The sequence below is a fragment of the Argiope bruennichi genome, chromosome 3, assembly GCF_947563725.1.
Source record: "Argiope bruennichi chromosome 3, qqArgBrue1.1, whole genome shotgun sequence".
In the NCBI taxonomy this organism is placed as follows: Eukaryota; Metazoa; Arthropoda; class Arachnida; order Araneae; family Araneidae; genus Argiope; species Argiope bruennichi.
In genome coordinates this window covers 146,071,057-146,215,235 of record NC_079153.1, presented here as the reverse complement: position 1 = coordinate 146,215,235, position 144,179 = coordinate 146,071,057, and the positions used below count along the sequence as shown (strand labels likewise).

The 144,179-nt window shown below is 31.1% G+C and overlaps 4 protein-coding genes across 7 annotated transcripts; 2 read left to right on the top strand and 2 right to left on the bottom strand.

The window, feature by feature from the left end:
* Positions 1 to 27,955: 27,955 nt before the first annotated feature.
* LOC129963023 (uncharacterized) lies at positions 27,956 to 28,816 on the bottom strand. Its single transcript, XM_056077027.1, has one exon. It carries the CDS (start codon positions 28,814 to 28,816, stop codon positions 27,956 to 27,958), a length of 861 nt encoding a protein of 286 aa, XP_055933002.1.
* Positions 28,817 to 29,087: 271 nt separating this feature from the next.
* On the bottom strand, positions 29,088 to 33,866 carry LOC129963022 (uncharacterized). Its single transcript, XM_056077026.1, has 3 exons — positions 33,806 to 33,866; positions 32,629 to 32,801; positions 29,088 to 31,868 (listed from the first exon to the last, which is right to left on the bottom strand). The coding sequence occupies exons 1-3, from the start codon at positions 33,864 to 33,866 to the stop codon at positions 29,088 to 29,090; spliced, it is 3,015 nt and encodes a 1,004-aa protein (XP_055933001.1).
* Positions 33,867 to 66,970: 33,104 nt separating this feature from the next.
* Positions 66,971 to 70,838, top strand: LOC129963021 (uncharacterized). Its single transcript, XM_056077025.1, has 3 exons — positions 66,971 to 67,121; positions 69,520 to 70,254; positions 70,348 to 70,838. Exons 1-3 carry the CDS (start codon positions 66,971 to 66,973, stop codon positions 70,836 to 70,838), a joined length of 1,377 nt encoding a protein of 458 aa, XP_055933000.1.
* A 7,229-nt stretch (positions 70,839 to 78,067) lies between these two features.
* On the top strand, positions 78,068 to 140,634 carry LOC129964222 (degenerin unc-8-like). 4 transcript variants are annotated; one of them, XM_056078943.1, is made up of 12 exons: positions 78,068 to 78,216; positions 78,988 to 79,204; positions 83,982 to 84,121; positions 87,026 to 87,333; positions 97,711 to 97,915; positions 101,009 to 101,127; positions 101,563 to 101,822; positions 118,376 to 118,505; positions 121,977 to 122,049; positions 133,728 to 133,853; positions 136,237 to 136,312; positions 140,467 to 140,634. In XM_056078943.1, the coding sequence occupies exons 1-12, from the start codon at positions 78,143 to 78,145 to the stop codon at positions 140,632 to 140,634; spliced, it is 1,896 nt and encodes a 631-aa protein (XP_055934918.1). In that variant the 5' UTR covers positions 78,068 to 78,142. The 4 variants fall into 4 exon arrangements, 3 of the variants coding, with proteins under 3 accessions (XP_055934918.1, XP_055934919.1, XP_055934920.1); XR_008784085.1 differs by lacking the exon at positions 133,728 to 133,853 and having other exon boundaries at positions 121,977 to 122,045; positions 140,467 to 140,531; XM_056078944.1 differs by lacking the exon at positions 133,728 to 133,853.
* Positions 140,635 to 144,179: the final 3,545 nt, after the last annotated feature.

The following is a 144,179-nucleotide window of genomic DNA, read 5'->3' as shown; positions in this document are numbered from 1 at the left end:
AGTGAAAATTTGAGTGTATAACAGGAAAAATAATAAAAATTTAAAGAAAAAGGGCGCGATTTTAGATAAAAATAGGAGAACTGCTTTGGAAAGTAGGGAGAAATGTTCCAAAACACAGAGGAAGTTTTAGAGAGAAATAGTGGAAATTTTAGATTTAAACTGGAATAATTATGAAAATTTAAGGAAAAAATAGGTGAGATTTTAGAGAAAAATAGGAGAAATGCTTGGAAAAAGAGGAAGAAATGTTCAGATACATAGAGGAAGTTTTGTCGAGAAATAGTGGACATTTTAGTGTAAAACAGAAAAAATGATAAAAATTTAAGGAAAAAAGGAGACATTTTAGAGAAAAAAATGAGAAATGATTCGGAAAATAGGGAAAAATGTTCAGAAACATACAGGAAGTTTTAGAGAAAAATAGTGAAAACTTTAGTGTAAAAAAGGAAAATTTATGAAAATTTAAGGAAAAAAGGAGAGATTTTAAAAAAAATAAGAGAACTGCTTTGGAAAATAGGGAGAAATGTTCAGAAACATACAGGAACTTTTAGAGAGAAACAGTGAAAATTTTAGATTAAAGCTAAAAAAATTATGACAATTTAATAAAAAATAGGAGATATTTTAGAGAAAAATAGGAGAAATGCTTTGTAAAATATGGAGAAATGTTCCAAACAGAGAGGAAGTTTTGGAGAGAAATAGTGGACATTTTAGAGTTAAACTGGAATAATTATGAAAATTTAAGGAAAAAATAGGTGAGATTTTAGAGAAAAATAGGAAAAATGCTTGGAAAAATAGGGAGAAATTTTCAGAAACATAGAGGAAGTTTTGTCGAGAAATAGGGAACATTATAGTGTAAAACAGGAAAAATTATAAAAATTTAAGGAAAAAAGGAGATATTTTAGAGAAAAAAATGAGAAATGCTTCGGAAAATAGGGAGAAATATTCAGAAACATACAGGAAGTTTTAGAGAAAAATAGTGAAAACTTTAGTGTAAAAAAGAAAAATTTATGAAAATTTAAGGAAAAAAGGAGAGATTTTAAAGAAAAATAAGAAAACTGCTTTGGAAAATAGAGAGAAATGTTCAGAAACATACAGGAACTTTTAGAGAGAAATAGTGAAAATTTTAGATTAAAACTAGAAAAATTAGGAGCATTTAATAAAAAATAGGAGATATTTTAGAGAAAAATAGGAGAAATGCTTATGAAAATGTGGAGAAATGTTCCAAAACAGAGAGGAAGTTTTGGAAAGAAATAATGCACATTTAAGTGTAAAACTGGAAAAATTATGAAAATACAATTAAAAAAATAGATATTTTAGAGAGAAATAGGAGAAATGGTTGGAAAAATAGGGAGAAATTTTCAGAAACATAGAGGAAGTTTTGTAGAGAAATAGTGAAAATTTGAGTGTATAACAGGAAAAATTATAAAAATTTAAGGAAAAAATAAGAGATTTTAGCGAAAAATAGGAGAACTGCTTTGTAAAGTATGCAGAAATGTTCCAAAACCCAGAGTAAGTTCGGAGAGAAATAGTGGAAATTTTAGTTAAACTGGAAAAATTATGAAAATTTAAGGAAAAAATAGGAGAGATTTTAGAGAAAAATAGGAGAACTGCTTAGGAAAGTAGGGAGAAATATTTCACAGAGGAAGTTTTGGAGAGAAATAGTGGAAATTTAAGTATAAAACAAAAAATTATAAATATTTAAAAGGATAGATTTTAGAGAAAAATATGAGAAATGCTTGGGAAAATATGGAGAAATGTTCCAAAACAGAGAGGAAGATTTGTAGAGAAATAGTGAAAATTTGAGTGTATAACAGGAAAAATTATAAAAATTTAAGGAAAAAATGAGAGATTTAAGAGAAAAATAGAACTGCTTTCGAAAGTAGTGAGAAATGTTCCAAAACACGGAGGAAGTTTTGGAGAGAAATAGTGGAAATTTTAGAGTTAAACTGGAATAATTATGAAAATTTAAGGAAAAAATAGGTGAGATTTTAGAGAAAAATAGGAAAAATGCTTGGAAAAATAGGGAGAAATTTTCAGAAACATAGAGGAAGTTTTGTCGAGAAATAGGGAACATTATAGTGTAAAACAGGAAAAATTATAAAAATTTAAGGAAAAAAGGAGATATTTTAGAGAAAAAAATGAGAAATGCTTCGGAAAATAGGGAGAAATATTCAGAAACATACAGGAAGTTTTAGAGAAAAATAGTGAAAACTTTAGTGTAAAAAAGAAAAATTTATGAAAATTTAAGGAAAAAAGGAGAGATTTTAAAGAAAAATAAGAATACTGCTTTGGAAAATAGAGAGAAATGTTCAGAAACATACAGGAACTTTTAGAGAGAAATAGTGAAAATTTTAGATTAAAACTAGAAAAATTATGAGCATTTAATAAAAAATAGGAGATATTTTAGAGAAAAATAGGAGAAATGCTTATGAAAATGTGGAGAAATGTTCCAAAACAGAGAGGAAGTTTTGGAAAGAAATAATGCACATTTAAGTGTAAAACTGGAAAAATTATGAAAATTCAATTAAAAAAATAGGAGATATTTTAGAGAAAAATAGGAGAAATGGTTGGAAAAATAGGGAGAAATTTTCAGAAACATAGAGGAATTTTTGTAGAGAAATAGGGAAAATTTGAGTGTATAACAGGAAAAATTATACAAATTTAAGGAAAAGAGGAGAGATTTTAGAGAAAAATAGGAGAACTGCTTTGTAAAGTATGCAGAAATGTTCCAAAACCCAGAGTAAGTTCGGAGAGAAATAGTGGAAATTTTAGTTAAACTGGAAAAATTATGAAAATTTAAGGAAAAAATAGGAGAGATTTTAGAGAAAAATAGGAGAACTGCTTAGGAAAGTAGGGAGAAATATTTCACAGAGAAAGTTTTGGAGAGAAATAGTGGAAATTTAAGTATAAAACAAAAAATTATAAATATTTAAAAAAAAAGGATAGATTTTAGAGAAAAATAGGAGAAATGCTTGGTAAAATATGAAATGTTCCAAACAGAGAGGAAGTTTTGTAGAGAAATAGTGAAAATTTGAGTGTATAAAAGGAAAAATTATACAAATTTAAGGAAAAGAGGAGAGATTTTAGAGAAAAATAGAAGAACTGCTTTGGAGGAGAAATGCTTGGGAAAATAGGGAGAAATATTCAGAAACATAGAGGAAGTTTTGTAGAGAAATAGTGAACATTTTAATGTATAAAAGGAAAAATTATAAAAATTTAAGGAAAAAAGGAGAGATTTTAGAGAAAAATAGGAGAAATGCTTGGAAAAATATGGAGAAATGTTCTGGAAGTTCTGGAGAGAAATAGTGAAAATTTCAGTGTAAAACTATAAAAATTATAAAAATTTAAGGAAGAAATAGGGGAAATTTTAGAAAAAATAGTAGAAATTCTCTGGAAAATAGGGAGAAAGTTGAAACATAGAGGAAGTTTTGTAGAGAAATAGTGAAAATTTGAGTGTATAACAGGAAAAATTATACAAATTTAAGGAAAAGAGGAGAGATTTTAGAGAAAAATAGAACTGCTTTGGAGGAGAAATGGTTGGAAAAATAGGGAGAGTGAAAATTTTAGATTAAAACTAGAAAAATTATGAGCATTTAATAAAAAATAGGAGATATTTTAGAGAAAAATAGGAGAAATGCTTATGAAAATGTGGAGAAATGTTCCAAAACAGAGAGGAAGTTTTGGAAAGAAATAATGCACATTTAAGTGTAAAACTGGAAAAATTATGAAAATTCAATTAAAAAAAGGAGATATTTTAGAGAAAAATAGGAGAAATGGTTGGAAAAATAGGGAGAAATTTTCAGAAACATAGAGGAAGTTTTGTAGAGAAATAGTGAAAATTTGAGTGTATAACAGGAAAAATTATAAAAATTTAAGGAAAAAATGAGAGATTTTAGCGAAAAATCGGAGAACTGCTTTGTAAAGTATGCAGAAATGTTCCAAAACCCAGAGTAAGTTCGGAGAGAAATAGTGGAAATTTTAGTTAAACTGGAAAAATTATGAAAATTTAAGGAAAAAATAGGAGAGATTTTAGAGAAAAGTAGGAGAACTGCTTAGGAAAGTAGGGAGAAATATTTCACAGAGGAAGTTTTGGAGAGAAATAGTGGAAATTTAAGTTTAAAACGAAAAATTATAAATATTTAAAAAAAAAGGATAGATTTTAGAGAAAAATAGGAGAAATGCTTGGGAAAATAGTGAGAAATGTTCAAAAACATAGAGGAAGTAGAGGAGAGAAATATTGAAAATTTTAGTGTAAAACTGGAAACATTATAAAAATTTAAGGAGAAATGCTTGGGAAAATAGGGAGAAATATTCAGAAACATAGAGGAAGTTTTGTAGAGAAATAGTGAACATTTTAATGTATAAAAGGAAAAATTATAAAAATTTAAGGAAAAAAGGAGAGATTTTAGAGAAAAATAGGAGAAATGCTTGGAAAAATATGGAGAAATGTTCTGGAAGTTCTGGAGAGAAATAGTGAAAATTTCAGTTTAAAACTATAAAAATTATAAAAATTTAAGGAAGAAATAGGGGAAATTTTAGAAAAAATAGGGGAAATTCTCTGGAAAATAGGGAGAAAGTTTCTGAAACATAGAGGAAGTTTTGTAGAGAAATAGTGAAAATTTGAGTGTATAACAGGAAAAATTATAAAAATTTAAGGAAAAGAGGAGAGATTTTAGAGAAAAATAGAAGAACTGCTTTGGAAAGTAGGGAGAAATGTTCCAAAATACGGAGGAAGTTTTGGAGAGAAATAGTGGAAATTTTAGATTAAAACTAGAAAAATTATGAGCATTTAATAAAAAATAGGAGATTTTAGAGAAAAATAGGAGAAATGCTTGGTAAAATATGGAGAAATGTTCCAAACAGAGAGGAAGTTTTGGAGAGAAATAATGAACATTTAAGTGTAAAACTGGAAAAATTATGAAAATTCAATTAAAAATAGGAGATATTTTAGAGAAAAATAGGAGAAATGGTTGGAAAAATAGGGAAAAATTTTCAGAAACATAGAGGAAGTTTTGCAGAGAAATAGTGAAAATTTGAGTGTATAACAGGAAAAATTATACAAACTTAAGGAAAAGAGGAGAGATTTTAGAGAAAAATAGAAGAACTGCTTTGGAGGAGAAATGGTTGGAAAAATAGGGAGAGTGAAAATTTTAGATTAAAACTAGAAAAATTATGAGCATTTAATAAAAAATAGGAGATATTTTAGAGAAAAATAGGAGAAATGCTTGGGTAAATGTGGAGAAATGTTCCAATACAGAGAGGAAGTTTTGGAGAGAAATCATGAACATTTGTGTAAAACTGGAAAAATTATGAAAATTCAATTAAAGAATAGGAGATATTTTAGAGAAAAATAGGAGAAATGGTTGGAAAAATAGGGAAAAATTTTCAGAAACATAGAGGAAGTTTTGTAGAGAAATAGGGAAAAATTGAGTGTATAACAGGAAAAATTATAAAAATTTAAGGAACAACAGAGATTTTAGAGAAAAATAGGAGAACTGCTTTGGAAAGTAGGGAGAAATGTTCCAAACACAGAGGAAGTTTTGGAGAGAAATAGTAGAAATTTAAGTATAAAACAAAAAATTATAAATGTTTAAAAAAAAGGAGACATTTTAGAGAAAAAAATGAGAAATGCTTTGGAAAAAAGAGAGAAATGTTCAGAAACATACAGGAACTTTTAGAGAGAAATATTGAAAAGTTTAGATTAAAACTAGAAAAATTCTGAGCATTTAATAAAAAATAGGAGATATTTTAGAGAAAAATAGGAGAAATGCTTGGGTAAATGTGGAGAAATGTTCCAAAACAGAGAGGAAGTTTTGGAGAGAAATCATGAACATTTAAGTTTAAAACTGGAAAAATTATATAAATTCAATTAAAAAATAGGAGATATTTTAGAGAAAAATAGGGGAAATGGTTCTAAAAATAGGGAAAAATTTTCAGAAACATAGAGGAAGTTTTGTAGAGAAATAGTGAAAATTTGAGTGTATAACAGGAAAAATTATAAAAATTTAAGGAAAAGAGGAGAGATTTTAGTGAAAAATAGAAGAACTGCTTTGGAAAGTAGGGAGAAATGTTCCAAAACATGGAGGAAATTTTGGAGAGAAATAGTGGAAATTTTAGAGTTAAACTGGAATAATTATGAAAATTTAAGGAAAAAGGTGAGATTTTAGAGAAAAATAGGAGAAATGCTTGGAAAAATAGGGAGAAATTTTCAGAAACATAGAGGAAGTTTTGTCGAGAAATAGTGAACATTTTAGTGTAAAACAGGAAAAATGATAAAAATTTAAGGAAAAACAGGAAAAATGATAAAAATTTAAGGAAAAACAGAGATTTTAGAGAAAAATAGGAGAACTGCTTTGGAAAGTAGGGAGAAATGTTCCAAACACAGAGGAAGTTTTGGAGAGAAATAGTAGAAATTTAAGTATAAAACAAAAAATTTTAAATGTTTAAAAAAAGGAGACATTTTAGAGAAAAAAATGAGAAATGCTTTGGAAAATAGGGAGAAATATTCAGAAACATACAGTGTTTTAGAGAAAAATAGTGAAAACTTTAGTGTAAAAAAGAAAAATTTATGAAAATTTAAGGAAAAAAGGAGAGATTTTAAAGAAAAATAAGAAAACTGCTTTGGAAAATAGAGAGAAATGTTCAGAAACATACAGGAACTTTTAGAGAGAAATATTGAAAAGTTTAGATTAAAACTAGAAAAATTCTGAGCATTTAATAAAAAATAGGAGATATTTTAGAGAAAAATAGGAGAAATGCTTGGGTAAATGTGGAGAAATGTTCCAAAACAGAGAGGAAGTTTTGGAGAGAAATCATGAACATTTAAGTTTAAAACTGGAAAAATTATATAAATTCAATTAAAAAATAGGAGATATTTTAGAGAAAAATAGGAGAAATGGTTCTAAAAATAGGGAAAAATTTTCAGAAACATAGAGGAAGTTTTGTAGAGAAATAGTGAAAATTTGAGTGTATAACAGGAAGAATTATAAAAATTTAAGGAAAAGAGGAGAGATTTTAGTGAAAAATAGAAGAACTGCTTTGGAAAGTAGGGAGAAATGTTCCAAAACATGGAGGAAATTTTGGAGAGAAATAGTGGAAATTTTAGAGTTAAACTGGAATAATTATGAAAATTTAAGGAAAAAGGTGAGATTTTAGAGAAAAATAGGAGAAATGCTTGGAAAAATAGGGAGAAATTTTCAGAAACATAGAGGAAGTTTTGTCGAGAAATAGTGAACATTTTAGTGTAAAACAGGAAAAATGATAAAAATTTAAGGAAAAACAGGAAAAATGATAAAAATTTAAGGAAAAACAGAGATTTTAGAGAAAAATAGGAGAACTGCTTTGGAAAGTAGGGAGAAATGTTCCAAACACAGAGGAAGTTTTGGAGAGAAATAGTAGAAATTTAAGTATAAAACAAAAAATTTTAAATGTTTAAAAAAAGGAGACATTTTAGAGAAAAAAATGAGAAATGCTTCGGAAAATAGGGAGAAATATTCAGAAACATACAGTGTTTTAGAGAAAAATAGTGAAAACTTTAGTGTAAAAAAGAAAAATTTATGAAAATTTAAGGAAAAAAGGAGAGATTTTAAAGAAAAATAAGAAAACTGCTTTGGAAAATAGAGAGAAATGTTCAGAAACATACAGGAACTTTTAGAGAGAAATAGTGAAAAGTTTAGATTAAAACTAGAAAAATTATGAGCATTTAATAAAAAATAGGAGATATTTTAGAGAAAAATAGGAGAAATGCTTGAAAAAATAGGGAAAAATGTTCAGAAACATAGAGGAAGTTTTGTAGAGAAATAGTGAAAATTTGAGTGTATAACAGGAAAAATTATGATAATTTAAGGAAAAGAGGAGAGATTTTAGAGAAAAATAGGAGAACTGCTTTGGAAAGTAGGGAGAAATGTTCCAAAACACAGAGGAAGTTTTGGAGAGAAATAGTGGAAATTTAAGTATAAAACGAAAAATTATAAATATTTAAAAAAAAGGATAGATTTTAGAGAAAAATACGAGAAATGCTTGGGAAAATATGGAGAAATGTTCTAAAACAGAGAGAAAGATTTGTAGAGAAATAGTAAAAATTTGAGTGTATAACAGGAAAAATTATAAAAATTTAAGGAAAAAATGAGAGATTTTAGAGAAAAATAGAAGAACTGCTTTGGAAAGTAGTGAGAAATGTTCCAAAACACGGAGGAAGTTTTGGAGAGAATTAGTGGAAATTTTAGAGTTAAACTGGAATAATTATGAAAATTTAAGGAAGAAATAGGTGAGATTTTAGAGAAAAATAGGAAAAATGCTTGGAAAAATAGGGAGAAATTTTCAGAAACATAGAGGAAGTTTTGTCGAGAAATAGGGAACATTATAGTGTAAAACAGGAAAAATTATAAAAATTTAAGGAAAAAAGGAGATATTTTAGAGAAAAAAATGAGAAATGCTTCGGAAAATAGGGAGAAATGTTCAGAAACATAGAGGTATTTTTGTCGAGAAATAGTGAACATTTTAGTGTAAAACAAGAAAAATTATAAAAATTTATGGAAAATAGGAGAGATTTTAGACAAAAAAATGAGAAATGCTTCGGAAAATAGGGAGAAATGTTCAGAAACATACAGGAAGTTTTAGAGAAAAATAGTGAAAAGTTTAGTGTAAGAAAGGAAAATTTATAAAAATTTAAGGAAAAAAGGAGAGATTTTAAAGAAAAATAAGAGAACTTCTTTGGAAAATAGGGAGAAATGTTCAGAAACATACAGGAACTTTTAGAGAGAAATAGTGAAAATTTTAGATTAAAACTAGAAAATTATGACCATTTAATAAAAAATAGGAGATATTTTAGAGAAAAATAGGAGAAATGCTTGGAAAAATATGGAGAAATGTTCAGAAACATACAGGAAGTTCTGGAGAGAAATAGTGAAAATTTCAGTGTAAAACTATAAAAATTTAAGGAAGAAATAGGGGAAATTTTAGAGAAAAATAGGAGAAATGCTTGGGAAAATAGGGAGAAAGGTTCAGAAACATAGAGGAAGTTTTGTAGAGAAATAGTGAAAATTTTAGTGTATAAAGAGAAAAATTATAAAAATTTAAGGAAAAGAGGAGAGATTTTAGAGAAAAATAGAAGAACTGCTTTGGAAAGTAGTGAGAAATGTTCGAAAACACGGAGGAAGATTTGGAGAGAAATTGTGGAAATTTTAGAGTTAAACTGGAATAATTATGAAAATTTAAGGAAAAACTAGGTGAGATTTTAGAGAAAAATAGGAGAAATGCTTGGAAAAATAGGGAGAAATGTTCAGAAACAGAGGAAGTTTTGTAGAGAAATAGTGAAAATTTGAGTGTATAACAGGAAAAATTATAAAAATTTAAGGAAAAAATGAGAGATTTTAGCGAAAAATAGGTGAACTGCTTTGTAAAGTAGGGAGAAATGTTCCAAAACCCAAAGTAAGTTTTGGAGAGAAATAGTGGAAATTTTAAACTGGAAAAATTATGAAAATTTAAGGAAAAAATAGGAGAGATTTTAGAGAAAAATAGGAGAACTGCTTTGGAAAGTAGGGAGAAATATTTAACAGAGGAAGTTTTGGAGAGAAATAGTGGAAATTTAAGTATAAAACGAAAAATTATAAATATTTAAAAAAAAAGGATAGATTTTAGAGAAAAATAGGAGAAATGCTTGGGAAAATAGTGAGAAATGTTCCAAAACATAGAGGAAGTAGAGGAGAGAAATATTGAAAATTTTAGTGTAAAACTGGAAACATTATAAAAATTTAAGGAGAAATGCTTGGGAAAATAGGGAGAAATATTCAGAAACATAGAGGAAGTTTTGTAGAGAAATAGTGAACATTTTAATGTAAAAAAGGAAAAATTATAAAAATTTAAGGAAAAAAGGAGAGATTTTAGAGAAAAATAGGAGAAATGCTTGGAATAATATGGAGAAATGTTCAGAAACATAGAGGAAGTTTTGTCGAGAAAGGAACTGTTTCTGAACATTTCTCCCTATTTTCCAAAGAAGTTCTCTTATTTTTCTGTAAAATTTCTCGTATTTTTCTCTAAAATCTCTCCTTTTTTCCTTAAATTTTCATAATTTTTCCAGTTTTACACTAAAATTTTCAATATTTCTCTCCAAAATTTAAGGAAAAAATGAGAGATTTTAGAGAAAAATAGGAGAACTGCTTTGGAAAGTAGGGAGAAAGGTTCCAAAACACAAGGGAAGTTTTAGAGAGAAATAGTGGAAATTTTAGAGTTAAACTGGAATAATTATGAAAATTTAAGTAAAAAATAGGTGAGATTTTAGAGAAAAATAGGAGAAATGCTCAAAAATAGGGAGAAATGTTCAGAAACAGAGGAAGTTTTGTCGAGAAATAGTGAACATTTTAGTGTAAAACAGGAAAAATTATGAAAATTCAATTAAAAAATAGGAGATATTTCAGAGAAAAATAGGAGAAATGCTTGAAAAAATAGGGAGAAAAGTTCAGAAACATGAAGTTTTGTAGAGAAATAGTGGAAATTTAAGTGTAAAACGAAAAAATATAAATATTTAGAAAAAAGGATAGATTTCAGAGAAAAATAGGAGAAGTGCTTGGGAAAATAGTGAGAAATGTTCCAAAATATAGAGGAAGTAGAGGAGAGAAATATTGAAAATTTTAGTGTAAAACTGGAAAAATTATGAAAATTTAAGGAAAAAAGGAGAAATTTTAGAGAAAAAAAGGAGAAATGCTTGGGAAAATAGGGAGAAATCTTCCAAAACATAGAGGAAGTTTTGTCGAGAAATAGTGAACAGGAAAAATTATAAAAATTTAAGGAAAAAATGGGAGAGATTTTAGAGAAAAATACGAGAAATGCTTGAAAAAATTGGGAGAAATGTTCAGAAACATAGAGGAAGTTTTGTCGAGAAATAGTGAACAGGAAAAATTATAAAAATTTAAGGAAAAAAGGAGACATTTTAGACAAAAAAAATGAGAAATGCTTTTTAAAATAGGGAGAAATGTTCAGAAACATACAGGAACTTTTAGAGAGAAATAGTGAAAATTTTAGATTAAAACTAGAAAAATTATGTCCATTTAATAAAAAATAGGAGATATTTTAGAGAAAAATAGGAGAAATGCTTGGAAAAATAGGGAGAAATTTTCAGAAACATAGAGGAAGTTTTGTCGAGAAATAGTGAACATTTTAGTGTAAAACAGGAAAAATTATAAAAATTTAAGGAAAAAAGGAGAGATTTTAAAGAAAAATAAGAGAACTGCTTTGGAAAATAGGGAGAAATGTTCAGAAACATGCCTTTGTGCCTATTTACATTCTTACCTGCGTAGATATTTTCTCGAGAGCTAAAAGCCAGAATAAAGCCATTTGGATTGTTCCACCGGTACGTCAATGAAGGACTAGAATTGCTCAAATCATTCACTTATAAAAATAAAATCTGGATTCTGTTAGATAATAGAAGTTCAGCTCAACACTTCACTAACTGGCGTAGTGTGAGATATAATGTGGCAGTGAATACACTCAGAAATCAAAAATCTCTTTCCTTGTGTCATCAGAATCACCTATAATGGATAATCTCACACAGTGGCATCATGTGTAATGAGATTGTGAGTACCGTTGAAAGTGATGCCTTTGTGCCTATTTACATTCTTACCTGCGTAGATATTTTCTCGAGAGCTAAAAGCGAGAATAAAGCCATTTGGATTGTTCCACCGGTACGTCACTGGTCATGAAGTGGGTCTCTGTCTCTTGAGTGCTGGAAGCAGGAGCCGACTCCTCTTACTCTCTGTCTTAGTTTTCATCTTAGAACTTTAAAATTATATGAGGGTTCAAAGCAAGGGCTGAAATCTTCCCCAATTATTTTAGGGAAGAGACTTCAGCTGATTGCATGCTTATTTGCCTGAGCCTCTCCAGCTAGGGTCTTATTGACAATCCATTTTACGTGTTGGACTTCTTCATGATGGACAATTTCATAGACTTAATATAGCTCTGCTGTCCATTTGTATGTGCAACAATACCAACAACCGAATCGCAACAAAAAATCAAAAGAAAAACTTGTTGGTGGTGAAACACTTGAGCAGCATTCGGAGAGTACATTTTTAAAATACTATCATTCAGTTTCCAATACTCTAATCAGTGATTTGACTTCTTCTAAAATTTTGGAATCGACAAAAAAAAAAAAAAAAAAAAAAAAAAAAAAAAAAAAAAACAGACGCTGTATTTATTTTTTAAGAAATTATTAAAATACAGATTCTTCAGCCTATTACAGAATTTTGAAGTTATGGAATAAAGGTTTGAATCCAGCAAAAAAGTTTTTTAAATAGCCACTTTGGCTGAGAAATACGTCCAGCGCTCGAGTCATTCCTTTAAAGTACATGTTTTTAAGGATTCATAATTCAGCTTCAATTATCCTGTCGTACGACTTCTATTCTGCATGGATTGCAAAAAAAAAAAAAAAGCAAAGAATTTTATTGATTGCATGAAAAATAATTACATTCACAGATTCACTGGAACCATATAGGCTATTGAAATATTGACTAAGAATATAATGAATCAGAGCAAAAAATTAAAAAAAAACATTACTAAGTCTTTACTTTACAAAAAAAAATGTCCAGTATTTTAATCATGAACATTTTGAAGATCAATCATTCAGTTTCTTATATCCTGAGATTTGAATTGATTTCTTCTTAAAATTTGAAAGCCACATGCTATATTCCAACAGGCATTGCATAAAAGCTACTCGAAGGTGCATCGATCTTCTGGAAAATATTTAAAAATACAGATTAAATGAACCCATATAGACTTTGAAATATGGGTTAAGTATAGGTTTCGAAGAATCGAGGCAAGAAAAGAAAAAAAAAAGGCCCTTGATCAGCGTTCAGACCATGTATCGTTTTTTATAAATTTTGGAAGTCACATAAAATATTCAGACTTATTGCAAAAAAAAAAAAAAAAAGCTACCTGGAGTAGAATTTATCTGCTGATCACTGGATCACTGCTTTAACGAATTCCTGAACTTAAATTAGGCCTCTTTTGAACATGCGTCGACTTCATATTGTTGCGTTTTTCATTAATAGTAGTGATATATTAATAATAATAAAAAATATTATTCATTTAATTAATAGCTTAATCACTTACGAAAAAAAATGTCCTCAATATACATTAAAAGTGATTTGGAATTATGAAATCAATTGAATTTGAGATTTATTATAAGACTGAGCAATAGGATGAAAAATTAATTATATTAAATTTTATAGACATCCGAAAATACTTCCTTTTTGTATTTTCATCTTTAAAATTGTAGTTTGATTCATTGACATCTATAACACGAAAATAAAAATATTTTATTTCCAGTTGGAAAAATGAAATTCGAAAGAATGGATATGAGGTTTTAATATTTCAAGATATAACTGAAAGTAGGATTATAAAGCTCTGAACATTTTAAAAGTATATACGTATAAAAAAAGAAATCCATTGTAATATTTAAAAGAAAATTCTAAGATGTAGTTTAAGTTAAAAATTTTTTGCTTTGTTTTCTTGGTGTTTTTCTTTATTTCTTTCAAATGTTTTGGCTTAAATCTTGAAAAAAATTCTCTCAATAACACTTCTTGTGGATTAAGAAATATCACTTATAATTTAGAGATTTCCAATTAAAAATGAAAAAAAAAACTATTTTAAAATAATCCCATATACCATAAAATTTGTAACCACCATAGATAGGTATTCAAGGAATCCGTTAAATAACGCCTGCTCTAATATATAATTCTTCAGCCATATATTATTTTAATATCAAAGATATTTTTAGATTAGATTAGACGAATTGAAACTTATTTATAATTGATAAAGTTTAATTGAAGTGGCTTCTGAGATAAATCTTCTTGATGGCAAAAATCGGGAGAAAAAGAAAAATTAAAAAAAAAAAGTCCTGCATAACTTAGTTTATTCAAGTGATTTAATATTATAATGTATTAATAAATTAAAGTTCTACCACTGCAGAATAATTGTTTTATAGAGCTTGGTTTTGAAAAAAATTTAAAAAATAACACCATTTGTTGGAGTCTCATTCTTTTAAAGATCATTTTACTTTTTAAATTAAGTGGACACGTTTCGAAAATCTTTTAATGAATTTGTCAAACGAGTGATTGAAAAAGATCGATCAAAGAATATTTGTTTTCTGTCGGAGATTTTTAAAAAGATTTCATACTCTTGAAAAGAAATGTTAACGAAAAGTTTAAAAAAGTTTCGAAGGATAATTGCTTATTAAATTTAAATAAATAAAATAACACTTTTTGGATTTTGAGTTATTAATCTGAAAATAATATTTTAAAGTAATACGATAAAATTTATAAACACCACTAAAAATTTATTAAAAGATATTTGCATATAAATGAGATAAATTAAATTTATAATTTATATAAATACACACATATGTATATAATAACTTTCAAATAAATTCTTTCAAGGAGAAACAAAGAATGTTTCAAACTTATAATATAATATATTTTACAAATTTGTTTTAATAAATTCAAACTTTTATCCCATGCAAAAATTTATAATTAGATGACCTCTTATTGAAATAGTTCTGATTTTATTTGTTTTCATCAAATATATGTTATTTTCATGTATATTTATAAAATTTATATTTGAAAAAGGGAATAAAAAAAATTTAAAAAAAATAAAAAATAGAAAAAAATGAAAAAAATTGAAAAGAAAAGAATGGATATAAAAAAGAAGAAACAAAAGAAAAAAGTGAAGAAAAGAAAAAGAAAAAATATATAAAAAAAATACAAAAAAATATAAAAAATTGTTAAAAAGATGGAAAAAAATTTTAAACAATGAAAAAAATTAAGAAAAAAAGGAAGAAAAATCCCCATTAAATGTGCATGCTGTATATTATATAGAGTAACAATTTTATATATTCTGAAAATTTTATATATTACTTTAAATTATATATATATATATTAAAAATTCCGAAAATTTTATGAAAAAATAGGAAAAATTTTAAAGCAAAATAGGAGAAATGCTGGGGAAAATGAGGATAATTGTTCAGAAACATAGAGGAAATAAATTCTGATCACAATTAATTCCGATATTTTAAGTGAAAAATTAAATTCCAACATGTTTTTTTCTACCGGGAAGGGCATATCAAAGGAGGCAGAGTTCAAAAAGCTTTGTTCGGAAATATTAGAATTAATAGAAATTCTTCAGATAAAAGAAATCATGTTAGATTATGTAGTTAGTTGTTTGAATAATTTCGTAGCTGGTATGCGTGGGATTTTGAGTCTTAAAAATAATTCGGCTTCTGTTGCACCTAAATTTTATGTTGCACTCAATGAAAAAATTAATCCTCAGATTAAGTTTTTTAAAATTTCTCATAGAAAAAGAAAGGAACTGCTCAGCCCATAAAAATTACAATAAGAAGCAAAATTTAAATGAAGGACTTCTTAATGAACCTAATAATATTTTTGAGCAAGAGGCAAATATAAAATCCTTTTATGTTAAAAATTCTTAATGTGTTAATCTTGATGTGTTTCGTAGATTTAATAAGTTTAATGTCACAAATCCTACTGCTTAATATTAACTAATTAATAATATTTATTTTTCATTTTATATGTTAAAATCTTTAGATCCATATGATACTGTCAAAAAAGAAATATATCTTCAATCAATATCATCAAATTTAAAAAAAGGTTGCCTATACGATGAATTCAATATTGTATTAACTCGAAGATTCAAAAATTTCAAAGCTATAGAATCTTTACACTCTCTTTTGATTTTTAGTCAAAAAAACATTCTCAATTTCCTTGGATTCGAGAAATAGCAAATTTTGATTTTCTAATTATTCCTGTAAATTTAAATTCCCTCTTCACATTAATTATAGCTGATTTGAAAAATAAAATATTTGAATATTTTGACCCATTTTTTTATAAGCCAGATAAGGATACCTCAACATTACTAAACTGTTGGTGTATAGTATTAAATTATTTGCTCGATTCAAATAGCCACTGGCAGATTGTTTTTCCACGTCATGTAAAACATATGGATGATTTTAATTGTGGTGTCTAAATTAGTTACTATGTGTATCAAAAATTAAACAATTTATCATTGACTGAAAATTTGAATATAGTTGCTTTTAGAGCATTAATGTTTGCCCAATCACTGCAGGCTTAAATTTTTAAAATGCTAGTTTTGTTTCGAATACACATTTTCAGCATTGTATGCTCACAACATTTCTTTAAGTAATTAAAAATAATGAGAATTGGACTGTGCACAATTAATATTTTAAACTTTAAATTAATAAAATTCCCAATGGTTGGGTTTAGGTGATTGTCCAGACATTTTTTGGCTTCCACTTAAGCTTTTAACTTTTAAGAAAAATCCTTGTTTATTTCAGTAACAATCAAATGCGAATTATCAGTATTGCATTGACGTGAGAATGGAGAACCCAACTTCCTAGTAAGTATACGGAATTTTAATCTGTAATATAAATTAAAAGATAATATGTGAATTCTAGATATTGAAGCGTGTTCTTTTTTTTGTGTTTGAATAGTTGAAAAAATTGTTAAGTGTTCATGTTGTTGCTTACATTATTAAAAATCCCATTTTATTTATTTTGTCTTCTAATAAAGGAATAACATTCCTAATGGTTGGGTTTAGGTGATTGTCTAGATATTTTCAGGCTTTCTCTTAATCTTTTAACTTTTAAGAAAGTTCCTTTTAAGTATTTTAGATTCAGCTGAAGTAATCAATTCTGCATTGAAACTGAAATGGATAACTAATTTTCATGACCTTTCTTAAATGTGGGAAGCTTTATTTAATGTAAGCTGAAATGTACTGCAAATTTTTTGAGTAATAGGAAATGAAAATTCAATTAAAGTTGTTTTCATTTGCATCTGAAATAATCCTCTAATAGGAATTGAAAATGTAACCATTTTTTATTAAAACTGTTACATTTTCTTGTTACTTATAAATTTATTAATTAACAACCAACATAAAAGCCGTATTCACTTTCTTTATCTTATTTATATATCTTTTTTTCTTGTCATTGTTGTCTTTGTTTTTGGCAATAACCTTTAAATATGACAACAACAATAAATAATTGTTTTCAATTTTCAGTCAGTTTTTAAATAATTTAAACATGTGTTTCAATAATATGTTTGTATACATACATACACACACAAGACATATAACATGCAAAAATGCGTTATGCTTATATGAAGAAAAAAAATGATCTTTCAATGTTTTGCTATCATGTTAACAAAAGCTCAAATTAATAGACTACAAAAAACTAAAACTAATAAGCTCACAAAAAAACTAAATCTAGGAAAATGTAATTCTTAACACGTATCTATGAAATAAAATATGAAACATGATGTTTTTAGAAGAACAATTGCAAGAAAATGATTTCTGTAACTTAAAATACCATTTATTCGACAGTTACAGTCAGCTCAATGCCTTTGGAGTTTTCTTCGACCTATTAATACTTATGATTGCAATATAAATATTTACTGATATATATATATATACAAAAGTATTAGAATCAAGTTAATAGGAAAAACAAAAAATCAAATAAAAATTAAACCAAAAAAAATTATTAAAAAAATATAAAAAAAAAGAATCCGGCCTGAAGACTTTTTCAAGGGTCACCCTCAGGCAGGGATTCAAAGAAAGGGTTGCGATTTCGAAACTGTTTTGTTTCGTTTTCATTTTAGTTTCGTTTTCAAACTTTTTCTTACTTTAGATTGGTTACTTATATATATATATATATATATATATATATATATATATATATGGTGGTATATAGATTATTATGATTCATGCAGGTAGCAACAGGACGATTGTTTTTAGGAACATTACTTTTAATAATCACGTTCACACGCTAAACAAGCACAAACACTAAGACAAGACATTCACGCTCGCGGCTTCACAGTTCAGCATCACATCTCATAAATATTTAATGATATATATATATGGTGGTATGTAGATTATTATGATCCATGCAGGGAACAACAGGACGAATGTTTTTAGGAACATTTCTTTTAATAATCACATTCACACACTAAACAAGCACAAACACTAAGACAAGACATTCACGCACGCGGCTTCACAGTTCAGCATCACATCTCATTCTAATTACAATCGCAATGCACTATGGGATGACATAATCAGGCATCACCTTCTAGTATCCAAAAGAGAAAATAAGAGTAATGCAACTGCTACATCCTTCCCCCTACACCAACGAAGACCGTCCCGGCGAGGTGGTGTGATTTTGGATATTTTCCCCTTAGATAGAAAAGCCGTTTTTAATTACTGAAATGAGATAAGAAGTTAAACAAGAAAACTTGAATATGACGGATTAGTTACACACTTTCCTTCACTGGATTTAAATGCAGATTTTTGCTGGAGATGCGCAAATAATACATTATACTCGGTACAGGGGCCGACGTCCCATACGAGTTACGATTTAAAACTGAATTCTGGAATACTCCTTAGGACATCAAGGAAGCGAAGATGGCAGACGCTGATTCATTTTTGAGGACAGATGTCTGGAACACAGTGATGGACAGTTCTCGGGATGAGAATAATCACGTGTGTCAGGATGACACGTTCTCGGGATGAGAAAACTGATAATATGTGTCAGGATGACACGTTCCATAATTTGCTGCGGATAGGAAAATTTTCTTGCGATTTCCCTTTTGTTTCATCATTTCACTGGAACACAGTGATGAACCATTCCCGGGATGGGAAAAATTATTTTGTGTCAGGACGACACGTTTCACCGTTTCCATCAAAAATTCATCGTCGGGACGACGTCACTTTCGTTTCCTCACGAATTCTTTTCCGTTGGGCGCCAATGTGGTGGAATGTAGATTATTATGATCCATGCCGGAAGAAACAGGACGAATGTTTTTAGGAACATTTCTTTTAATAATCACATTCACACACTAAACAAGTACAAACACTAAGACAAGACATACACGCGCGCGGCTTCACAGTTCAGCATCACATCTCATTCTAATTAAAATCGCAATATACTATGGGAGGAAATAATCAGGCATCGCCATCTAGTATCCAAAAGAGAAGATAAGAGTAATGCAACTGCTACATATATATATATATAAACTGAGATTTTATGATTTGAAATGAAAATGTTAGTTATTAATAAAAATAATTTTTAATATTTTTATTTGCCGAAAAAAATTGTAAATCATAGGATTTTATGATGTTTTAGAACTCTATATATTAATCAGAATTTGATCATTGTAAAATCAAGCACACCTAAATAAAGAATAAATGCCAAAAGCTGTGATTTTATTCAGCTAAATTTAGTATAGAAATATAGCCAATAAAAAAAGCATGTTAGAATTTAAAATTATCAACTTTATTAGATGTATTTGCCGACATGGCTGGTTTGTCAGGATATTGGTTGTACTTAATTTCAATTATGTCCCAAAATTGACACTGTAGGTCAAATGATGTGGCCTGTAGACAGTCAACACACATACATTCATCATTATTATTATTATAACAGAGATTATTTTTTTAAAAAATTGATCAGAAGTGATATATCTTGTGCTTTCTCTATTTCTGACTATAAAATAATTTTAATAATATGTAAATATATAATATATTAAATGAAAAAAAAAATGTTTACTTTAGATCAAACTAAACTTAGTTATAAATTATAAAAAAAGCAATAAAAAAACAGAAATGTACTTTTATGATTATTTGAGGCGTTTTTTTAAATTTAAAATCTAAAAAATACTTTATTTAAACATTTGCATCAGTATATGTTTTGTTACTTGAAGTATACAAGGAAAATTGAACAAAAATCATTACTCCTCTTAAAATTATATTAGCCATTTCAAAAGCATTATACAAAAATAAGCAAATATTAAAAATGATATTGCTTTATAAAAAAAGAATATTTACTTTTAATATTTGTTTATTTCTGTATAATGTAATTAAATTTATATGTGCTATACTAATCTAAATGGTATGGCCTGAAATAAGAAAGATGAAATATTTAGAGAAAACTTCTGCACGCATTCTAAGAAATGTGACTTCATTTTAGAAAATATATTCTTATAAACACATCTATCAATAATTGTCTTGTACAATGTTTATAATAATAACATAAAATTTTAATAAAATCACAAAGAAAGAGACTACATATATATATGCACATTACTTTATAATTTCTTTCAACACTCAAGATGAGAAACCCCATTAAATAATATAGAACATTATTATTAATAACAATTTTCATGTATGGCAAAAACTGTGTTAGTGATAATGATTAGAATAATCTTATTTGCATTGTATACCATTTTTGATGAGAATTTTTAGAAGTATGAAAGTATACATTTATCACACAAAATTCTGTTATCGAATGTTTTTAGAAATTTGTGTGTAAAAATGTGGACAAATTATTCATTTTTAAGCCATCACATATCTTATTCCACAAAACAACAGTCTGAGTCACAGTAAATATGTTAATGGTCCAGTAGCCATAACAGTATATAATAAAATTGTAAATAATACATTTTTACTGTAATTTTTAAAATTCATGATTAAACTTTTTAACAGATCAAGTTCAGTAGAAACTGCATGATATCAAAAATATACAGGGGGAAAAAGCATTTTAAGGCTGAGAGTTGTATATGGAACAAATTTTAGGATTTAAAATCCTTGGAATTATAGTTTTATCCATTTCTTGAAATTTTTTCTTTAGATATAGAATGTATATTTCCCAGACAGATTTGAAAATTGAAATATAAAATTATTTCCCTCTTTTGAAGTAATTATAGATATGAGCAATTATTTTCAAATGACATGAAATAAGTTCAGTCAGATATAGAGTTACTGATATTCACCTTGTATCATTTTGAAATTAATACTATTGACAACATATTTCCTGAAATATAAATGAGGAAAGAAAACAATTTAGGGTTTGTTTGTTTTTTATTTTTTCGTATAAATCTTGTTTAAAATGAATTTGATATCTTTGCTATAAAAACGCGAGGAATTTATGAAAGAGTTAATTACTTTAAAATGTAATTGGAACAAAATTTTGTATAAATATTTAAAATAAATTATTGAAACCATGAATCAAGAATCCTTTTAATTAAATATATGTTGATTTGGTGATACCTATAATTTGATGCCACCTAACTGATACTGATAATTTAATGTCAGCTAATTACATATTTCATTGTTTTTTATTATTTAAAAGTTAAAATTTTTGAATGTTGATTCCAAAGTGATATTTAACCCTATAAGCCTACCAAATTTAAATTATTGCGACTTAACTTATTGCATTTATATGTATGTTAACGTAAAAACCGATAGTTAGTTTCCTGATGGTTCTAAATATGATACGCATCTATATTTTAGATGCTACATCGCATTTTATCCATCTTGCTTTTTATGTTTTGAAATTATCTTGTTCACCTGTACCTTTCCGTGAAATCAATTTCATTTCCAGTCAATTCCAGATTTTAATGTTAAAGTAATACTTTTTATTATTTCAGTCATTTTATTCGTTTTCAGGCATTTTGTGACTATACTAAATACATTTATTTTCGTATATATACATTGCTATTTATTTTAATTAGGAGAAAATTTCCAAAATAATAACTAATCAAGTTTAATACATTGTCATGCACTGAGTTTTGAATTAGAAGTATGGATATTCTTTAAATTTTCTAAGCACTGCTTGTGACAAATCTTTAGAGTACTCATGCTGGTTACATTCTCTCGCATCTTCTTTCATTTTCTTAGCTCTGTTTTTATAAAGCTGGTGGAAAAAAGCTGTATTTTTTATTACTTTATTGCTTAGTAAACACAATTTTTCAACGCCTTCCGGTTTACTGACTGAAATTCTTCTAAACCAAAGATGAGAAAATTAATCAAATTTGCAAATTTTATCTTCATAATCTGCCAATTGGAAAGTGAAAATTTTTTTCTGAAGAGACAAATATTTGCATGAAAGTCAATTTAATGTATTAATATAAAGTCTTATCAGTGGTTTTCAAGAATTACAATTTCTTCAAACTTCCACATCATATCAATGGAGATATTTTATTGTAATTCGAGGAATTTTGTCGATCTTTTCTCTAATATTCATACTTATGAAAATATTTTTTGAAGTCGCAATCTTAAAAAATCGCAGCTAAACTTAATGTTAACAGAAATAGACTTAATGAAACTTTTTTGTATACTCTCTAATAATGATGTTATCATCCCTCCTCCTACCACAGAAATGGACTTTAATAAAGGTCGTATACATCACGAGTATTCAAATTTTTATTTTCAGAGCCCCGTAAATGAGAGTATTGTGCTTCTTAACATAGCTATGCAAACTGCGTATGTATGTTAGGAAAGGTCTCTTCTATCGATTGGACCCGGAATCCCAAATATAACAGAAAAAGAGGATTGGAATTTTAGTAAAAAAATTACCTACCAAATTTCATTTATTTTAATTTAAGTTATCGCATTTAGATATTATTTAAAATTTGAAATGGAACTACATTTTAGGTGCTTTCTATAAAATCTTATACTCTGTCTCTCTACGTTTTGTACTTGTTCATCTGTACTCAAATAGCCATACAGATTTCCTAAGCGTGGATTTCGTTCAAAATTTGAAAGAAATCTACAAATTTAAAACCAACCAAACTTAAAACCATGCACCAAATTTAGTGCATGTAGATAGAACATACAATTATAATTCTCGAAAAACATATTAATTAAATAAAATTTAAGTAAATTGAAAATCATGATTTTGATTACTGTTTACGTTTCAGATCTCCCCGAGTTTGAAAACATGTTTCTGTAACAATGATAACTGAAAAACGATTTGAGCTACATGTACGAAATTTGGTGCATGGCTTTTATACTAATTTTGAAGATTTCATTAAAATTTTGAACGAAATCCATTTTTAGGAAGCCTGTAGGGGTACTTGAGTACAGATGCAGACTTTAAGTAAAAAAGCGTAAAGAGTTAGATAATAAGGTTTAATATAAAGCACCCAAAATATAATTTTTTGTACATCACAAACATAAACAAAATCCTATGAAATCAGGTATATATATATGAAATATATATATATATATATATATTTCATTTATTTTTAATTTTTTTTTTCATTAGCGAAATAAAGAGTAAATATTACAATCTTTAAAAAATTTGACTCGAGATTTTAATTAATCTCTACGTTTTAAACCTCAATGACTACAAAAAAAAGGGTATAAAAATTCTCTGTTTGTTTGTCTGTCCTAGAACGCGATAATTCAATAGCGCTTAGAGCTCAAAATATGAAATTTTGTTCATTGTATTTACACCAACTTGGTTTTCTACCAAATTTTGTTCGAAATCCATTCAGATATAGTCTGTCTGTCCAGCTGTGCGAATATAAATTAACATGATAAAAGGAAGAGAGCTGGAGGGATAAAATTTGGTAAACAGATTAAACATGTTATATATAGATAATAACATGTTATATATAGATAATTTGGTTCCGGATGTGATCATCCGGAACCAAATCAATCAGTTGAATGTATATTAGAAATATAATTTTCACAAGCATGTAAACTCTAGTTGCTGTATGAATTTGTGACTACAATTATAGTTTTGTATCAAATTTTGTTTTTAATGGATTAGGGGAAAATTCGTTTAAAACACAAATTTGATTTCCGTTTTCTATTAACCGCATGCTATGGAGTAATCCTTCTGAAAAACCGTCGAAAATCACACGAAAAATTCAGTAAAAACACTACATTTACGTCAAAGATTTATATTTCATAACCGCTCTTTGCGAATGCTATAATAAAGATACAAGCTTTTATCTAAGATCCGCAATTTTATGTGGGAATAGGGAAAGGGATAACGCCCTTATTATAGCATAATGATGAAGTTTTGGGAAGATCACTCCAGCTGGCTTATTTAATTTCCATATAAGATTTAATTTAAAATGACGTTTGTTTGTTTTTTATTAGACAGGGCGCTGTCTATATAGTTAACTAGTATTCTTAAGTCCAATACTAAGATTATTTTGCAATGTTTCCGTATTTTTACCTTTACTTTAAAATTAATTTTTACCCGATTATCATAAAGATATTGTAATGTTTCTTTAGTAAATAAAAACCACCCACCTCAAAAAGGTCACAAATGTAAATTTTCTTATTTTAATTAATTCCGAATGGGGTGTTCTAATTTTGGGGTAATTTCAATTTTTTATATTTCTAAAGCAAAAATTTGGTTTTTAAAAATTATTGGAAAAATAGAATATCTTGAAGTTTTTATTTATTTGGAGAGTTTTAAAATATCTTGCAGGTTACACTTTCATATGCTTACCTTCATTTTCTACGCTATTTCATAGCAAATATTGCAACAATCGGTAATTAATAAATGAAAATATTTGATGTTTCTTTTTAAAGAGTCATTTGAATATAAAACAAGTATTCAAATAATACATATAATTATTAGTATAACCAAAAATATTAATTGATAATCATCGAAAGATTTTGTTCTAAATTAATGGAGTTTGCTGAAATTTTTAGTTAATTTTTTTTCTTGTTTATAAATATTTTAATAGATAAAGTTTTATTAAAGTAGATGTTAAAAATATAAGTTATTTTTGATTTAAAATCGACATTCAATTGTTTCTTTGACGATCTATGTCTTAATTTTTGCATGTTTTATTCACTTATTTTTTAAAAGAAATTATACAGTCTACCACTCAAGGACTTCATTTTTAGTTTTATTACATAGTTAAAATTAATTGACTATAAATTTTTTTATTATTTTAATTAATTACTTGTTTATAAATGAAATTGGAAGAAACTGAGAATCAAAATTTATATCTCGAAATAAATCATCAAAATCTCCCCGTCGTGTAAATTTTAGTTTCTAGGTGTGAAACTTGATTTCCTTAAATATCCTCCATGTATGGCGAAGATCTGATTTCCTTCTCCTGTGGAAGTTAAGGTAGCTTTTTTTACGAATTCCTTTCCAAAATAAGTTTCGTACTGCTTTTAAAAGGGACCGAAATTCAGCTGCATTAAATTCTTTAGAAGGCTACGGTGACTTGATGAGAGTGTCAGATATTTGAAAATTCTTGACACAAAACTTACTTTTATATAAGATTTACTGTTTATGTGGGCCTCTTCAAAGTTAAATCTACAGTCCAGTTAATGAAGAATCAAACATCTTCGCAATTTTATGGAAAAGAAATTTGCAGAGTTGTATACCATCTCAGACAGCAGTGAGGTTTCAACCAAGTAGTTGAACCAGTGCTACAGTTACTTTTAAACAAGACAAGTTTACGTATCAATAAAAATGCTACAAAAGAAAGTGATAATTATAGTTATTTCAAAAACTCAGATTTGGGATTAAATTTAACATCTAAAGCAATTGAAACAAAAACATAAATTTTTTATATTGTTATCAAGCCATGACAATAAAAAAGAATTCAAATGCTAATTAATATCGTTAAATAAAATGCTGAGTAGATTTCCAATGTTGAAAATTAAATCTTCAACGTAAAAAACATTACACCAGAAATAAAACAATTGCGTCAGATGTTTGAGATACTGTATCATGTGAATAGTTACGAATTTTGTTACGACTGTAGTTACAAATTTTGTCTCTACAAAGTGTGAGCGCTGCTAAAGTTTTGAGTGTCTATATTGATATTATCTTTTATTTATTTCAGATTTGTTTTTTGTGTTTATTACTCTTCCCTTCCTTTTTTTCACAGAACATGCTATAAAATATAGCATTAATCATTTTATTATTGGCGGAAACTGAATTTTTATTTTATCGTAAAGATATTGACTCTTATCTGATTGATAAGATTGCATGAGTTTAAGTAAATATTTTTAATCCATACACTAGAATATTTTCTGAATGTTGTAATTAGTATTAATCATTTTCAATTACTGATGTTTCAACGTATCTTATGTTAATTTTGATGATTAATGCATTAATAGTATCGAGTTAGAGTTTATGAAGTTATCCATACTTATTACATTTCAGTGAAAGATATCTCAACTCTTATATTAGTATTTTCAATATCCATTAAAAGTGTTTCAGTATTGCTAATGAAGAAAGATAACTGATTCATAAATCAAATAAAGAAGTAACCTAATAGAAAATGTAAATAATTATTTAAAAAATAAAAATAAAGAGATAATTAATAAGATTATTTTAAAGAGAGACAGTAGGCAGATAATTATAATACAGTGTTAAAATCATTATGTGAGCATTTTGTAACATGTTTTTCCTACATTTCTGTATCTAGAAAATTAAATAATTATATAAATATCATTGAAATTAAATAATGTAGTGTATTGTACCATGATTTTCATATTATCATTAACATTTCTTTCCTGTGTTGATTTGTTTATTCATTTAAAGAATTAATGTTTCTCTGATTGATAATGGACTTTTTCTATAAAATTCAGCTAGTCTTGAATATTAATAATAGTATTTTGAGTGCAAATTTTAATTTTATTTCTTTGTCTCCAAGATTTGTATTTTGCAGACGTATTAATAATATATTAGATTCTTGGTAATTATTACCTGAAATATAGCTTAATATGATTTCATATTAATGATAAATTAAGTTTTGTTTAATATATCATTTTTTAAATAGAACATTAAAAATTCAGCTATGCTTGGAACAACTTACATGTTCCTAATTCTTTTTTTCCCTTTCGTTGATCAGTCATCAAAAAGCAAAAAAAATTTTACATATTTTTTTTTCTATCCCTCTGTACTTTTCTCTTTTTTTTTTTTTTCATCGGCCTCACACATGTTCAAATATGAAATTCATGTTTAAATATGAAATTCAGTAAATTTTCTCAATTGTTTATGATTTTAGATTTCTAAAACAGTGGTTGCACATAGGCTTAAATATGGAAATAATTATAGTATCAGGCTGTGTGACTGAATGTTTTCTCATATTCATGAGTGTCACATTTAACACAGTTAAATTTAATATTATCAAATGTCAATTATTCAGTTATATAATAATGAATAGATAATATTTGTAGATTCTGTTAATTTATTATTTTATTGGGCTATTAAGGTATTAGTTAACAATAACTATGAAAAAGTTTAGATGCTGTTTTTTTATTAATTGTTATAAATGTTGATCTATTGTAAATAAGTAAAGTCAAGTCTTATCCTTGTATGATTTAATTTGTTTCAGACTTCTGTGCCTTCCATTTTTTTTTTTTTTTTGAAGATTATTATATATTGACTATTTTTCAAGATTGCTTGAAGTAATTTTTAAAAATTTAGAATTTGACAATTATTTGCAGTGTATTTCAGCATTGCACATAATTGTTTGCCTATAACAACATTTGCCATAAAAAGCAGGCATCTATGATGTCAAATGATAATACTGAGGATAAAATTATAATTATTTTTTACATTGATCTCCAGATAAACATTAGGAATTGAGAATGACAAAGGAATTCTTATAATTTTTCAAATTATTTTACATTTGTTGAAAGACAGTTCTTAGTTAATCACGTTACGAGTACTTATCCTAAAGAATGTGAGTGTGGCAATCGAAAAATTGATGAGCAATGAAATTGAACATGGATTACCTACCTCGCCTGCGATCGCTCTTTTCGAGCTGAAATGAAGTCACATCGAACGTACGAATCGACATTTATGCGAGTTGCTATTAAATTAAATCAATCAGTCATCAACACTGAAGAGAGCCAATCTAAAAAATACTAGGACATTTAATTAGTTGAAATTATTTACAGAATTATATACAGGATTTTTAGTATAAACATATGCGATGGAGCTGTAACACCACACATCGCAAAGTTCGCCGAAAAAAAAAAGAGGTTTTTTTTAATTTGTTTTCAGGAATTCCAGGAGTTGAGTTGTCTCAGAAGAAGTGAAAGTGCTTTTCGTGACATACTCCCCACCTTGAGTTTCACCACAATGGAACTCAATTCTCAAAGAAGAAATGTTCTAGAGATCCAAACGATGAGGAGCACGTAGAGTTCGACCATAGCGGTTGATTCGCCGAGATTGAGAAGTGGGTAATAGTTCTTCCGGAGAGACAGGCACTGGCGAAGTTGCTTCCTGAAAGACGGGCACTGGTGAAGATGAATCACTCGGATTATGGCCCTTCCCTTCGTCACAAATGACGGTATCTTCAATTCGCTTGCGAAGTTCTCTGTCGTTGGGAGAACTTACTTCAAGAGGATAGAGGCGCTGTATAGGTCGAAGTAAGTCTCCTTGCTTAGTGCGAACTTTGACAAGACGCACTATCCCGTCTTTTCCTTTGATTAATTTCACCACTTTTCCAAGAGGCCAACTGATTCTTTTAGCCGTGGTTTCTAATAAGACTATATCTCCTATGGAAAAGAGATAGCTGTTTCGTGATTTTTTCGCATAACTTCTAAGCTGCCCAAGATACTCAGATCGAAACCGTTTTCTTAGATCTTTACGAAGTTTCAATCTATAAAGATATCTTTTTTGCAAACTTGAAGATTCGATTTGATCTATATCTGGAACTCCACTCTCTTTAAGGTCTCTCAGAAACATCGCTGGAGTCAGTGGTTGGAGTTCCAGGTCTTCTGAAACATAAGTTATTGGTCGGGAATTAATAACATTCTCACAATCGCAAAGGATTGTTGAAAGCTCCTCATATTTTAAGCAAGCCTTGCCGAGGACTTTTCTTAAGATGGTTTTCATCAGGCCAATCAATCTTTCCCAGAATCCACCCCACCAAGGCGAGCTGGGCGGGATGAACTTCCACTGTATTCTTGACACAGAAGTGTCGCTTTTGATTTTTTGCCAATCCACGCAAAGCTTGATTGGATCCATGAAAATTAGAACCGTTATCAGTATAGATGGTAGTAGGTCTTCCTCTTCTTGTGATAAACCGACGTAAAGAGAGAAGGAATTTGTCAGTCGTAAGTGATGTTATTAATTCAAGATGTACTGTGCGGTAAACTGCACAGGTAAATAAAACAATCCAAGCTTTGGATCCATCCTTTAAAAATAAAGGACCTGCTAGATCAATACCAGTAATTTCAAAGGTAGCAGAGTCCCTTAAACGGTCTTCCGGCAAAGGCGCAGTTTGTATCTCGGGATGTTAAGCCTCAAATCTTTTACAGGTGATACAAGATTTTAGGACCCTGCGAATTGTTTTGCGACTTCTAATTAACCAAAAATGCTCTCTCAAACTTGACATTAAAGTCTGAATTCCACAATGAGATAGAATTTTGTGTCTATGCATAATCATTTTATGAACTACAATATGATCAGGGGGTAGAAGGATAGGATATTTGAAATTTTCAAAATCCTTCCTCATTAAAAGTTGTGTCTTGATTCTAATGAGACCTTTTGGATCAACGAACGGACGAAGGTTTCGAAGTCTTTCTTCACTGACTGTTTTAAATGAGGTCTTTTGTATAATTTTCCAAATTATGGTTTCAGCTTCTGACAGTTCTTCAATTTCCAAATTTTGTGAGGTGTGCTGAGTCACCTTTTTACAATTTCTGACAAATCCAGGTATCCAGGCTATAATTCTCGCTATCTTATCGAAAGATGAAATATTGGTTAAGTAATCGAATTCTTCATTCTTTGTAGCTGCCAAAGTAACTATAGTCTTTTTCTTCTCCGAATTTATGATTTTTTTATCGACCATAGCTTCACTAACTGCCCAATATTTCTCATCTTGCATCAGCCAAGATGGGCCATCATGCCAGTGTTGACTTAAAAGAGTGACCACAGAACATCCTCTTGAAGGTAAGTCGGCTGGATTGAATGTTCCAGGAATATGATTCCACTCACCTTTTGAACTATAGTTTCTTATTTCTCTAACACGGTTCATGACAAAAACTCCCCAATCTTCTTCATTTCTAATCCAATGTAAAGCATTCATTGAATCCGTCCAATAAAATGTAGTTACATCTTCCATGTGTAAATCTCGTTTGATTGTTGTCATGAGGCGTATTCCTATAGTATCCAATTCCAATCTGGAAACTGTTACAGGTTTCAATGGAGCTACTCGGGATCTTGACTGTACGAGTTGACAGGAAACCCCCTCTTCATTTTCGCTTCTCAAATATATGCAGGTTGCATACGCTAATTGAGAGGCGTCACAGAAAACGTGGAATGATAGATTGTTTCTCTCTTTAAGGTTTATTACCAGTCTTCTAGGAATCGTTAAATTATCAACATAAGTTAAATCTCTTTTCAGTTTCAAAAACTTTTTGGCAAGTTCATCAGACAGTTCAGCATCCCAAGACAATTTAGCTCTCCAACAGTCTTGCATCAAAATTTTAAATCTTACAGTCACAGGACTCAATATTCCAAGAGGGTCAAACAGTTGATTTGCTGATGACAATATTGATCTTTTAGTTAATGGAATTGCCTCAAAAACATCTTTTTTATAAGCACATCTTAATGTGTCATCTTCTGGGTTCCATTCAAGTCCCAACACTGAGACATTTTCTTCTTGCGCAGGGGATTTTTCGCCAGTTCGGTGGAAGGTAGATTTGTCCTTACTAAATCTGCATCCTCTCAAATCAAATTTAACACTCATCATTATTTCCTTTGAGTGTTCAATAAAGGCTTCTACTTCTTCCCAAAACCCAGGTTTTTTCGCTACCCCTTGAAGATGTTCAGGAACATGATCTAGATGGTACGAAATAGTCGCGCCAAGGAGAAAAGGACTTGCGTTTATTCCAAATACCACACGTTTATGGCGATAAATCTTCAATTTATCAGGATCTCCGTTTTCAAACCATAAAAATCTTAGATATTCTCTGTCCTTGTCGCTAATACTTATCTGGAGAAATGCTTTCTTGATATCAGCGATTATGCCAAACGCTCCAAGTCGGAATCTATTCAAAATGCTCGGAATCAGTTCCACTAAATTAGGTCCGTTTTCAAGACAGCTGTTCAGAGATAATTCATTCTTCTGTTTGGCTGAAGCATCAAAGACCGGTCGAATCTTTGTTGTTGAATTCTCTTTGATCACGGCCCAATGAGGTAAGTACGTGCAAACAAGATCATTTAATCTTGTAATATCCACAGGTTCTATTATTTCTTCTTTCAGCCATTCGTGGAAGACATCTTCATAGCTCTCTAGCAAATTCTTTGCTTGAAGAATCTGAATTGTTCCCTTGAGTCTTCTTTCCGCAATCATTCTATTATTGGCAGGTGGCTGCATCCCTTCCAACCAGGGAAGAGACACTTCATACCGGCCATCAGGAAGTCTCTTCAGTGTTTTCAAGAAATGCTGCATGGAAACTTCTTCCTTCTCCGTCTTTGATTGTTTTTCAGCTAGATCTTTGATTCCTATGATATCAAGATTCCATAAATCTGTTTCAGAAATTCCTCCTGCAAGCACTGAAGTAACAATCAGATCTGTGTTTCCATCTCCCTTTTCTCTTCTTGTACGACCCATGACCGTCCATTCTAATTTTGTTTCGATTGCAACTAAACCAGAAGGTAAGAGCTTATAACCTCCGGTCAGAAGCGTTTCGGCAACATCTGCTCCAATCAATAATTCTATGGGTCCATGGTATTGATCACTCAAATGGATATTGTTTTCTGAAAGTTCTTTCATCCATATACCATCCGCAACGGGTGGGATTGTTGCACAGATTGTTTCTTGGCCGAGGACTTCAAAGTTACAGTTGTAAGTCAGATCGAAGTCCGTGAGGAATGCTCTATAAACGTCGTGATGACAGACCTCTGTACTCGCTCCACCAAACAAGGAATGTCGCAGACTTTCTCTTCGGTGGGGTTGGTAATTCAATCTCTGCCCCGTACTTTTCAAAATGTACGATCTTTGAGAAGCTGAGTCAATTATTGCTCTAATCTTCACTTTGCCCTTTTCTCCTCTTAAGTGAACTACAAGAGTCTACAACAAAACATGAGGTGAAGACGAAACATTTGCCAGCGTCTGATCTTCTACGGGAATATCATTAACAGGTTTAGATTTTGTTATTTCCTTGGGAAACTGGGTTTGATTATTATTGCATAAAAGATGATGATGTAATCTTCCACAGTTTAAAAATTTGATTCTGGATTTACAAGAGATAGAAATATGATTAATTTTCAAACACCTAAAGCAACCACCTTTTTTCCTTAAAATATCTTTCCTTTGATCACCTGGTAAACTTTGAGCATATCTACAGTCAGCACTAAAATGATTCTTATCACAGAATACACATTGAGAATTCTTCGAGGCTGTATTGCTTTGTACTGAGCTATAGAGTTCCATGCCCGTGGTAATATTTTTATTACGATTAAAAGAAGACTTAATTGCTTGATTTTTCTTGTTCTTATGTTCTAACCCAAACCCACTTTTGGCTAAGTTAATCTTCTCTTCACTCTCAATTTCATTTCCAAGGAATTTCATTAATGTTTCTAACTTGTTAAATTTCACATCTGATTTAAATGTTATCGAAGACAAATGTCGTTCCCAAATTCGTAAAAGATCAATAGGCAAACATGACTCGACCAAAGGGTAAAAGCATGGACGCATACTTATCACTTGTTACACCCAGCATCTTCAAAGGTCTTAGCTGAGTTTCGATTCTGTCGTACAATTTAATTAACGGAAGTTTCTGTTCATTATTCAGATCATTATTTAAAACCAAGCTCAAAAGTTCCCTTACATAGACTTCCACTAAGACGTCCTCTCTTCCGAAACGAGCTTTTAAACATTCGATGGCTTGAACATAGTTTTCAGCCGTGGGAGGAAAAGACTCGACTACCTCTCTAGCTCTTGAACTTTTAAGGGTTGACTGTATCAAGTACTGATATTTATCTTCATTCGAAATATCAGGATCTGAATATATTTTTTTGAATAATCCCCAGAAAGATAACCAGTCCTTTAAAGTCCCATCAAATTTTTGCAATTCAATCTTAGGCAACTTAAAATTTCTTTTTTCACTAATTGAATGTGCATCAATTTCGCTGTCAGATCTATTTATGCAGCGTTCTAGTTTCGTTTTAAAATATATGAATTTATCTTCATAAGATTCGGCACTTTCGATTTCGTCACATATGCTTCTCTCGGTGCACGTAACATCACTCTTGATTAAATCAAGTATATCTTTATCTAAGTTTTGAATTTTCAAATATTTCTCGGTTAACTGACTCAAGTTACTAAAATACAAATCAGAATCATCTACTTTCGTTTTCAAAAATAATTCCAATTTTTCAGTAAATTTAGTAAAACAGCCACGATAAGAGCCTCTCAGTTTAATTAATGTTTCCATTTTTAATGTTAATGTACTAACTTAAATGCTAATAAAACGGTGAATAGATACTCAATACAACATACACTCTTATTCAAAAATAAAATGTAATATTCAATTCAATAAATTCTGTTCATAAAGAAATGCACAATATGGTTATCAGAATCGAATAAAATTTAACCATTCTAGATCATTATTAAATCCTGTATTCTCTAAAATTGTGCCAAACTATACTCTAATCCAAATTATATCAAATATATTCAGTTCAACTTTATCAATAGAGCAATTTCTTAATAATATCGTTTTAAAATACTCTCTTCAATTTTATCAATGTTCGCTTACTGTTTAAATCCAAAGTAGATATATATTCTCATTAGATATTCAAAATATTCGAATCACTTTCTTTTAATATATTTCAAATATTCATTTAATGAGCCAGTTAAATATTTAAACACCAAGAGTTCCAAATAAATAATTTTTGCCAGTTATCGAAACATATATTATGACTCAATTCCAGCGTCCCTGTTCGGGCGCCAAATTATGTGGCAATCGAAAAATTGATGAGCAATGAAATTGAACATGAATTACTCACCTCGCCTGCGATCGCTCTTTTCGCGCTGAAATGAAGTCACATCGAACGTACGAATCGACATTCATGCGAGTTGCTATTAAATTAAATCAATCAGTCATCAACACTGAAGAGAGCCAATCTAAAAAATGCTAAGACATTTAATTAGTTGAAATTATTTACAGAATTATATACAGGATTTTTAGTATAAACATATGCGATGGAGCTGTAACACCACACATCGCAAAGTTCACCGAAAAAAAAAAGAGGTTTTTTTGAATTTGTTTTCAGGAATTATAATTCCTGTAAATTTAAATTCCCATTGGACATTAATTATAGCTGATTTGAAATATAAAATATTTGGCTATTTTGACCTATTTTGTTATAAGCCAGATAAAGATACCCCAACATTAATAAACTGTTGGTGTATAGTATTAAATTATTCACTCGATTCAAATTGCCACTGGCAGATTGTTTTCCCACGTCATGTAAAACAAATAGTTGATTTTAATTGTGGTGTCTATATTAGTTACTATGTGTATGAAAAATTAAACAATTTATCATTGACTGAAAATTTGAATATAGTTGCTTTTAGAGCATTAATGTTTGTACAAATCACTGCAAGCTTAAATTTTTAAAAAGCTAGTTTTGTTTTGAATACACATTTTCGGAATTGTATGCTCACTACATTTCTTTAAGTAATTAAAAATAATGGGAATTGAACCATTAATTTAACTTTAAATTAATAAAATTCCCAATGATTGGGTTTAGGTGATTGTCCAGACATTTTCTGGCTTTCACTTAAGCTTTTAACTTTTAGAAAAAATCCTTGTTTGTTTCAGTAACTCCAGTTGTTTCAGTAAATGCGAATTATCAGTGTTGCATTGATGTGAGAATGGAGAACCCAACCTCCTAATAAGTATATGGAATTTTAATCTGTAATATAAATTAGAAGATGATATGTGAATTCTAGATATTGAAATGTGTGCTTTTTTATGTGCTTGAAGGGTTGAAAAAATTGTTAAGTATTCATGTTGTTGCTTGCATTATTAAAAAATCCCAATTTATTTATTTTGTCTTCTAATAAAGGAATTGGGTTTAGGTGATTGTCTAGATATTTTCAGGCTTTCTCTTAATCCTTTAACATTTAGGAAAGTTCCTTTTAAGTGTTTTAGATTCAGTTGCAGTAATCAATTCTGCATTGAAATTGAAATGAAGAACTAATTTTCATGAATATTCAAGAACCTTTTTAAATGTGGGAAGCTTTATTTAATGTAAGCTGAAATATACTGCAAATTTTTTGAGTAATCGGAAATGAAAATTCAATTAATGTGGTTTTCATTTACATCTGAAATAATCCTCTAATAGGAATTGAAAATGTAATCATTTTTTATTAAAATTGTTACATTTTCTTGAAACTTATGAACTTATTAATTAACTGCCAACTTAAAAGCCATATTCACTTTTTTGATCTTATTTGTAGTGATTGGATTTTGAAGCGTTAGGAAATAAACGTTCATAGATGGCGCTAGACAACTAGCGCGAGTGTAATTAAAAAAGTGATGTCATTCGAGTGTTGGCTCTTGGAGGAGAAGGAGTTACTGAGCAGAGTAACTCGAACGAATCTGAAATAAATCTGTTAAGTTTTCTATTTGCCTATTTATTGAAAGCATTCACGAACCAGCCACGACATTTGGCGCAGTCGACACGATTGAGAATCGAGTGCTATTTTTGACGAACTTGAAATCGAACTTTATTCGATAAAGGTGTGTGCTTACGGTATCGATATGGCCTTCCTAGGCAGTGCGAAAAAGGAAGATTTGAAGTTGCTGGCGGAAGAGCTGGGTGAAACTGTTTCATTAGAGATTAAAATTGTGGACTTAAAAAAATTAATTACTGGAAGTGAAAATTACGAGGAAGAGTTTGTGAAGAAACACATGATAGTTATCATAGAGGATAGAAAAGAGAGAGAACATCAAAAACGAAAGCAAGAAGAACGAGAATTTGAAGAAAGAAAAATTAAAGAAGAGTGGGAATTGCAGGAGAAAAAGGCGCAAGAAGAACGAGAATTCGAACTTGAGAAACTGAAGCTGCAATATTCCAGTGTACCCGTGGATGTCGAATTACCAACTCCCAAGATAGAACTCAGGCACGTGATGCAAAAATTCGATGAAAAGAACAGTGATATCAGTTTATATTTGCTGTTGTTCGAGAGACAAGCCGAGTGGGCTCAAATAAAACGAGAAGATTACGTGTCGCATCTATTAAGATTATTGCCAACGGATATAACCCAACTCATCGCTCGAGAGCCAATCGAGAAAGTTAAGGACTATGACCACATCAAGAGTTTATTAGTGAAACGATTTAAACTCAGCCCGGAAAAATTCAGGCAAAAGTTTATGACTCATTTTAAAAGACCGGAGACTACCTGGTGCGATTTTACTTACGAACTTAAAAATTATTTTGAGCAATGGATTCAAGGATTGGAAATAACTACTTTTGAAAGTTTGTCGTGTTTAATCATAACAGAACAGATAAAGCGAAAAGTACCTACGGATATTAAAGAACATTTTATTGATGTTTGGTCACAATTCACGAATCCAAACGAAACTGCAAGCAAATTAGATGATTATGAAAATGTGCGATAAAACAATATGAGGAAAAAGAAAGAACTATATCAAGAGAATAACTGTTCTAAACATCAAACCTACGACGAAAGAGAAGAGAGACATTTTTCGGAACGGAAATATGTACCCCCGCATCAACGAGAATTCAGAAACAAAAACTTTCATAAAAACGAAACTACAAATTCAAGAAAAGTAACAAGAGACTGTTACGTTTGTGGATTGTCACATTTTGCTAGTGACTGCCGAAATAGACATAAAAATCGCAGTTGAGAGAATCTGCGGCAGAAAAGAAACGGGAAGACATTTTAACCGCGGAAATTCAGTCGGATTTAATTAATGGTGAAAAAAGTTTAAATATCAACCCTTTACAATACGTTGATATTTGTGTGGACAATAGAGAACTGAAAACCCTAGTTGACTCAGGTGCTATGATACCAGTTTTAAATTCTAAATATGTGTCAAGTGAACAAAAAGAAAAAGGAAAGATCATTTTAAAAAGTGCATTTGGAGAAAGGATTAACGCTATTCTTTCGAGTTTTCAAATATCATTAAAAGATAAAAACAACGAAGGATTTTCCAGGCCAGGTGTGAAATACATAGTGTTGCTTTTGAAAAATTAAAATCAGCATTGTTACACGCTCCTACTCTACACACCCCGAATATGAGCAAACCCTTTGTGATTCATAGTGATGCCTCGTCAATCGGGATTGGCTCGTGTTTATCACAGACTGTTGATGGAAAAATGTGCCCTATCGCTTATGCAAGTCAAAAATTAAACAAAAGCCAACAATCTTGGTCGACAATCGAACGGGAAGCATTTGCTATAGTTTGGAGCTTGAAAAAGTTTGAAACCCTTGTGTTTGGATCCGAGATCCACATTTTTACCGATCATAACCCCCTTCCTTATCTGACCAAGTGCGCTCCTCAGTCATCTCGACTACAAAGGTGGGTATTTGCCTTGCAAAGATTCAACATAACATTAAAACATTGCCCTGGTTCTAAAATGCCGCATGCTGATACTCTGTCACGTTTATTACCAAAATAGACTGAAACATTTTTTAGTACTAATATCATTTTTCTGTTTTATATATCAATATGGGATTAGTGACTATAAAATAATAATAATTTATGCTTGATATTATGTATATTTGTTTTAATGTTTTTTTGTTTATCATTTTCTTAATATGTTGAATAATTGGTATTCGCAAGTTTAAGAGTATAATGTGCAAAACTGTTTGAAATAGGATTAGTTACAGGAATATAACTTTTTCTAGTGTTTGTTATAAATTTTCATTCAGCAGTTTTGGTTATATTTGAAATATTATTTGAGTAATGTTCATCAAGTGAAATCCTTTCTTAATTAAGTATTAATGTTTACTAAGTGATTATATTCATTATAAATTTGTGTTTATTAGTTGATAAGTGATTATATACATCATTAAGTATATATTAATGTATATTAACTGATAAGTGAGTTTCTTATTATCAAGATGGTATTTATATTCAATTGTGCATTTCTTATTTTACCTCATTGCTTTCTTAAATGTTTGTTAGTAATTAGTTATTCATTCGAGTTAACTTTGCATTTGTGTTTGTTTTTATTTGGATAATTTGATATTATTAGATACGTTTTAAAATCCAATTCATAATTTTAATTCAGAGGTATGTTTATGTTTTCATATAAACATTTCTCTTGCGTTGGGGGTGTAGTGATTGGATTTTGAAGCATTAGGAAATAAACGTTCATAGATGGCGCTAGACAACTAGCGCGAGTGTAATTAAAAGAGTGATGTCATTCGAGTGTTGGCTCTTGGAGGAGAAGGAGTTACTGAGCAGAGTAACTCGAACGAATCTGAAATAAATCTGTTAAGTTTTCTATTTGCCTATTTATTGAAAGCACTCACGAACCAGCCACGACATTATTTCTACGCCTTTTTTAGTTGTTATTGTTGTCTTTGTTTTTGGAAATAACCTTTAAATATTACAACAACAAAAAATAATGGTTTTCAATTTTCAGTCACTTTTTCAATAATTTAAACATGTGTTTCAATAATATATTTGTATACATGCATACACACACAAGACATATGACATGCAATAATGCGTCATGCTTGTATGAAGAAAAAACAAATGATCTTTCAATCTTTTGCTATCATGTTAATAAAACCTCAAATTAATAACTAAAACTAATAGGCTCACAAAAAAACTAAATCTAGGAAAATGTAATTCTTAAAATGTATCTATGAAATAAAATATGAAACGTGATATTATTTAGAAGAACAATTACAAGAAAAGTATTTCTGTAACTTAAAATACCTTTTATTTATTTGAAAGTTATATATATATATTATGATTTGAAATAAAAATGATAGTTATTAATAAAAATAATTTTTAATATTTTTATTTGCTGAAAAAACTTGTAAATCATAGGATTTATGATGTTTTAGAACTCTATATATTAATCAGAATTTGATCATTGTAAAATCAAGCACATCTAAATAAAGTATATATGCCAAAAGCTGTGATTTTATTCATCTGAGTATAGAAATATAGCCAATAAAAAATCATGTTAGAATTTAAAGTTATCAACTTTATTAGATGTCTTTACCAACAGGGCTGGTTTGTCAGGATATTGGTTGTACTTAATTTCAATTATGTCCCAAATTTCACACTGTAGGTCAAATGATGTGGCCTGTAAAGAGTCAACACACATACATTCATCTTTATTATTATTATAATAGAGATTATTTTTTACAAAATGGATCAGAAGTGATGTGCTTTCTCCGTTTTTGACAGTAAAATAATTTTAATAATATGTAAATCTATAATACATTAAATGAAATAAAAAAGTTTATTTTAGATGAAACGATAGTTATATATTATAAAAGGACCAATAAAAAAAATGTATTTTTATGATTATTTGAGGTGTTTTTTTTTAAATTTAAAATCTAAAAAATACTTTATTTAAAGATTTGTATCAATATATGTTTTGATACTTGAAGTATACAAGGAAAATTGACAAAAAAAATCATTACTCCTCTTCAAATGAGGTTAGCAATTTCAAAAGCATTATACAAAAATAAGCAAATATTAAAAATGATATTGTTGTATTAAAAAGATTCTATAATTTAATATTTGTTTATTTCTGTATAATGTAATTAAATTGATAAGTGCTGTACTAATCTAAATGGTATGGTATGGCATGGTAAAAGAAAGGTGAAATGTTTAGAGAAAACTTCTGCATGCATTCTAAAAAATGTCACTTAATTTTAGAAAATATATTTTTATAAACGCATCTATCAATAATTGTCCTGTTCAAATCTTTGTAATAATAACATAAAATTTTAATAAAATCACTAATAAAGAGGCTACATATATATATGCTCATTAATTTATGATATCTTTCAACACTCAGGATGAGAAACCCCATTAAATAATATGGAACATTATTATTAATAACAATTTTCATGTATGGCAAAAACTGTGTTAGTGATAATGATTAGAATAATTTTATTTGCATTGTATACCATTTTTGATGAGAATTTTTAGAAGTATGCAAGTATACATTTATCATACAAGTTTCTGAATTCTGTTATTGAATGGTTTTAGAAATTTGAGTGTAAAAATGTGAACAAATTATTCATTTTTAAGCCATCACATATCTTATTCATAAAAACAACAGTCTGAGCCACAGTAAATATGTTAATGGTCCAGTAGCCATAACAGTATATAATAAAATTGTAAATGATACATTTTTACTGTAATTTTTAAAATTCATAGTTAAACTCTTTAACAGATCAAGTTCAGTAGAAACTGCATGGTATCAAAAATATACAGGCGGGAAAAACATTCTAAGGCTAAGAGTTGTATATAGAACAAGTTTTAAGATTTAAAATCCATGAAATTATAGTTTTATTCATTTCTTGAAATTTTTCTATAAATATAGAATGTATATTTCCCAGACAGATTTGACAATTGAAATGTAAAATTATTTCCCCCTTTTGAATAAAAGTATAAAAGTAATTATAGATATGAGCAATTATTTTCACATGACCTGAAATAAGTTCACTGTCAGATACAGAATTACTGATATTCACCTTGTATCATTTTGAAATGAATACTATTGACAACATATTTCCTGAAATAGGAATGAGGGTAATTGAAGATGCCTCGTGCAAAGAAGAAAGCATTGATATCAGTCTGTCTTTCTTCTTTTATATGACATTTTTGAAAAAGGCCTCTCATCTCCAGAAAGAAAAACATTATAGTTTTTTTTTTTCTTTTGTATAAACCTTGTTTAAAATGAGTTTGATATCTTTGCTATAAAGAATGAGAGGAATTTATGAATGAGTCAATCACTTTAAAATGCAACTGGAACAAGATTTTGTATAAATATTTAAAATAAAATATTGAAATCATGAATGAAGAATCCTTTTAATTAAATAAATGTTGGCTTGGTGATACCTATAATTTGATGCACTTAATTGATACTGATGTCATTAATTGATACTGATAATTTAATGTTAGCTAATTACATATTTATTTGTTTTTTATGATGTACAAGTTAAAATTTTTGAATGTTGATTCCAAAGAGATATTTAACCCTATAAGCCCTGACAGCCCAATATCGCCCTGTTCGATAGGCGCCTGCTTCAGGCGCTTTCGGGTAGTTAAATGAGTTTAAAGTAGCACTCGTCGAGAAATACCTTTCTCCCCTTAAACTCATTAACTAACTAACCATAAACTCATTTCTTTAGAATACTCGTGCTGGTTACATTCTCTCGCATCTTCTTTCATTTTCGTAGCTCTATTTTTATAAAGTTGGTGGAAAAATGACGGAAGAGCTGTATTTTTTATTAATTTATAGCTTTGTAAACAAAATTTTTCAACGCCTTCCGGTTTACTGACTGAAATTTTTCAAAACCAAAGATGAGAAAATTTGCAAATTTTATCTTCATAACCTGTCAAATGGAAAGTGAAATTTTTTTGTGAAGAGACAAATATTTGCATGAAATTCAATTTAAAGTATTAATATAAAGTCTTGTCAGTGGTTTTCAAGCATTACGATTTCTTCAAACTTCCACATCATATCAATGGAGATGTTTTATTGTAATTCGAGGAATTTTGTCGATCTTCACTCTAATATTCATACTAATCAAAGTATTTTTTGAAGTCGCAATCTTGAAAAATCGCAGCTAAACTTAATATTAACAGAAATAGTCTGCCTGAAATTGTTCTTGTCTACTCTCTAATAATGATGTTATCATTACTCCTCCTACCACAAAAATGGACCTTAATAAAGGTCGTATACATCAGGAGTATTCAAATTTTTATTTTCAGAGCCCCGTAAATGAGAGTATTGTGCTTCTTAATATAGCTATGCAAACTGCGTATGTATTTTAGGAAAGGTTTATTCTATCGATTGGACCCGGAATCCCAAATATAACAGAAAAACAGGATTGCAATTTTAGTAAAAAAATTACCTACCAAATTTCATTCATTTTGATGTAAGTTATCGCATTTAGATATTATTTAAAATTTGATATGGAACTACATTTTAGGTGCTTTCTATAAAATCTTATATTCTGTCTCTTTACGTTTTGTACTTATCGTGTTCACCTGCACTCAAATAGCCATACAGATTTCCTAAGCGTGGATTTCGTTCAAAATTTGAAAGAAATCTACAAATTTAGAACAAACCAAACTTAAAACCATGCACCAAATTTAATGCATGTAGATAGAACATACAATTATAATTCTCGAAAAACATATTAATTAAATAAAATTTAAGTAAATTGAAAATCATGATTTTGATTACTGTTTACGTTTCAGATCTCCCCGAGTTTCAAAACATGTTTCTATAACAATGATAACTGAAAAACGATTTGAGCTACATGTACGAAATTTGGTGCATGGCTTTTATACTAATTTTGAAGGTTTCTTTAAAATTTTGAACGAAATCCATTTTTAGGAAGCCTGTAGGGGTACTTGAGTACAGATGCAGACTTTAAGTAAAAAAGCGTAAAGAGTTAGATAATAAGGTTTAATATAAAGCACCCAAAATATAATTCTTTGTACATCACAAACATAAACAAAATCCTACGAAATCAGGTTTTAAACACTAGCAATAAACAAATAGATAACATTGAAAAACAAAAAAAAAACAATACTTTTTTTTTTTTTTTTTTTTTTCATGGACGAAACAAAGAGTAAATATTAAAATCTTTGAAAAATTTGTCTCGAGATTTTGATTAGTCTCTTCGTCTTAAACCTCAATGACTACAAAAAAAAAAAATGTATAAATATTCTCTGTTTGTTTGTCTGTCCTAGAACGCGATAATTCAATAGCGCTTAGAGCTCAAAATATGAAATTTTGTTCATTGTATTTACACCAAATTGGTTTTCTACCAAATTTTGTTCGAAATCCATTCAGATATAGTCTATCTGTCCAGCTGTGCGAATATAAATTAACATGATAAAAGGAAGAGAGCTGGAGGGATAAAATTTGGTAAACAGATAAAACATGTTATATATGGATAATAACATGTTATATATAGATAATTTGGTTCCGAATGTGATCATCCGGAACCAAATCAGTCAGTTGAATGTATATTAGAAATATAATTTTCACAAGCATGTAAACTCTAGTTGCTGTATGAATTTGTGACTACAATTATAGTTTTGTATCAAATTTTGTTTTCAATGGATTGGGGGGAAAATTTGTTTAAAACACAAATTTGATTTCCGGTTTCTATTAACCGTTTGCTATGGAGTATTCCTTCTGAAAAAACCGTCGAAAATCACACGAAAAATTCAGTAAAAACACTACATTTAAGTCAAAGATTTATATTTCATAACCGCTCTTTGCGAATGCTATAATAAAGATACAAGCGTTTCTCTAAGATCCGCAATTTTATGTGGGAATAGGGAAAGGGATAAAGCCCTTGTTATAGCATCATGATGAAGTTTTGGGAAGATCACTCCAGCTGGCTTATTTAATTTCCATATAAGATTTAATTTAAAATGACGTTTGTTTGTTTTTTATTAGACAGGGCGCTGTCTATATAGTTAACTAGTATTCTTAAGTCCAATACTAAGATTATTTTGCAATGTTTCCGTATTTTTACCTTTACTTTAAAATTAATTTTTACCCGATTATCATAAAGATATTGTAATGTTTCTTTAGTAAATAAAAACCACCCACCTCAAAAAGGTCACAAATGTAAATGTTCTTATTTTAATTAATTCCGAATGGGGTGTCCTAATTTTGGAGTAATTTCAATTTTTTTATATTCCTAAAGCAAAAATTTGGTTTTTAAAATTATTGGAAAAATAGAATATTTTGAAGTTTTTATTTATTTGGAGAGTTTTAAAATATCTTGCAGGTTACACTTTCATATGCTTACCTTCATTTTCTACGCTATTTCATAGCAAATATTGCAACAATCGGTACTTAATAAATGAAAATATTTGATGTTTCTTTTTAAAGAGTCATTTGAATATAAAACAAGTATTCAAATAATACATATAATTATTAGTATAATCAAAAAAATTAATTGATAATCATCGAAAGATTTTGTTCTAAATTAATGGAGTTTGCTGAAATTTTTAGTTAATTTTTTTTCTTGTTTACTAATATTTTAATAGATAAAGTTTTATTAAAGTAGATGTTAAAAATATAAGTTATTTTTGATTTAAAATCGACATTCAATTGTTTCTTTGACGATCTATGTCTTAATTTTTGCATGTTTTATTCACTTATTTTTTAAAAGAAATTATACAGTCTACCACTCAAGGACTTCATTTTTATTTTTATTACATAGTTAAAATTAATTGACTATAAATTTTTTTATTATTTTAATTAATCACTTGTTTATAAATGAAATTGGAACAAACTGAGAATCAAAATTTATATCTCGAAATAAATCCTCAAAATCTCCCCGTCGTGTAAATTTTAGTTTCTAGGTGTTAAACTTGATTTCCTTAAATATCCTCCATGTATGGCGAAGATCTGATTTCCTTCTCCTGTGGAAGTTAAGGTAGCTTTTTTTACGAATTCCTTTCCAAAATAAGTTTCGTACTGCTTTTAAAAGGGACCGAAATTCAGCTGCATTAAATTCTTTAGAAGGCTACGGTGACTTGATGAGAGTGTCAGATATTTGAAAATTCTTGACACAAAACTTACTTTTATATAAGATTTACTGTTTATGTGGGCCTCATCAAAGTTAAATCTACAGTCCAGTTAATGAAGAATCAAACATCTTCGCAATGTTATGGAAAAGAAATTTGCAGAGTAGTATACCATCTCCACAGCAGTGAGGTTTCAACCAAGTAGTTGAACCAGTGCTACAGTTACTTTTAAACAAGACAAGTTTACGTATCAATAAAAATGCTACAAAACAAAGTGATAATTATAGTTATTTCAAAAACTCAGATTTGGGATTAAATTTAACATCTAAAGCAATTGAAATAAAAACATAAATTTTTTATATTGTTATCAAGCCATGACAATAAAAAAGAATTCAAATGCTAATTAATATCGTTAAATAAAATGCTGAGTAGATTTCCAATGTTAAAAATTAAATTTTCAACCTAAAAAACATTACACCAGAAATAAAATAATTGCGTCAGATGTTTAAGATACTGTATCATGTGAATAGTTACGAATTTTGTTACGCCTGTAGTTACAAATTTTGTCACTACAAAGTGTGAGCGCTGCTAAAGTTTTGAGTGTCTATATTGATATTATCTCTTATTTATTTCAGATTTGTTTTTTGTGTTTATTACTCTTCCCTTCCTTTTTTTTCACAGAACATGCTAAAAATATAGCATTAATCATTTTATTTTTGGCGGGAACTCAATTTTTATTTGATCGTAAAGATATGGACTCTTATCTGATTGATAAGATTGCATGAGTTTAAGTAAATATTTTTAATTCATACACTAGAATATTTTCTGAATGTTGTAATTAGTATTAATCATTTTCAATTACTGATGTTTCAACGTGTCTTATGTTAATTTTGATGATTAATGCATTAATAGTATCGAGTTAGAGTGTAGGAAGTTATCCATACTTATTACATTTCAGTGAAAGATATCTCAACTCTTATATTAGTATTTTCAATATCCATTAAAAGTGTTTCAGTATTGCTAATGAAGAAAGATAACTGATTCATAAATCAAATAAAGAAGTAACCTAATAGAAAATGCAAATAATTATTTAAAAAATAAAAATAAAGAGATAATTAATAAGATTATTTTAAAGAGAGACAGTAGGCAGATAATTATAATACAGTGTTAAAATCATTATGTGAGCATTTTGTAACATATTTTTCCTACATTTCTGTATCTAAAAAATTAAATAATTATGTAAATATCATTGAAATTAAATAATGTAGTGTATTGTACCATGATTTTCATATTATCATTAACACTTCTTTCCTGTGTTGATTTGTTTATTCATTTAAAGAATTAATGTTTCTCTGATTGATAATGGACTTTTTCTATAAAATTCAGCTAGGCTTGAATATTAATAATAGTATTTTGAGTGCAAATTGTAATTTTATTTCTTTGTCTCCAAGATTTGTGTTTTGCAGACGTATTAATAATCTATATTAGATTTGTGGTAAATATTACCTGAAATATAGCTTAATTTGATTTCATATTAATGATAAATTAAGTTTTGTTTAATATATCATTTCTTAAATAGAACATTATAAATTCAGCTATGCTTGGAACAACTTACATGTTCCTAATTCTTTTTTTCCCTTTCGTTGATCAGTCATCAAAAAGCAAAAAAAATTTTACATATTTTTTTTTCCATCCCTCTGTACTTTTCTCTTTTTTTTTTTTTCATCGGCCTCACACATTTATCTTTTAAGAAAATTATTTTTAAGATGTTTAAATATGAAATTCAGTAAATTTTCTCAATTGTTTATGATTTTAGATTTCTAAAACAGTGGTTGCACATAGGCTTAAATATGGAAATAATTATAGTATCAGGCTGTGTGACTGAATGTTTTCTCATATTCATGAGTGTCACATTTAACACAGTTAAATTTAATATTATCAAATGTCAATTATTCAGTTATATAATAATGAATAGATAATATTTGTAGATTCTGTTAATTTATTATTTTATTGGGCTATTAAGGTATTAGTTAACAATAGCTATGAAAAAGTTTAGATGCTGTTTTTTTATTAATTGTTATAAATGTTGATCTATTGTAAATAAGTAAAGTCAAGTCTTATCCTTGTATGATTTAATTTGTTTCAGACTTCTGTGCCTTCCATTTTTTTTTTTTTTGAAGATTATTATATATTGACTATTTTTCAAGATTGCTTGAAGTAATTTTTAAAAATTTAGAATTTGACAATTATTTGCAGTGTATTTCAGCATTGCACATAATTGTTTGCCTATAACAACATTTGCCATAAAAAGCAGGCATCTATGATGTCAAATGATATGAGGATAAAATTATAATTATTTTTTACATTGATCTCCAGATAAACATTAGGAATTGAGAATGACAAAGGAATTCTTATAATTTTTCAAATTATTTTACATTTGTTGAAAGACAGTTCTTAGTTAATCACGTTACGAGTACTTATCCTAAAGAATGTGAGGTATGCTTAAAATCTTATTCCTCAAGATCCTCTTTTTGCAAATCATTTAAAATGCTGTAAACCAAAGGTTTGTAATGTTTTAACTGTGCCAAAAGGCAATTGTAATAATTTATTGCAGGCTAGTGTTAGTTCTCAAGCAGATATTGTAAAAAAGCCCTAATTATGTTTAGTGCCAGTCGAGAAAACTTTAGATGATCAATATTTAACTGATAAATGTGAAAATTCTCCTCAGTTGTGTCTGGAGCATGGTCAATTTTATAGCAGTAATGAACACAAAAAAAAATTGTACCGATAACTAGAATCATGAATCGTATTTTTGTACAGAATATAAAAAAGCTTATTTTAGTGTATAGAATTTAAATAAGAATCTTAATGTTGTACATGTCATTAAAAACATAAAAACTTATTCTTTCAATTCTAGGACAAGTTTAAAAATTTGTTTAGAATCTGAAACTATTTGTACTCATATTTCTTTTAAAAAATCAGCTGGTAAAAAAATATGCTGTGAGAAATCATTCTATTATTATTCATGTCAATTTTTTCATCCGTCATATCAATCAAGAATTAATTCGAGTGCAGAACGAAATGGTAAACATAAGAATAAAAAGGGAATAATTCCTTTCAGTGTAAGTTGCCCCATGAAGATTTGTGTGTATGAACAGAAGAATTTGATATAGGTTACATATTATCCCTTCATAACTATCAAGTCGGTTACAAGAACCCTAAATATCAAACACTTAAGGAAAGTTTATGCGATTTAATTAAATCTTGCATATTACTTTCCTTTCTCATTGCAAAAATTGTAAGTTTATTACGTGGCGATGTAGGATGTCGAGATAATAGAAATTTTTTACCTAAAAAGGAAACCTTCATATCTCGTAAAACTATACAGTATTATTTAAGGAACTTGCACAGTTCAGTTCAGCCAGCCAGCCAATGATGCCATGTCTGTTTCTTGTATAGCAGAGGAATTAAGGAAAGAGCCATACAATCCTATTTTAATTTCACAAGTCAAAAATAATTTCGGGCCCTGCACATTTAGATAATTTGCCAAATTATGAAAGTTCTTTTGCATGAGGTTTACAGACTGAAACACAAAAGTATATGTTAGTTAAGCATTCAGATAAAATTCTATGTATTGATGCAACTCGTGGCACAAACTTTTGACTTTTATCCTCTTTCTCTCCATGTTCAGGATGAGTATGGTCAAGGTTATCCAGTTGCACATTTTATCACTAATTATTTAGATTACCATACCTTAATTGCTTTATTTTCAAGTTTACATTGTCGGATTCCTGACCTGTATGTAAATACTGTGATGACCGATCATGATGGTTATTCCTTTAAAGCATTTAATTCTGTATTTGGTCCAAATATAAAACATCTACTACTATGTGTTTTGTGCTTGGAAAAGGCAGTTAACTTCAAAAGTATGCGATAAGTTTTGCCATGAATAAATGTTACACAAGTTATTAAAAATAATAAAGGAAGTGTCTGAAATAAATTTTGAAAATAAACTTTCAATGTTAATTGACTGCACATGCGATTTCCACGTGGTAATACCAATTAACAATTATTACAAATCTTTTCACAATATATCTTGAGTGTAAGTATAATAGGCAAATAGATGATATTGTTTCAACTCTTTCGAAATTGGAAAGGGATCGATTTTTAAAATATTCTTGTAATGTTATTCCTACTCATTTCAAGTTCACTAAAACTGTTAAAGAGAAATGTGACAGGCCTGTAAAGATTCAGAATATAGATGTCATTGAATACGACAATCATTGGGAGGTTAAATCTGAGTCTGTAAAAGGAAAGATATATGTAGTAAGAAAAATTGCAGATACTTGTGTTTTATTGGATCTTTGCAGCTTTAAACGTACAAATATTAATTGTGCGGCATTGTGCAGTCATTTGTATCATTGCTCTTGCGAAGACTGCAGCAACTTGTGTAAGCACATACATAAAATTCATTTAATGTCTTTGAAACCTAATATGTACACAACTGATGATTTTCATAAATTTGATGAAGAAAAATTTTACAATTAATTCTGAAATTTTAAGTGAAAAATTAAATCCCAATGTGTTATCTACCGAGAAGTGCAGATCAAAGGAGGCAGAGTTCAAAAAGTTATATTCGGAAATATTAGAATTAATAGAAATTCCTCAGATTAAAGAAATCATGTTAAATAATATAGTTAGTTGTTTGAATAATTTAGTAGCTGGTATGCATGGGGTTTTGAATCTTAAAAAATAATCCGGCTTCTGTTGCACATAATGAAAAAATTAATCCTCAGATTAAGTTTTTAAAAACTTCTCCTAGAAAAAGAAAGGAACTGCTCGGCCCATAAAAATTTCAATAAGAAGCAAAAATTAAATGAAGGACTTCTTGATGGACCTAATAATCTTTTTGAGCAAGAGGCAGATATAAAAAACTTTTATGTTAAAAATTCTGAATGTGTTAATCTTGATGTGTTTCATAGATTTAATAAGTTAAATGTCAAAAATCATACTGCTACAATATTAACTTTAATAATATTGATCTTTCATTTTATATGTTAAAATCTTTCAATCCATATGTTGCTGTCAAAGAAGAAAAATATCTTCAATCAATATCATCAAACATTGGCTATAGTTCAGTTATTGATGTATTTAATTTTGCATTAACTAGAAAATTCGCAAATTTTAAAGCTATAGAATCTTTACACTCTCTTTTGATTTTTAGTCAAAAAAACATTCTTCAATTTCCTTGGATTTGAGAAGTAGCAAATTTTGATTTTCTTATAATTCCTGTAAATTTAATTTCCCATTGGACATTAATTATAGCTGATTTGAAATATAAAATATTTGGATATTTTGATCCAATTTGTTATAAGCCAGATAAGGATACCTCAACATTAATAAACTGTTGGTGTATAGTATTAAATTATTCACTCGATTCAAATAGCCACTGGCAGATTGTTTTCCCACGTCATGTAAAAGAAATAGATGATTTTAATTGTGGTGTCTATATTAGTTACTATGTGTACGAAAAATTAAACAATTTATCATTGACTGAAAATTTGAATATAGTTGCTTTTAGAGCATTAATGTTTGTACAAATCACTGCAAGCTTAAATTTTTAAAAAGCTAGTTTTGTTTTGAATACACATTTTCGGAATTGTATGCTCACTACATTTCTTTAAGTAATTAAAAATAATGGGGATTGAACCATTAATTTAACTTTAAATTAATAAAATTCCCAATGATTGGGTTTAGGTGATTGTCCAGACATTTTCTGGCTTTCACTTAAGCTTTTAACTTTTAGAAAAAATCCTTGTTTGTTTCAGTAACTCCAGTTGTTTCAGTAAATGCGAATTATCAGTGTTGCATTGATGTGAGAATGGAGAACCCAACCTCCTAATAAGTATATGGAATTTTAATCTGTAATATAAATTAGAAGATGATATGTGAATTCTAGATATTGAAATGTGTGCTTTTTTATGTGCTTGAAGGGTTGAAAAAATTGTTAAGTATTCATGTTGTTGCTTGCATTATTAAAAAATCCCAATTTATTTATTTTGTCTTCTAATAAAGGAATTGGGTTTAGGTGATTGTCTAGATATTTTCAGGCTTTCTCTTAATCCTTTAACTTTTAGGAAAGTTCCTTTTAAGTGTTTTAGATTCAGTTGCAGTAATCAATTCTGCATTGAAATTGAAATGAAGAACTAATTTTCATGAATATTCAAGAACCTTTTTAAATGTGGGAAGCTTTATTTAATGTAAGCTGAAATATACTGCACATTTTTTGAGTAATCGGAAATGAAAATTCAATTAATGTGGTTTTCATTTACATCTGAAATAATCCTCTAATAGGAATTAAAAATGAATTCATTTTTTATTAAAATTGTTACATTTTCTTGTTGCATATAAATTTATTAATTAACAGACAACTTAAAAGCCATATTCATTTTTTTATCTTATTTCTACACCTTTTTTTGTTGTTATTGTTGTCTTTGTTTTTGGAAATAACCTTTAAATATTACAACAACAAAAAATAATGGTTTTCAATTTTCAGTCACTTTTTCAGTAATTTAAACATGTGTTTCAATAATATATTTGTATACATGCATACACACACAAGACATATGACATGCAATAATGCGTCATGCTTGTATGAAGAAAAAACAAATGATCTTTCAATCTTTTGCTGTCATGTTAACAAAAGCTCAAATTAATAACTAAAACTAATAGGCTCACAAAAAAACTAAATCTAGGAAAATGTAATTCTTAACATGTATCTATGAAATAAAATAAGAAACGTGATATTATTTAGAAAAACAATTACAAGAAAAGGATTTCTGTAACTTAAAATACCTTTTGTTTATTCGAAAGTTATATATATATATTATGATTTGAAATGAAAATGTTAGTTATTAATAAAAATAATTTTTAATATTTTTATTTGCTGAAAAAATTTGTAAATCATAGGATTTTATGATGTTTTAGAACTCTATATATTAATCACAATTTGATCATTGTAAAATCAAGCACATCTAAATAAAGTATATATGCCAAAAGCTGTGATTTTATTCATCTTAGTATAGAAATATAGCCAATAAACAAAAATCATGTTAGAATTTAAAGTTATCAACTTTATTAGATGTCTTTACCAACAGTGCTGGTTTGTCAGAATCTTGGTTGTACTTAATTTCAATTATGTCCCAAATTTCACACTGTAGGTCAAATGATGTGGCCTGTAAAGAGTCAACACACATACATTCATCTTTATTATTATTATAATAGAGATTATTTTTTACAAAATGGATCAGAAGTGATGTGCTTTCTCCGTTTTTGACAGTAAAATATTTTTAATAATATGTAAAATCTATAATACATTAAATGAAAAAAAAAAGTATTTTAGATCAAACGATAGTTATATATTATAAAAGGACCAATAATAATAAAAAAAAAAAGAAATGTATTTTTATGATTATTTGAGGTGTTTTTTTTTTAATTTAAAATCTAAAAAATACTTTATTTAAAGATTTGTATCAGTCTATGTTTTGATACTTGAAGTATACAAGGAAAATTGACAAAAAATCATTACTCCTCTTCAAATTAGGTTAGCAATTTCAAAAGCAATATAGAAAAATATCTTATTCCTCAAAAAAACAGTCTGAGCGACAGTAAATATGTTAATGGTCCAGTAGCCATAACAGTATATAATAAAATTCAAAATGATACATTTTTACTGTAATTATTAAAATGCAAGATTAAACTCTTTAACAGATCAAGTTCAGTAGAAACTGCATGGTATCAAAAATATACAGGGGGAAAAAACATTTTAAGGCTAAGAGTTGTTTATAGAACAAGTTTTAGGATTTAAAATCCTTGGAATTATAGTTTTATTCATTTCTTGAAATTTTTTCTATAAATATAGAATGTATATTTCCCAGACAGATTTGACAATTGAAATGTAAAATTATTTCCCCCTTTTGAATAAAAGTATAAAAGTAATTATAGATATGAGCAATTATTTTCACATGACCTGAAATAAGTTCACTGTCAGATACAGAATTACAGATATTCACCTTGTATCATTTTGAAATGAATACTATTGACAACATATTTCCTGAAATAGGAATGAGGGTAATTGAAGATGCCTCGTGCAAAGAAGGAAGCATTGATATCAGTCTGTCTTTCTTCTTTTATATGACATTTTTGAAATAGGCCATCATCTCCAGAAAGAAAAACATTATAGTTTTTTTTTTTCTTTTGTATAAACCTTGTTTAAAATGAGTTTGATATCTTTGCTATAAAGAATGAGAGGAATTTATGAATAAGTCAATCACTTTAAAATGCAACTGGAACAAGATTTTGTATAAATATTTAAAATAAAATATTGAAATCATGAATGAAGAATCCTTTTAATTAAATAAATGTTGGCTTGGTGATACCTATAATTTGATGCACTTAATTGATACTGATGTCATTAATTGATACTGATAATTTAATGTTAGCTAATTACATATTTATTTGTTTTTTATGATGTACAAGTTAAAATTTTTGAATGTTGATTCCAAAGAGATATTTAACCCTATAAGCCCTGATAGCCCAATATCGCCCTGTTCGATAGGCGCCTGCTTCAGGCGCTTTGGGGTAGTTAAATGAGTTTAAAGTACTTTAAGTGCTCGACGAGTGCTACTTAGCACTCGTCGAGAAATACCTTTCTCCCCTTAAACTCATTAACTGACTAACCATAAACTCATTTCTTTAGAATACTCGTGCTGGTTACATTCTCTCGCATCTTCTTTCATTTTCGTAGCTCTATTTTTATAAAGTTGGTGGAAAAATGACGAAAGAGCTGTATTTTTTATTAATTTATTGCTTAGTAAACAAAATTTTTCAACGCCTTCCGGTTTACTGACTGATATTTTTCAAAACCAAAGATGAGAAAATTTGCAAATTTTATCTTCATAACCTGTCAAATGGAAAGTGAAATTTTTTTGGGAAGAGACAAATATTTGCATGAAAGTCAATTTAAAGTATTACTATAAAGTCTTATTTGCATGAAAGTCAATTTAAAGTATTACTATAAAGTCTTATCATTGGTTTTCAAGCATTACGATTTCTTCAAACTTCCACATCATATCAATGGATATGTTTTATTGTAATTCGAGGAATTTTGTCGATCTTCACTCTAATATTCATACTAATCAAAGTATTTTTTGAAGTCGCAATCTTAAAAAATCGCAGCTAAACTTAATATTAACAGAAATAGTCTGCCTGAAATTGTTCTTGTCTACTTTCTAATAATGATGTTATCATTACTCCTCCTATCACAAAAATGGACCTTAATAAAGGTCGTATACATCACGAGTATTCAAATTTTTATTTTCAGAGCCCCGTAAATGAGAGTATTGTGCTTCTTAATATAGCTATGCAAACTGCGTATGTATGTTAGGAAAGGTTTCTTCTATCGATTGGACCCGGAATCCCAAATATAACAGAAAAACAGGATTGCAATTTTAGTAACAAAATTACCTACCAAATTTCATTTATTTTGATTTAAGTTATCGCATTTAGATATTATTTAAAATTTGATATGGAACTACATTTTAGGTGCTTTCTATAAAATCTTGTATTCTGTCTCTTTACGTTTTGTACTTATCGTGTTCACCTGTACTCAAATAGCCATACAGATTTCCTAAGCGTGGATTTCGTTCAAAATTTGAAAGAAATCTACAAATTTAGAACCAACCAGTCTTAAAACCATGCACCAAATTTAGTGCATGTAGATAGAACATACAATTATAATTCTCGAAAAACATATTAATTAAATAAAATTTAAGTAAATTGAAAGTCATGATTTTGATTACTGTCCACGTTTCAGATCTCCCCGAGTTTCAAAACATGTTTCTATAACAATGATAACTGAAAAACGATTTGAGCTACATGTACGAAATTTCGTGCATGGCTTTTATACTAAATTTGAAGATTTCATTAAAATTTTGAACGAAATCCATTCTTAAGAAGCCTTTAAGGGTACTTGAGTACAGATGCACACTTTAAGTAGAAAAGCGTAAAGAGTTAGATAATAAGCTTTAATATAAAGCACCTAAAATATAATTCTTTGTACATCACAAACATAAACAAAATCCTACGAAATCAGGTTTTAAACACTAGCAATAAACAAATAGATAACATTGAAAAAAACAATACTTTTTTTTTTTTATTTATTTTTAATTTTTTTTTTTTTTTCATGGACGAAACAAAGAGTAAATATTAAAATCTTTGAAAAATTTGTCTCGAGATTTTGATTAGTCTCTTCGTCTTAAACCTCAATGACTACAAAAAAAAAAAAAAAAAAATGGTATAAAAATTTTCTGTGTGTTTGTTGTCCTAGAACGAGATAACTCAATAGCGCTTAGAGCTCGACAAATGAAATTTGGTTCATTGTATTTACACCAAATTTTGTTCGAAATCCATAATAATAGGGTTATCATATAATTTTTACCCGATTATCATAAAGATATTGTAATGTTTCTTTAGTAAATAAAAAACACCCTCCTCAAAAAGGTCACAAATGTAAATGTTCTAATCTTATTAAATTCCGAATGGGGTGTTCTAATTTTGGGGTAATTTCAATTTTTTATATTTCTGAAGCAAAAATTTGATTTTTAAAAATTATTGGAAAAATAGAATATCTTGCAGGTTACATTTTCATATGCTTACCTTCATTTTTTACGCTATTTCATCGCAAATATTGCAACAATCGGTAATTAATAAATGAAAATATTTGATGTTTCTTTTTAAAGAGTCATTTGAATATAAAACAAGTATTCAAATAATACATATAATTATTAGTATAATCAAAAAAATTAATTGATAATCATCGAAAGATTTTGTTCTAAATTAATGGAGTAGTAATAGATAAAGCTTTATTAAAGTAGATGTTAAAAATATAAGTTATTTTTGATTTAAAATCGACATTCAATTGTTTCTTTGACGATCTATGTCATAATTTTTTCATTTTTTATTCACTAATTTTTTTAAAGAAATTATTCAGTCTACCATTCAAGGACTTCATTTTTATTTTTATTACATAGTTAAAATTAATTGACTATAATTCATTTTATTGTTTGAATTAATCACTTGATTATAAATTAAATTGGAACAAACTGAGTATCAAAATTTATATCTCGAAAGAAATCATCGAAATCTCCCCGTCGTGTAAATTTTAGTTTCCAGGTGTGAAACTTGATTTCCTTAAATATCCTCCATCTATGGCGAAAATCTGATTTCCTTCTAATGTGGAAGTTAAGGTAGTATTTTTACGAATTCCTTTCCAAAATAAGTTTCGTGCTGCTTTTAAAAGGGACCGAAATTCAGCTGCATTAAATTCTTTAGAAAGCTATGGTGACTTGATGAGAGTGTCAGATATTTGAAAATTCTTGGCACAAAACTCACTTTTATATAAGATTTACTGTTTATGTGGGCCTCTTCAAAGTTAAATCTACAGTCCAGTTAATGAAGAATCAAACATCTTCGCAATTTTATGGAAAAGAAATTTGCAGAGTTGTATACCATCTCAGACAGCAGTGAGGTTTCAACCAAGTAGTTGAACCAGTGCTACAGTTACTTTTAAACAAGACAAGTTTACGTATCAATAAAAATGCTACAATAGAAAGTGATAATTATAGTTATTTCAAAAACTCAGATTTGGGATTAAATTTAACATCTAAAGCAATTGAAACAAAAACATAAATTTTTTATATTGTTATCAAGCCATGACAATAAAAAAGAATTCAAATGCTAATTAATATCGTTAAATAAAATGCTGAGTAGATTTCCAATGTTGAAAATTAAATCTTCAACGTAAAAAACATTACACCAGAAATAAAACAATTGCGTCAGATGTTTGAGATACTGTATCATGTGAATAGTTACGAATTTTGTTACGACTGTAGTTACAAATTTTGTCACTACAAAGTGTGAGCGCTGCTAAAGTTTTGAGTGTCTATATTGATATTATCTCTTATTTATTTCAGATTTGTTTTTTGTGTTTATCACTGTTCCTTTTGTGATATTCGAGTTTTGATTTTTGTTAACCCGGCACAAGCTAAGAATCCGTTCACGAGCATACGCCGGAAAACAAACCTCATTCCTTCCTATCACTGTTCCCTTCCTTCTTTTCACAAAAGATGCTATAAAATATAGCAATAATCATTTTATTTTTGGCGGGAACTGAATTTTTATTTGATCGTAAAGATATTGACTCTTATCTGATTGATAAGATTGGATGAGTTTAAGTAAATATTTTTAATCCATACACTAGAATATTTTCTGAATGTTGTAATTAGTATTAATCATTTTCAATTACTGATGTTTCAACGTATCTTATGTTAATTTTGATGATTAATGCATTAATAGTATCGAGTTAGAGTGTAGGAAGTTATCCATACTTATTACATTTCAGTGAAAGATATCTCAACTCTTATATTAGTATTTTCAATATCCATTAAAAGTGTTTCAGTATTGCTAATGAAGAAAGATAACTGATTCATAAATCAAATAAAGAAGTAACCTAATAGAAAATGCAAATAATTATTTAAAAAATAAAAATAAAGAGATAATCAATAAGATTATTTTAAAGAGAGACAGTAGGCAGATAATTATAATACAGTGTTAAAATCATTATGTGAGCATTTTGTAACATATTTTTCCTATTATTAATGTGTTATATTTTTCTATTATTATTGTGTCCTAATCGTAATCGTGGTCCTAAATGTCTTTCTTATAATCTTTTCGGACATAAATCTTCCGATTGTCACCGAACTACTCGGAATGACAGTTCTACCCCACATGATAATGTCAAAACTTTACATTTATTGCATTCTCCGTCGAATATGCATAAAGAGGTTGTTATTCTTAATAATACACTTTCCGGATTAGTCGATACTGGTAGTTTTTCGACACTTCTGAAACATTCTGCATGGATTAAACTAGGATCGTCGCCGTTGACGAATAACAAGATAACACTAACTGGATTCGGTTTTTCCCAAACTAAAATAATAGGTTCCTTTGAATCTGAAATTATTATTGATAAACAAAGTTTTCCTGTTTTTATTTCTGTGGTATCTAATAATTGTACTACTTATGATCTAATAATAGGTTGCGACGTAATAAATCAGGCAAATTTGACAGTTAAACCTGACTGTGTTGTATTTTCCAAAATTTCTAAATCTGATGATCCTGTTGAAACTGACAGTTTTAAAATGGATATTTCTGCTGATACTCCTACGTTTGATATAGGTTGGAATATTTCTAAACAAACTCGCAGTGACGTTGAGCAGCTTTTGTTAGCTTATAAACCTAACAAAACTAAAACCGCGAACATCGAACTTGATATAACGCTTACTGACGATGAGCCAATTATCCACACTCCTCGACGTTTACCCTTTGCCGAACGTTATATAGTAAATGTGCAGATAGACAAGTGGTTAAAAAATGGAATTATAGAACCATGTTCTTCACCCTATGCTAGTCAAGTTCTCGTAGTTCGTAAGAAAGATGGGAAACATAGAGTCTGTATAGATTATAGAAAATTAAATCGTAAATTAGTTGAAGACCATTAACCACTACCATTAATTGATGACATTTTAGATCATCTTCAAAATGCTAAAATTTTCAGTACTCTCGATTTGCGTAACGGATTTTTTCATGTGCCGGTAAAAGAAAAAAGTCGTTGTTACACCAGTTTTGTCACAAACACAGGTCAATTTCAGTTCCTCTATATGCCATTCGGTTTAAGTTCATGTCCTCCTGTTTTTATGCGATATATAAATGCTGCGTTCGTGATCTTATTGCAAAAGGCATTGTCCTCCCGTATATGGATGACATCGTCGTTCCCGCAAATAATGAATCTGAGGCTCTCGAACGCCTTAACACTGTTCTAACTGTAGCTCGCGATTATGGACTAGATGTAAACTTTAAAAAATGTCAATTTTTGTATAGTCAGATTGAATTTTTGGGTCACGTAGTAGAACACGGCAAATGGTTCCCTTCACCCTCCAAAACTAAAGGCGTTTTTAATTATCCTGAGTTAAAAAATGCAAAAGACGTACAACGTTTTCTAGGTCTTACGGGATACTTTAGAAAATTTATTCCCTCATACTCTACTATAGCAAAACCTGTTAGTGATCTTCTTCGTAAGGACAGCCCCTTTTTATTTCAAGGTCAGCAAAAAACTGCGTTTTTGCGCTTAAAACAGTTACTTTCTGAAAAACCCCGTTTTAACTATTTTTAATCAAGGCAGTCCCATTGAAATTCACACATACGCGTCAGTTAATGGATTGGGGGAAGTCCTACTACAAAAATCCATAAATTCCATCCATTATATGTCCAAGAAAACGTCTGACAACGAAAGAAAATACACCAGCTATGAGTTGGAGGTACTCGCCATTGTAGAAGCTCTTAAAAAATTCCGAATTTACATCATAGGATCACACTTTAAAATTATCACTGACTGTAATGCATTCGTCAAAACGTTAAATAAAAAAGAAATGAATTCCCGCATTTCGCGATGGGCATTATACCTTCAGGATTTTGACTACGAAATAGAGCATCGAACCGGTTCAAAGATGACTCATGTCGACACTCTTAGACGAAGCCCATGCTGCATGATCATTCAAGACTGTGTCAGTCTTAAAATTTTCAAAGCTCAACAGACAGATGAGCATATTATAGCTATAAAAGCATTACTTCAAAATGCACCTTACGAGAACTACATAGTCAAGAACAAAATTTTATATAAGAACATAGACGGAATCGATTTACTTGTCGTACCTGATGATATGCAGACCAACATCATTAAATCATGTCATGAACGAGGCCATTTTGCAGTAAAACGCACGCAGGAAGTGTGGCAAATTAGATGGCACTTTGCACTCGACAAAGACAATACTCCCTTTCATACATACCATATTGATTATTTGGGTTCTCTCCCCAGCATTTCTAAGAAATATAAGCATATTCTGGCAATCATCGATTCCTTTACGAAGTTTGTGTGGCTTTACCCGACCAAGTCCACCGACACCGCTGAAGTTCTCAATAAGCTCGAATGCCAAAGATCAGTTTTCGGTAATCCTTCAAGGATTATTACGGACAGAGGTACCGCTTTCACATCTACGTCATTCAAAGAATATTGTGAGCATCAGCATATCACCCATATCGCTATTACAGCTGGACTTCCTAGATCAAACGGTCAGGAAGAAAGACTTAATTCTACTATCATAGCTGTACTCTCCAAGCTATCCATAGAAAACCCTGAAAAATGGTATAGCCATGTTGCTGCCATTCAGCAAATTATTAATTCTACATTTCAACGAAGTATCAATTCTACTCCATTCGAAATCCTGTTTGGAACGAAAATGAAATCTGAGCATGATATAAAAATCCTCGAAATCGTCAACGAAGAGATCCAATCTACATTTCTCCAACGGCGTGATGAACTCCGTAAAGACGCAAAACAACAAATCCTTAAAATCCAAGAAGAAAATTGCCATACCTACAATCTGCGTAGGAAACAAGCTCAAAAATTTCAATTGAATGATCTCGTCGCAATCAAGCGCACTCAATTTGGCCCTGGTCTCAAATTGAAACAAAAATTTCTCGGACCGTATAAAGTGATCAAAATTAAAGCAAACGACACATACGATGTTGAAAAGTGTGATTTCTTCGATGGACCCTCAAAAACTTCAACATGTGCAGAGCATATGAAACCATGGTCCAGCTATATAGAACATATCACTTGAATTGTTTTTCAAAAGAAAACACTGAACACTACTTAAAGAAAAAAAGAGAACTATTTTCCTTCTTTTTATGAGTGTATTTGGACGATAGAAGATTTTTTTCTCTATTTATTTTGTGTCATTATATTTTTATATGTTCAACACTAACATTATTTTTATTTTTAGTTAGTTATTCGATATTTCCAGTGCAGGCTATCGTATTGCTATATATTTATGCTGTCACGAATGGTATGACTATTTTGTACATAATGGTATGACTATATTTACATAAATTTACTGTATACCATAAGGCGAGGTCGCCTATCCTGTCATGATGGCCGATGTGGGAAGTGCTGACAGATCTCGTATCCTGTATGGCGCCATGTTGACCATGTTATGTCACGTCATTAATCACATGATGCTTTCCTGCCATTATTGGCAGACGAGAGTTGGGCTGTGAGTTTGTAAGATGTACAGCTCACGCTCATGTATCTTTATGTGTTTTATGTTAGTATAGTAATGTTTTGTCCTTTAATTATAGTAAATATATTTTCATATTAATGCTGGTCGTTGCCTTTCCCCACACTATGATAACTCCGTGTTCCAGAATAGTCAGTTGAAGGTACATCAAACAAAGGACCTTCCAACGACCGACTGGCGCAGCTGAGGGAGCATATTGCTGAACTCCGATTAGCCAAAAGATAGCTCCATTGACCAATGTAAATTAAGAGGCGGAGATTGTCGCCAAAATAAAGTGCGGAGAGTTTTTCTTTAGGAGATTTTATGATTTGAAATAAAAATATTAGTTATTAATAAAAATAATTTTTAATATTTTTATTTGCTAAAAAAATTTGTAAATCATAGGATTTTATGATGTTTTAGAACTCTATATATTAATCAGAATTTGATCATTGTAAAATCAAGCACATCTAAATAAAGTATAAATGCAAAAGCTGTGATTTTATTCATCTAAGTTTAGCATAGAAATATAGCCAATAAAAAATCATGTTAGAATTTAAAATTATCAACTTTATTAGATGTCTTTGCCAACATGGCTGGTTTGTCAGGATATTGGTTGTACTTAATTTCAATTATGTCCCAAATTTGACACTGTAGGTCAAATGATGTGGCCTGTAGAGAGTCAACACACATACATTCATCTTTATTATTATTATAATAGAGATTATTTTTTTAAAAAATGGATGAGAAGTGATATATCTTGTGTTTTCTCCGTTTCTGACAGTAAAATAATTTTAATAATATGTAAATATATAATATATTAATGAAAATTTATTATATTTAGATCAATAAAAGAATCAATAAAAAAAGAAATGTGTTTTTATGATTATTTGAGGTGTTTTGTTTTTTTTTTAAATTTTAAAACTAAAAAATATTTTATTTAAAGATTTGTACAGTATATGTTTTGATACTTGAAGTATACAAGGAAAATTGACAAAAAATCATTACTCCCCTTCAAATTATGTTAGCCATTTCAAAAGCATTATATAAAAATAAGCAAATATTAAAAATGATATTGCTTTATTAAAAAGATTCTTTACTTTTAATATTTGTTTATTTCTGTATAATGTAATTAAATTTATATGTGCTGTAATAATCTAAATGGTATGGTATAGCATGGTAAAAGAAAGGTGAAATGTTTAGAGAAAACTTCTGCACGCATTCTAAGAAATGTGACTTAATTTTAGAAAATATATTCTTATAAACACATCTATCAATAATTGTCCTGTTCAAATCTTTGTAATAATAACATAAAATTTTAATAAAATCACTAAGAAAGAGGCTACATATATATATGCTCATTAATTTATAATTTCTTTCAACACTCAGGATAAGAAACCCCATCAAATAATATAGAACATTTTTATTAATAACCATTTTCGTGCATGGCAAAAGCTGTGTTAGGGATAATGATTATAATAATCTTATTTGCATTGTATACCATTTTTGATAAGAATTTTTAGAAGTACGGAAGTATACATTTATCATGCAAAATTCTGTTATTAATTGGTTTTAGAAATTTGAGTGTAAAAATGTGAACAAATTATTCATTTTTATGTTATCACATATCTTATTCCTCAAAACAACAGTCTGAGTCACAGTAAATATGTTAATGGTCCAGTAGACATAACGGTATATAATAAAACTGTAAATAATACATTTTTACAGTAATTTTTAAAATTCATAATTAAACTCTTAAACAGATCAAGTTCAGTAGAAACTGTATGGTATCAAAAAATATACACTGGGAAAAAACATTTTAAGGCTAAGAGTTGTATATGGAACAAGTTTTAGGATTTAAAACCCTTGGAATTATAATTTTATTCATTTCTTGAAATTTTTTCCATAGATATAGAATGTATATTTCCCAGACAGATTTGAACATTGAAATATAAAATTATTTCCCTCTTTTGAAGTAGTTATGGATATGAACAATTATTTTCTCATGACATGAAATAAGTTCACTGTCAGATATAGAGTTACTGATATTCACCTTGTATCATTTTGAAATGAATACTATTGACACCATATTTCCTGAAATAGGAATGAGGGTAATTGAAGATGCCTCGTGCAAAGAAGGAAGCATTGATATCAGTCTGTCTTTCTTCATTTATACGACATTTTTGAAATAGGCCAACATCTTCAGAAAGAAAAACATTTTTTTTTTTTTTTTGTCTTCTGTATAAACCTTGTTTAAAATGAGTTTGATATCTCTGATATAACTTGATTTCACACTTTCACTTGATTATATTCACTTCACTTCACTTGATTATAGCACTTTCACACGCTCGGCGTGAAGGGGTAGAAAACTGTCAGTAAGCACATTCTTTTTAAAAGATCCCTGTATTTTCTTTACATGTGATTGACTTGCGTCAGAAATCCCTATCAGAATCTTAAAAATATATTGCACTATGAAGAAATATTTTCCCTATCAATTTCTCTGGTTATATAAGACGAGGGATAATTTATTTTTCGCTTCTCCCCCACTTCCGTTTTTATGCCGCTCTGTGGCGGGTGCGCAATGTTCACGTCTTTGCTTGTAAATAATTATGCTTTCCCGATGGATAATAAAAAGAATGTAAAAATGTAAAAAGTCTTTTCACTGTCTTCAAACATGCATCCTGCTTCACATAAAATAATGCTTACATACATACATACATATATATATATATACATATATATATTATATGGTGTACGGAGCGTCATCCTGGCGGCGCTCGCGTCATCACTCAACAGTCAATAAGAAGCTATCTGATTCCCGCCATTAAAACTGTATTCAGTACTGCAATAGCGTTCATCGATGTAAAGCGGCCCAACCGGTCATCCAGTTCATTAAATTCGTTCATGTTAAATTAGTGTGTGATTCCTGTAATATGAGCCATCTCTAAGTATTAATCTCAACCGGGCTTTTCCTTAGGGCCCGTGAGAGATATTTGATTTGATATATAATCCGGTTAGTAGAGGCATGTTTTTCGAGCCAGAATTAACATGTCTCTACATGTGGCACTCGGTCCTGGATGCAGTGACCTCGGAAATAGAAAAATAATCTTCGATCCGGTAAGAATCCGGAAATTTCACCGTTAGTTTTCGTCAAATTATCTTCGGATCGGCAGTAGCCGACAAAATTTTTCAAGAAAATCTTCGGTTCGGCAGTAGTCGACAAATTTTTCAAGAAAATCTTGGGTTCGGCAGTGGGTGGCAAAATTGTTCAAGAAAATCTTCGGTTTGGCAGTGGCCGGCAAATTGTGAAGTTCATGCAGAATATTATTTCAACGGATATAATTGACGAACAGGTAGGAGAATTTTCTATATAATTTTGAATAAAGAATCTTGCAAGCATTTATTTTAAGACTTGTATATTTGAGAATGACTTTTTCAAAAAAAAGAAACTGTTTGAATGTGTTTTAGAAATTTCTGTTTTGAAGAAATATTAGCATTTGTTATTAGGAAAAATTAAGGCATATTCAAAATGTTTAAAAATACAAAAAAGAAAGATTTAATTATTGTCATTGAAGCAATAGGAGAGGTAGTTCCGGAAAAAACAAATATTGTGCAGCTTAAACAAATTTTAGAAAATAGCTAAAGATGATTTGGAATTTGTTAAAGACATTATCATCCCAACTGTAAAAGAACGCGAAAAAATAAGAAGCAGAAGAACGCGGAAAAATAGAGGCAGAACAAGCGCGTGAAAAGGAAAGACAGTTTGAATTAGAAAAATTAAAACTAACTTTAGCTCATGAAGAAAGTATGAGAAATGTTAGAGTGACTGGAATAAGTAGTCCTAACGGACCTCCTCCAGAAAGTCATGCGGAGTCCATCGAGCAAATAATTAAAAGCATCCGCACATTGACAATGCCAATACCAACTAAATCAGAAAATTTCAATTTGTTTTTTAATATTTTGGAACGTGCTTTCCAAACAAAACAGGTTAAAACTGAATACAAAGCCGAAGTCCTAAATTTGTTAGGCGAGAAATGCCGACATGTTTTGTTATACGCGAACGAAAGCGAAATAAAAGAGTATGACGAAATCAAAAGAATAGTGTTAAGAGAATTCCAACCATCTACTAAAGAATGTTGGGATGGATAACTTTCAAGATTTGAAGGAGAAAATCACGTGCAATTCGTCTCAAGATTAAAAGTGAATTTAGAATATTATTTAGAACTAAGAAAAGTTGTTGCCACTCATTTTATATTTCGCAGTTGCAGTTGTATTTTATAATTATGTAACTTGTTATTCAGCTAGCGATACTGGCAACAGAAGAGGATTAGTGTAGAATTTCATCCATGTTTACGTTTTTTGATATAGTTCCTGTACATAGTGTAAAATAAATAGTTTATAGATAAAAGATCGTCTTCAGTCACAACAAATTGGCGTCCGCGACAGGATAGAATTCTGCTTTCGAAGAATTCAGAACTATAAAATGTGCAGGTACGAATAATTTAAATTACTGCTTATGAGTTACGATATGAAGTTTACGAAAGTGATTTAAGTTTCAGAAAGTATATTCACTTTATTTTCTTCTTTATAAACAGACATTAAGAATTTATTACGAATCATTTTAAGAAACTATTTTAAGTTTTCATGTGAATATGAATGCTTTGAAAACAAAACGAAAGTCGTTAAGAACTTCGTTTACGGCTACGGCGAACAAGTTGAAGGAATGTTTGGCGAAGAAAGAAGACGCCGAAGATGGCGATAAGCTGCGCGCATTGAACTCTCAGTTACAAGATAAATTCTTATGTTTAGATGAGATTCAGAATAAAATTTCGTCGTTACTTTTAGAAAATACTGACACTGCTGCCGAATACGAAACTGATTTTCAGGCGGCAGAGGATTATAGAGATAATTTTCTTGAGCTTAAATCCAAGATAGAAACGATATTAAATAAAGATTCTTTATTGGAAAGTTCTTCCGAGCTTGATGTGGTAAAATTAAACTTACCTAAATTTGAATTAAAGATGTTTTCTGGTGATCCTAAGGAATTTTTGACATTTTGGAGTATATTTTCAAAAATTCATGACTCAGAGGAACTGACTGCTATAGACAAATTCCAATATTTATATCAGTCTATGGTGCCTGATTCGAGAGCTGCTAGATTAATTTCCAGTTTCCCAATAACAACTGAAAATTATCCAAAAGCCGTCGAACAGCTGAAATTAAGATTTGGCCGGGAAGATCTCTTAGTGCAAATATATGTCCGCGATGTCCTTTCACTGGTTCTGAAAAATGCTACGACTGAAAAGAATGCCCCTGATTTAGCCACCCTCTACGATATGCTGGAAACAAAATTAAGAGCATTGGAAAGCTTAGGGCGCACAAAACAAAAATTTGCTGACTTTCTAGAGCCATTGGTGGAGTCATGTTTGCCAGAAAATGTTCTGCGAGCGTGAGAAAGGAGTAGAATTTCAGAAAGTACTGATGATGCTACAAGTCAGAGATCCCTGGAAAAACTTATGTGCTTTTTACGTCATGAAATTGAATCAGAAGAAATAATGCGTTTAGCTCGTGAAGGATTCGGTAAAGATAGGGGAAGTGGTGCTATACGAAAAGATTGTCAGAAATCGGTCCATAAAGATGAACCCACTGCGGCTACGTTAATTTCAAGTACAACTGGTGCAAAACTTAATTATATTTTCTGTGACCGCCCTCCTCTAAGTCAAGACTGTCAAAAGTTATCTGATATGAATTATGAGGACAGAAAATCGCAAGTTATAAGAAAAAGATGCTGTCTCGTTTGCCTTAAGGTTGGACATTTGTCAAAAAGGTGTCATAGTAGTGTGAGATGCTTAATTTGCAAACGGAGACATTATACATTATTTTGCCCAGATTTACGCAAGGAAAAGGAAAGTAATTTTTCGTCTAAGGACAGAACAGCCGATAATGAGCAGAGATCTACAGAAACACTGCTAACAAATCTTCCCTCTGAACATGAAATATATCTCAAAACTATTATGATCAGACTACGAAATAGAAACAAGGAATTCTGTGTTCGAGCATTGTTGGATGATGGATCCCAGCGGTATTATATTGAAAAGAATTAAGCTGCAGAACTATTCCTTTCTCCATCTGGAAGAGAGATATTTTCTCAAGGACTGTTTGGCGGAGGAATTTCCCCTGCTTCTGAGCATAAGAGATACATGGTAAACGTAGAAAGCTTAAATCGCAAATATTCAACTCCATTGTCTGTTCTGGAGCAACAAAAGATATGCTCAACCCTGCCTAGAATACATGACAGAAAATTGCTTTCTGAGTTTGCTTCCAGAGGAATAAAACTTACAGATGTTGGCAGTAGGGATTGCAATACCGGACCAAAAGTTCAATACCGGTATTTGGTATTTTTTTAGATCTTAATACCGAGATACCAGTATTAATATCGGTATTAGAAATTTTAGGAAAAGAAAGAAAACAAGGGGGTTTCTTTGTTTTATTTACCAGTTTTATTAGAGAATGTAAATATCACAAAAATAATTTATAGCATATAAATTATAACGGTTTATAAAGAATCACAAAAAAGTAAAGGAACATCTTCTTTATTTCAATCACAAAAAAGTGCTGTTGTTGTTTCTGATCCAAAGTGGTATAGCTGCGCTGTACCACTTCCATGAAACCAAAGATCTCTAAAAAGTCCAAAAACAATAGCGGAGCCCTTAAAATCTCAAAAATCGTAAAATTTAAACATTTAAGAATATGATTGGGGGAGGCTTGATCTGCCTTAACGAGAGAGAGCCACTTAAAAAACGAGAGAGAGCCGTTTGCTGTTTTCTAGAGATATCCAGACGGTGATACCAATCGGGACTTTTACCAAAGTACCAAGGTGAGAAGGTGGGACTCCCCAAAATGCACTCGACTCCATCTTTTTGATAGAGGAGATTTCGGAATAAGCTAGTGTTGCATCACCATGAAATATGTCTACTTAGGCAGTCTTATCTAAGTTATCCGCTATCTCATTACAATTTAAACCAACATGTGAGGGGACCCACTGAAAGTGGATAGAGTGTTCAGCAGAGAACCTGGCAATAATAATGTTTAGATAAACAAAAAAGTGTTAACATCACTATTCAGTCACTGATACTATTACAAATTTTTGAAATGTGATCTTAAAAACCTAATTCATTAATTGTACTGTCATTAAGCCTGGAATGTAATTTTGGGCAAAAATTATGAGTTGTCGAAAACGCTCTTTCGGCATCTACGATAGATGGTGGTACTGTTAGCAATTTGTGATATACTTTTTCCAAATATTTACTTCTAAATACCTCATCTTCAAATAAATCGATTACTCGTCGGATGGTTTTGGATATAGCTGATTTCTATAGAGTATTTTGGTTTGTTGAATATTTTTTATTTATCGCTAATTCTAATTTTTGTTCAAGGGACAATTCCTTTTCACTATCGACATTTGTGCCATGATAATTTTCGATAACTGTACCGAATTCTTCTGAATGTGGATATGTTTGTGGGTAAAAAAATTTTAAGAAAATTTACTATAAACTTGATCAGATATGAATTGGATAGTCTCTTTTCTTCTTTTTCATTTTTAAAATAATTATAATTATGTAAATACCGTAAGACATTTTCTATATCGGTATGCCTTTCTTCTGTGTGATTTTTCAATATAATATATAATTCTTCAGATAGTGATGTGTGCTGTTCTTTCAGTGACTGTAACATGAAATTTATTGTTGCATTCGCTGTTAATAAATTAGAATCTCTCCGACATAATGCCTCAACAACCAGTTTTAATATTAAGTTTATATTAAGTTATAACAACCTGTTCTGGATATTAAGTCGAATTTACTATCTGAAAAATTAATTTGCTGGTTTAAGTCGATTATTGCTTTTTGGATTGCATATCTCAGTTTCAAAAATCGTTCCATCATTAGGAGTAAACTGCTCCAACGTGTTTTGAATCTCCTCCTAAACATCTCCTTTCATCTTTCCTCTCACTCTTATTTTGTCAAAGTACACGGAAAGCTGTGCGCAAAAGGTGGAGGCTTTAACAATCCATTGTCATTCAGTATTTTATCACTTCTCTTGATTGTACGATGCAACTTTGTATTCACAGTCTAATTAATTTCGCCCGTTAGGGAGACATAAAAACAAAAACGTATACTATTTTGCTATGTTGGCGATCCCTGAACAATTTAAAAAATTACAAGACAATTTAAAAAATTTCTATTAAATACCGAAAAATCGGTATTTAAACTTGTGAATACTGGTATTATAAAATTGTAGAAATGGCTCAAAATACCGGTATTCGGTATCCCGGTATTGCAATCCCTAAATACATCTATTACACCTAATTGAATTCCATGTGCATAGCACAATTGCTGATTTGCACCAATCAACTTTCTAACTTTTTTCATAACTGTTGCTCAATCAGTCGTTATGGATACAATATCTTTTTTCGGGGATAATCCATGTTTCGCTAATTTAGATTTAAGCAATTAATTAAGTCATTAATTAGTTAATTAATTTCGCCCGTTAGGGAGACATAAAAACAAAAACATATCCTATTTTGCTATGTTGGCGATCCCTGAACTTATAGTGGAGACAGTTTTAAAAATATTTAGTAAATACCGAAAAACCGGTATTTAAACTTGCGAATACCGGTATTACAAAATTGTACAAATCGCTCAAAATACCGGTATTCGGTATCCCGGTATACCGGTATTGCAATCCCTAGTTGGAAGAGATTCCCCACCTATACGAGTTCTGGGAGCTGATATACTTGGAAGCATTTTGACTGGCAGAATAGAAGTATTATCTTCAGGAGTATCTGCAGTTGAGACCTTACTGGGTTGGACAATTTTAGGACTGGGGAAGAAAAAGGAAGTTGGTAACCTAATCACATTAAGCTTACAAAATATGGACGTTCCTAAAATGTGGGACTTGGAAGTTTTGGGCATTACAGATCCCATAGAGAAGATAAATGAAAGCCTTCTTGAAGAAGAAACTTTGACCCATTTTAAGGAAACAATTAGGATCTGTGAAGATCAAAGATATGAAGTGGCTTTACCATGGCTAGCTGGACATCCTGCTCTATATGATAAATACGACGCAGCAGAATCCAGACTTCATACAGCAACTAAGCGTTTGATAAACGAAAATTACTTTGAAGCCTACGATAACGTATTTAAACAGTGGGAGGCAGAAGGTATTATAGAAGCTGTCCCAATAGATCAGCTTGCCAAGGAAGTCCATTACCTATCTCACAGACAAGTCATTAAGCCATCAAGCAATACCACAAAGGTTCGCCCAGTTTTCGAAGTTTCGTTCAAGAAACCGGGATTTGCCTCCTTGAATGAATGCTTAAGTGTGGACCCAAGTCTTATACATAAAATACTGCCTTTAGTATTAAGATTCCGTTCTGGTGCCATAGGTGTAATTGCAGATGTGAAACAGGCATTTCTACAGATACGTTTGTGAACTGAAGATAGAGATGTTCTAAGATTTTTATGGTGGGAGAACACTGGATGCTCGGAAATAAGAATTTATCGTCATTGTCGAGTAGTCTTCGGCGTTTCCTCCAGCCCTTTTCTGTTGAATGCCACTATAAGTTACCATCTAGAACGAGAAAAATTCCAGACAGAGAGCCTCAGGAAGACAATTGGTCATTTAAAAGAAGGATTCTACGTGGACAATTTAGTTACGAGTGTTAATGACGCTACAGAACTGGAACAACTGAAATCGCAATCCATAGAAATAATGAAAGAAGGCGCATTTGAATTGCGCTGTTGGGCTTCTAATGACTCTAAGGAAGATCAAGATAAGCAAAGGGTACTTGGCCTGAGTTGGGATGTAGTCAGCGACGAACTCTCTTGCAAGCTACCAGCAAATATATATTGCACCCAAGAAAAGCCAGTTACAAAAAGGGTACTGCTATCTGTGATCAACAGTGTATACGATCCGATTGGCTTTACGGCTCCAGCTTTATTGTTACCAAAATTGCTTATGCAAGAAGCTTGGAGAGGAAAAATAAGTGGGACGAGGTGTTGCCTGTAGAACTTGAACATAAATATAGACTTTGAGAGAAAACCATGCATTTCATGTCTAAATGTTCAATATCTCGAAGATTGTTTGCTGAAAATTACGATGATTTCACACTGCACATCTTCACAGATGCTCCTGCCTACGCTTACGCTACATGGGCCTTTCTACGATGTGAATTCAAAGGACAAGTGACGGTCAAACTCATAGCAGCAAAAGCTCTACTTGATCCAATGAAAAAATCCACAATTCCACGACTTGAATTGTTGGGAGCAGCTCTAGGCGCTCGATTAGCAGAAACTGTGGATTCTATCCTACGAACTGCTTCTAAAACCTATTTTTTGTGCGATTCAACGATGGTTTTAAGCTGGATTAAGAAAAAGGAGCCATGGAACACATTCGTTGGAAATCGAGTGAAGGAAATCAGGGATTTGACTAATATAGATGACTGGAAACATGTACCTGGAGAAGTCAACCCTGCTGATCTAGCTACTCGATGCTCGGACCTCCTGCAAAGCAAATGGTGGGAGGGTCCCGACTGGCTGTATAACGATGAAGAATCTTGGCCATGTTCTGAGGATCAGAGACTCCGGATGAAGCATTTCTAGAGCGGCGTAAGACAGTTGTGACAAATTTAGCCACAGGAAACGAAGTTAGATTTGGAGATAGATTCCTGTACTTTTCGAGCTATAAGAAAATTCTCCGAATGACTGCTTATGTTCTCAGATTCTGCAACAATATTAAGAGAAACTCTCCTAAGTTAGTTAATTCACTTTCATGTGAAGAGATACAAAAGGCAGAGGAGACTCTAATAAAAATCATGCAGTCAGAATGTCCCTCTGAAATACGTGAGAAATACAAGGATACGATACGGTTTTTCGAGGAAAATGGCATCCTGAAAGTTCAAACAAGACTGATTCTCAGTCAAGATCCAGAGGACTTTACACATCCTACAGTTTTACCAGACCATCCTCTTCTAGAAAGACTGGTTTTGCATACTCATAGATCCTTAATGCACGCTGGAGTGTTAACGACCTTAGCACAATTATGAGAAAAATTCTGGATTCCCAAGGGTCGGGGAGTTGTAAAGGCAATTTTACGACAATGTATAAAATGCAAAAGGCTGACAGCTGGCAAAGTTAACCCAGATCCAGCTCCTTTATCTCCCGACAGAATACACAGAGTTGCATCCTTTCAAATAACTGGCGCAGATCCGGCCGGTCCTCTTTCCTTACGTGGTGGGAGCAAAGCATGGATAGTTCTATTCACGTGCGCAGTATATTGAGCAGTCCATCTAGAACTGGTTTCATCTCTCTCCACCGAATCGTTTGTGCAAGCTTTGAAAAGATTCTGGACAAGAAGAGGAAGAGGTTCTACGCTATACATTGATAATGGTACGAACTTCGTAGGGGCAGCAAATACTTTGAAATCTTTGGAATGGGATTTCATTCAAGCCGAATGTTTTTTAATGAAAATAAAATGGTTGTTTAGCCCTCCTTCCACCCCATGGTACGGTGAATTTTGGGAAAGGATGGTTCGCAGCATTAAAGAACTCATCCGAAAGTGTTTGGGCAAAGCATGCGTAACATATGAAGAGATGTTGACTTTACTCTCCGATTGTGAGGCTATAATAAATGGGCGACTATTGACATATTTGTCAGACGATCCGAAGGAGCTGAAACCTCTTACGCCTGCTTATTTCATCCAAGATATTAAAGAAAGAGAAACATTTGATTTGGATCTGATTGATTCTCAGCATATATTGAAACGAGTGCGTTATCTTCACACCTTACGATCAAATTTACGCAAACGTTTCTACAAAGAATACCTTGGAGAGTTAGTAAGAAGTCCCAAAGTAGCTTCAAGAAGAAAGAGGATTTCTTCGGTAGAAATCGTCATAGTTGAATCAAAGAACCCAAACTGAATGAATTGGCCTTTGGCTCAAGTGATCGAATTGCTTCCAGGCAAGGACGGCGTGGAGCGTGTGGCTAAATTAGGACTAGCCAGTGGTGAGATCATACGACCGCTTCAAGGAATTTATCCTTTGGAGCTCAGCGCTAGTGACCATCTATCTCATCGAGGACCACCAAGGAACTGATATAGCTGCGCAAAACCCAGGCCCTACTGCAGCTGATGTTCTCGAGGAAGTAAAGAAATCTCGATGTAACAGTCCATTAATTCCTGTTAAAAGACTGAATTTGTGAACTGTTAATAATTTTTATTTTTGTAATGTCATATATAAGATTTTGAGTTTGTAATGCAAGTGTGTAATAATTTGTTTATGTTTTGTATTGCTTTAAAGTGTTTGTCTGCAATACAAAAGGTGGGAGAATGTTGCCACTCATTTTATATTTCGCACTTCCTGTTGTCTTTTCTAATTATGTAACTTGTTATTCAGCTAGCGATACTGGCAACGGAAAAGGAATTAGTGTAGAATTTCATCCATGTTTACGTATTTTGATATAGTTCCTGTACATAATGTAAAATAAATAGTTTATAGATAAAAGATAGTTCTCAGTCACAACAAAAGTGAAAGATTTTGCGACCCTTTGTGAACTAATTGTAACCGATAAATTAATCAGCACTCTTGACAAGGACACATCCGAGCACATTTTGATCAAACAAGGCTCAGACTAGTTAAAACCGCTGACGTTAGCAAAAGAAATAGACATTTACTTCCGCACAAGAAATAAAAGTTTGTTTTGGGAAGAGAATAGAAATACACATGACTACAGCTCAAGGTCGCACGTCAATAATTCCCGCCAAAATAACGATCATGTACACGGTGGAAATAATGATAGGAAAACTTGTTTTAAATGTAATTCTACATCGCATTTAATAAAATTATGTCCCCAAAATGTTGATGTTAGGCAACATAACAATCAGGGAAGATCCCGTAACTCAAATCCTGTAAACTCCATGTTTAAATTAAATGAAATTCCACAAGAGTTAATAATCGTTGAGTTGGAATACGTAGATATTATTGTAAACGACGTTCCTATTAAAGCTTTGGTTGATAGCGGAAGCGTATTAATGATTATTCATCCTGATTATGTAAAGAAAGTAAATTATGTCGGTCGTAGCACAAAAATTAAATTAGCGAACAGTTCAATTGTCAGTCTTCCCTTAGAGGCGATAGATATTAGTCATGTTGATAAAAAGTCAGAAGCGAAAAGAGTTTTAGCAGCTGCAGATACACATATTTCTTTTGAATGTATTATACCATCTAATAGCTATTTAGATCTTAAAAATACTTTTTCCAATAAAAATCCTACAACTGAATGCGTTTCTGAAAATAAATCTGAGCGTGAGTTATCAAGTGAAAAAGAATACCAACGTTGCATAATTCCTTCTGTTAATACCGGAAACGAAGCGAATAAACTAATCCGTGAGAATAAAAAAAGAAACAAAACATATTTCTTCTCATTCTGCTTGTTGCATAAAAAAATGATAATAATTCAACTTCTCTTCTAAATGAAAATAAAAGTATTACTACTTGTTCGTAAAGAAATGCTGACTCTGAATTTTATTTACAGTGATGATATATCTTTGTATAAAGATAAATTTGTTGATGTTAATTTAATAACTGATTCTTGCTTTGAAAAGAGTTTTTCTGATGTAAATTCTGAATCGTTAGTGAAGGAAGTATGCACAAATGTTTTGAATGTTTATTCTGAAAATGATTTTGATATAGCGTATTTATCTGATAAAAATATGAAAGATCATGTAATTAATTTAATTTAAAATTACTCTCCAAATAAAATCCACACTACAGATTTCAAAATGTATTATTTTAACTGATGTATTTGGAATGTATTATTTAACCCTGTGACCTCACCGGTTCGTAGACTTGCACCCATAGAAAAACAACATTACAAAAAAAATCAAAAAAAATCGATGTATGGCTTGCCGGGTATCATTGAAAAAAGCTATTCTGATTATGCGTCTCCAATTGTCTTAGGGAAACGTAAAAATCGCGAACCCAGACTGTGTATCGATTTCCTTTCTCTGAACAACAACAACAAAAAAAAAAACAGTCAAAGATAAATTTCCTCTACCAAACATAGAAGATATTTTTGATAAGTTACACTCAGGCAAAATTTTCTCCACATTAGATCTCAAAAATGCTTACTTTTATATTGACTTGACACCAGGCAGCAGAAAGTACACGGCTTTTATTAGCCATGAAGGATTATTTTAGCTTAAAAATGTTGTTTCGGACTTACGAATGCACCTGCTATATTTCAACGTTACATTCAAGTAATTTTTCAAGAATTAATACATGACGGAACTTTAATTGTTTACTTGGATGATATTATCATCCCCTCTCAAACCATTTCTGAAGGTATTCAAAAATTGGGACGCGTCTTACACATAGCCTCTGAATTTGGTTTACAGTTAAATCTAAAAAAAATGTCTGTTTCTGAAAGAAAAAATTAACTTTCTTGGTCAAGTCATCGAAAATGGACAAATTAGGCCATCAACTGAAGAAACTTCAGCCGTACTAAATTTTCCTCAACACGTAATGAAAAACAAATCCAAAGTTTCTTGGGTTTAACGGGATATTTTCGGAAGTACATTAAAGATTATGATTTAATAACTAGACCTCTAAGCGATTTACTTAGAAATGATGTAACATTTGAATTCGGTCCCCCTCAAATAAAAGCGTTTGAAACCCTTAAAAGAGTTTTTTCGCAAGATCCAGTTTTATATCTGTACAAACCAGGTTCCAAATTGGAACTCCACACAGATGCTTCCAAATTAGGTTATGGTGGAATCCTTTTTCAAAACTGATGACGATGATAATTTACATCCCATAGCTTATATGAGTAAAAAAACAACTCTTCAGGAAGAAAATTTATCGAGCTATGAACTAGAAGTTTTAGCTGTTATTAAAGCATTAACAAAATTCCGTACTTACATTTTAGAAACTAAAATTAAAATTGTCACTGACTGCTCTGCGTTCAAACAGACTGTTACTAAAAAATAATTCCTAAAATAGCGCGTTGGGTTTTATTCCTCGAAGTTTTTAATTATGAGATAGTACATCGCTCAGGCAGTCAAATGCGTCACGTTGATTCACTTAGTAGATACCCAACAGTCATCACTGCACTTTGTGATGATTTAACAGCGTGAGTGCAAGTGACACAGATGTCAGATGAATACATAAAAAAATTGAAAGAACTATGTAAGAAGTTACCAAGTTGATTTCGTGGTACAAAATAACATTTTGTATAAATGTCAGGACAACCGTCGTTTGCTTGTAATACCTGAACTAATGAAACACGAAATAATTAAGAACGCGCATTCAAAAGGGCATCCTAGTCAACCGAAAGCGTGGTAAACCTGAAGGGTTTTTACATCCGATTCCGAAGGAAAACCTTCTTCTAAGTACTTACCCTGTTGACTTTATTGGACCTTTAGTGTCAACCAATAAAAATTACAATCATATTCTCACTATAATAGATGCATTCTCAAAGTTTGTTTGGTTATATCCTCTTAAAGGTGTCACTGTTAATGATGCAATTACGAAACTGCAATTGCAGGAAGCAGTGTTCGGAAATCCCATGCATATCATCACGGATAAAGGTTCCGCATTTACCTCCAAGGAATTCACAAACTATTGCTTGAATCAAAATATAAATCACATTCAAATTACCACAGGAATATCTCGAGGAAATGGACAGGTGGAAAGGGTCCATGGAACTCTTATCCCCCTGCTTGCCAAACTTTCCATCAATGATCCCACGAAGTGGTACACTCATGTTCAAGCAGCACAACGTGTATTTAACTCTACTGCTCCACGGTGTACAAAATTTACTCCTTTCGAACTCATGATCGGTGTGCAAATGAGGCATAAAAATGACCAGAAAATGTTCGATATCCTACAGGAAGAATATGAGCAAATGGTCATCGACAACCGCGAGGGCATTCGTGAAGAAGCGCGACAGAACATCTTGCGCCTTCAAGAAGAGAATAAAAGAGCTTATAACAAGCACAGGAAGAAAGCTACTCAATATAATCCAGGTGAGTTAGTGGCCATACAGAGGACCCAATTCGGCAGTGGACTGAAGCGTCGCCAGAAGTTCCATGGTCCCTAGCACATCACAGCGAAAAAGCCACACAAGAGGTATCTAGTGGAGAAAGTGGGAATCCACGAAGGCACCAACCATACCTCTACAGCAGCAGATTATATGAAGCCTTAGTCTACAACTGCATAAAGCATCTACTTTGCAAAATCTAAAATTTTTACAAAAATTTAAAATTTTCTTTTTTGAGTTTTTTAGATTCTTTCTCAGATTGACGAGGACGTCAAGTTCATCAGGACGGCCGATTGTGGTGTATGGAGCGTCATCCTGGCGGCGCTCGCGTCATCACTCAACAGCCAATAAGAAGCTATCTGATTCCCGCTATTAAAACTGTATTCAGTACTGTAATAGCGTTCATCGATGTAAAGCGGCCCAACCGTTCGTCCAGTTCATTAAATTCGTTCATGTTAAATTAGTGTGTGATTCTTGTAATATGAGCCATCTCTAAGTATTAATCTCAACCGGGCTTTTCCTTAGGGCCCATGAGAGATATTTGATTTGATATATAATCCGGTTAATAGAGGCCTGTTTTTCGAGCCAGAGTTAATCTCTCTCTCTCTCTCTCTCTCTCTCTCTCTCTCTCTCTCTCTCTCTCTATATATATATATATATATATATATATATATATATATATATATATATATATATATATATATATATATATATATATATATATATATATATATAAATGAAATCCTAACGATTTTTATCAATAAGTTGCAAAAAAAAAAAAAAAATGTAGATTCTGTCAAAAATATATTTCAGCTTTTATAAAGGCAATATGGATTAGGAAACTTCAGTACGCTTTGAAATGCGGACTAATAAATAATTCTATCTATAGTCTTGAGCTACCCGATTATTCACTAATTTATACGCATAATAACAAATGACAACTTCCAAGTTACGAGCAAATAGTCTTTTCTTCTCCCCAAATCGAGACAGAAAGTGATCAAATTTTATTTACATTCACCAAACGTTTGAGGTAGCATAGCAACCAGTTTAATGTTTTCTTTTTCCTCTAAAAAGGTGGCTTTCAACTGTTGCTTTTAATTTTTCTTCCTTCTTCAGAAACCAATTTGCGGCAGCGGCTTTTTTGTTCGAGCAAAAACTAATTAAGGTCTGTGTTTATAGAGTCACTAAGTGGACACGCACAGCTATTGAGAAGCGCTCGCTCTCTGTTTACTTATCACACGCGATTTCAGTTGACGGAATTTCGGATGCGACAGAGCAATGAAGCAGAATTTCGGAAAACGGGTGTTCAAGAAGAAAATACTTCGGAAGAAAAACGGGGAATTCATTTCTAGGTATGTTTTAACGCCTGCTCTCCAATTGTTTTAACTTTGTTTTAACCCTTTCTAAGGCCGTGGGAAGTATGCTTCCCACCAAATTTATCAATCTTTGTATGAAATTATGTATGTTGGCATAAGTTCTGACACATTTTTTTTAGAAAGACAGAAACTTGGATGCTTCAGTTCTTTATCTCACACAAAATGATGTGTCTTGGTTTGAGACTTCATTATTAATTAACCAAATTAATTAATTAATCAAATTAAATTTATCTAATAAGCTAAATGAATCCCTTTTCTTATTCTAATTTCAAGCTAAAAAATATTTTAACATAATATGACTAGAAAAAAATGGCCCTTTAAAGGGATAACGAAATAATTTTAGAAAAGAGAACTTCTAAGGACAAATTTAAGTTTTCAAATTAATTTGGAAATAAATTATCCTAACATATTCTTTCGACTTTAATCATATACAAGAGGGAAAAAAGTGACTTGTTTGAAATCAGAGAGTGTTCTGTGGATGTTATTAGCATTTCCAATTATCTGCTTTATAGAAAGAAAGAAAAAAAAAAAAAAGATTTCTTTCATTTTCCACACAGGTGGTTTTTTTTTTCTCTTGAGCATCTTGACATAGAAGCAATTAAAAGTTACTGCCTGACGAAGGAAGTTACCACAGGTATATGGAACATAAAGATGCATTAAAATATATTTTCTAAATCTCGGAGAGAGAAAAAAAAGTATAAAAAGCAGGTTTGATGGAGTGCTTTAAAGAAAACCTGTATTTTTCAGGCGTCCAAAAAGAGAATCAGAGCAGCTGAATCTACTGGGAGATTTTATCGCGAACCGGCTGTCCGCTGCAGGAGTGTCTCATGCAGTGAAGGCCCCCTCGCCACTCAGGAGAGCTTTCTGGCTCCTCATCGTGCTATTGATGGGCATGGGTATGGCCTATATGACCTACAGAGTGCTACAGGAGTACCTTGCTTATCCAACTGTCATGCGCTCTAAAGTAAGAGATTATTTTGTATTTTTTTGGATTTGTTCACAGTAGCAGTAACGTAACTATGCTGGGGCAAGATGCACTCACAGAGGGAAATCAATTATTTGTATTTAATAAAAATTTACTTTCCTCTCATATTCTTAGAAATTAAAAAGATTTCAATCAAAAGAGAGAAAACATATACGATACAGACAGAGGCGGTGTTAGCAGGACGGTAAGGGGGCAATTGCTCCCTTTCGGTAACCGCTTACTTCCCTCCCCCCGTCGGCGAGCAATTGAGAATTCCATTTGCAAAAGCTTACATTACTTCAGAACAGTTATAGAGACATGAACATTAACGAATATGATAATTTAAAAATCTTATTATATATTAAATCTTATTAAATATTAATCTGCATTTTGCAAAACAACGATGAGGTGGTAAGTCAAAAAGATTTCGCATTAACACACACACACACACACACACACACACACACACACACACACATATATATATATATATATATAAAATTGTAGGCTCCCAGCGCCATCTATTGAGTCATTTAATATGCCTACAATTTTTTACCTTATTTACCGTTAGTGTTTTTAAAAAGCGGGAATCACAATCGATAGCTTAAAATTTCCTTGACTCCTGATGGTAAGTTCTTGCCTTTTCGTTTTTCCTTTAGTGCTATTTTATGATATTTTTGTTTATATTGTTATTTTTGTTATTGTATTTTTACTTTGTAGTGGTTATTTTCTTCGAATTTGTGGTTTTGTATTTTCCTTTCTGTTAAAATGGTATATCTCTTGGGCCTACTTTCAGGGGATTTTCGGGTCACGAGGAATCATTATTAGACCTTTGTCTGGATTTCCTTCACAGAAAAAATCCCTTTCTTTGAATCCCTGCCTGAGGGTGACCCTTGAAAAAGTCTTCAGGCTGGATTCTTTTTTATTGGTTTAATTTTTATTTCGTTTATTTGATTTTCCTATTAACTTGATTTTAATACTTTTGTATATATATATAATAGATGAATATAGACAGATATTCATAATTTAATGAGCTTTACATTAATTTTGTGAATGTATTTTCAAAATATTTTCTCATCGCATCTTTTTCGCATCCAATATTGTACGTGCCCAAGTTATAGTAAATTTTCGTTCGTGCCAGCAAGTTTACTTACCTAAAACTCACAACACATCTGAATTTCTGCTCATTTTTACAATCTTTATTTAAAAAATTTTTTTGGTAGGTGACTATACTAAAAAATCAATTTATTTAGCAAAAATATCGATTTTTTCTTAATTATTCTGTATTTCTGATTTTTTTTTTTATTAAAACCGTTTGAATTTAGTTTCTACGTTCATTTTATATAGCTTTTATTAAAAGAACACTTATTGGTTCATTCCGAGCGCACAATCGACACAAAGTTGAATACGTTCTTTTTCAGAAATGCTTTCACACTGATTACGATAAATGACACGAGAGTGTGAAGCATCCCGAATTAGTACAGCGAAATCAGGTCTTAGAAGTGGGAGTGAAGAAAATGAAGACTCCATTGGGAAATTATTTCATCAAAAGTTCTAGCTTGAAACGAAAGTAACTGTAAAATTCTTCACAGTATTGCTGTCAAGGAAAAGTAATTTTTTTTGTCTTTCTTTCTGAATTGGAAGTTATTTAAAGAATAAACATAGGATTTGTTATATTTTTGTGTTCTTTCGTGCATCGGTTGTTTCTTATACATTAATTCTTTTTATATAATTATATATTGTAGATGCATTGTTTCTTTCAAGAAAATTAAATAACCAAGAAAACGTTTTATGAATTTTAGATTTAGTTATTTCATTGTATAAAGTATTATTTTGCTTCCGTTTTCATTATCTATGAGCCATTTATAAATTATTATTGTCAAACTAAAATTAGATCGTTGCAATCATTAAATGTAGCTACAGGTACTTAAAGTAACCTATTGTGCCCTGTAATACTACAAAAGCTACCCGAAGAATTAAATTTAAATTATAATCGTCAATATTAAGCAGGTGAATTGTTTGATATTACTAATTTAGTAGAATTCATAAGAATTGAAGTAGAATGCAGCTTCGTTATTATTAGCGAACCCAAAATTTTTAACGCAAAAGAATATTCAATAAGATACAAAACTGGTCAAGGTTACAAAAATAGATATTCTTCGCATACGAACACGACCTTTGTAATACAAAGGTCGTGATACGAATGCCTTAACTACACACACTGACTCATTTCAGCATTAATATGAATCAATTCGTAAATTTAATCAAAAAAGAAACTATTATCCTTCTTCCGGTGACATACTGAGTAATCAAAAATGTATCTTTTGTACTGAAAAACACACGAGTCATGATTGCTCACTTAGTACTAATGAAAGAAAAAATCGTTAATGGCTAAAGGAAAATGTTTCATATGTTTTCAAAATCGTATAAGAAAATTCTGTAATAGTAATTATCAAAATTGTAAGCTCTGTAGTTCATTTTCGCATAATTTAATTTGCGAAAAACCGCAATCCGAAACTGAAACTAAGAATATTTCCCCTCCAATCGAAGTAGAGACTTTTATCCCCAGGGAAAATAATACCGCTTCTACCATATCTTTCAGCACCGAATTAAACGAAAGAAAAAATAAGGTCTCTGGATCGGTTTTATTTCAAATTTATTTTACACATATTTATTACGACATGAATATCGATTTTTTAAATATAAAAGTATCGTCTTCGATTTAATAGGACGGTTTGGAATTCGTGTAAGGGGGTCTGTTGCACTTTAAATCCGTCATGACCAAACGTCCTCCCGCTGGTGTGGTGTGGCGTGGAGAGGGGGGTGCCAGCTCAGCTTCAAACGGGACGTTAATATAACCAAACCAAACCAACGACGGTTTGGAACAAGTACTAAAGAAGGGTATATGTGACGTTTAATATTTTTTCTCTGTATGTCCTCCTTTATTGCTATCCTTCGTAGTGACATCTAGTGAGACTCTGAAAAGTTATTTCAATTCAAAACCGCAAGTCAATTAAAATTCAAAATTCACTTTATTGCTCTCCATGAAGGGTCAAACACTGAAACAAAGATAACCTTTGGAAAGCTTCCACTTGGCTTTCGTCGGGGAGCTAAGGAAAAGCAAAAAGCGGAAGAGTGTTCGATAAAACGATTGTTCTTTGAAGAGAACGAAAAAAAATATCCCTATGAAATTTTCACAGCTCTACTATACTAACGACTTCCTTTCAGCTACACGATATATCGAGATGATGAGCAGTTTTAAAAATTTAGATTAAAAGGAATGCACATATTTTTAAAACCATAAGTAGTTATTCCTATAAGGAAGGAGCAAACAAATTCATTTTTTTTGTTATTGATTCTCATCAGTCCAGGAAGGCCAGTCCTTGTTCTTGTTGTTGCATATTCTCCTGAGCGAGAATTGCAATTGTTCTTCAGTTTGATTTTCGCCAGAGAATTAAGACCAACCAATGATCTTTGAAAATATATTTTGAATTATTCATTCTAGAGGACGGAGATTAGTCAGTGATTTCATAGAAAGTTTTTTTCACAAATGTGAAAAAAAAGCGGGGGGAGGGGGTAGATAGTCGTACAAAATAAACAAAAAGTTTTGAAAACATGTTTAGAGATAATCGTCGATTTCGGTAGAGAAAAACGAATTTTGGCAAAGTCTGAAAATCATCATCGAATCCCCGGTCCTGTGATGAACGAATTTTGAAGGGCTGGCCTACAAATTTGCAGTCTCTATTGGTGAGATTTTTTTGTTCAAGCTCATTTAACACTGCTTGGTCTACAAGAGAGTAACTAGATTTGAAGCCAGGGGATAGTTAAAGCCCAATTAGTTACGCTCCGAGAGAATTGTGCTATGATTCCTGCAACGTTTCTTTGGGTACCACGCGAACAAAGAACAAGCGTTATAGCCAACAGCCCATCACAACGTAGTAAACTAGTTATTAACTCTAGAATTAGGTCTGGTGACAGTCCTATAGGTTCTTTATTATTTTAATATGATAATAGAAACTCACACACGATCTGTAAATTACAGCATGGGCAATGCATGCATAAAACTTTCAATCGAATAGACTATTGGATCTTGATCTATTAAATTTGATTTATATTTACATCTTGAATAACATGTATTTACTAAGAAAGGGTTGTCAAAATTTAATTACATTTTTAATTATTTTTTTTAATTTTAAAGTTTATTATTACAAATAACCCATTTTTGCATCATTTTAAAATTTATAATTAAATCATCTTTCTGCTAATACCAGTTTTATTTCGATAATTTTTTCTTTAATTTTAATAGATAGTAATATTTTAAGTAAATTTTATGGTAACGCTTTTAATTTTTTAAATATTTGATTTATATATGTATACTGTGACGTTATTAAATACATTTTTTTTTTGCTTACGTTATCACTGCTATAGAATTAAGAGCAAATTTTTAAAATAAAGAATATGATGCTGTGATGTGTCAGACTAGATGTTCGAATTTCTTTTCATTCATATATTTTTTTCGTGAGTATCCGATTATTTCGCCGTCATTTTGAGAGAATGTGAAGGAAAAGAGAACTCATTCACGCTCACTATCTCTCAACGTACTTTTTCATCTTATGAATTTCAGATTTCCATTTGGACTTCCAAAATTAACGCTTAATCTTTAAAGCATTCCATTCTATGAGATATTCCTTTTTAAAATTATTCGTAAAAAGACTGTCATTCATAGTCTTACTAGTCATTTCTGAACACGAGTTCATGCCTTTTCTTTCTTTGCCAGATTTTCGCAGTCAAAGATTTAGAGTTCCCTGCAGTCACTGTGTGTTCATTGAATCTTGTTCCGAAACTCTTTGCCAAGGAAGCAGGCCTGGAATACATGGAAGAACTGGAGAGAGTCCTGGATTCTTTACCGTTGTATAAGTAAGTGACAAGTCTGAAATGTTTACGTTTAGTTTTCTCCTCTAGAAGGAGCGTCTCGATCAATATTACATGTGGTAGAGTTTATGGAATTCTTCAATGGATGGTTTTGTAAGGTAATAAAAATTTGGTATTAAACGGTATTCGAGGTTTGTCGTTGAGTGAAAGAGTGACGGCAGTGCAAGTAATGACGTGCCATGGATTCCTCTAAACAGATTATGAGCACTGTAATTCACTTCTTGTTGACAAAAGGTGGAAATAACATTTACTGTAGATTGAAGTATGCATATGAGACTAAACATATGTTACGTCATGACTTTCTTCGATGGCACAATGATTTTAATCATGGGTAAGTTAGCACAGCTGAAGTACCTCGAACAGATTAGTTACACTTAATCCTTAGTTCAAAACTTACTCCTACGTATAAAAACTGCATTTTGTGAAATGCCCTCACGAAATTTGACTATAAATATCTCTTCTACTAACGCATAACAAAAAAAGTTTGGATTACTGTGCACATAACTTATCTATGAAATCTGTTATTTACAGCAATCACTCTGTTTTCTTCCGCAATAAACAGCTTTATATTATATGTTTATCATCATACAACAGAGCATTCAATAGAGAGATCTCAGAATTCTCTCTTGTGGAATAATATGGCTGAAAATTACATTCTTTTGATATACCTTTGATAACAATCAATAACCGTATATCATTTTTTTTGTTTGTTTCTCTAATTAAACATTTCAAAAACTTTACGCTACCACAATCAGTATGTTATATATATTTTGTTAAAAATTGCCTTTAATGCAATTTTATCAATAGAAGCTTGATCGAATCTTCGGAATTATACTTTTAAACAAAAGTCAGAACAAATACTCAGATGTGTCCCTGCATTCGGATTTCAAATCAAACATTGGAAAAAGTATCTTCCTTGGTGACCTGGTGAATAACTTGTAATAGTCGCGAAACATTTTCTTCAAACAAAACACCTAAAGAAACACAGAAGTTTAAAGATTTAATAATCTGATGCTTTAGTTTAAAAAAAGAGTAATAATTTTTCAAATTTAAGCAAAATAGATTTGTAAGAAAAAACAAAGCAAAAATTTTAAAACCTAAATTTGAAAAGCCTTTGAAAATTTTAAATATTTGTAGTATAATATTTCTTTTCTTTTTTTTCCCCGATAAATGCAAAACACATGCCTTATTGGATGGTGGTCAATATCTTCAATTTTAATTTAAAGGCTGTTTAGGCTCTTTGATTAATGAAATATTTGCATACGACAGTTATCCGGTTTCCTTTTTTTATTTCTGATCATAGGATATGATTGAAGAGTAATTTGATGTCTGTTTATTTCGGATTAACGAATTCTTAGCATTGAAATGTTATGAAATTGATGCTCGCACGGAGTACTGCAAACCAGCCACCATTGTATTTGTAGAAGAAAACAAATTTGCAAGATTTAAAATTACTAATACTCATCCCAGGTTAGTTTTGAAAGTAATCTTTATAATTACTTTTAAAACCATGGTAGTAAAGGACAATTACAAAGTATCAAAGAAAAAACAGTTATTTTAACATTAAAATTCTTTTTTTACACATTCTGTGCTGCATTTAAGCTACATTTTCCATTTTAATTCTATTTCAACATTGAATGATTCCTTCTCATCCGATTTCCGGTGCCATTTATGCTGCTTTATTTAAATTAGCAAATCCTGGTGAATTTAATCGTTGAGTTGTTTCGTTTTCTTCTGTTATGTAAATGTCGATTTGTTCGTGGTAATAATTTTACTCGCTATCTTTCGTCTCGTTAATGCCCATGTGGTATGCTTCGTTTTATTTGATATTTCTAGTTCCTTGATTCAAAATATGTCACTATTTAACAAACGAAGTTGAAACTAAAGTTTCCATTTTTGAATCTACAGCATTTCCAGAAATAAACACTATTTAAGAAGTTATTTTTGCAACGAACTACTATCATTGTTTACTAATTCAATGGAAGAAAATTTCTATAAAATGACTAGACAATGCATTATTTCTGAATATAAAATATGCATGAATGAAAAGATGACTAAAATTACATCCAAAGAATATTTTAATTACAGTTGTCATATAACATGACACCGACACATAATAGCTATCGAAATTGGCGGACTGATTTCACTTAATATGGGAGTAAATGGATTCCGGGGTAGTTGACTGTTGGCGTTCACGATATCCTGCAGCTCCTTTTTACAAATAAATCATTCAACTTCCAATAATTTTAGTATGGAGCCGAAAATATCTCAGTTATGTAGTGATATAATAAGGAAATTTGAGAATTTCCTATCGAAATTTCACAAGCAAATCGTAAAATCTCTTTTTTTAATATATATTTGTTCTAGTGTTAACCTAGAGTATCTCTATACCCTCACAAAATTCTAGTTTTTCACATATTTTTGATGGTCTCAACAATGCGTTGTAGTATGTCGAGGATTGACTGCTGCTTTTTACTCCAATTCCATTGGCCATTCTTAGTTCGGAAAATAAATCGAGCATTAGTTTTCTGGTCTTCATGACAAAGTAAGTTTTTAAAATTTTCTAACTTAGTGTCTTTCGCAAGGAGGGGAGGGGGACGTCGGGATGTCGCTTTTCCATGTTAATTAGCTGTCCAATTGCAATAGTTAGTATGTTTATAGATATTTATAGATACTAACCACACTATGTATCCACCTCATGAATGTTGAATGAATTAATGCTTTGGTGAAAACACAATAAAGCCTTGCAATTAGATATAGTGTCGATACAACATTTGTTTCTTTTTTGTTTAGTCTCGCATTGTATGTATAAACATTTCGTAGCAACAGGCAAATACTTCCTGTATCGAAATTAAACGAAAAGAAATAACTTTAAAAAAATATTTTTAGCATTTCCAGCATCGAGAAAACTAGGTGTTTGAAGGATCCTCTGTGCTACTGGTCTTGGTTTGCCGATGAATGCTTTTGCAGTAAAAATCCTTGTGAAACTCTCTACTGCTATCCAGACCTCAATAAATCAGACGAAGTATGTGCATGTTCCATGCTACTCTGCCAATGGAATGGAACTTCAGATGCTTGTCTCATTGCCCAGGATCATACCGGCGGAGTGCAGTGCCTTTGCAAGTACTCTTTCGAGTACCCGCTTCACAGATCACCGCCCGAACGGAAGCCATGCGAAGGTCCCTGCAACACGATCGGTAAGACTATTTAATTTTCGAATGATTATCAACTTTCTACGACTTACATAACTCTTAAAATCTCTCTAAATATTAAGAGTGTCCATCGAACTTAAAGTAAAAGTTCTATTACGGCTCATAGCATCAATGTTTAATCATTAAAGAATTCAAAAAGAAGAAAGCTTAATAATGCAACTTCTCTGACCTCTTTAAAATTCTTGGTGGCCTTGCGGCGTGGTCTTGGCTATAGAACCAATGAATTCCAGATTCAAAAATTCTAACAAGAATTTGACGGCCTGATGCGCATTAAATCTCCCCCTCTTGTGGTGCATCATAGAAGTTTAGTGAAGGAGATATTTGTACGAATGTCATCCAGGTGATGACAAAATCCATCAAATATTGTTCTCCTTTATTTCGACGAAGGGAGACTGACTAAATGACGCTTTTTTTTGTGTAACACAAAATTCAGTACGGCAGAACGGGAAAAGATCAATTATAATATATTTAAAATTTTCATGATTGCGAGAAAAATTTTTAAAATGCAGAAAATTTGTAACATTTCGTAAATTATTAGCAATACAAATATAAAATTATTGAGGTGCAATAACGCATGAAACTTCTTTTAATAGTGAAAAATGTAATATGTGCGAATAGATATTAAAAAATGGCCTTAAAATTTGTTCTGTTATTCTAGCAACATTAAGTATCATGGCCACAGAACGCAATAGTAGCATTTTCATCATATACAGGATGATTATAAAAAATTATCTCGATATATGAGACCGTAACTATCATACCGTTCACAAGAACGGAATAAAATTCTGGTTCAAGATATTTTAATGGAAACCTATCATACGCTCAAGAATCATGCTAAAAACAACAGTTTTAACAGTTACAGTTACAGCAAAAATATTTCAAAATTTTCAAATGGCAATGCCAATTTTTTTTTTAATTGGAATGTATTCTCCATAGCAAAGAACAATAAATAGCGTTGGAAGAGTATCTGTAGCACGAAAAACCGCCAACGCTAGATAGAATAAGAAGAAAAGAAGTAACAATTGTGGTGTGCTGTAATAGAGACAGAAATTCAACAGATTCCTTTCTGCATGGCACGTGCTTTGGTTCTATTCCCCATCTGCCGAAATAGAAAGCGCCATCATAGTTGAAGTAGGTCAAGTAGAAAATTTATGAAACACAACAAAATGTCTTTTCTGTTGTTTATCTACTGTTATTAGTCCTTTTCTCTTTTCTTCTTAGTCTGTCTAGCTCGTGCTACAGGTACTATTCCAATGCTCTTTATTGTTTTTTGCTATGGAGACCACGCTCCAATAAAAAAAAAGCTGGTGTTAGCTGTTGTTTTTCATATGATTCTTGAGCGCATACTTCAAAATACCTTGAACCAGAATTTTATTCCGTTCTTGTGAACTGTTTGGCAGTTACGGTCTCATATACCAGGATAGTTTTTTTTTATAATCACAGTTTCATCTTACGTCTTACTTTAAGTAAAAGCGATTTTAAAACGAAGAATAAATTAATAAATTCTTTGCAATTATCTCTTTATATGACTTAATCAGCTTTCATCACTCTATTAAATTTCTCAAATTCTTTTGTTCTAAATTTTCAGCTCGCCAGTATCATATTTAAGTCTGGCACATTTGGAAGAGTTTCAAGACTAAATTCAATTTCCGGTTTATATCACAGAAAATTATACTGCCAGAAATTTTGAAATTCGGCGATTCTTTCATTCAAAAGTGAAAATTTTTTAATATTAATTCTCAAAATAGCATTTGTTTTAATACGAGACCGATACTTGTAATAGTTATCTCCATTCAAAGATTTGATTGAGTGTTTCTAAATTTCTAAGAGAAAAAAGGTAATCTACACTGAAGAGCCAAAATATCATGCACATCCCCACATTTTTCATTGAACTCACCTAGGTGATGCAGATGGCATGTGATTCAGTGAGAATGACATTTAACTGCTGCCGGAGTAGTCAAGGCATCATTCTTCTTCTGACTTTTGCGAGTAATCAGACTACTGATCTTAGCGGATTTGCTAAAGGGCAGTTTGGAACAAACTGTTCGACTGGTAGGTTGTTCACAATCTGTCGTTGTTAATATTTATACAAAGTGAATAAATGACTGTGAAACCAGCAGTACACGCCAAGGAGTTGGACATTCGTGTGTCATCAAAGGAAAAAGAAAGCGTCTCATCTATTAAAGCAAAATCGGCGCCAGAGGGTAGCTCAGCTGACATCTCAATGCAGGTCCAAGTGCAAGTGTTTCGGAACAACAGATAGGCGGACAGTTCTTTATGTTTTGGCTCTTCAGTGCATCACAAATAACAACAAGGTATAATACATATTCATTCAAAATATGATAAAAGGGAATAAATGCCATTGATAGAAAGGTTCCTATCTCACGCTGAATACCTTACTACGTAGTGTCTTAAAGTATGTCTGGGAAGAAACCCATTCTGAAAGCTTCACAATAACTTTGAAAAGTTTCTCAATTTTTTGCAGCAATTCTTCGATAATGTTACCCGTCTTGTTTACACAGTTAGATTGGATGGATCCGTTCCTTCTCGAGCTCATCAGCAATCTTCTCTTGATCTCATAAACATTTGCAGCTAATGAATGTCACCAGTGCCGTTTCTAAAAAGTTTCTTTTATCAAATCTTACAGAATGTGCATTTTCATAACTTGGCAGAGCGTGGAAAGGAGTCTCTGCGTATGCAATTTTGTGAATTTCATCAAAATCACGGAGCCCCTTCCATAAATTTTGCTACCGAATATATTTTTTCATACAAAGAAAAATGTGAACGGAATATACGAAATCCGCATACGTATGAAAAATATGTATATGAAGAATGTATAAATACCAGCAGACGCAACACAAGTTATAAGAGTTCGTGTAGCGAAGGGATTTCTTAAGGCAGAAGATATTACCACGAGATCGGATGGCAACAGAAACGGTTGAAGTTTGTAAATTAAAAAAAAAAAAAAAACGAAAATAAATTATGATTAAAATTTGTTAATAATGATATTCGTTAAAAGTATTTGAATTCAGTTATTCCTTTTAACCTTTTATTGCCGTAATAGTTATTTCTTTTAACATATATAGAACATAGAAAATGACTTGGAACATATTTCTGAGTATGCCTATCGATTTACTAGGTATCGTTTATAATGTTCTTGTTTTTGGCCCATAGATGATTGATAGTCAATTGATATTTGAAATTAATGCTACTCAAAACCAATGTTTACTGTTTCATCAAATATTTGATAGGTTTTTGCAATTTTTATGGGATATAGAACAGAAATAGAACGATCAACATGTTTGAAGACTGCAATATCTTCTCTTGTATACTTCATATAGGAGAGATGGAAAAGAATTTATACAAAAAATACAGAAAGTCTTATTGTTTATATTAGAATAATAAGAAGCAAGCTATGCTTCTGAAAGCAGATTATTTCTGCAAAGTCAGTTAAGATAAATAAAATACATTTAAATTTCTAACAAGGGGAGGCTACGAGGTTGAAAATACATTTAGAATGTTCACTCACGGAAATATTAAAGCGCAATAACCAATCAATTTCGAGAAAATGACCCTCAAACTTTATGCATAGCTTATATATTAATAATGTGTGAGGCGTGAATAATACAGTGATTAAGACATAGACATAGCAAATTGGAGACCCGAGTTCGATCCTGGACTAGCATTTTTCGCTTTTTTTATTATTTGTTTTTTTCCTAATTTATTTCTAATTAATTTAGCAATTTTGAACTTAACAGACTTAGAAGAGAATTCAATTTTCCTTTTGTATCAACTAAAGTTGATGAAGCTATAATAGGAGCTAACTTTGTGAATAAATTTAAACTTTTAATAGATATTCATAATAAACAATAATTATTTTTCCTCTAAAAACTAAATTGCAATCCACATATTAGGAGAATAAATATTTATTTTTGCATAAAAAATGAAAAACATACTAATTAAAACTGTTCGTAAATTGCAAAATTAATTTGAAATAAATTAGAAAAAATAAATAAAAATAAAAAATGCTAGTCCAGTGCTAGTCGGGTCTCTTGTTTGCTACTCCAGTGTCTTAACCACTATACTATTCACGCCTCGGCAACAGCGACACATTATAAGCTTTGTGGAAAGTTTGAGGACCATTTTCTCGATATTGACTGGCCATTGCGCTTCATTATTTTCGTGAATGAACATTCTAAATGTATGCTACCATCATAATAAATCTCATCCCGAACTTAATTTTCAATTTCCCCTTGGCAGTAACATATCTATGGATGTAATATCTAATGTAGTTAAGAATAGTTGTTGGAATACAAAAATAACTAAAAACATATGGCAATGGCACCAGAGTCGAAAGGCATAGTTCAGTTTACAATGTTTTATCTGACGAAGAAAACTTACGAGAATGATCCACATCATGATGCAGGTCATTTTATCCGAGGTAAAGTTGAATCATTGCCCGGAGTGCTACACAGCCTGGGTTGAATCATAGCTTCTTTTCCTGTAATAAGCATTTCTGATCAATAAATTCAATTTCCAGTAGGAATTTTCTTGGTGAAGTTCACATCTTACATTAGTTAGAGGAAATCAAGCTCTGTTGTGGGCCTTGATATAAGTGATGACACTTGGAAACACAAATGTATTGCATTTTATGAATTAAATAATGACAGTTAAATTGATATACAGTTAAACTGATGTTTAAATTCATTTCTCGGAATTCCCGCCGGAGATCCGACCAAAACACGCAAATGTTTCTCTTCTTTCTCTTCTCTTTTGATCTTAGGTCCGGAACAATTACATGGAGTTACTGACATGACACCCCCCCCCCCTCGATAAGATTGCGACATTCAAGGAAGTGCAAAATCTGACATACTGCAACCGTATATATTATAACAAGTTATCTGAAACAGATTAATTACTCTAACTACCATTAATATTCTCAAACATTTCAACTCATAATTTAATTCAAGCAGATGTATACCTGCCTTGTTATAATGATCGACTAGTAAAATATACTAATTCTGCAACATATAATATAATTCAAACAGGTGAATAGATGCCTTGCTACAATAATAAACACATAAAATATACTTTTATGTACATGAGTGCTGTTGAGACATAAATTATAAATATTTCATATAAAAGTAAGTCACGAGTAGTTTAATGATTATAACTACTATTTTATAGATAGTTGTTAATGCAGATTGGCAACAGGGATATGTTATGGAACTTTTGAGTTTGTTGTTTAAAAAGATACTAGAATTTGAATGAAAATAAGGTGATGTTAATTTGGTAATATTATTTATTAGTTATTTTAATTAAGATTTAACGTTTAACAGTAAGTTCGCCTGTATTCCATTTTTGTTAACACACGAACGCAACAATTAGTGACACTGCTTTCACTACGACTATGGATAGGGGTATAATAAATAAATAAAATAAATAAATAATATTAAAATAAAATAATAAATAAATAATAACAAAATTAAAAATAAATAAATAATATTAAAATAAAATAATAAATAAATAATAACAAAATTAAAAATAAATAAATATAATAAAAAATAAAATTAAAATAAATTTTAAAAAAAATCCGCTTAGGTTGCCACATTGGCGACGTTATCGCCACTCGTTTGGCGAGAATTCAAAAAGATGCCAAGAGGTGGGATGTGCTAGGATCCACCCTTCCACCATTTTGGCGACAAAAATCCGACATTTGGTTTTATCAAATATTAGCACAGTTTAAAATAAATAAATTTCTACTGAACTTTTTGATTTCCTAGCTTGAACCGAAGTATGTTGAGCATATATGGGACATTATTAAGGACACTAAGCTTAACAAATATTCCCTGGCGATAAAAAGACTTTTAAATATGTTCAAGAAAAGCGGAAACAAGAGAATTCAGCGCATAGTTACTGGAATAGACCTTGGAGATTACAAGCCAAGTCAACTTTTGCAGAAGATGAAAAATTTAGAAATGAACGATTTTTCAGAAAAAGTGCTAAAATGTTTATGGCACGATAAAATGCCTGATTTTATTCGAAACATTCTTATTGTAAGTAAAGAAAGTTTAGACAAACTGGCTACTATGGTTGATAAAATTCATAAGATGAAATCTGAAAAGGAAGTCTGTGCTGTTTCGCCAAATGTTAGCTATATTGATGCTTTATTTGCAAGAATAGCCGAACAAAAATATTGATTCGATGCAAATAATTGATCGTTATAGATCCAAATTTAGAAATCATCACCAGAATAAATCGTTCAACTAAGCGATTTAATCCGAAAGGTAAATATTGCTTTTATCATTTTAAATTTGGTGATCGTTGTCGACTTGAGAAATGTTACTCGCCCTGTGCTGGGGGCGAAAAGTCGAGAAACTCTAAGATGCAACAGGATGAGCGGCTACCGCTGTTGCTGATATTAATGAAAGCTACAAGTTTCGTTAATTTGTAAAGGACAAAAACACAGAACCACGTTCTTAGTGCATTCAGAAGTCTTATTCCTCATCGAAATAAAACAGTAGATGATTTTAAACTATGCGTAGCGGATGGAACTGAAATTCCTACTTACGGAATTAAAATTTTGAACTTAAAGGATTTTGAAGAGAATTCAATTATCCTTATTTTAAACTATGCGCAGCGAATGGAACTGAAATTCCTACTTACGGAATTAAAATTTTGAACTTAACGGACTTAGAAGAGAATTCAATTTTCCTTTTGTATCAGCTAAAGTTGATGAAGCTATAATAGGAGCTAACTTTGTGAATAAATTTAAACTTTTAATAGATATTCATAATAAACAACTTATTGATGGAATAATTAATCTGTCCGTTCTACACCACGTAACGACAGTATCTGTTGATGATATTATTAGTACTTTGGAGAAAGCTTCTAAATATGCTAATTTTTAACAACAATACCCAGATTTAACTAAACCTAATTTAACAGTATTTAAATTTAAACATCATGTTGACCATTTTATCACAACAAAAGGACAACCTACTTATTCCAAAATTAGAAAATTGGATTCCAAGCGATTATATATAGCAAAACAGAGATTCCAGTGCACGTTAGAAAATCATATTATTGGGCTATCTAAATCGTAATGGTCCAGCCCTCTTCACATGGTGCCTAGGAAAGATGTTTCCTAGGCACCATGATTACCGTCATTTCAACGCTCAAACCATACCAGATCGTTATCCTGTACCTCTATTAGAAGATTTCAACCACATTTTAAAGAATACTCGAATATTTTCTAAAACTGATTTCCATAAAGCATATTTCCAAATGCCTATTAATGAAGCTGATAAGTAAAAAACTGCTGTAATAACACCCTTCGACTTGTATGAATTTAATGTAATGAACTCTTTCCATCTTTCAAAGATTTATCAATGAGGTATTTAGAGGACTAAATTTTTATTCCCATATTTGGACGATGTTTTAATTGCGTCAATTACGGAAGAAGAACACGTAAAATTAGTTTTTGACCAATTGCAAAAATATGGATCCAGACTTAATATACATATGTAGAGTTAAATTTGTTTTTGGAGTTAAGGAACTGGAATTCTTAGGTTTTCGAATTACAAGCGAAGAATCAAAACCTCTTCCTGAAAAAGTTAAAGCAATTCACAATATTAAGTTAAAATTGAAACTGTTCATCAACTACGGACTTTCCTTGGAATGGTTAATTTCTACCGTCGTTTTCGAAGAACGCCGCTAGTACTCAAGCTATTTTGCACAAATGCTTAAAATGAGCAAAAAAAAAAAAAAAAATCGTAAAATTACTTGGAATAAGGAAGCCATTGATCAGTTTGAAAAATGTAGAAAAGATTTCGCAAATGTTGCTGTTCTGTCACACCCAAATCCAGAATTATTCCTTTCGTTGTCTGTCCACAGATGCTTGAAAAACAGCAGTGGGTGCGGTTTTACAACTTGAAAATGGTAGATGGAAAACAATTGGATTTTTTAAAAAGAAGCTTAATGACACACAGCAAAATTACAATACATACGATCGGGAACTTCTGGGAATTTATCTATCCATTAAATATTTCAAACATATTCTAGAAGGAAAAAAATTCATAGTGTATACTAACCACATGATGTTAATCCACGCATTTTTGCAAAAGTCCGATAAAGCATCTCCACGTCAAATTAGACAACATCAATATATTTCAGAATTCACAACAGAAATTAAATACATTACAGTAGAAAGGAACGCAGTAGCGGATACTTTATCAAGAATTTAGGAAATTGTCTTAATGGAAATTGCGAAGAATAACAACAAGTTGATAAATTTCGAACATGTCAAAAATCTACAAGTTTGTCATTTAAAAAGTATCCCCTTCCATCCAGAAAATATTTATGGTATGATACTTCAACACAGCATATTAAACCTTATTTACCTAAAAGTTTTCGTATGAAGATCTTTCACAATTTCACGGATTTTCCCATCCGGGAATTAAATTGATAGCGAAATTAATTTCCTTTATATGGCCAAATATTAAGGAAGATGTCCAGCAGATGGTGAAGTCCTGTATTCCATGCCAAAAGTCGAAAATAACCAACCATACAAAATCAGTATTGGTTGAATTTCAAAAACCATCAGGAAGATTTCGAGAAATACATATTGATATTGTAGGTTCACTACCATCATCAAATGGCATCACTTACTGTTTAACATGTATAGATAGATACACGAATTGGATGGAAACTATTCCGTGGAAAAACATATCTGCCGAAATAATATCAAAAGCTTTTTATAGTAATTGATTAGTAAGATTTGGAGTACCTAAAGTTTATTACAGATCGTGGAACCCAGTTTTCAAACCCTGTCAAGAATCTGCGCCATTAAGCTTTTACATACTACAAACTATTACCCGCAGTGTAACAGAAAGGTAGAAAGACTACATGGATCAATAAAGGCTGCTTTAAAAGTCCATAATAATGTATCTTGGAGTTAAACGTTACCAACTGTTCTATTAGGTTTCTATTTACAAACTGCGATCCACGACAATACTGATTATACAACAGCAGAAATGGTATATGGCGAGAATATTAAATTTCCTGGAGAATTCTTTGAAACGAATATGCAGCATATATCACCAGGAACTTTAATAATTGGGTTGACCAAATGAAACTCAACAAAAAGGTCATCCAAAAATATTTATGCACAAAGATTTAGAATCAACTTCTCACGTTTTCCTGTGCATTGATAGAGTACGAAAGCCACTCGAACCGCCTTATGAAGGTCCATATTTTGTTATTAACCGTACATCAAAATATTTTACACTGAGGATAAAAAAGTAAAGAAGTGAATGTAACGATAGACAGATTGAAGCCAGCATATCTACTACTACAAGAAAATCCTGAAGCTAACGTCTCCAACTTGTGTGAAGATTTCGCCTGCGCCACAGCCAGCTAAGATTCAAACCAAGGAAACTGTCTCAACCTGATCTTAAATCAGCTTTAAGACAATCTCGAACTGGTAGAATTAATTAGGCGCCATTGAGATTCAAAATTTAAATTTTGACTTATTTCTTACTTTATACTACCACTAAAATATTTACTTCCTACCTTCTAACGTAACGTTCGTTACTGATAGGGGAGTATATGTTGCGACATAAGTTATAAATATTTTATTTAAAAGTAAATCACGAGTAGTTTAATAATTATAAATATTATTTTATAAATAGTTGTTAATTGGCAACCGTGATATGTTATGGAATTTTTGAGTTTGTTGTTTAAAAAGATATTAGAATTTGAATGAAAATAAATTGATGTTAATTTGGTGATGTTATTTATTTCGTTAAATTAAGATTTCGTTTAATAATAAGTTTCTCTGCATTCCATTTTTGTAGATTCAGGAACACAACATTACACATGTATAACCACGGATGGGAAAAGCCTTGTTACAAATATAAATTTATTGCATTTATCAATTAAAAGAAGACTATTTACCTATGTACAGTTAAATTCAAACTTAAATTCATTTCTCGGAATTCCCATCGGAACGCCTACCAACACACACTCTTACTGGTATCATCCACACGTCTCCTATGAAACTTCTAATCTTTCTTCGCTTTTGGTCGCATGTCCGGATTAATTACGAGCAGGTTATTGGTTTGGAAAGCTGTAATTATTCAAGGATGTGAAGTCTCAATATTTCCAGGCAATTTCAGTGAAGATATTCTTTTTCTGTTATCGGTTTCTTTCAATATTTATTGCAGAACGATTATGTTCATTTTATCAAATATTAAATAACTGTGCCGATTATAACCTTGGAATTTACACTGTTAATAAAATTTTCGATATTATCTATCCAAACACAACTATTTTTCAAATCGTAAGTTTGTGCTTTTACAGAGCAGCCCGAGCTCCGCGAGGCAATTGACTCCCTACAGACATCCGCCGATGCCTCTGTTCTCCTCAAGAGACTGAAGGCATCTACCACCGACGACGTGAGAGACATGGAGCGGTTCTACATCCCAGGAGTGGACGTCACCAACAACTACGGGATGCCTTATGACAATCTCATTCTGTCCTGTAGTTACGGACCAGAGCCTTGCCGGTGAGCAGATATCTTTCAAAACAATGATAATTGCCTGAAAATGGGATATTAATGTGATTAAGGTCAATTAAAGTAAACTTTTCTGAATTATTTATGATCTTTTCGCATTTTTTAAGGGAGGGGATTTTATTATCTTTTCGCGTTTTCGGGTTCATGAACGCCGATTCCTTTCTGTCGAGAGATCAAGATGCATGTATAAGAGCTATTGTCGAAATCGATATATGCAATTCAATGACATATTGATTTTTACAGAAAATGCGGACAACATCCTTTGTTGCTATATATCCATTGTTTACATTCAAGTTCATTTTAGTGAAAAAAGGAAACAGTTACATCAAGAAATAAATTCACTTTATGACATTGGTATTCGCAGATTAATTTTGTTTTAAAGGGGAATTTTATATAATAGAACTCGTTTACATTTGTTATACAGCAAATAGTCCTTAACTGGTATGCATAAAAACCTTCGAAAATGAATCAAAACGACCTCTTCTACAATTTTATAAAAAATTTATTGAAATTTTTGACCACAATAACATAGGGATGAATAAACATGTTTAACATTTTAGAGCATGCATTAAAAATATTGAATTCTAATAAAATAAAGTTACATCTTCACCTGCTAATCAATGGAAAAATCTTGGAAAGAATTATGACAGTTCAAGTCCTACAAATCGAAAAAAGTCGTAAAGTATACCATAATTTATCATATGCTAAAATTATACATATTGCTTTTTTTTCTAACACCGTATAATTTCTTCATTTTAGATTCTTGATGATCACAAACTTTTATTTAGTGCGTATTAGATGAAAAATTGGTATTCTACCTTTATACAAATATCTGCAGTATTTTATTAAAGATATGCTATGGAAATAAGATACGGGTCTCTTCATAGTAACGAAGGAAATATTTGATGAAAAAGAAGATAATATTACTTTTTAAGAATAGAAAATAAGAGAGAGATGCACATTTATGAAATTAGTAGGCGATATGTTGGACATATAATAGTGGCATGTGGAATTTGTAGAGAAATAACCAAATTCAGAAGCAAGTGAGACAAAGATATTGATTTTAATCAACTGGAAATTATTTGTTATGAACACACAGAAACAAGCACAGCAGATAGAAAGTCTGTTATCCGCTATCTAGAGGCTAACATTCAGTGCACATTGCAGAGTTTCATTTATTTCTTTCATTTCAACGAGATAATGTTTATACATTTATGTGAAACTAGGACAGAAAGCCAATGGAACCATTGTCAATCAGCGGGAAACGATTGATTTGAGAAAACATCCTTATAAGTTTCGAAGCAATTATATTAAATGAAATCAGTGCAAATAAAGCTAATCTTAGTAAAGGTCTCAAAATAGCTTGAGGAATTGTCCGAGCAATCTAGATAGAGCAATGTGCTCAGGTTTGGCAGTAAAAGATCCTGAATCTTTCGTTAATTTTTGATAGATAATGTGAAAATAATGTCTAAGGGTTGTTTTTCTTTCAAAGCAAGTCAGAACGAATTCAGAATTTTCCTGTGCATATATTCCTGCTGATTTGATATTAAGAGATGTCGGTCAGTGAAATTAACACCTAAACATATTTTGTATGTCATCCTAATAACAAAATACGAACTAAAAGACAAAAAAAAGAGATTATTATATTGTAACTAAATGAATTAATTAATAAGAGACAATACATACCAATGTCGAATTCTTTTGTACTCTTCTATAACCGAAGATTTGAAGACTGTCAGAACATCTAAAACAGCCTCAAAATATTTTGATTCATTAAGACGATAGATTAGATAAAATAAATCATCTGAATAATGATAAGCTTGATGAAAAAAAATATTGTTCCTCCAGTTCTGCCTTAAGCTGATTATTTTAAATTTCCCATATCTCTGAAAGAGGAGCTAAACTAAGTACTAAATTCGAACAGGTGTGCAGATATGGAAATAAAGATGATCATATTAGATCAAGTTTGATCTCAAGAACCACGGTGCTAAAATTCAGTTAAAAAATTTACTTTATCTTTTACTAGATAATCATAATTTAATACACCTTAATCCGCCAGATGGTGTGTGAGTGAAACTTGAATTGCAACAACCTCCTCTTTTGAATTCTGTGTCATTTTCATAAAAAAAAATGTTGGGAAATCGGTAAAAATGATACACTGTTACCGAAATCGCTCATATTAGCAATTAATCCCAAAAAAAAATACCTTTAATTATCATAGTCCATGTATTTGGAAGATAGTGGTAAAAATTTTCAATCATTTTTTCTTAAATTCTTAAATTTTAGAGGTTTTTTTGCACAAATTCAAAATGTAGCGGATGGATTTTAAATTTAATCTTTCTGTCACCAAGCAGATTAAATGAACTTAGATACAATTAAAGCACAAACTCTTAGCTTGTATGATTTTAGCATGAAAGTAAATTAGATGTGTTTTTTTTTGTTTGTTTTTTCAAATATTAAGCTTTTTGCTCGAATTGAATATACAATTGTGTGTGTGTGTGTGTGTGTGTGTGTGTGTGTGTGTGTGTGTGTGTGTGTGTGTGTGTGTGTGTGTGTGTGTGTGTGTGTGTGTGTGTGTGTTTACTTCTCCACACTCTTTCCCATTGATTAGCATAAAAGGATGCAACTTTTAAGCCCTATTTGAATTCGGTTACCCCACAAAAAATCATTTTACTGTGTTGTGCATGCATATGAAAGACAATAACTAAATACGCGTATCAAATATTTCTTATACATAAATTGGAATTTGCGGATGAATGGTTGAAATACATAAAAAAAAAATTCTGTAAAATTTTCATTTAGTTCGAATGATAACATAATATTAAACAGTTTATTCTTATCTAAAACATAAATAGAAAATCACGTACATGTAAACAGGCTGGCGTAATTCAGTACACAGGAGATGATCCCTGAGGAAAGGACGTCTTTACTTTCGAGGAACTTTAAAATGGCTTTTTTTTTTTTTTTTTTTTTGCCGATTTCAGAAATTTGTTATAAAAGATCATTATTTCTATTAAACTTTTTTCTTGTCTCTTTTAATTATTTACCAATCTTTTATCTGATGTGCCATTTTACTTCTTCCAGAGATATAGTAACTCTATATAGTCCGACATACGGAAAGTGTTACATGTTTAACTACGTCGGGGATTCTAACGACAAAGACACTCCCGTCAAAATCGCAAAACAACCCGGAAGGATGCACGGTATGATAAATTATTTTTCTATAATTTCTTCTACTATTTTAATTTTACATTCATGTGTAGTCTATCTAATAAATAGGCAATATGAGTCCGTAAGAACTTCACTTTACAAAATTTAGGGTACACTACTGTTTTCACTTTAAAATTATCTACATTAGAAACAACAAAACTCACTTTGATTTCCATTTCTCCAAACATCTATAAAGGGTTAATAATTTGATCAGAAGTCTTAATAAACTATATAGAATTCCAAAGAACATTTATGGTGGTCCCATTTTTAAGTTTTGAAGGGTGCAAAAGTAATAGTGGCTATGTGCCTATACGATTTTAACACTCGAGTAGGGCTTTCCTGATACTGGCGTGCTGTAAATCCTTTAGCAATGTCACTGAATTTGATCCATCCCTTGTCAGAGCTTCTGAATATTTGCTTCCCTTCAGGTCTGCAGCTATACCTGCAAGCTCGGAAGCAAGATACTTTGCCTCTTTTATCTAAAGATCTGGGAGTGCGAATCGTAGTACACGACCCCCGTAGCATTCCCATAGCATCGGAAAATGGAATCGACATTCGCCCAAGAGACATGGCTTCCATCAGTCTAGAATACTTAGAGATCAACAGATTGGGACAGCCGTGGGGAATATGCGCAGCAGATGGGCAAGTTTTACCCAACAACTATTCTGGCAATCCTTACATCCAGTCTGTAAGTACATGGTTCCTAAAATGAATTATATTTCATTTGCTTCACGTTTGCAAAAACAGAGTTTATTAAATGATTTTTTTTCACTCGCTTCCCATTGTGCTGATATTTTAAAATTTGCTCATTTGTATATTCTAGATACGCTATATTTATATTTTCAGGACTTGATAGTCATGTAGTGCAGCGTTTCTCAACCTTTCAGTATTCGTGGCCCAGTTTTCAATCATAATTTTCATCGCGCCCTCCCCCCTAGAATAAAATGTATACAACAATAATGTATATTGAGTATTTTAGATTCTGTTTTTAAATAATTTTTAATTAACTGCCAAAACAAGAGTAAAAGCGAGCCAACGTTGGCGAGAAACCACATCTTGCATTTTGGACAAGCGGACAGTAAACAGATGAAGCGAATGAAAGCGGAGAAAATTTAAATATTATATTTAAAATGAAAGCCAAATGGGAGATAACATTAAAAGAATATGAAAGTAGAAAATTCATCAATGAAAGTTAACCTAGACGGGATGAGCTAAATTTAGAAACAGGGAATACATTTTTTAGAATAATAAAAGAAATAAAACAGAAGTATGACAAAACAAAAGTGAAAAAAATAGGAATGTTTGTGCAAGGGAATCCACACGACCGAGGCCGTCTCGAGCATGCGCGGAGTAAATGTTTTCTCATAAGAAGAAAGAAAATATTCGATACGCAAGTTTCAATTCCGGCCAGTCTCATTCGAGTAGATCCTTTTTTCGCTATCGAATCAATTGTGAATTTGTATGTTATATATGTTTTCGTGTTAATTGCAATTCACCATATAAAATATTCACGGCAGCAGATTTCTGCAGACTGATGAATAAATTTTTAAGCGGAAGTAAGCAAGCATTAGACGACAGTCAAGCATCAACAAGTACACAGACGGGCGTGGTTCCGAAAATAAAATCAAGGAAATATTCTCAAGAATACTTAAATTTTGGGTTTACCAGTACTGAAGTAAATGAAGAAAAAAAGCCCCTGTGTATCATTTGCTCAAAATTGTTGGCCACAGACAGCATGAAACCTAATAAACTTAAACGACTTCCTGAAACGCTTCATAGTGAGTACGTCACAAACCCAGAGAATTCTTCGAATTAAAATTAAAATCATATAACAAGTAATAACAATCATAACAATTTGCGTGACAAATTGTTTTCAATACAGCTTGACGAAGCAACAGATAGTAATAAAGATGCTCATTTAACTGCCATGTTCGAATTTGTGATAATATGTCAGTAGTAGAACTACTTTTCTGCAAACCAATAGAACTCAAAACATCAGCACTCACATTATTTGCTATTTTAAATGATTTTATGAACAGAGGTAAACATGGAATGGAAAAATTGCGTCGGAATATGCACCGATGGTGCTCGTTTAATGTCCGAAAGATTCCAAGATATACAAGCACTTTTAAAACAAAAATCGCCTCAGTGCACACATTGCATGATCCACAGAGAAACTTTGGCTTCGAAAGAAATGAGTCCTGGTTTAAATAATGTGTTAACTACAATTGTAACCGTAGTAAATTATATAAAAATGAGACCCCTGAAATCGAGAATCTTTTCCGCACTTTGTGAAGACATGGGTTCAGTACATTCAGCGTTACTATTTTATTGCGAGGCAAGATGGTTATCACGTGGGAAATTTTTGCAACGTGTTTATGAATTAAGAGAAGAAATTGCCATTTCCTAGAAGAAGAAAACAGACAGGAGGCTGAGAATTTTCGCGATAGTTTATTTGTGCTGAAATTGAGGTACTTGGTCGACATATTCGAGAACTGAGACTGGCTATTTCTAATATCAAGCCTTCCTTCGAAAAACTTTGCTCTGCAAGATAGGCCCAAGGAAGTCACTAATAATTATTAAATTTGTTTTTAATTTAGTATGTTTTGATTAAGTAAGTTGTTTTACTTCAATAAGTTATTAAATATGTCGAAATGCATTTTGTTTTCTATGTGTATGTGTGCTTTCCTTTCACTATAATACTTTCTCTTTTTCTCTTTTAAATAATATTTTCTCTTGGATATTCTCGCGCCCCCTAGGGGGGCGCGCCCCACAGGTTGAGAATCACTGATGTAGTGTTTAATTTAATCGAATTTTGATTATATGGAAGTAACATTTTCTGATAATGAATTTGTTAATGAGCAGATTCCGTAATTCCTTTGAAGATTACAAAATTAAAATAATAATAATTATTATTATTATTTTAAAAACAAGCTTTACATAATGCACTCAAAAGTAGATGTTTTTTGAAAGTGCAAACAACCGCAAGGTAGTAAACTCAACTGAAATTAAATGAGTTCTCAGTGCAGTCTAAACCTATAAAAGTGTGTGTGTTTTGGCTTATCCCACCTGGTGGATAATAGCATCAAACCAGGTCCATGAGCCCGAACGCCTTCAAACAATGTAGCACAGCCTCGGAGTGTGCTCATTGTCTCCTAATCGGCGAGTCATGAGAAAAGGGTTTAAAATGCAGTTTCAAGAGGTCAAGGACCCAGAGGCACCAAAGGCTGAAGTCTGACTTTGCCTCATGCCTGCATTGCATTTAGCTGAGCATAATGGAATGGCCTTCACGCCTTGGGTGACCCTACCAGGAGAATACTCTCCCGACATACTTCGTCCATTCCGCTCAGCAACACTCCCCCGCCGCGATGAGACAGCAATGCAGGACATTAGGGGAGACAAAAGTGTTATTTTCAGCACATATATTTAAGAAATGAAAACATGAAATATGATATTTTCTAGAAAAGTAAATGCAAGGAAGAAATTTCTGTCAGATTTTAAAATATTTACATTGTCAATTCAATAATCTGAAATATATAAAGCACTTATATAAACATAGTTTTTTATAAACATAGGATGTTCACTTTAATCGAGTCCCAACACATAATTTCTAAACAGATAGCATTAAGCATATATATATCTAATAGGAAAAATTCTATTAATCAGTTTGAGTCAAAAAAATTAATGTTCTGATAATATTTTGTATTTGTATGATTTGTAATTAATAGATTTAAAAAAAATATGATCTGTGTCTTTAACTCTTGAGATGCGGGATCGTATTTATCTCAAGGAAATTCACTGATTCTCAAAACGTTGAGCTGGCAAATCCTTTTCTCAAACTATATAAATTCAAAATATTTTCTCAGCTTTTCTTTCCCTACCTTCTGCCTAACTGTGCTTTTGATTGGTTGATTTTTTTGCAGTGTACCAAAACTTAGACAAAGAATCATGATAGTGTATAAAAATTGTATTATTTCCTTGAAATCATAAAAAATAAAAATCGCTAAGAAACTCCGCGACACTTGTTTCAAATCAAATGTTTGTTCATACAATCAACATTTGGTAAATATATATATATTGTGTCAATAAAATGTATATTCTCTATACAAATCATGATAGTGTATAAAAATGGTATTATTTTCTTGAAACCATAAAGAATAAAAATCGGTAAGAAGCGCATCGTCAAGAAATACTTCCTTAACTATCGGTAAGGATCATGATAGTGTATAAAAATTGTATTATTTCCTTGAAATCATAAAGAATAAAAATCGCTAAGAAACTCCGCGACACTTGTTTCAAATCAAATGTTATTCATACAATCAACATTTGGTAAATATATACATAGTGTCGATAAAATGTATATTCTCTATACAAATGAGGAGAAATAAAAGCTACAGAGACGTTAAATAACATATAGAAATTGTCTTCAAACTATAAAACAATATTAGGAAACAAGCATGAAGATAAAGACAAAAGCTCAAATAAGTATAATTCCCGTTACACCGTACTTGGCATCAGAACGATTTTCCTAGGAGGGGCCTCAAAATATTTCTACGCCTGTAGCCTCATATTTTCAAAATCCGGCACTGAATGTGACTTGGATTCGTTGGAATAGTTAATATGATTCAAAATTATAAAAAAGAGTTTAAGAAAGTTTAAATTTTTGAATATTTTTGATTATAGAAATTAATAATTAAATAATGAAAAACTGATCCCCATTTCAATTGTCTTGGCCGCCAATTGTAAAATCCTGCAATTCTCCAAACTCATTCATTTTGCTCTGAGTTGGTTTACGCTTTTAAGTAGGTTGTGGTTAAATGATTAAGTGCAGTTTTAAATTTCTTATTTAAAAAAGAGAAAAGTTTTGATCAATATTTCTAAAGGAAACAAATTATAATATTATCTATTCTTTCCTATTCTTTTTACTTAATATCAATAAATGCTTCATAATATGATTAGAAGCAAAACCTTGCATTGCAAGTAATTTTCAAAATTGAATCTCCGTCATGGATTTGTAGGGCAGCGGAATGTAGCAATTTTTTCGACCTCAGAAATGATATCATTTTTTTCTCCCTTCATGGTATTTAAGTTTCAAGAGTGAGAAAACTTTTTATTTTTTATTTTAAGCACTTTACCTCCATGGAGAAGAGGGGGTAATAAATACATTTTATTTGAATTCGAGCAATGGAGAAATTGCGTACGTTCCGATTGGTTATTTACATCTACGTCGCGTATGTCTCACCCACTTTTCTTATTGAATTTTCGTCGTATATTTCAAATTGCATTATGGATGAGTATGAATCAGCATCTAAAAATAATATTTTTAATCGAATGTAACTGACGAAATTATCTTTCTAATTTCCAACGAATTTAATTCAATCTTTGTATGACAAAATTATTTTAACTATTATAGTTTGGTGCGTGGCTTAACACGCATTGCCAAATTTACTTTAAATTAAAGTATTAAAACATTTCTAATTAATGAAAACTGTAATGTAAATAACAAAAATAAATTTTAATTACAAATTAAATTAACAAATATAGAACATGGTATATTGGCCGTAATTCCATCGACCAGCACGGGGCAGAAGTTCGGAGCAAGCCGGCGAAGGCAGGAAGTGAGTCACTCGTATTCGTTGGAGAGCAAAGTTCATCTCCGTAGGTATGATTGATGCTTATCGCCATCTGGCGAAACAAACAGTCATTTATCGCCTGTTTGGCCGCTGCACACTCCCTCCGCAGTCTCATTGGAAATGGACATAACGACGTGGGGGTCGAACTTGTCGCCCTGTGCGAGTTGTTTGCCTTGATGGACGATGGATGTCTCAGCTGGAAGTGTTTTGGCACACTTAGTAGTGGAACTTGCTTCTTGCTTGGCCTGTGGTATACTGGAACACTCAGGAGGAATAATAAAAGCAGGTTTCAGACGGTCTATAGAAATAGTATGGGAAGTTCCCTTGATCTCGAGATCAAAAGTTTTCTGTCGCCTGACAAGAACTTTGTAGGGTCCATCATATGGTGCTTATAGGGGTTTGCATACACCGTCATGTCTCACAAATACATGTGAACACACGTTGAGGTGAGGATGCACAAAGATTGTTCTTTGGCCATGACAGGACGTTGGAACTGGTCTCATCGTTGCAAAATGACGTTTTAAGTCGTCCACGAGCTGCTTGCGTGATTCGTCTCCAGGTGTTGGATCGAAAAATTCTCCTGGTAGTCGCAGAGACTTGCCATACACCAGCTCAGCAGTCGTCGCTTGCAGATCCTCTTTGAAGACGGACCGGAATCCGAGTAATAAGGTGGGCAGTGCTGCAGACCACTGATCTGTGTTGTAGGCTTTCAAAGCTGCCTTTAATGGGCGGTGGAACTCTTCGATCAGGCCATTGGCTTGAGGATGATAAGGAGAAGATCTTATCCTTTTAATTCCTAGTAGTTGAGAGAGAGCACGGAACAAATCACTCTCAAACTGTCTGCCTTGGTCAGTAGTAATTCTTACAGGACAACCAAATCTGGCTATCCAGTGCTTAAAATATTTTTGTGCTACTGTCTGTGCTGTCATGTCTGGAATTGGTACGGCTTCTGGCCATCTCGTGAACCTATCTATCATTGTTAAACAATAATAGTTTCCTTGAGAAGGAGGTAGAGGGCCTACAAGGTCCAGGTGCACATGTTCGAACCTCTGTGATTGGTCTACAAATTTTCCTACTGGGGTCTTAGTATGGCGAATTACCTTCGATTTTTGACACGGGATGCAATGCTTAGCCCAATTGTTGCAGTCTTTTCAAATGGAAGGCCAAATAAAACGCGATCGGATTAATTTTGATGTGCTGCGAATGCTAGGATGAGATAAATTATGTAGTGATGCAAAAATTTGGTGACGAAATGATTCAGGAATATAAGGTCTAGCTGTACCTGTTAATACATCACAATAAATGGGAGTTTCGCAATTTGGAAAAGCAATTCTTTTAAATTGTAATGTTTCATAATTATCGATTAAATTTTTAAATTCAGAACCAATTTGTTGTGCTTGTGCAATTTCGTTATAATCTATGGGATTTGGCATGTTTATAGCGTTTATCCTAGAAAGTGCATCTGCTAATATATTCTCAGAGCCTTTTTATGTGGTGAATATCGGTGATAAACTGAGATATAAAATCTAATTGTCTAGCCTGTCTCAGAGCATTTGTCCAAGCGTTGTTGGAAAGCGTAAGTTAACGGCTTATGATCCGTAAACAAAGAGACATTTCTAGCTTCAAGCATATGCCTAAAGTGTTTGATGGCAGCATAAGCTGCTAATAACTCTCTGTGGTAAGCGCTATAGTTTCTTTCTGCTGGGGAGAGTTTCCGAGAAAAGAATGCGAGTGGTTGCAATTCTTCATCTACTAATTGAGACAATGTCTCTCCGATTGCAAAGTCTGAAGCGTCGACTTGTAAAATTAATGTGGCATCTGGTTTTGGATGTGCCAATAAAACAGCATTTGCAATTAATTTTTTACAATTTTGGAATTCTTCTTCCGCTTTATCTGACCAGTCCAATTTCGTTTTATCATTCTTTTTCGCGCCTTTTAAATATGAAGTTAAATGTACCTGATGTTTTGCTATATTCGGTAAAAATCTACGGAAAAAATTTTAAAAACCTAAAAATCTTTGAAGATCTTTTACTGTTTTTGGTTGTGGATATTTGAGAATTGGTTCAACTTTATGGTATAAAGGTTTAGTCCCCGAACTAGTAATTAAATGACCTAAGAAAGGAATTTTTGAGACGCCAAATATGCATTTTGAAACATTTATGGTTAGTCCATATGTGTTTAATCTCTCCAGTACGATTCTTAAATGAGCTTTATGCTCTTCTTGGCTGGGACTAAATATTAAAATATCATCCAAATATACATAGCAAAATTTAATATCTCCAGGATTTCATTCATGAATCGCTGAAAAGTTTGTGCTGCCCCTCATAGTCCAAAATTTAAGAATGGGAATTCAAACAGTCCAAATGGTGTACAAACTGCGGTTTTTTGTTTATGATCCGGATGCACTGGTATGTGAAAATAAGCGCGGACTATATCAAGTTTCGAAAAAATATTTTTTCCGTGGAGTGCATTGGAAAAATCCTGGATATGGGGTATGGGATAATGGTCTGGTACAGTACAGGCATTCAATCTCCTATAGTCACCAACAGGACGAATGCTGCCTGAGCTTTTGGTAACGACATGAAGGGGAGATGACCAAGGTGATTTTGATGGCCGGCATATGCCTTGATCCATCATGAACTGAAACTCTTTTTTGACGGCGTCATACATTTCTGGATTTAGCATTCTAGGTTTACTATGGAAAGGTGGACCGGTTGTTTCAATGAAATGTACCGTATTATGTTTAACAGGTTTTAACCCAAATGTTAATTTTGTTAATTCTGGGAATTCTTCCAAAATTTTATGGTATACTGATTCACCAGAAATAAGTTTTAGAGACGCATAATTTGTTGATTTTGAAATTATTCCTGGTTGGGTAAATTTAGTAACGTTATCAATAAGTTTGCGTCCTTTGAGATCTATTAGTAGGTTAAAGGTTTGTAAAAAATCCGCCCCTATTATGGGAACAGGCACATTAGCAATTAAAAATTTCCATGGGAAATTTCGCCTGAGACCTAAGTCCACATTTAATAATTTAGATCCATAAGTATAAATTTTGGAGTTATTAGCTGCAAAAAGTTGCAGAAAATCAGGCTTTAGATTTTTTGATTTTTGTTGAGCGGTATGCATGAAACATCAGAGCCAGAATCTATTAAAAATTTGAAATGGGACCTCTTATCAAAAATATCCAAACGATACGATTGCGCGGCTTCCGTCGATGTAGGTTGATCGACAGCCGCTATTGCGAGTTTTCCTGATTCGCGATAGTTGAGTACGAACACGGCGATCGGCACTTCAGTGCCTTTTCTCCGAAACGCGCATGATAATAACAGAATTTTCTTCCACGATCACCGGAACGCCCACGCGAAAAACTGCGCTGTCTGTTTTTCCGATGGAAAGGGCCTCTGCTTCTGCCACGGGAAAGCCGTTGTACCTGCTTACTTAAAGCGGCGATTTCGCTTAGGAGTGCAGTAAACTCATCCAGAGTGGAAGCTTTCCGCATGGCATTACTTCCCGCGCCTCGGCTGACGGCAAAGACGCTGTTATCTGCTGAGGAAATACGGACCTCGGCAATTTTGTCGGCCATGTTGGCCAAATTGTCCAGGGGTTCAGAACTTATTGATAAAATTGCCTGCATTTCTGACGGTAGTCTTTGCATCCATAAAGTTTTGAGAAAATCGTCTATTATGCCTGTGGAACCACCGAGTTCGCGCATCTTTCGGAGTAACTGCGATGGTTTATCGGCGCCTAAATGTAGTTTAGAAAGCAGTCGACGGATCTGTTCATTTTCCGAAGCTGAAAATTCGGCTATAAGTCGAGTCTTTAACGCATCATATTTGTTGGTGTCGGAGGGTGTGAGTAAAATATCAGCAATCGCTGATAAAGTTTCCGGATCAATAGTTGCAATCAAATGATTGTATTTTGTAAGATCATTAGTTATTTTTGCTAGAGCGAAATTGCTTTCTGCTTGGATGAACCACAATTTTATATTGTTCCTCCACAGCGGCGGTATTTTCACCGAAAGATTGGACACTTGCGACTCTGTCGGAGCGTCAGCATTGACAGTTTCGTTTTCAGCATTAAGCATTTTTGGTTACCCGATGTGGAAAACTGATAATTTTTACTATATTTACTAGTATCAGAAAAAGTTATGATTATTTAAATACACGTGTTTTTAAAAAAATTGAGGAGTTAAAAATCATAATAGTAAACATGGTAGCCAAAACGAAAGTAATAAGAAATTAATACTTCGAATACGAAAAATAACACGAAAAATAATACGATTTCTTAGCCAAAATAATGGGGAAATGAAATATTGACCAATCACAGAGAAATGAAAATAATATTCGAACACATACCTGATCCTTGATGCATTACTTCTCGGCACAATAATTTATAATGGGTGGTATTACGAAAAGTAACTGAAGAGCTCAATCACCAAAATCTAATTTGAGCATATTTTAGAAATTTTGAGGCTGGACTTCGCAAATTTTAGAAAAGTAAAATAGAAATTACCGGGTCACCAGTTTGGTGCGTGGCTTAACACGCATTTCCAAATTTACTTTAAATTAAAGTATTAAAACATTTCTAATTAATGAAAACTGCCAGCCATGCAAATAACAAAAATAAATTTTAATTATAAATTAAATTAACAAATATAGAACATGATATATTGGCCGTAATTCCATCGACCAGGACGAGGCAGAAGTTCGGAGCAAGCCGGCGAAGGCAGGAAGTGAGTCACTCGTATTCGTTGGAGAGCAAAGTTCATCTCCGTAGGTATGATTGATGCTTATCGCCAACTGGCGAAACAAACAGTCATTTATCGCCTGTTTGGCCGCTGCAATAGTAAAAGCGTACTAAATCGTGGCGCCATCTCTGAGTAAAATAATAAAGGTGCCCCTTTTAAAATTTCTAATATTCCTTTTTATTTAAAAATTTTGCAATGCAAATCATTTTATAATTTCTGGTAATTTTAATTTGTAACTTTTCCCCTTTCCTTTATATTATTTAAATTTACGAAATCAAAAATAAATTTAAAAAATACTTATTTTGGAAAAAGAGAGGATATCATAAATTACTAAATAATTTGTCATTTATCTCTATTTATCTAATATTTATTATGAAATGTTTTTCCTTAGTTTCTAAAATAAAACTTATTCTTTAATAATGATATTTTTCTCTTATAAGGGCTACTAATATTTTGTAACAAATAAAAAATAATTTATTATTACAAACCTTCCACAAAAAGAAATTATAGAATTTCAGACGGATAAAATGCTACAATACTTTATTTTAGTAATTATGAATAGGATTTATTTTATATTTAGTAAATATGAATATGGTATGAGTTTTATAATATTTTGAAATACAGCTTAATATCGTTTTGCTTTGGGGTTGGTATAATTTCAAATTTAGTTCTAAAATTATTATTCTTCTTCTTATTATTATTATTTTTGCATAACACAGAACCAATTGTCCTCCCTCCAAACAAACATGCACTACCCTTAGTACTTTTAATGGCACATCGTCTTGCGATAGAAGTTGGTCACACTCGAATAGTAATATCACTTCTGTGTTTCATTTTTATGCTAGTAACAGTAAAAAGTTTTCACGCTTGCCGGAAGATTTGACATTTTTTAGTTGCTGGTGAAATTAATCCACTTGAAGTTTGTCTCGTCCTTTCGTGACATCTGTAAGAGCTTCTCTTGCTTCATAAAAATTATTTTCGGCATCTTCATACAAGTACTTGGAAAAATTTCATCTGATTTAATAGGGGCATGAGGAAGGAATTATAAAAATGCAAAGCTAAAAAAACTCTTCCCAAAGTGATTTTTCCCCCTTCAAGCTAGGACTGATGGATTAATATCTCTCACTTATCTGGAGGCAGAATCGATGGGAAATTGAACGAAATAATGTCAAAATGAGTATAGATAAAATACTATTGCTTACAGCTGTGACTTAATAATTTCACAGAGCATGAACAACTTTTTTTTTCTAATAATATAACTTTTCATTAAAAATGAACCATCATTTTGTTTTTTATTATACCTTTAATTATAGTGAATGCGATTTTTTTTCTATAGAAATAAGAAAAGTAGTTTCATACTTGAGTATCGGCTGTTTGCAAAATCTCTTAACTTCTTCATGATTTTCTACACATTTAATGACAAAAGCTTGAGTGGTCGAAACATTATAAGCTTTGAGACGGCAAAGGACCTGATTCATAAATATTCCCAAGTACATTTCCGAAAAATTGCTTGTATTGTGACCCCTCAATTCCCCATTTCTCAAGGCAAGACTCGAGTTTGGTTTCCAGTAGTTCTAAAATATTGATACGAGATTTCATATGTTGGCAAATTAAAGAATATTTTATAGGTTCTTTGATTTTTAAACTGTTGCAGCATACAAAATAAGACTAAAAAATTAGATGTTCCTTTGGAATTTCTTTTCTTTTATGGTGAAGACTCAACTAATGATATAGTAGTGTCCTTCCAAGAGATGGCAGTGCAATCTCGGGTCTGTTAAATTAACAAAGGATAAGGGGCTCTGGGAGTTTCTGGAAAAACGGTGCATCTGGACACTGAATTATTATTATTATTATTTTATATTTTAGTTTGGTAATAGTGGGAGAAAATTGCCTTTTAGGTTAATTTTTTTTTTTAATTTGATTGTAATATTACATTATCTTGAGGTGCCACAAGAAGCTTGAAATTTGTAAAAAATTTGAAAAAGTTTCACAAAGTATAAAATGACCATTTGATTTTTTTTATATTAATTTAGTAACAGAAGGGAAAAGTTGCCTTTTAGGTTCAAAAAGAATTTTAAAAAATTTAGTTACACTATTTCAAAATTTCGAGGTGCCACAAAAAGCTTAAAAATTGTAAAAAAATTGAAAAATTATAAACTGTGATGAAATATTTTTTTATGAATTTTTCGTACATATAATGTTACAAAAGATGTTTTTAAATACATATATAAGCAATACAATTGGAAAAAATTATTAATTACAAAATATAATAATAATAATAAAATATTTCTAATGTCAAATTTTGTGTTTCTTACTTCGGATCCTTAATGATTACAAATGTTAAAGTTGCAAAATGTTTGTTTCTACTTCATTATCACATTAAACTGGATTTTTTTTGTATTAAATTTTGGCATATTCACACGTGAGTCGATTTTTGCTCTTATGTACTCTTGCGATTGAACCACAGATATTTTGAGCCGATTCGGCCACCAGTTTCACGGCTCTTTCCATTGCTTGAGTGTGACAAGGAAGAAGGGGAAAATTCATAACCAAGCACACTATTTGTTTCAATTTCAGATGCTTTCCGTACAAAGTCTTTTAGAGAGTCACTGGAAACATGTTTTAACAAGGGGGTGTGGGTCAGTTACGTCATTTTCAAGCCATGAGATCATGTCGATGCAATCCTTTGCCTTGAAATTTATCTTTGGAACTTAAAACTTCATGACTCTGTGTCTACTTCCTGTTCTTGCTTTCAAAGCACGTCATATACCAAGTTCCCTTTGAATTTTATGTTTCTCACTTAGTATGGACAAAAGGATATTTTCTGGAGCAGCAAAGTATCAATTTCTTTGAATAATCGGGTCTTTAACGGTCTTGGATCGTCGGACATATAGCGTGAATATGAGATAAGGTTAAACAGATATTTAGATGTACATGAAAGTTTTAACTTATTATTAAACCACACAGACACCTGGTAGTATATTTTTTGGTAGTATATCCTGGTAGTACCTATACTCTTTTTGCATATTTGTAGGATCTGGTTGGTTTGCCTCTTCTTGTAAAGAACACTGTCCTTCTTCAGGGTTGTGATTGTCACCAGTAACCGTTTCTGAAACACTAGTATTTTTTGTCCGTTCTTCATTAAACTTAACTATTCTCTGTAGCTCTTTACTTTTTCTTGTCTCTTTCTTCCTCAAAGCGCTTGTGGTAGCTATATCAATATTACCTATAAGCCTTTTCCTGTTAGAGCGTTGATATTTAGAAACTCTTATTCCATAACTAGTACTTTTTTTTCCTTTTATACAAGCATTAAAGTTTACACTCTATCAGGCAGTAATATCAAATAAATGTTTAGTTTCTTCTCTAAATTTTGGAAATCAAACTTATCTGACCTTTTTTCTTTTCTTCGCATTTAGACTTTAATAAACTCCTGTATTTAGTATGATAAGCTTTTATCATTTGCAAAATTCTTTTCTTAGAAATAACGGGAATAGAAGCTCTTGACCATATTTATTCTATTATGGGAATTAAAGTGTCACATATTTCACTTACAGAAGGATCCTTCTCTCAAGCAATTTTGTGGTTATGTCTAATATAACAGTAATACTTCATAAAAGATTCGTAAGTAAAAATTCAACTTCAAACAAATCACTAAATTTCCCCCAAATAGGACATTCCAGCATTTGTCTTGTCTTCACTAATTTAGTCTGAAACATATTTAATCACAACAAAGCAAACAAGCTAACAAATCAGTTATATTAATCATTTAAACAATAGACCGAGTGGAGACGACATCTCAACGGAACTCGGCAAACTCTACTGATCTGACACCAGCGCTGTCCTTGTCATCGGATTCAAACAAATCTCCGGATCCACTCCGTCGATGACTCTGTGCCATGCCAGTGCAATAGTAAAACTGTTTTTATATTTCTATTCATATTACAATGCCTATTTAAAAGCTTTTTATTTCATAACCGAGACGCTCAAAAGTCTTTGAAAAAGTTTCAAAAAATTTGTTTTAATGAAACTTTAACGTCCTTGCGACATCTCACGATGTACTCCAATATTTTCCACGTTTGTAATTTATCTTATCTACAGAAAAATGCAATATTTCGGCACTATTACAAATTAAAAATCAAAAGTAGATTATTTCGTAAAAAAAACTTAAAAATGTAGCAAAAATTTCAATTTTATGAAACTTTAATGTCTTTTTGGCATCTCAAGTCGCATTCCAATAATTTTAATATTTATAATTTATTTTATCTTGACGAAGGCCATTTTTGCGCTGTTACAAATTAAAAATCAAAAGTTGATTTTTTCGTTCCACCCTACTAGACATGCCATTAAGATCTTAAGAATCGTATGGGATAATATAAAAGCAACAAAGGATTTCAACATCCATCAATTTGAAAAAAAAAAAAATGATACTTTAAACAGATGACGGAAAGATTTATTTTATGAGCTAATAGTATGCTAATTGACTCTATTAACATGATGAATTTTTTCATGGTAAGAACGAAGATATTATTGCTAAAAATCGTAGATTAGGTATACAATCGATGAATCCATTCCGAATAAGATAAAAGTTACTTTTATAGACTAGTGAAGTGAAAGAGAAATATTAACAAAATTTGAATGCTATAATGTCTATTATTCTGGTTATGAACAGCAGGCAGCCTCTTATAAATTATACAATTTATGCAAACTTGTTTTGATCAAATATACAATAAAAATGCCATAATTAAATAAAATTTTTAACTTATTTTTTAAAAATTTTAATGATAATAAAACACAAATTAAAAAATTTAACTAAAGGTTTATGCTGAAGATTGTTAATATGTTTTGCTTTAAAATGACAAATATAGAAAGGTGTGATTAATTTTCTAAATTATGACTTCAGTTCTTAAGATAAAGGGGAATTAAGGTTTTCAAAAAAAATACATTGTTTGTTTAATTTACATGAATTTCCAAGAAATGAATCCTCCCTCTCTCCTTTGATTGGGTGGGGAGGTTATGTTTATTCTAAACATTTTATTCATAACCATACCATTTATAAAAATGTATATAAAGTGAAGTTGTATGTTTATTCATATTGTTCTTTTTTTATTTTATGTGATCATTATGCAAGTCTTATGATCCCATATATGTATATAATCTATGAAATGATGGAATTTTATTAAAAATTAAAGTGAATTATATTAAATAAAAATTTAAACTTTACTAATATCTATAAAGGAATCTTTCTTCCTAATTGCAGTTTTGTCCAATTGCACTTTCTTAATACTGTTGCACAAAAATTTGAATTAAAAAAAATTCGTTAACTAGAGACAGCTGATATTTTCCGTAGAAATGAAACAAAGGAGCAGATGTAACTTTATTAATGAAATTAAAAGCATCTCAGTATATTAATAGGTAATAAGAAATTATTTCTATTACTCATAAGGTAACTTATGATTTATTATTTTTATGCTGAATTTTGATATGTATTAATTATTTGTAACTAAGTTTATTTATAAAGTTATCAAAATTGAAATTACGATTGATTCGAACACAATCCTAAAAATAACGACGCTCATACGCACGAGAGAATCTTTTACGGTTTCGAAAATGAATACAAAACATTTCTGAATGGAAAATCACTCATTTCAATTTTTAAAGCAATACATAAATGATTAATTTTCAAATTCGGAAAATATTGTGAGATTCTGAATAAGTAGATTAGAATATATATATATATATATATATATATATATATATATATATATATATATATATATATATATATATTCGTTTTTGTTTTATCTTCAAATTTCAAAATCCACTTTTCGCAGCCTGCTAAGTTACAATCATGACTGCGTAAGACCATGAGGAGTTACTTACAACCCTATTACGAAATGAAGATGGACATTATTCTTCTCTTGAAACAAACATTTCGAAAGGCTTCAGCCAATAACTACTAGTTGCTATACGGGATGCAGCGTAAAAATCAATCAGCAGTGCTAGGAAACGTCCTATGGTTCGAATTCAAGTAAAGATACATCCCTGAAAAAATCTAAGGAATTTTCTAGTCTTTCAAAATAATAAAAATCATAGGAGCTGCGTGGTATGTAAGTGTGAAAATCATATATAATGATTTCAAAATGGAATCTGAAAAAGTCTTCGAAAAAATTCTTTATTCCCCAAATTTTTTCTTTGTGCCTTATAAAATTGCCCCAAATTCTCACAATTACCAGCATATGACCCAACTGTTTCGCGCTCTCACAAGCGAACAATTAATCAATGACTTTCTAACTGTTAAAATACGTCGGGCTCCGAGCACATTCGATGCTCATCTGGATTTAGTTATAACTTGAAATTATGTACCTGTAGTTAGAAATTATGTACTGTAATTTTGCTACATTCAGCATACTTTTCGCTCTGCCTAGGACTTCATAGTTCCTAAATTTGACCAACTTTGAATTTTTTTACTCCAATCAATTAATTCATTCATTTCCACCCATTTTAATAAAGTATATGGTATAAAATTCCCTTCAAAAACTCAAATTTCCCCGGAAGCTTTCATTTAAGTTAGAGAACGTCGCTTTCTAAAATTAACTTCGAAATGTTTTCGAACGAACAACTGTTATTTAAATCCCAAGGGCAATTTAAATGTAGACGTGAATGGGCTCTGTTCACAAGTAAAGGTAATTATTATGCGGCATTTGCAGTTCCGTCAGGCTATTGATATTGAAATGACTCGTCTCTCTGTTTTTGTATTCAGTTACTCATGCAGAGTGTAATCTCGAATCAAGAAATTTTTTATAGAAATAACGGAAACGCATATCGTATATATTCAGTGCTTTGCAACTTCCTTTATAGGAATGCGAGAGTTTCTGCATCAATGAGGAAATATTTCGACGTTGCCACTGCTACCATCCACGCTATCTATCAGCTGTCGTGGCACCTCGGCCAAAGATCATCTGTGCGACGAACGACAGCAACAGCGTAGGTAGGAGAATGCATGCCTCATATTCTTTCATAGCTTAAGCGCATCCATAAAAATGCATTGAAATTGATTTTTCTACAGATTGTTTGTCACTGATTTCTTCATTTTCATGATTTCTGATTATAGTATCGCAAACTCAAAATAATTGTTCAGATATCATCATGAAATTAAGTTTAAAAATTCTATTTAATGATGCTATCTTGTTTTTGCTCCCGTTTCATAATGATTTTCGTTTTAAAAATTTACTTCCTGATTCTGGAATGCCAAACAATTCTGGTTACTAAATGGCAAAAAAAAAGTAATTGTAATTGTCAAAAAATTCGATATTGTGATTTGAGCGATTTTTTATCTTTTAGAATTCCCTGAAGTCGATAACTGCATTTTTGGAATTCTGTCCGTCTGTGAACAGAAAAACACGAAGTAGAATTGTTTTGTCAGGTATGCATCGTAATTGTGAATTCATCTTTATTTTGGTAGAATTCATTTCTTTGCACGATTCTGTGCGTGTTAATAACTCGAGGAAATTTAGCATAAAGCCTTAACATGTATAATATTAGCTTAATAAATATATGTGTGTAATCTTTGGATCCAATAAATAGAAAATTTGATCGATTGGATGTTTCTGGGAATTCTTGAACGCGATAAGGAATGAGCCTCGCTTGTTCCTGAGATTATGGAGCTGTATCAAAGTTCAGATGCAGTTGTTCAAAAGTAATTCCAGCATTCGATCTATTTCACTTTTACCTTTAGATGAAAATCTTATCTTTAGCATCATCGAAGTAAAAACGTTTCACTAGTTACAGTTTGCACGTCACTTCACTCCTTCCGATAATTCCAGTAGAGACTTTTAATAAATTTAAATAAGAAATGTCAAAATTCTTTTTGATTTATTCATATGTATTTGCCTGCTCGTATTCACTGAAATAAATTTTCATTCGATAAATAAGAAACAGTTTTCCTCCTTCAAAGATTTTCTTGATTTCAGGTTTACGAAATAACATGCCGAATTCTTTCCATTTATGCATTTCCTATCCAAATACGTAAAACAATTGAGAAAACTCGTGACATAATAAAATCTGCGAACCTTTCCTCACGTCCCATCCATGGTTGTATTAGTGGCAGGCATGATGGCATTAATGACAATGGTGCTAGCTGTACTTTTTCAGCCTGTCCTTGGTGATCAGGTAAACGCTATTTAAAAAGTCGAAGCAAAGGGAGGAATTTTCTCTCATTACCTGTTAGTAGTTATTTTTTTACGGGGTGAACGTGGTATCAACTCCCATAATATTGCAACAAAAACATTTTTAGCTATTTACGTAGGTTATAGTTGTATAATAAATTTTTGTTGTCCACATAAAATGTATTTATTCTTCAAGTTCATTGAAGTCAATGCGCGCACATATACAGTCACTCAAAAAAGTATTGGGACACTTGACTTGAATAATGACAAAGCTATTTATCACATTAAAATAGAAAAAAAAAATGAAGCAAGGAATATTTTAGCACTTGTTGTACAGTTTGTAAGGAAAGTTTGATTGGTATTTCAGAAATGATTTGGTCTAGCTTTTTTAAGATAATTCAAAGGCAAATAGGAGACAAAAAAGTATTGGGACACTTCTTAAATGAGAAATTCAACAAATATATAGTTCATCAATAGAATTAAATTTACCACAACATTTTTAGACTATAATTTCAAACATAAAATTTTCAACCGATAAGATTAGTTATACAAAAAATGGCGAGAAACAAAGATATGTCAGTTGATATGCTAAATCTTGTAATAAGTCATTGGAAAAATGGAAAATCAGTTCACTGTACAGGACATATCTTGAAATTGAATAAATCTACTGTTTTAACATTTTGGCAGGTTCAAGAAAGCAAATAGTGTTCAAAACAAGAAAAGATCAGGGCATCCAAGGACATTTAATGAACGTGAAAAGAGATGGATTGTGAAATAAGTTCACTTTAATCCAAAAACTAGAGCAAGTAAAATTGACTCTGCAATGTAAAAGTAAGTTTGAAAAATCTGTAAATCCTGAAATATTACTGCAGAGTACGTCAAAGAAAGCTCTACATCACCAAAGCAAATTGACAAGCTAGGCTGCCATTTGCTAAAATGTTTATAAAACAGCCAAAAGAATTTTGGTAGCGTGTAATTTTTGTTGATGAAAGCAAATATAACATTTTCGGATCGGATGGCAATCAAAACGTTTGGCGGAAACCAAATATAGCTATGCATGTCAAAAATTTACTACCTACTGTCAAATATGGAGATGAATCTGAGATTGTATGGCAAGCACAGGTGTCGTGAACTTATATATAATTGGTTGTACAATGATTAAACATATATATCTTTACATTCAAACGCGAAATTTAAAGAAAAGTGCGAGCAAGCTGGGGATCTCAAGACATTTTAAATTGTATCAAGGTAATGACCCCAATCATGGAGAATCCATCACTGATATTTGCAAGTAATGGGACCTCTACCACTGTTCTAGTGTTATTAAGACTTTTGCACAAAGTCCAGACTTTAATCCTATTGAGCATGTGTAGGATTATTTGCAGTAAAAACTATTTGAACATCAAATTTCTAACAAGCAGAAATTAAGAAAACATTTGATCGAAGTGAAGGCAAAAATAGATGGATCTTCTTCCAAGAAATCAGCCCAGCCCATGCCAGATAGATTTTGAGAGGTCATAAAAAGTAAAGGCGGTCCATCCAAATAATAACTTTTAAGTTTGCATTGTTTTCCTTTATTTATTGAAAAGTGTCCCAATATTTTATGAGCACGTTTTTCTTATTTGATTTCTTCTATTTTCAATTATAACCATAATTGCATTAATATAAAATTTTTGTTTGAATTATTATGATTTGTATACATCAAAATAATATTTATTTCTTTGTTTTAGTTTTATTCATATATTTAAGTGAAATATTATGATAAAATTCTGTGAACTTATGGGGTGTCCCAATACTTTTTTGACAGACTGTAGTTGCATTCTTTAAAACGTAGATAGCAGTGAGGTTAGGATGGGAGCCTAATCAAATAGACACATCAATGGCTCAAACTTCATATCAATGGCTCGACCGATTTGCTCCTTTTGTCTTCCTCTTACACATCAGTTACCAGCAGAACAATCCATTTTGAATTTCTCCGCTTTGTGGAATCGGTAACAGATGAATTTACTACATACATATAAATCGAGCGGTTACCGATAACTGCAGGCCTTTGTAGATGATGGAATTGCCAAACTGAGTTGGAAATACCATCATTAATTACTATCTTAACAGAGAACGTAAATAGTTCAGTCATACGCATTTTCGAATTGCATTTTCAACTTATCATAATCAGCATTTAGTAGCCGATGCATGCAATCCAGATGATTGCTAAGAAAATTCCTGTTTATGCGTATACATTTTATTTGGAAAGAAATATTATTGCATGAATTTTCAAGCTGCCTTCTCTTTTCCAGACCGTTGTTTTTTATCCGTGGTGCACGACACGGATAACGGGACTGTGGAGTGCAACTGCCCGCCCGCCTGTAGGTACGCATCTCTCACACACACTTGTTTGATTTATTTTTTAATTTCAACCGCATACTCTAGCGGTAACCTGGTATGCAATATCTTAAGAGATAAATTACAGATATATTTGTAATAGGCCATATATTTGTATTTAGCTCTTAAATAATCTGCAACGGAATAACTAGAAGCACGTTATTTTATTCTATTTATACATTAAATTAAATTACAGTAAATTCACTTTCTAAATAAACAGAAAACAGTTTGGGCTAAAATCTGAAATCTAGAATTCAAAAATAATTTAAAGCTAATACTCATTTATTATAAGAAAATGTATTTCTTTCCAATGTGAAATTGTTACAGATCACTTAATTACAGCAGATAAAAAAAATCATATTTTCGTAGAAAATATAAAAGCCTGTGCAGTTTTCAAATTTGAAATCATGATGAATGATCTTTAAAATTTTCAATGTCTCAAAATTTTTTCTTATTTAATATCAATAAGAATAATTTTTTCACTAATGTCAGTACGTATCTTTCGATGAAGCATAGTTATTGCTAATATCGTCATTTTATGGTTTTTAAATATATTCATAAACATTTTAATCGGATCTGGTTCAACTGTCGTCATCTCTATATTTAAAATTATTGGCAAAGTGAAAGAATTAGTTCTTCATTACCGATCGCTTCTCCGGTTTAAACATTTTTTGTTTTATGCGAAGTTCATAATCCGTAAGTGCATCAACAGTAGCACAACCCCCGATAAACAAGGCCTCTGCGGGTTTCCGTGACGTCACGACGAGACGGCACACTCACGACCCCCGTTAGACAAGGCCGGAAAACTTACGTCACAGAAAGTAATGACGTCGCTCCGAGAGGTTACACGAGTGGGTGCGAATTGGGGGACCGAGGGAGGAATTTCACCCTCTTCACGTTTACTGATAAGAAACGAACTCTTTTTCCTTCAACGCCATGTTTTAGCCAGTGGCCCTCCTGTGTTTGAATAGACAGGAAGCGCCATTTCTTATTTGCAAGAAAAATCATTTGGATTACTAAAAATAAGGAATAGAAATGCCTTTGATCTGTTGTGTTCCAAACTGTAATGGAAATTACAGGAATGGCCCAAGAGTAAGTGTTTTTGCCTTTCCTAAAAATGGAGAGCTTAAAAAGAAATGGTTAAGTGCCATACATCGTGAAGGATTTTATCCGATGCAGCATAGTAGGGTAAGCTTATTTAATTATTTTAAACTAATGCTTAATGTTTCTAAATGAAAAATCATTTATTCTCACATTAGAAATTTAACAGCTCAGTAATATCCATTATTCGTGATTTTAATCAAGTGCATTATGAAAAGAATTATTTTATAAAATGCTGTAATACAGGTAATAATGTCTGTAATTATTGTCAATAATAATTATAATATTTGCCGTAATTATGTTTACATGCTTTATTTACTATTATATCTATAATTACGTTTATATAGGTAAATTTTATTATATAACATAACGATAAAAGCATGAGAGTAAACAATAATAATTATATATTGTTTTATGTTGTATATTTGTTACTGTATTTAAATTAAACATTAAAGGAAGTCAATATTTACGAATAATTTCCTTTACTGTAGGTCTGTGAATTACATTTAAAAAAATGACATTGAAAGAGAAACTAGTCTATTTGATTCGAAGGCAGGAAAATTATTAAGTGCCCCTCTTAAATATCCGAGACTAGTGATTGGAGCAATTCCATCTCAGATGCCAAATTGTTCCGCTTACATGTCATCAACATTTCATAGGGAAAAATCCAGAAATAAAATTATATTTACATGCTTTGTTTACTATTATATCTATAATTACGTTTATATAGGTAAATTTTATTATATAACATAACGATAAAAGCATGAGAGTAAACAATAATAATTATATATTGTTTTATGTTGTATATTTGTTACTGTATTTAAATTAAACATTAAAGGAAGTCAATATTTACGAATAATTTCCTTTACTGTAGGTCTGTGAATTACATTTAAAAAAATGACATTGAAAGAGAAACTAGTCTATTTGATTCGAAATCAGGAAAATTATTAAGTGCCCCTCTTAAATATCTGAGACTAGTAATTGGAGCAATTCCATATATTTATCATGTAATAACCTTCCATTTCGTGGAAACCATGAAAATAATAGAAACTCCTAATAATAGGAATTTTTGTATGTTTAATCGAATAATTCAGTAAATTCAAACTGTGCTAATAAATGATATAAACAGAATTAAAAATTCGAAAATTAGAATTGGGCATCATTTAGCACTGCGATCAAATGAACAAAATATTCCTGCATTATGAAATGAAATCCTTAGCAAAATTAAAGTCTATTCAAAATCATCCAAGTACAGCAGTAACCAAATGGAATATAATCTTGATTTTCCCCATTAAGAACAAACGCACTTCAGTCATTATTAGGTATGAAAATATTGAAGAGAAAAGATTAAATATAAATGCGTCGTTTATAGGGGTTATTAAAGTAATCATTGTGACTGGAGAAGGATTAGCAAAACCTCTGTTGAAAAGATTAAGTGAGCTGGATTTAAATATTATGAATTGTAGAGGATAGGCGTAAGGCAAAGATAGCAACACGAAACGGAAGTACAAAGTTTTGCAATTTAGAATAGTTGCTCTAAATCCACATGCAATTTATATGTCTTGCACATCATACTTTTTAAATTTATTAATTTGTGATACCATTTCCAGCAGTATATATTGTAATTTTTTTTTTTTTTTTTTTTTTTTTGGATATTACAACTTCTAATTGCTTTTTTATACCCTTTGGGAAGCCAGAATGAATTCAGTTAAAGCAATGTATACACAGTTTGAAAAAATTTGTAATGTCCTAGAAGAATTTATTGAGGTAAATATAGTACAGCGGTATGCGAAGTAAAAATATTGGAATCAATAAAAGAAATGCCATTTATTTTATACTTAATAGTATAGTTTTCAATATTGCCCAAAATTAACACTACCAATGAACTATTTCAACTAAAAACAGTTGTTTTTTATTCGGCTTTTAAATTGATCAGTAAAATTAAAACTGAAGTTCAAAATTTAAGTACAAAATTCAACACATTTTTAGATGAATCAAAAGTGATAGAATGCAATTTGAATAATTCAGAAAATTTTCTTAAAACACGAATTTGAAAAAGAAAAAGATCATATTCCGAAATAAAAGAAGATGAAGTTAAAAAATTTGGGTATTAAAAATATCACAGCAATTGATACTGTTATTGTACAGAGAGAAGGTAGATTTAAAAATGTGTCAATTTAATCACTAATATAAAAATTTCAAATTAAATTCAGCAAATTAAAAGTAAGGAAGAAGTGTAGTTGGTCAAGGCGTGAAGAAGCTTACAAGCATTTGCTATACAAATCATCGAAAAAAAAAATGATTTTTGGTGATTTTTCTGAAGTAATTTAAAGCAAAAACAAATTCATTTAACAAATATACACGCAATAGCATTATATATAATGTTTGTAATTTTTTTTTTTTTTACTTTAAAAAAAATTGCGGCTCCAAATGGTTTCTTGCACCCAATCTCTTTTATATTTAAGGCCGGCTCTGATTATAATTCAGAACTTCTATACCTTATGTCAATAAGAAATTTTGAAATTTTCTAATCAAAAATATTTCGCAACAGATATAATTTTTAATAATATAGTGAATGAAGAAGAAGTCATCATTATGGCAAAGGCATTTCAGGACATAAACCGGAAAATGTTTATAGATAGGCAATCTGGTCTGCAGTCAATGCATTATTGAATAATTACATGATAGTTTGAAAAGCTCTTCTAAAACCGGAAAGGAAAGAAAATTTGATAAATTTAGTAAAGATATTTCTAACAAAGTAATGATAAAATATATAGTTAAATAAGAAATCTCTTCTAATGTTTCAAAGATTTATTTGATATTTTTTTGAATAGAATACTGTTTCGTGAAATATTGTTTTTATTGCTTTCTTGGAGTTGACGCCACGGCAAATATTCATAAAACCATTATTGTATGGAATTGTTTTGAAATTAATCAACAAAAGCATTGCAAATGTATTTTTTATATTATAATTTAAAAATTTATGTACCATATATGAAGAAGAAATTTTGAAATTTTCTAATCAAAAATATTTTGCAACAGATATAATTTTTAATGATGTAGTGAATGAAGAAAATAGTTTTAAATCTAAGGGAGATAAACCTACTGGGAAACCTGCCCTGCACTTAATGCAAAAAAGGTAATGCATACCAAGCACCGTACCTCCAGGGTGATGTGAAAAGCGGCTGCATTTTAATTATTAATGAATTCTACAATATATGTGTGTTGAATTGCATGATATGGAAGTATATGAAATGATATTAACAAGTGAAAAGTAATTTCTCTTCACTCTCTAGCGCGCAAAGACTTGACGTTAAGGGAATGGAGTGTGCCGTCTCGTCGTGACGTCACGGAAACCCGCAGAGGCCTTGTCTATCGGGGGTTGTGGCACACTCCATTCCCTTAACGTCAAGTCTCTGCGCGCTAGAGAGTGAAGAGAAATTACTTTTCACTTGTTAATAACATTTCATATACTTCCATATCATGCAATTCAACACACATATATTGTAGAATTCATTAATAATTAAAATGCAGCCGCTTTCCACATCACCCTGGAGGTACGGTGCTTGGTATGCATTACCTTTTTTGCATTAAGTGCAGGGCAGGTTTCCCAGTAGGTGTATCTCCCTTAGATTTAAAACTATTTTCTTCATTCACTACATCATTAAAAATTATATCTGTTGCAAAATATTTTTGATTAGAAAATTTCAAAATTTCTTCTTCATATATGGTACATAAATTTTTAAATTATAATATAAAAAATACATTTGCAATGCTTTTGTTGATTAATTTCAAAACAATTCCATACAATAATGGTTTTATGAATATTTGCCGTGGCGTCAACTCTAAGAAAGCAATAAAAACAATATTTCACGAAACAGTATTCTATTCAAAAAAATATCCAATAAATCTTTGAAACATTAGAAGAGCTTTCTTATTTAACTATATATTTTATCATTACTTTGTTAGAAATATCTTTACTAAATTTATCAAATTTTCTTTCCTTTCCGGTTTTAGAAGAGCTTTTCAAACTATCATGTAATTATTCAATAATGCATTGACTGCAGACCAGATTGCCAATCTATAAACATTTTCCGGTTTATGTCCTGAAATGCCTTTGCCATAATGATGTACTTCTTCATTCACTACATCATTAAAAATTATATCTGTTGCGAAATATTTTTGATTAGAAAATTTCAAAATTTCTTATTCACATAAGGTACAGAAGTTCTGAATTATAATCAGAGCCGGCCTTAAATATAAAAGAGATTGGGTGCAAGACACCATTTGGAGCCGCAATTTTTTTTAAAGTAAAAAAAAAAAAATTACAAACATTATATATAATTCTATTGCGTGTATATTTGTTAAATGAATTTGTTTTTGCTTTTAATTACTTCAGAAAAATCACCATTTTTTTTTCGATGATTTGTATAGCAAATGCTTGTAAGCTTCTTCACGCCTTGACCAACCACACTTCATCCTTACTTTTAATTTGCTGAATTAAATTTGAAATTTTTTATATTAGTGATTAAATTGACACATTTTTAAATCTATCTTCTCTCTGTACAATAACAGTATCAATTGCTGTGATATTTTTAATACCCAAATTCTTTAACTTCATCTTCTTTTATTTCGGAATATGATCTTTTTCTTTTTCAAATTCGTGTTTTAAGAAAATTTTCTTGAACTATTCAAATTGCATTCTATCACTTTTGATTCATCTAAAAATATGTTGAATTTTGTACTTAAATTTTGAACTTCAGTTTTAATTTTACGGATCAATTTAAAAGCCGAATAAAAAACAACTGTTTTTAGTTGAAATAGTTCATTGGTAGTGTTAATTTTGGGCAATATAGAAAACTATACTATTAAGTATAAAATAAATGGCATTTCTTTTATTGATTCCAATATTTTTACTTCGCATACCGCTGTACTATCTCTATTTACCTCAATAAATTCTTCTAGGACATTACAAATTTTTTCAAACTGTGTATACATTGCTTTAACTGAATCCATTCTGGCTTCCCAAAGGGTATAAAAAAGCATATAGAAGTTGTAATATCCAAAAAAAAAAAAAAAAATACAATATATACTGCTGGAAATGGTATTACAAATTAATAAATTTAAAAAGTATGATGTGCAAGACGTATAAATTGCATGTGGATTTAGAGCAACTATTCTAAATTGCAAAACTTTGTACTTCCGTTTCGTGTTGCTATCTTTGCCTTACGCCTATCCTCTACAATTCATAATATTTAAATCCAGCTCACTTAATCTTTTCAACAGAGGTTTTGCTAATCCTTCTCCAGTCACAATGATTACTTTAATAACCCCTATAAACGACGCATTTATAATTAATCTTTTCTCTTCAATATTTTCATACCTAATAATGACTGAAGTGCGTTTGTTCTTAATGGGGAAAAATCAAGATTATATTCCATTTGGTTACTGCTGTACTTGGATGATTTTGAATAGACTTAAATTTTGCTAAGGATTTCATTTCATAATGCAGGAATATTTTGTTCATTTGATCGCAGTGCTAAATGATGCCCAATTCTAATTTTCGAATTTTTAATTATGTTTATATGATTTATTAGCACAGTTTGTATTTACTGAATTATTCGATTAAACATACAAAAATTTCTATTATTAGGAGTTTCTATTATTTTCATGGTTTCCACGAAATGAAAGGTTATTACATGATAAATATATGGAATTGCTCCAATCACTAGTCTCGGATATTTAAGAGGGACACTTAATAATTTTCCTGACTTTGAATCAAATAGACTAGTTTCTCTTTCAATATTATTTTTTTAAATGTAATTCACAGACCTACAGTAAAGGAAATTATTCGTAAATATTGACTTCCTTTAATGTTTAACTTAAATACAGTAACAAATATACAACATAAAACAATATATAATTATTATTGTTTACTCTCATGCTTTTATCGTTATGTTATATAATAAAATTTACCTATATAAACGTAATTATAGATATAATAGTAAATAAAGCATGTAAACATAATTACGGCAAATATTATAATTATTATTGACAATAATTACAGACATTATTACCTGTATTACAGCATTTTATAAAATAATTCTTTTCATAATGCACTTGATTAAAATCACGAATAATGGATATTACTGAGCTGTTCAATTTCTAATGTGAGAATAAATGATTTTTCATTTAGAAACATTAAGCATTAGTTTAAAATAATTAAATAAGCTTACCCTACTATGCTGCGTCGGATAAAATCCTTCACGATGTATGGCACTTAACCATTTCTTTTTAAGCTCTTCATTTTTAGGAAAGGCAAAAACACTTAGTCTTGGGCCATTCCTGCAATTTCCATTACAGTTTGGAACACAACAGTTCAAAGGCATTTATATTCCTTATTTTTAGTAATCCAAATGATTTTTCTTGCAAATAAGAAATGGCGCTTCCTGTCTACTCAAACACAGGAGGGCCACTGGCTAAATCATGGCGTGGGAGGAAAAGAGTTCGTTTCTTATCAGTAAACTTGAAGAGGGTGAAATTCCTCCCTCGGTCCCCCAATTCGCACCCACTCGTGTAACCTCTCGGAGCGACGTCATTACTTTCTGTGACGTAATTTTTCCGGCCTTGTCTAACGGGGGTCGTGACAGTAGTCGCCTCTCTCCCGAACTGCGCTTCAGTTTTGCGAAATATCTCAAATCAAAACCTTGACAGAGCTTCAACTGGATCGATTTCATTAATTACATTCATCAAATAGTTTAATCAGTTGGAAAACATTAGACAATCAACCAGAATGCTCTACGTTTATAATGCAAGAATAATTTAAAATAATGATTTTATTAGGGTGATAAGATTTATTTAATCAAAAGTGTTTTGAATGATTGAATTAATACAATTAATACGGTAGCTAAATATATGGTGCCCGAAAACAGCCGGCATTTAAAGATACAAAATTTATGAATTTATACTGCCATGTTGCTACTTTTTGCTACTCTTAACATCAAACTGTGTAGAAATTTTTCAAATGTGCCGCATATATTCCAATAATATGAACTAAAATAAATCGGTGTAATAAACAATTATCCATTAAAAATATATTTTAAAGACAAAATAAAACAATTTAATAAAAATATAATATGAAATTGTAAAAGTGCCTATTTTAAAGATTTATAACTGAAAAAAGTATACATTTTTAGAAATATAAAAGCGCATACTGCAGAGAATCATGTGGATTAAAAAAACATACTTTCTAGTGATACCCAAAACGATGCCTTGAAATCCAGTCGTAAAACATTGCAGGAACAATATTCAGAAATCATAAGAATTCGATCATTTCGAAAGCTCGATTACTATCGAAAGTTCGATTAGCATCGAAAGCTTATTATCTTATTATCCAACTTATTATTAGCAAGCTTATTATTATCAAAGCTTATTATCAACTTAATTATCAAAAGTCCGATCAGCATGGGGCAATCTATCAAGTTCTATGAGCATCAAACTTTACATAGTGCGAAATGAAGGTAAAATCGTTTTACCATTCGAAACAGTTTTAAACTTAAATACATTTGGATTTCAGTTGTTTGCATAATTTTTAATCTGCATCCATAAAGGCATTAAAAATTATTACGCAACTGTTTTTCTGGATGTTTAAGGATAAAAAATTTGACTGAATTGCAAAATACGCGAAAATAATACATAATTATTTTGTTATATTTAAGAAGTTTTCAGCATTCCTTAGGAAATAGAAAATAATTTATTCCAAAATGACATGCCTAAATCATTTTTATGTATTAAAATATTATTTATAGAAATATTAACAGAAATTACCTATTAATCAGAAAAGCAATGAAAAAATGAATATTTACATTTTTATAAAATTCTGTTCTATTTTCGTTGTCGTTTGAAGGGTGCAGTTGATAGAAGATTCGAATAAGCATCGGGAAGGAAAATTAATTTTGAATATTGATTTACTGCATCACGAACCGTGAGTCATAGTCGCTAAATCGATTTTTTTCAAAGACTGGTATCAAAAAATCGATTTCTTTTTTAGATATCAATGTTTTTCCTGGAAAAGTTGAAGCCCTACTGGCACCTATAGGCAATATTTATCATTACTTCCTGCCGAATAGGGTTCAAGAATAAAATATATAAGATGTCCCAAGAAGATTTATTACATTGTTTGTCGCACAAAGATGAAGATTTATCCATTAGAGAATTTTCAGCAATGAAAATTGCAAAATAGTTCAAGATAAGGTACGAAATAAGACCACATTAATGGCAAACATTTTAATTACACATAAATAAAACATTTTATGCGATCTCTTTAGACAAATGCGTTCAGTTTGAAAGTTTTCTTTTCCATCCGACAGGATCCTTATGAAAAATCGCATAATTGTATCTTTAAATATAAATGAATTGTAATACAGAAAAAATTGACGTGCCATTTTTCGGATCATTCAAAAAGTTGTTTCGTCTGTGAAAATGGGGCTATATATACAAATTGATAATGGGAATTTTTAGATGAAAAATGCAATAGCATGTGTAAAAAAAAAAAAAAAAAAAATTCAAAATGCCCTTGAATAAAGCTTTTATTTACTTTATTTCACGTTTCTAATCCGGAAGTTGACATAAAAATATACAATAATATCAGTTACTTCGTCTTCAGTATACATAAGATTTCTCCCAGGTTCAGGTGCCGGATGAAATGAACCGGCAGTTCTTAATCGTCTCATCATCCGATAAACAAAAGTCCGCGAAATTTCAGGAATTCGGATATCGCCGTCCAAATTTCTTAGAAGTTTCTGCTTTATTTTTATAGCACATAGAATAAATCATTGCTTATTCAAATAGTTTGTCATTTGTTAAAAATACCATAATACACAACTAGTTTTGAAATGTTCTTAATTCGACAACATAAAACTAAACATTGTTGAATGATTCCCATCTTTATTTTGACACGTACAGGAAAAATTCGGTTAAGTTGTACCGAAAAGAAAAAATTCTGAGAATAAATAAGTAAATTGAAAAAAATCGTCTGCATTTCCCTATACATTTTAAAATATTTGAAACGGCTAAATTATAGATAAATGAAAGAAAATAAGTCGTTTGTGAATTAATTAGTTCGAACGTTGGTTTGAAAAATTACGATAAATTTGGCAATAAATTGTTTGCATGTATTTATTTTGTATTTTAATTTTTACAAATAAAAATGGCAGTCTGTATTTACATATTTATATATAAACCTTAAGAGTAAGTGAAGGTGTCTGGAAACAGGGGATAACAGCCATTGTTGCTATAAATCCCAATTTCCTACTTCTTTCAAGTTCAAGTGAAGGCGTCGCGAATCTTCTCTAATCAGGCAAAAAGGGTTTTAATGTAAATATTGTCATACATTTTATCTTTTTGTAATATGTGACGAATTCTATTTCTATTTTGGTATACGGCCCCTATGCAGCGCGTTCACTTTTCACTTAAATATAACTCTCTCAGTTTCAAAGATATGAGTATCCGATTTTTTTTATAATGGTGTTTTTGCCTAAAAAATTAAAGCTTTCAAGTAGACTAAATTCCTCTAGACAGGCAGCATAGATATTTAAAAGTATAACTCTATAAAAAGAGGGTATTTTTTTTTACTAACATTGTCTTATTTTGTGGTTTATTTTGAACTACTTTGTGATTAACATTGTCAACTTACCTCTAATACATAAAGCATTAAAACGCGTTTCAATCGTTTTGGGATACCCTGTATATCGACAGTATATAATAAAATGTTCCATTACTTTATATTTTTATTTTTTTAAACAAAAATTTATCGAGGAATGTTTTTTTTTCTTCAAAATTTCGAATTTTTGTTCCAAATTGAAAGTGTCACGAGTTTGAACTTATGTTCTGGATCTACCCAATTTTTATTTATCGGCAAACTGCTTATATATATATATATATATATATATATATATATATATATATATATATATATATATATATATATATATATATATATATATATATATATATATATATATATATATATATAAATTGGCTGCATTTTTAAGAGTTAAAAAATTTATTGCTGAATAAGTATGAGACTTAGTTATTATTGGCTTCTTATTATATGGCTTCTCGTTATGGATGAATAAACAAGAAAAAAAGAGGGTGAGTATTAGTAAAACGTATTTTTCTTCTTTTATTGTATTAAAAATTATTTTAAAAATGAATCCTTTTTATGGTTACTCTACATTTATTTATTTTTACGATTCTCCTATTTGTCATTCAGCACCCTTTAAAATTCTAATTCATTCATGGCACAAACAATAGTGATGTGGAGGTGCACATCCGCTACTTGATCGGAGTAACTGTTAAATAGCCAAAGTGGAAGCGTATCATTATTCACGATTTCAACACTGCCAGGCAAATGTGAATCAACTTGAAAGAATTTTCTTTTTAAATAAATCCAATGTGAATGGATAAAAACCTCAAGATATTTTTTCCCATTGTATTTCAGCTGCATGTTAAATAACTACGAATCTTCTTTGCCCTCCTTATAACTGAGCTTATTTCTCTCGCAGGGAGAAAACATACCAGTTGACCACCTCAGCCAGCCAACTCAATCCAGATTTTTTCCGCATCGTCAAAAAAGCAAAGTCACTGAAAACGAAGGACGGAAGAGTTTCGGTTACAAACTCTGATGTTGAGTAAGATGACACATTATTTGCAATGTGAAATTTGCCTCCGCAAATAATAAGATACTATAATTTTTAGAGGAGGGAGAAATGCAATAAATGAGAAAAGTCAGAATTTTTCTTTTCATTCTCCTTTATTACGAGTATAAACGTCGTCAGCCTGAAATCTTGATGTATCTCCCGAGTCAGAAACACATCTGTTTGGGAAATCGATAGCAAAACACATTAGAAGAATGAAACTGGGTACAGGAACATCCAACCCTGTTTGTCGAATTCGCCGCTCAACCGATGACAAGCATAACAAATAAGTGACAAAAAGTTGATAGGACTTTTCTTTTATCGTAAGAATTTGTAAAATGGTATCAAATTTTGAAAAAATAAAAAAAGGGGGGGGGGGTTAGAAAATCGAAGATCTGTGGATATGTATATTCATGTGTGTATAAATTAGGTTGGTGCAAAAGAATCGATTCTTCATCGATTGAATTCTAGTAGGACCAGAAAGTTACTTTTTTGCATGATAATCAAAAAGGAAAATTCAAAAAAAAAATCATACATTGAATCTTCAGTTTGTTGAAGAAAAAATTTAAAGAAAAATAGTACGAAAACGAAAGCAAAAAAATATCTTTAAGCTAAGATTACTTTTTTGTTTTGCTTCTAATAATGCCTAAGTCATTCATTTTAGTTGCCTGGTGCCAGGAACATGTCTGGTTGCCTTTTAAAAACCATGCTCCACTTTTAGTTTATGCAAAAAGATTACATTTTCAGCTTCATGAAAAATCAGGGTTTTATTGTTATACAAATATACACAATATACAGGATAACAACTGATTTATAGTATGAAAGGGAATATTTTTTGAGTACTTGAAATAATAACCCTGCCTTTCAAGAAAAATTGGAATTCAAATGTGGGGGTGCTCGTAACCGTGACTCAATAAATCATATTGTACAAGTGAGTGGAACTTGCGGTGAAATAGCCGCACGGATAGCAGGGAGACAATGATGCCAGCATGAATGAACTGGTTTGATAGAGCGGCAATAAGGGCGAAGCTGAAAAATGATTATATACGCATCATAGAGGTACTCATTGCAATAGTTAATTTCACTTTCAATTCAATGAGCTATCATTCAGATATTTAAGTGATACTCTGGAAGAGAAAAAGGGACATTCGTTGAGAATATGGGCAGTCGATTGCCTCATTATGAGAAATAACCCTTTATATATTTCAAAGCAAATGAGTTAAATGAAATCAATTTAAAAAAGACCCGAAGTACGCTCAAGATATTGTCAAAGACATTTAGGCCGTAAGAGAGCTTGCACCGCTCCCGATGGCTGACATTTGCAAACAGGGTCTTATGGATGGTTTTACACAAAACAAATCCTATAAACGAATCAAGATTATTGTAAATTACATGGTGATGGCACATATTTTTTCCTGTTTTGACTTTCAGAAATTTAGTCTGTGAAATAATTGTCGATACTTCTTCGTTCAGTGGTGGCGGTGTGGTCGGCTGTACACAAGAAGTCTGTGAAATAATATTTTAAACATATGTTAAAAGTTGTTCACACAACGAGATGCCAAGCAGATAACATTTGCAGAATAATCGATCTTATAACGGAGATAAATCAGTTCTTCTGTCACGCAAGGAGCATGTTGTTAACTGTGATATGGACGACACATGAAAGCTACTCGTGCCTGTTAAAGGAAAGAATCTAAAATAAACAAGAATTTCACAGAATTCCTCAAAAATATTTAATACCGCGGCCTATACTAAAATAATAGACTGTATAAAATACAAGCAGTCACCCTCTCCAATTTATTGAACACTTAAGTAAGAAGACTGTTCTGTCAAATTAAGCCCTGCATGAATTCGCCTTTTCTAAATTTCCACGCCATAATCTAATTGTTAAAAGATGTATCAAATTATTCACATATTTCGCAGAAAAAGTGTGCTTTAAGATCTACAATGCTAAATTTTATTATTTTTTTAAAATTTAAGACAATAATCTTTATTAAATATACATCAACATGATTTTATGACATCGTTATTAGTTTGATAGTAAATGGGCAGAACCTTCCTCGAGATGAGTTTTGAATCATTTCATAAAAAATTGGGCAAATAGCTATAAACTAGAGTATTCTTATCAAAAAAGAATATATAAAATCGCTCATTTAACAGACTATCCAAGATGATAAGCATTAACATACAACGCGACATCTGTAAGAAATTGTTAATTTTTTTCACTTGCTTTTCTCCTGCGGCAGATTCCATTTATAAATTACTTTTTTGACTGAAATTCGGTAACTTCGGAATTAAAAATTACGTAGTTTAGAGGATAGAAAACATTTAAAAAATTAGGAATTTTCTATTCAATATAATATACTTTTCTTTTCAGTTTCAGTTTGATGGGGGTGCAAATTTTTTACAACTCCTTTTTTATTTCCCATGTGAATGAAACGGCCATTTACAGCGTAAGTATCTTTCCTCTTTACGTACCTAGTTACGTAATTATAGAATACACAACAACAACATCATTTCGAATTTCATTATCAAAATTTTATAGTTAAAAAAGCACCTGTATATTCTTTAAATTCTTACATGGACACATATATTTTTATTACATAAAATTTATAAATTAAAAATAATGGATTATGATATTCAATTTTTACTGATAAGCACAATTCATCAATCGTCTATGGCCATATTATGATTCAGTTTTTTAAATTATATTCCGTAACAGTAAAATTTAAGCAGTTGGATTTAGTAAGTTTAATGTGTGCGTTTTTTATATTTTTCAAATCATGAAAAGAAATGAAATCAGATGTGCAGATAAAATGGATGCAGGTAGACATGGGAGAATAGGTCTTGCCTAGTTATAAAAATTTATTAAGCAAAAACTCTCAAAATTGGACATGTCTTTTTTTTTTTTTGACATATTCTAAGTATTGTTATAAAATTGTTAATTAGGCCACGTACTTTAGCATTTTCCATCGTCTATTTTATTCATAGTTCAGAGAATGCCAAAGTGCGAATCATTTTGGCCACTATCATGCCACTGTTTCAAAGTATTAACTTGTCTTCTGTAACGGCATCTTTCGTCCAGCCCAAATTTTTCATCTTGTCGAGGTGTGCGAATCATTTGGTTGCTAATTTGTAAAGGTGAAACGAAGGTAGGGAGAATTGTGTCCACAGTTGTTTGCGGTTGATATGACGCATTCCGATTTGATTTTTTTGGAGTCTGTTGATATGAATAATAAAGGGGTTCGACAGGTGTCACTTCTGGGAAAATTAGAAATTCTGTCAGTTTCTGTAACATTTTATTTTCCTGTCATTAATCTGCATACATCCTGCAAATTATCATCATAATAACGTTGAAACACAAAGTGAACATTAAACAAATGATTTCGTTTCATGAAACTAAAGCACATAATTTGTTTTTTCTTTCGTTGAAACCATTTCAGGTAAAAATGTTGCCTTCTTTAAAATTTTACCGTCTAACCACTTTTGGCCATCTATTACACAATAAAAAAAACTGTCAAAAGGAAATTATTTAACGATATTAAAACTGCATTATTGTATTCAACAGTGATTTTGTAAGGAATTTTTGTAATCGGGCTGCTCACCCAGTTTTTTTGTGTAATATTCTGAAGGGCAATAGCTTCAATTTTGAAAAACATTTTAATGTGCTTTAAAATATAAATTTTTCGCCATTTTTCTCAGTAAATTGAAAATTATAAGTTCTGTTAGTTATATTTAAAAGACTATAAACACAAAGAAACAGCCATTAACAATAACAACAACAACAACAAAAAACAACCAATATACTTCTTTAAAAGACTCTTGCGACTGTGGTCAGTGGTAGTGCTTAATGAAGGACTTTCAAAATTCGGTGCATTTCGATATTTTTTTTTATTAACAATAACAACAAAATGTAACGCTCTTGGTAAATTCCATTGGGGTCCGTGCCTGCCACACAAGTGACCGTTCTTCCCGTGCACTATTACATGGGCCCTTTACGCATACTTGAATTAGGTATTTATATTCAGAATTCTGTATTAGTTCTGAATCTAAAATTTTAAATTCAAAAATAGATAAATCTGCGAGTCTTTGTTTATATATGCGGCATGCCGGCATGCAACAAGTGTGTCTTTATCTGAATTCTTTATTTGAATTTAAAAGTTAAGACAATTTATCGCAACATGGATAATCAATTTTACCTGCCATGAATATTAATATATATATATATATATATATATATATATATATATATATATATATATATATATATATATATATATATATATATATATATATATATATATATATATATATATATATATATATATATATATATATCATATTGTCTATTCAAGATATATATACATATCTTGAATCCCAAAAACAAAACAGGGAAAAAAAACTGTTCTGCATTTGAGTAGATCACTTCGTCATTCGCATCTCTTTCAAGGATTTTCCTTTTCATTCGGAATACAATGAGATACACAATTATGCATTCAAGCGCTACCATTTTCTCTGATTTTCAAAAGTGAAAAATACATTTACATGAATTAATATTTTCCGAAAAATGACTTTCCATCTGCTTACAGTTCTGTAGGAAATGATGCACCGTCTAATACGGTGCCAGAGAATTCGTTAGAGTAGCGTTTCTCAACCTTTCAGTATTCGTGGCCCAGTTTTCAATCATAATTTTCAACTCCCCCCCCCCCCCCGCTTACAATAAAAAGTATACAACAATAATGTATATTGAGTATTTTGCATTCTGTTTTTAAATTATTTTTAACTAACTGCCAGAAAAAGAGTAAAAGCGAGCCAACATTGGCGAGAAACCACGTCTGGCATTTTGCCAAGCGGGCATTAAACAGATGAAGCGAATGAAAGTGGGGAAAATTTCAATATTATATTTGAAATGAAAGCAAAACAGGTAGATAATGTTAAAAGAATATGAAAATAGAAAAATTCGTTAATGGGAGTCTAGACGGGGTGAGCTAAATTTAGAAACTGGGAATACATTTTTTCGAATAATAAAAGAAATAAAATAGAAGCATGACTAAACAAAAGAGAAAAAAAAATAAGTAATGTTTGTGGAAGAGAATCCACACGACCGATGCCGTCTCGAGCATGCGCAGATGTTTTCTCATAGGAAGAAGGAAAATGTTTGATAACGCAAGTTTCAATTCCAGTCTATTCCACCTATCGAATATATCGTGAATGTGTATGTTATATATGTTTTCGTATTAATTGCAATTCACCACACTAAATATTTACGGAGCAGATTTATGCAGACTCATGGATAAATTTTTAAGCGAAAGTAAGCAAGCAGTAGACGACAGTTAAGCATCAACAAATGCACAGACGAGCGTGGTTCCGAAAATAAAATGAAGAAAATATTCTCAAGAATGCTTAAATTTTAGGTTTACCAGTACTGAAGTAAATGAAGAAGAAGGCCCCTGAGTATCATTTGCTCAAAAATGTTGGCCGCAGGCAGCATGAAACCTAAAAAACTTAAACGACATTTGGAAGCACTTCATAGTGAGTACGTCAACAAATCCAGAGAATTCTTCGAATTAAAATTAAAATCATATAAAAAGCAAAAATTATTTTTTAAAGAAATTTTGTCTGTGAAAAAAAAGCTTTAATTGCATCGTACAAAGTTTCATATAAAATAGCCAGATTGCAGAAAAAACCTCACACCATTGGTGAAGAGCTTATGTAAAAACTATGTTTGGAGATAATTTTTCAAAACAATTGCAGTCTGTGCCTGTTTCCAATGATACTGTTGCTCGTCGAATTGGTGATATAGCTGAAGATGTATAGTGTCAACTTTTCTCGAAGTTGAGTGACAAATTGTTTTCAATACAGCTTGATGAAGCAACAGATAGTAATAAAGATGCTCATTTAATTGCCTATGTTCGATTTTGTGATAATATGTCAGTAGTAGAAGAACTACTTTTCTGCAAACCAATAGAACTCAAAACAACAGCCCTAGAATTATTTGCTATTTTAAATGATTATATGAAGGAGGCAAACATAGAATGGAATATGCACCGATGGTGCCCGTTCAATGTCCGGAAGATTCCAAGGTATACAAGCACTTGTAAAACAAAAATCGCCTCAGTGCGTCTGGACACATTGCAGCACGGCAAAACTGAGAGAGGCTATTTCTAATATTAAGTCTTCCTTCGAAAAACTTTGCTCTGCAATATGTCCCCAGGTAGTCACTAAAAATTATTAAATTAGTTTTAATTTAGTATATTTTGATTAAGTAAGTTTTGATTTAGTAAGTTGTTTTACTTTAATAAGTTATTTAATTTGTCGAAATGTTACCTGTTTTCTATGTGTATGTGTGCTTTCTTTTCAGTAAGTTAATTAATTTTTTTAAATAATATTTTCTCTTGGATATTCTTGCGCCCCCCTAGGGGGGCACACCCCACAGGTTGAGAATCGCTGCGTTAGAGAATTCGAGGGATTAAGCTTGATTTCTTCTCTTAATACAGCACTCTTTCTTGCTTTTATTAATTTTTTTTTACTAACAATGAAGATAAATTGATTTTTTTTATTTTAATGTAAAAGAAATGTTTGTAAAATGGCATTATTGTTTTTATAGTGGGAATCCTTAATAGCAAACATCGGAGGCAACATGGGCCTCTTTTTAGGGCTCTCTCTCGTGACGATCGTGGAAGTGTTCGAATTTGTCGTCGACTTGGTGAAGAAACTAATCGCCCCCAAGAACAAGGATGCTTTCAAAAGTAAAATAAATGTAGAAAATTTTTGACGGTGCCCTGTGAAATAAAATGTTTTTGGACATTTTGTGATTTTCTCAGATTTTTGAACTCTTTTATCACCCCCAAAAATAAGATGCTTATAATGCTCTGCCAGTTAAATTCTTTAAAAGACAATTATTTTGGTCAGCAACTGTGATCTCAATAAAGTTCAGTCTATTTTGGAATAAAAAAAAATTCATTATATGTGTTTTAAGTTTGACCAGTCACTGTTCCTGCTCAGGAAAGTTATCCAATAAATTAAATCTTTTATGAAAACATTCGAAATTCATTTATATGGATATGAATTATATAGAATGCTCTACTGAGTGTTCGGTTAAACGAACACCCCCTATAATGACTAAAATTAAACGACTCTTTTTCATTGTGAAAAATATCTACAGTTCAATCAACTAAACATAACACAGATTAGTATATTAGCAAAAATTTGCATATTTGAGACTAAACGTTGTATATTGTAATGTCTTGATCTAGACTGATCAAATAGCGAAGCAGAATTTCCAGACAATTCTTTATTTTACAACAGACAATTTTTTAAGAACAACTTGTTCTAATCTTGGTTAAATAAATAGTTATTTACACCTGTAGTAGGAGATACAACAGTCAAAAATCGAAGGTTTTTCTTGAAACTCAGTTCTGCATCACGTCAGCACTACCACTCCAGGGGTAGTTTCTCAGACTCCAAACTCGTGGACGTAATCCAACCGTCTCCTGCAATTCGTTTCTTCTCTCCCCTGAATTGTTGAGAGGGATTACGGCTCATTGGGGCCTCAGGCCCCACCATCCGTAAATCTAAAAATGGTTAACTTTGGAGTGATATGAAACTGACCTTAGTAATTACAGTGCATCATACATGGTTTATTTTAGTTTGGAAGTATTGTTTTCTTGTGTGTGGAAGAAGGGATTAAGTTACACAGTGTTGGGTTGACTGAAAATGGGCATAAATTTGATTAATATTGATAGTTTATCTATATGGTTGTTAGCATTTCTGAGTTGTCTAGCAATGCTGCTAATGTCGCAACCGTTAGATAGTGCTCTGAATTCATTAATCACATATTTAATATCTTCAAGTTCAGATATGTTATCCTTGGGGAAATAGACTAGAGCCTGGACATTATTTTCAGTATCTTCGGGGGTCATTTTTCCTGGCGGGGGTAGGTCAGCTTGAAAAGGTTCATTATTCGCTATTTTTGCATACGAGATATTTGGGTTAACATAGCTGTTTTTGGTAAGTGTTTTAATAAATCTTTGGGGCTTTGGGGATTTTTCACACCCACGGTATGAAGCATAATGCTCTTTTCCACAATTTATACATACAGGTTTTTCTGGTGGCGTAGTGCATTGGTCTTTGTGGTGTTCACCACCGCATTTTATACATCTTGGTTTCATGTGGCAGCATGCTGCACTATGGTGCCAATAGTTGCAATTGAAGCATTGAATGCTACCTGTTTTCCTGATAAATTTTTCTATTTTTACTCTTAAGTTAAGTAGAGTAGTTATTTTTACTCTTAAGTAGATTCCATATACTTTTGTTAATGTCGATATTGGGTAAAGTAACTTGGAAGAGGGGAAGTGGTTCTTTTGTTCTGAATCGGGTTAGTTGAGCTACTTTTTCAATTTTAAAATTGCAATCAATTTCCAGGGCTTCTTTGATTGTCTGGGTTGGGATATTGTTGGGGAGACCTCATTTAACAACTTTAATGGGGTGGCTAGATCCGGGTGTAATCACAAAGTAGTCGAGGTTATTCTCTTTTAGAAAATTTGTTAATTTACGATGCTCATCATCATTATTAACGAAGATTTTTATATAAGGTTCTCCAAGTTTGCTTTCTATTGAAAAACATTTGTCATTTATCAGTTTTAGGTCATCAATGAATTTTTCTGTTCTTTTAAGCATTATCGGGGGGGGGCATGGGAGTTACTATTTTTGTTTCTTCTATTTCCTCATCTATTTCTAGTTTATCGAAGTTTTGATAAGTGTTTTCACTTAAAACTGAATCGTTGTCAGTATCCTGGGTTTTAGTGACAATTTTGGCAGTTAATCTTTTGGGTGGGAATTTAAATTGATCATTATCTGAATTTTCGATTTTTTGATCTTCGTTAGATTTTAAGCTTTTATTTGCAGTTTTGGGATTTTTAACTTTCTTAGAATTTACAGTTTCAGTTCTAGGTCTTTTAGTTTTGGTTAAGTTTGACTGGTTTTGAGGGGTATGATGCATGCAATTAACTAAGGGACAAGTTCCAATTTCACTCACCCTTTTTTGCAGGTCCTCCAGCTGCTGGTGTAGGGACTTTTCCAACTTTGCAAGCGCTTTTAATTCTTCGCCCTCAAAGTCTGCCATTAAGGACTGCAGGTGTGGGAATTGCTTCTTTATGTCTTTGATGTCAGCGGAGCACTTTCTTAATTCATCACAAATTGGAGAGGTATCCATCAGCGGGAACTCAGTGTTCTCGGTATTCATCATTCTCTGCCCTTCCGACACTGATCCTGACAAGGACGAGTCGGGCAGCTTGCGCGTATCGGGTTGCTTAGGGGGTGTCCGTACGAACGGAGCTCAGCAGAAACACGTCTGCACTCATCTAGCGCTAGAACCGGAAGCCTTCTTCTCTCCCCTCTAAAAAAAAATCTCCGCGCTTTATTTCGGCGTCAATCTCCGCCTCTTAATTTACATTGGTCATTTGAGCTCTTCTTCAGCCAATCGGGGTTCACCCATATGCTCTCTCAGCGGCGCCAGTGGGTCGTGGGAAGGTCCTTTCACAAAGAGACCCGACAGATTCCTCTGGGACGAGGAATTCCATATGTGGTCTTTCATTATAGTCGCTAATGAACAGATGCGAGACCACCCAGGTGAAAAGATCCACATCTGGCTATCTCGAGGAGTTTAGTAAGTAACAGCGATGACATAATGAATCAGCACAACACAATGTCTTATCAGTACTGGGAAAGGGGGAATGTTACAATATTATTGGAACGAAAATTCTTAATCGTTTGAACGAGTTACGACTTAGCAATCCTCCCAGTTAGAAGGAATATATGGAAGTTAGTTATATAGTTATATATGGAACAAGATAGGTTTATTTTGTTAGCACAATAAAACGTTAATCATGCAATTCAAAATACAGCAAATTTATCTTTTGTTAGATTTTATATTTTACCGATTCATTCATTATGTGGAAGGTCCCAGTTCCATTTCCATGGTATTCATTACGCACACCATTATGAAAAATAGTAAGTCGGATAACATTTTGTATGTTAAAATTGCGATTCTTCGTAGATTTTGCTTCATTACTTCGTAAATATAGACAAGTTACCATTAAATGGCAGTTAATGAAGACAATCTTGAGACTTGCCAGTGTAGTTGTGCATGTCGTCAAGCTATTTAAGCTGACTTGTGACGTCACACCATTTTCTCTATGGAATTTGAATAATTGATTCTAAAATTAAATCAGCGTGCCACTCCTAGTGAGTATCACATGAGATTAAGTTGATTTCATTTTTTTTTTTTCTCCTCAGAGCTCACTTAGTTTTTTCCTTGGA

What these genes read in the sequence shown, in the direction of transcription:
- LOC129963022 (XM_056077026.1), bottom strand. Translation starts at nt 33,866, where the DNA reads ATGTCGATTCGTACGTTCGATGTGACTTCATTTCAGCGCGAAAAGAGC. An exon ending in AAAGAGCGATCGCAGGCGAG is followed by an intron (nt 32,802 to 33,805) that starts GTGAGTAATTCA and finishes AAATATATTCAG; the next exon opens with ATCCTGATATTTCGAATGAA. An exon ending in ACGTCTTAGTGGAAGTCTAT is followed by an intron (nt 31,869 to 32,628) that starts GTAAGGGAACTT and finishes GTTTTGTTGTAG; the next exon opens with ACTCTTGTAGTTCACTTAAG.
- LOC129963021 (XM_056077025.1), top strand. Translation starts at nt 66,971, where the DNA reads ATGGTAAACGTAGAAAGCTTAAATCGCAAATATTCAACTCCATTGTCT. An exon ending in AAAACTTACAGATGTTGGCA is followed by an intron (nt 67,122 to 69,519) that starts GTAGGGATTGCA and finishes TGCAATCCCTAG; the next exon opens with TTGGAAGAGATTCCCCACCT. An exon ending in ACAGGCATTTCTACAGATAC is followed by an intron (nt 70,255 to 70,347) that starts GTTTGTGAACTG and finishes ATTGTCGAGTAG; the next exon opens with TCTTCGGCGTTTCCTCCAGC.
- LOC129963023 (XM_056077027.1), bottom strand. Translation starts at nt 28,816, where the DNA reads ATGGATCCAATCAAGCTTTGCGTGGATTGGCAAAAAATCAAAAGCGAC.
- LOC129964222 (XM_056078943.1), top strand. Translation starts at nt 78,143, where the DNA reads ATGAAGCAGAATTTCGGAAAACGGGTGTTCAAGAAGAAAATACTTCGG. An exon ending in CAACTGTCATGCGCTCTAAA is followed by an intron (nt 79,205 to 83,981) that starts GTAAGAGATTAT and finishes TTTCTTTGCCAG; the next exon opens with ATTTTCGCAGTCAAAGATTT. An exon ending in ACAACCCGGAAGGATGCACG is followed by an intron (nt 101,128 to 101,562) that starts GTATGATAAATT and finishes GCTTCCCTTCAG; the next exon opens with GTCTGCAGCTATACCTGCAA.